General features: G+C 47.8%; 1 protein-coding gene and 1 non-coding gene across 2 annotated transcripts; one reads left to right on the top strand and one right to left on the bottom strand.

The window, feature by feature from the left end:
- Positions 1 to 26,060: 26,060 nt before the first annotated feature.
- On the top strand, positions 26,061 to 114,600 carry Kirrel1 (kirre like nephrin family adhesion molecule 1). The gene is made up of 16 exons (XM_032898141.1): positions 26,061 to 26,289; positions 59,861 to 60,006; positions 100,252 to 100,416; positions 102,139 to 102,288; positions 105,589 to 105,746; positions 107,367 to 107,517; positions 108,051 to 108,156; positions 108,330 to 108,478; positions 108,677 to 108,804; positions 109,413 to 109,539; positions 109,626 to 109,726; positions 111,259 to 111,457; positions 112,606 to 112,713; positions 112,850 to 112,989; positions 113,552 to 113,629; positions 113,855 to 114,600. The coding sequence occupies exons 2-16, from the start codon at positions 59,874 to 59,876 to the stop codon at positions 114,329 to 114,331; spliced, it is 2,370 nt and encodes a 789-aa protein (XP_032754032.1). The 5' UTR covers positions 26,061 to 26,289; positions 59,861 to 59,873; the 3' UTR covers positions 114,332 to 114,600.
- Positions 114,601 to 130,950: 16,350 nt separating this feature from the next.
- Positions 130,951 to 131,080, bottom strand: LOC116897579. The gene has a single exon (XR_004387587.1). It is a non-coding gene; the product is annotated as a small nucleolar RNA SNORA17 (small nucleolar RNA).
- Positions 131,081 to 143,128: the final 12,048 nt, after the last annotated feature.

The raw sequence follows: 143,128 nt of genomic DNA on the forward strand, positions 1-143,128 counted from the left end.
GAGTGCTGTTCAGGTACTGGTCCTGCGACAACAGTACCAAGAGCTACAATGGGATGAACAGTGGCTCTAGGATTAGAGCGATAAAAAGAAAAAGTGGGGAATGAAGAATTAAAAAAATTAATAATAAGCCGCCTAAGAAGAAGTGGGGTCTGTAAGAGCTTGAACTTTTCACCCTCCCCTGCTGTACAATGGTTCCCGGAACATTCTTGCATGAAAAGTTTTCTGGAACAGCCACAATGACCCATAGCCTCCGGCCACAATGCTCTAATGACCCTGTAGAATGTCACAAAGCCCTAGGTGTGTTGCCTGGTGTTAACTGTATGGGCTGTTTATGGTCTTGGAATTCCCCTCCTCCCTCCCTCTTGCTCCCCCTAAATTGTGGTTTTTTCCTTTATAAGCTCTGTGAAAATTCAGGTCGTGGTCGAACTCCTCTACTCCCTGTGTGGGGTATGAGTCTCGACCCCAGCATGCTGGCCTGAGCTCTCATATCATCTTGCTTACAATAAAACTTCCTCATGTGATTGCAGCAGGTCGGTCTCTGTGTCCTACTGGGTGCGCGTCTCTCCCGAGACTTGAGTGGGGGGCTCCCTTTGGGGTCCAACAGTATAAATGTATTCCCCAGGCAAGTTTGAGTAAGACAATTCTGAGGACTGCAATAGAGACTCAAAAAAGGAGAGAAAGGCCTGGCACGGCGGCAGGGCACAAGACCCAGTTATCAAAAAGCTAAAGTCAAGCCAAGCTAAACTCAGCCCAAACCTACGAACAAGCACAAAGGCTTGTTCTTCGGATTCTTTTCTGTGCAGAGAGGTAGAAATGATGCTCACACTTGTCCCAGCAGGAGGGAGAACTAGGAAGATGAAGCAGGGGCATTGCCTTGAGTTTGAAATCACACTGAGCCAGGTAGGACGTACTAGGTCAGCCAAGGCAACACAGGCAGACTTCGTCTCAAGAGGAAATTAAAAATATCTTAGTAATAATAATTTTACCTAGAACTGATGTGTTGACTTGAGCCTGTAATCCCAACACTCGGGAATCTCATCAGGACAGTGGCAAGTTCAAGGTTAGCCAGAGTAGACCCTGCCTCAAAATAGTAACTTTTCAATGCTGTCACTTCTCCTCACTGCCTCCTCTTCTGCCCTCCCCCCAGTTGTCCCACCGTGTGGCCTCTGGCTGGCCTAGAACTTGCTACGTAGAGCAAGTTAGTCTCGAGCTCTTAGAGCTCCACCTGCCTCTGCCTCTTAAGCGCTGGGATTAAAGGCATTTAATTAATCACTTTTCTTAATAAGTGCTCAGGCTGAACTGTAGAGACATTACTTTTCCAGTTCATTAGGACACACACCTTCACTTCAACCCAGCCGTCTGCTACCAGTCCTCACTTCCCAACTATAAAGTGGGAAAACCCAATGGAAGGCAGCCTGGCTAAACTCTACCCATATCCTGGACAAGTGACCTCTAGGGCACACTTTCCCTGAGGCGAGCATTCTGTGACCTGTAGGTGAGGGTGAGCATCTCCTTCTGCCTCTCTCTCCACCCAGAGCAGAGGTGGTAGGAAAAAGCAGGAAAGCTCTAGGGCAGAGGGCCAGAGAGCAAGGGGGCTAGTGCTGGCTGTGCTAGCAGGTGCTCCTCCCTACCTCAGTCAGGCTGGCAGGGGAAGGAAGGCTCAGGAGAGCAGTCTGGAGTTGCCCTTTCTCCTAGCAGTGACCTTCTGATCAGCTTCCTGTGCTTTGAGGACCGCACTGCTTGAGCTACCTGCTCATGTCACAGCCCGACACCTGTGAGGAGGCAGCCTCTGGTTAGCTGAGGAGAGAACAAAACGCCTAGGATGTTGGATAGAAACACAGCCCATGGAATCCAGGAGTAGAAGGGGAGTAGTAGTGCCAGCACCCACAGCTACTTGATGTGTCCCTTTGGGAAGCTTCGGTCTCGGTTCCCCCATACAAAAGTGGAGAGGTGTGATCCTTTGTCATTGTAATTATGGAGGCCTCAGTGTTGCCTAGCACAATACCAGACAGTTGTGGGGGCTCACTGGGAATGGAGCAAGACAGGAATAGACAGGTAGCGATATTTCATTGAAATAATTCCCTGAGATTCAAGTGCCAGACCCCAGGGGGTCCATTCAGATATATAAGGAAAATATAAGGGGGAAATGAAACACACACACATATAAGTTTATAGTTATAAAATTAAACATAGGTAGCTTGAGTAATGGAGGGCCAGAACAGTGGTTTGAATGCGATCGGTCCCTCATAGGGGAGTGGTACCATTTGAACGGGTAAGGAGGTGTGGCTTTGTTGGAGGAAGTGAATCAGTGGAGGTTTCAAAGCCCATGCCAAGCCCAGAGCATCTCCCTCTCTTCTCCCTCCCTCCCTCTCTCCCTCCCTCCCTCCCTCCCTCTGCTTCCCTCCCCTTCCCTCCCTCCCTCCTTCTCTGCCTGTGGGTCAGGATGTAGCTCATAGCTACTGCTCCAGCGCCTTCCTTGTTTGTGTCCTTCCGTCCTTCTGTGTTCCTCACCATGAAGATAATGGACTCACCTCTGGAACTGTAAACAAGCCTCCGAGTAAATGGTTTCCTTTGTAAGAGAGCCATGGTCATGATGTCTCCAGCAGCAACAGAATAGTGACTAAGACAGCCAGTGGCACTGGGAAGGATGCATTGTCCCCCCAGAACTCAGAACATTGCCTCTCAGCTGGGCCTTGTAGAAAGTAGGGGTATGGGTGGCTTTTGTTGTATTTCTGTTGAAACAAAATCCTGCCTTGTAGTTTAGGGTGGCTTTGAACTTGTGATCTTTCTGTGCCTGCCTCCCAAGTGTTATGGTTGAAGGTGTGTTCCACTTTACTGGCTGAAGGATAAATTTTGATTAAGGGTCATAGTGGGAAACGACACAAACAAACAAAACCCCACCCACATAGAAGGAAAAGAATGGACAAGGGTGCCAAAGGCAGAAGCCTGGGGCTGCCTAGACTAAAGCTAAGGGGCTGGAGAAGGGCGGCTCCTAGATATGTTAACAAAGCTGCCTTCGAAGCCAAAATGCTAGTGGAGGTGTTGATACTTTGTACCGCAGACCTGTGTTTATAATTCTCCAGGACAGGGAAAGGATACTCAATGGTAGGGTATCTCCTCTCCTCAGACCTTGTAAATAACTTAACCCCACCTGGCCCAGACATCCTGCATATCAAAAGAAAGGGAGGCTGCTTCTCCTTCCCAGGGCATTCCTTAGTGCGGAGGTTCTTTGTGTAGGGTTGAGGCCTGAGGGGTGGGGGTAGGGCTTCCTCCTACCCCACCCAATCTTCTTTAGCATGTCTATTGTTATCCAAATGATTAGACCTGAAAACACAGCAGGTAACATTGTGATAACATTGTGTGTGTGTGTGTGTGTGTGTGTGTGTGTGTGTGTGTGTGTGTGTGTTTGTGTGTGTACAACAACTAATGAAAAAAAGAGGCCGTGGATTTGAAAGAGAGCTGAGGGATGAGGCATGCCTGGGAGGGTTTGGAAGGAAGGGGGGAAGGACATAATTATCTTATAATCTCCAAAAATAAAAGAAAAAAATTTTAAGAGCAACAACTACGGTCCCCTCCGAGCAGGGGGCTGAGGCGGGGGTTTGTTAGTGGGCCGTGTAGAAATCCTCCTGAGTTACAGCATTGTAAATTCCCGCGGGGCCGAGTGACATGGCTGTAAATTGCTGCTCTGTGCTCAGGTATGTGATCCTGCACTCGGCTGTATTTATCACTTTGCTCACCGCTCTCCCTGGCTTCCTTTTTCTAGCACATTGTGGGTAATATGTGTCTCCCACACAGATTCCGAACAGCAGCAGATAAACTCATACGCCGTTTCTGCTCCTCTGTTCCAGCCCCCGGGAAGAGTAATCTCCTGATGTTCAGCAAATGTCTGCGGAATGGAGAAGTTCCCCTTCTAATCTAATTACTAGATCTCTGGCTTGGTACCCTGCACAATGGAGCCCAGCTCTGAAGACACGGCAGGAGATGACACTTTAAGCAACTTGGAAACATCTTTTCCTTCAAGATCTGGGTGCTGTGTTCTAGTGGCAACAGACTCCGCTTATATTCAGTGCTTACCAACCAGCAGAGAAAACAGACAGGGATCTAATTACAAGTGTGATTGATGATACTGGTAGGAATGGCGGGGAATGACAGCAATGGAGAGAGAGCCACTTGTCTGCAGGCATTAGCAAGGATTCTTAAGGTCTGAAGAATGAGAAAGACTGCTTAGAGTAGGGCTAGCGGAGAACATCACAGAGAAGAAAACACTCAGAATCACTCAGAGCACTCAGAAGAAACCTGGTGGACAAGAGGAGTGTGGGGATCCATGAGCCAGGGTCTGGAAGCTGATGGCTACTGTGCCTGACTGAAAGGGCAGTAGAGATCACTGGGGAGTTCTAAGCAGTGGAGGGATCTAGTTAAATCTAAGTTTAAGAAAGATCCCTGGAGTTAGAAAAGAGTCAACCAGAGGAGGTGAGTGAAGGGAGAGGCCCCATATCTATAAGTGGAAGCAGTTGACAGTGGTATCAGCTGAGGTGGCCAGAAGTAGGTGAGCAGAATTTGGAGGTCAGATGTGAAGGGATAGCAGAAGTCTGGTTTGGACAGTAAGATGCATGTATGTAGGTGCGTGCGTGAGTGGGTGCATGGGTGAGTGGGTGCCTGCCAGCATGCCTATGTGTGGCGGTAGGGGGTGCATTCTTGACCAAAAGCTCCTGATGATACTGTGTGACTTCCTAGAGAGGTATTAACAGAAGCCTCTTTAACCTGGACAACACATCCACTACAAACCAATGAAACAATTTAAGCCAAGTGTAGCTAAGTGAGCCAGAGAGTTATTGAAAAGATCCCGGGTGAGTGGTTACTTACAGGAGTCTGGGCCACTCAAATGCAGTGGGACCACTGAAAAGGCCTGCTCCTCCCCAGCTATGAGAGGTGATTCACCAAAGCCTTAAAACTCTCCACACAACTTGCAGGCAGCCTGGCTGTGGTGCGACTCCTCACCCCAGCCGCTCTTCTTGCTTGCTTTTATAACCTTTGGAAGAGGTCTTGTGAGTCTTGGTTTTCTAAACTACTTGAGTTTCACTAGCTTCCTGAACTGGGTTTAGCTTCCTGAATCTTTGGACTGACTGACTCTCTCTCTCTCTCTCTCTCTCTCTCTCTCTCTCTCTCTCTCTCTCTTTCTCTGACAAAACGCATCAGTTTGGAGGAAATGGCCATCAATGGGGTATGCCTAATGGAATATTCTGTTGTTCCTCTTGCTGGGTTTTAGTGGAAGGGCTACATCTTCCTCATAATTTACACTTTCTTGAATCTAGTCCTGAAGCCTAGACTAGGGCTCTGCTCTGGAAGGGCTGAGGGATAGGGCTAGAGGAAGATTGAAGCTAAAGTATTCCTGCCAGGAAGCAGGGGATGTGGTGCCAGAGCCTTGTTTCTTTGTCTTCGAAGCGGGAACAGAAGCGCTGGAGGGACATTACACCAACATCCTCCATCTATGTGTTTAGACAACGCCGTCCGAGCCAGCAGCCAGGCTCTGCCTGGCAGGAATTGCTTGGGTTGCTCACTGACATAGAAATGGGTCGTCAGCAAAAGACAGAACAGTTCTCCTAGCCAGTTTGGCTGTAAGGTAAGAAGCCCCATTGAGTCACAAACAGGAAACAGGAGTTAGGAAATGGAGTCTTAGCTGTAAAAATGGACTCTGGGAGTTTTAAGGAATGATTCTCAAAACCAGCACATTCATAGACTAACCCCAATGGCCTGATAGAACCCCACAACGGGCATATCCTGGGAATAGGCTTCACTTGGTATCACAGGGAAAGCAGCTTTGTACCATGAAGTACTGAGGTCCAGAGAGGAGAACTATCTCATGCCAGGCCATTCTTCACACGGGTCTAGAAAACCTTTCCTGATGCCTCCAGACTGAGCTCAATAATCCCTCTTCTAGACTTTTAAAATGTGGATATTTTTCTTTCTCTGCATTTCTCTCCAGTTTTGATGTGTTTCTTTGCCCATCTTTCTCCTGGACTGCGAGTTCCTAAAATTCAAGGAATTTTCTCTTTCTATCTCAAGCTTGGTATAAAGGAAGCCTTTAAAATACAGGGTCTGGAGATGAAAAAGTCAACAAACTGAATATTGAATTACCTGCTACCAAAATCATCAGCAAGCCTCTCTTGAGGGCCTGTAGTAATTGAGGTGTTTAGGGGGCTGTAAAAATTGAGGTGGCTTGCATAGGCTGGGCAGCACAGTAGAGCTAGCCCTGGTGGTATGAGTGCTGATGAGCTGCCCCAGGGTGTGAATGCAGGAGAGCTGGCCCTGCCCCTTACTGGCTGCTCAGTGCAGTAGGCACAGGGGAACTGTTCCATCCCCCTACACCCTTCCCCTCCTCCCCCAAAGTATAGGAGAGCTGACCCTTGTGGCATGGGCCAGATCCATGGTGTTGAGTTGGCCCACCCTAACTTTTACTCCATCTATGAACTGTAGGATCACATGAAGGGGTAGAACCAAAACTATCGGATCTCCATGACACAGGGCAACAACAAGATGTCTGAGAGGAGTCCCGGTGAGGATTCCAGTATTGATAGAGTAGCAGAAGCCAGAGGCCTCGAACCAGATCAATGTCTCATCCCACAGAGTATTTATAAGTAGAGCCGTGTGGCCAAAAGGGTGTGCTGTGTGACACACCAGGACACTCTGCAGCTTTCACAATGAGATTTTTTTTTTTTTTTGGTTCGTTTGTTTTGTTTTTGTTTTTAATTTTTGTTTTCTTTTGTGAGGGAGGTTGCAAGGTCAGATATGGATGGACTGGGAGATAAGTGGGATTGGGGTGTGTGACGAGAAATTCACAAAGAGTCAATAAAAAGAAAATTGAGATCGCATCATTAGGAGCTGTGGCTTGTCAATGGTAATTCTCATAAGTGTGGTTGAATAGCCCTAACATGTATACATAATGTGTATGCTGTGTTTTGTTTATCTTTTCAAATGTCTTTTTAAAGTTCTATACTTTTGTTTTCCCCACTTACCATTGTTTTTAAACTCTTTTGTAAACAATTTCTTTATACATGTATGTTCATGTATGTAAATGTTTGTACTTGAATGTATATGTATGTGCATATATGTACAAGTATTCACTGTATGCTAAACATACTCCTTCTTTGCCTGTTCCCCCTCTTCCTCCCTTCCTTTGTCTTATGGACAGTTTTACTTCCACTCCCATGTCATTTACATAGACAGAATTTTATGTAACTTTCTGGGAACCCCAGATTCCGAGGCAGTACATAAAATGTTTGTTTTTCTACTAAGCCTAACCCTTTTATTTCCATTTATACAATACAAACCTTATTCAATTTCATTGGTAAATCTACCATGGAATTCAGTGTGCTTTGTACTGTTTCAGGCAGCGGTGAGCCTAGCTACTTCCTCAATCTCAGCTCTACCTGAGATAAAAATGTAAACCACAGCAATGAAACTCAATCCAGATGCAAATGGATCTAATGGTGTGTGGGCTTAGGTCTTCAAAGAAAGCACTGAAGAAGGCTGAGAGCAGCAATCTATGATCTTGGGCAGGATTTAAAAAAACGAATACTGATTCACAGGAACTTTCCTGAAAACTGTTGCAGACCCTACTTTCTTCCTTCCTGTGGACACTTTCAGCCCTCCCTTCTAGCCCATACCCATTCCTTTGTTGTGCCAGTTGCCAATACCTGAAAAGACTTTCTACCCCCATCCCCAGTGACCACACAGGATCTAAATTCAGGTAGGTGACTTTCACTCTCCTTCCTGTTCTCCACTAAGATCTCTCCAGCCTCGTTCCCAGCTCTATAACGGCCTGCTTACAGGTGCTTCTCCTCCTCCCCTACCAACCTCCATTCCCTGGGGGTTTGGCCAAACCTTGTTGTGGACTCAGCTTTCCTCTTTCCTGTGGTCTCCCAAACCTCCCTTCTAGGCCATCCCTATTCCTTTGTGTCAACCCCCAATACCAACATGCAGAAGCACTCCATAATCAGGTAACCCATGACCACTACACTTTCCTAATATCCAGAGAGGGCAACTAAAAGTAAAGGAAGGAACACACATCCAACAAAGACAAGATAAGACATCAACACCCAGGATAACCTTAATCATCCTCACCCCAGATGCCTAGATACCACAGCAAAACCATAAACATCAACAGCCAAGACAATGTGCTTCCAACAGAACCTAGTAACTCTACCTCAGGAGGCCCTGAGGGATGTTAAAGCCAGAAAAGCCATTCCAGACAACTATACCCAGTAAAGCATGATCACAATAAACAAAGAAAAACATTCTATAGTAAAGTCAAATTTAAGCAGTATCTGGCTAGAATTCCAACTCTAGAAAAGGCACTAGAAGGAAAACCTCAACATGAAGAGGTTAAATATACCCCCAAAACACAAGGAATAAATAAGCTCAGAACAGTAGATCAAAGGAGAGGGAAAATTCCATACCACCACAAGATAATGGGATCTGATGCTCTTTCCTGCTGTGCCTGAAGACAGCTACAGTGTACTCATATAAATAAAATAAATCTTAAAACAACAACAATCCAAACTCATGGGACACAATGAAGGTGGTTCTAAGAAGTAAGTTCATAGAACCAAGTACATACATTAAAAAAAAAATTGGAGAGATCTCATATTAGCAATTTAGTAGCAAACCTGAAATCTCTGGAAGAGCTGTCCTCAACCTGTGGGTCACAATCCCCACAGAGGCTGCATAGCAGATAGTTACGTTACAATTCCTAACAGTATCAAACTTAAGTTATGAAGTAGCAGTGAAATAATTTTATGGCTGGAGGTCACTACAACATAAGGAATGATATTAAATGGTTGTAGCATTAAGAAGGTTGAGAACCACTGCCCTAGAATATTAAAAAAGAAATATCTCAAAGGAGTAGATAGCAAGAAATGATCAAACTCAGGCCTGAAATCAATAAACTAGAAACAAACAGAAACACTACAAAGAATCAAAGGAATGAGTTGATTCATTAAGGAAATCAACAAGATTGACAAGCTCTTGGCAAAATTAACTGAAAGATGAAAAGAGAAGATCCAAATTACCAAAATTAGAAATGAAAAGGGGACATCACAACAGACACCAAGGAAATCAGATAAGCATAAGGACACCTTTTAAAAATCTGTACTCCTCCAACTGGAAAACTTAAAAGACATGGGTAAATGTCTAATATATGATATAATATACATGATATCCCTAATTTAAAGATCAATCGATATCAAATAAGTGATTTAAATGGACTCACAAACCTAAAAAAAATAGAAATAGAATTAAAACTCTCCCAAACAAAACTAGCCAGAGCCAGATGGATTCAGCACAGAATTCTACCTGACCTTCACAGAGATTAATGCTTGACTCGTTAAATTATTCCACAAAAAAAGAAACAGAAGGAAGTTTGCCTAATTCATTTTATGAAGACACAATTACTCTGATACCTAAATCACACAGAGACCCAACAAAGAAAGAAAAGTACAGTCCAATTTTCTTTATGAACACAGATGCAAAATTTCTCAATAAAATACTTACAAACTAAATCCAAGAACACATCAAAAAGACAACCTACAATGATGGAGTCAGCTTTATCCCGGAGATGGAACATTGGTAAATCAATGATATAGTCGATCATATCAACAAACTGTAAGACACAAAACGATATGATCAGCTCATTAGATGCAGAAAAGGCCTCTGATATAATCCAACAGCCCTTCATGATAAAAGCCCTGGAGAGATTAGGGACACGAGAAACATACTTAGACACAATAAAGGCAATTTACAGCAAGCCCACAGACAACATCAACCTAAATAGAGAGAAACCAAGCAATTCTACTAAAAATAGGAATAAGACAAGGATGTCTACTCTTTTCAAGCCTATTCAATGTCATACTAGACATCTTAGCTAGAGCAATAAGACAACTGAAAGGGATCAAGGGTACAAATTAAAAAGGAAGAAGTCTAAATATGCAGATTATATGGTTGTATATCTAAATGACCCTAAAAACTTCACCAGGACACATATATATCTGATAATAGATTCAGCAAAATAGCATAATACAAAATTATCACTACTGCAAAGAAATCAGGGAAAGAATTCCTTTCTTAATAGCTTTGAATTTTTTCTTGGGTAATTTTAACCAAGAAAGTGAAAGATGTATAATAATAATAATAATAATAATAATAATAATAATAATAATAATACCTTTAAGACATTGAAGAAAGAAATTGGGAAAGATATCAGAAGAAGGAAAACTCTCTTGTGCTGTAGAATCAATAATATTAATGTAGTAAAATGGCCGTTCTATCAAAATCCATCTACACATCCAATTCCATCAAAATTCCAACACAATTCTTCATAGAAATTGATTAAAAACCAATTTTCAGCTTTATATAGAAACATAAAAAAGTTCAGTATAGCTAAAACAATTCTGAACAATAAAAGAACTGCAGGAGGTTTTCACCATTTCTGATTTCAAGTTGTACTACAGAGGTATGGTAATAAAAACAGCATGTTACTGTCATTAAAAAAACAGATACATTTATTAATACAATTGAATTGAAGACCTAGACATAAGTTCATACACCTGTAGGCTTTAATAAGTGTTCTTAAGGGGTTGGGGATTTAGCTCAGTGGTAGAGCGCTTGCCTAGCAAGCGCAAGGCCCTGGGTTCGGTCCCCAGCTCTGAAAAATAGAAAAGAAAAAAAAAAATAAGTGTTCTTAAATGCTCTAACCTTCCTTCTAGCCCACCAACCACCAGAGGTAGTGGAATGGAAAAGTTAATAGGACAAAGGTGGATGTGGACCTGTTTAGAAATGGTTCTTTGGGACAATTCCAATCTTCATTGTCAGGATATCAGCAGTTCAGTTCACACGAATCAGCAGAGGTAGCTCAATCCACTTGCAAACACCATTCACAAATTAGCAATGACTGTTCAATCCAGACGAAACAGCAAGGCTTTGCCAATTGACCAGAGTCCACGGAAGCAGCAAGAAGCTGCTGGAATATCACAAGTTCTTTGGTGCATTTCTATCTACAAAGTCATGACAATGATAACGAAGAAGGCAAGGCAAACCAATGCCCCTTTGTGGTCCACTTTCTGTTGTGTTATATTTATACACTTTCCAAATCTTAGGTGTTTTCTTAAGTATCTGTTCTAGCAAAACATCATATGCCCCTTTTTCAGGAAGATTCCAGAAAAAAACACCACCTGTCTGTCCTCAGCAAAATGTCTTCCCACATGTTTGCTTCAGCAAAAACATCCTCTTATAATACAGTTTCCAGAAAAACATCACATGACACAACTGAGTCTCCAAAGAAAGCAGAAATTTCTACCTCACATACCCATGGACACTTGGGTATGTCTTTTTGACAAAGACGCCAGAAATACATACTGGAAAAAGACAGCATCTTTAACGAATGCTGCTCTCGAACTGGATGACTGTGTATAGACGAATGCAAATAGATTCATATTTATCACCCTGCATAAAACCTAGTTCTAGATGAATCGATGGCCTCAACGTAAAACTATCTAACCTAATTTAATAGATAGAAAAGAAAAAGGAGAATAGTTTAGAACTCATTACCAGAAAACACTTTCTAAGCAGGACACCGATAGCACAGGTACAAAGATCAACAAATAATAAATGGGAACTTAGGAAACTGAAAAGCTCTATATAACAGAGGGCGCTCATTCCACCAAAGCATCAGGAAACAGAATGGGAAAAGTTCCTTATCAATTACACAGATAGCAGATTAACATCCGAAGTATATAAAGAACTCAAAAAAGTAGATACTAGAAAAACAACTCGATTTTAAAAAATGGGCACTGAACTAAACAGAGTTTTTTTTTTTTTTTTTTTTCCGGAGCTGGGGACTGAACCCAGGGCCTTGCGCTTCCTAGGCAAGCGCTCTACCACTGAGCTAAATCCCCAACCCCAACAGAGTATTTTTTTAAACAGAGTATTCTTAATAGATGAAATGCAGATGGCTGAGAAACACCAAAAAGAAAATTTCAGCCCCCTCAGCCCTCAGGTAAATGCAAATCCAAAGTACATTAAGATTTCATTTTATGTCAGTCAGAATGGCCAATATCAATAAAACAAATGTCAGCAAGCTCTGGCAAGGATCTAGGAAAAAGGGACCCCTTATCCATTGCTGGTGAGAGTGCAAACTTACACAGCCATTTTGGAAACCAGTGTGGTGTTTCCTCAGGAAGTTGTGGATAGGTAGATCTACCTCGAGATGCAGCTGTATTACTCTTGGGCCTATACCCAAAGACTCTACTGGCTGGTTTTGTGTGTCAACTTGACACAAGCTGGAATTATCATAAAAAGGAGCCTCAGTTGAGGAAATGCTTCCATGAAACCCAGCTGTAAGGCATTTTCTCAACTAGTGATCAAGGGAAGAGGACGTAGCCCGTTGTGGGTAGTGCCATCCCTGGGCTGGTAGTCTTGGGTCCATAAGAGAGCAAGCTGAGCAATCCAAGGGAAGCAAGCCAGTAAGTAACATCCCTCCATGGCCTCTGCATCCGTTCCTGTTTCCTGACCTGCTTGAGTTCCAGTCCTGATTTCCTTTCGTGATGAACAGCAATGTGGAGGTGTAAGCTGAATAAACCCTTTCCTCACCAACTTGCTTCTTGGTCATGATGTTTGTGCAGGAATAGAAACCCTGACTAAGACATCCTACTACAGAGACACTTGTTCATCCATGTTCATTGCTGGTCTGTTCATAATAGCCAGAAATTAGAAGCAGCCTAGATGCCTGTCTATAAATAAATGGATAGAGAAAATGTGATACATTTACACAGTGGAATAGTATTTCACTATTAAAAGAAAAACAAAATCATGAAATTTGCAGGTAAATGGATAGAGTTAGAAAAGCGTCATTCTGAGTAATCTAAGCTGGATTTAAAAAGACAAATATGGTATGTGTTCTCTTATATGTGAATAGTAGATCTTAAGTCTTTGATGGGCATGCTACAAGCCACGTAACCACAGAGGTTATGTATAGAGTAAGGCACTGAGGGACTGGGAGGACTGGGATCTCCCAACAGAAAGGGAAATAGAACATATAGTTATGGAGTGACCTGGGAGGTTTAAAGGGGGAGGGAGAGAAAAATAAAGGAGTAATACAGGAGTACAGGAGGGTCAACAAATCCTATGGGCCACTTGAGTATATGGAAACCTATTTCCGTAGGAACTTTGAAATATTTACATGTATGAAAGAAATCTAAATAAGTCATCAAATAATGAGGAGACCATGCCTCAACCAGACATGTTTTGTCACCCACTGAAACTTCCAGTGGCAGAAATAAATTACATGTAGTTGAGTTGTTGACCAAAAAGATGCCATAGCATCCCACAAACAACTCAAACCACAGTCAAGGCTCTGTGGTTGCTCTCCAAAAACTGATAGTGATGCCTTATTGCTGTGGAGAACACTTAGCACAGAGACGTGGAGCTGGTGCCCACCTGGAATCTTGACCCCCTATTGACTACGGTTCTTGGTCCTGGAAGGTTCTCTGAGTGCCATCAGAGGAGAAAGGTAACCATCACCCAGCTACAAAGCTACAGTGGTGACCTTCATGCGTGATAGACTGGTGCAATAGTGGCACAGACATTGTGGAAATCACCAATCACCCTCTGGATTTACTTACTTCATGAGATGGAACCTGAGACACTGCTCTGGTGGCCAAAACCCTGAGACTAGGTGGTACATGGGCCTAGGGGAAACCATGGCATTGTTCTGCTAAAGGAAGACAGTAACAAGAGTCCTAAACACATTCTTCTGCATCAGAGATCAGTGTCTGTCTTAGCCATCTTCAGAGACGTTTCCTCTTGCAGTAGATGGGAACCGATATAAAAATCCACAGCAATGTGAAGAGAATGGGAAACTTTGGGGCACCCAGTCCTTAATAGATGTCTTCATCAAATCCATTTCCTGAGTGTTCATGGATATGCAGAGGAGGAAGCCAAAAGATTGTAAGAACCAGAGGAGGGAGGACACAAGGAAGTGGTGTCATCCAGACACAAGACTGATGCACATTCGCACCCACAGAGATGGGCAGCTGCACACCGTCAAGCCAGACTGCACCCCAGCATCCAAAGGGGGTCCTTGCTCCCACCCATAACCAAAATATTAGTTGTAACTAGTACCCACTGGCAAAGAAAATAAAAAGTTTTTTCCTCCCCAGTGGAATCTCATTAGATATACAAACCACAATAAAGGGTAAGTCCCATGCCCAGTAGTAGGTGGCCAACATAAAAGAAACTCAACATTATTTCTGTAGGTTTTTTTTTTTAATCTTACTGTTTTGGGTTTGTTTTGTTTTGTTTTGTTTTTCGTTTTTTGTTTATTTTGCTTTTATGTTATAGTTTCTGACTTTGTGTTTTTATGATGTATGATGTATATGTGTATGTGTGTGTGTGTTTGTATGTGTGTTTTTTGGGACTGTTTGTTCTTGTTTTTAATTCTGCTTGGGTTCTTTGCCTATTTGTTTTCTAAAGAATGAGAGAAAAGTGTGGAGTTGGGTGGTGGGAAGGTGGAGAGATCTGGGAAGAGATAGGGAAGGGGAAACTATGATTAGAATATATTATGTGAACTCTTTTTTTTCTTTTCCACGTGAACGTTCAATAAAAGTAAATATATGAAAATAAAGATTATTTATTTATTTATTTATTTATTTATTTATTTATTCATTCATTCATTATGAGTACACAGTAGCTGTCTTCAGACACACCAGAAGAGGGCATCAGATTACATTACAGATGGTTGTGAGCCACCATGTGGTTGCTGGAAATTGAACTCAAGACCTCTGGAAGAACAGTTAGTGCTCTTAACTGCTGAGCCATCTCCTCAGCCCCCAATATATGAAAATAGAATAAATAAAATTAATGCATTTAAAGTGATTATAAGGAAAAATAATGAAAACTAAAGCCAAAAGAAGATAAGGGAAGCAGTGTCAGGCGGCTCTCTGAGTTCAAAGCCAGCCTGGTCTACAGAGATAGTTCCAGGACAGCCAGGGCTACACAGAGAAACCCTGCCTTGAAAAACAAAGAGGAAACAAGAGGGGGAAGGAGAGGGACAGAGAAAGGGGGAAGAAGAGGAGGAAGAAGAGGAGGAGGAGGAAGAGGAGGAGGAAGAGGAAGAGGGAGAGGAGGAAGAGGAGGAAGAGGAAGGAGGAAGAGGAAGAGAAGGAGAAAAGAGGAAGAGGAGAGAGGAGGAAGAGGGGGGGAGGAGGAGGAGGAGGAAGGGAAAAGGGGAGGAGGAGGAAGAGGGGGAGGAGGAGAGGAAGGAGGAGGAGGAGGAAGAGGGGGAGGAGGAGGAGGAAACCTCCTCCCCAATATTTCTACTTTCCCACTTGTTTGATTTCCCAATTTTCAGAGACCTGTCAGGGTAAAGGGCAGGGTAATATAGGAGACAAAGTTGTCTGCTGCAAGGACTATGTCTGCTGATAAAATATTCAGAGTAACACTTGGATAGAGAAGTGGGAAATGGAGAGTTAACAAGACCCACAGACAGATCTTGAGCTGAGAGGCCTGGGTTCTTGTGCCAGCCTCCCTTTGTGACTTTCAGCAGACCACCTCTCTATCTCAAAGGAGATGAACTTCAAGGTGTCTAAAGTCATCCTGTCCTGAGGCCTTGTGTTTGAGTCATTAACTCATCTTACTTTCTACATTTTTCCCAATATGTCTATTTTCCACTCCTCCCACAATTCTTCTCTCTGGGATTCCTGAACCCGATGTCTCTCTTAGCAAGTCTTCTCAATGGACCAATTACTGGAAGCAGAGCTTCTAATTCCTGTGAGCTTAGACAGTGAAATCATTATTACGCCTAATAAGAGTTAGCTGGTCCATTTCACACAAATTGTCTTCCTGTGTGGAACCGAAATGTAAAGCACTAAAAACGAGAGGGGTGGACTGGAGGACAGTGAGTTGTACACAGACACCACCAGTGCACAGGGGGAATGGGCCTTGGCCAGCATCTTCTTGTAAAAGCCAGAGTAGTTCCAGTCCATTCACACCATCTTTTCCTGAACATTTCAGTCTTTCACGGTCGGTGGTCCCTTGCAATGTTTTTGTTTTATTGTTACTGTGACCAAATACCTGATTTAAAAAAAAGACTTAAGAGGGGGAAGGATTGATTTTACTAGTGATTTCAAACGTTTTGATCAATGATGCTGGCTAAGGCAGATATTGCCTAAGAATCACAGTTCACATCATGGCAGACGGGAGTGTAGTCGATCGTTAAAGGGATGGGCCAGAGACTAATGCCCCAAGCACACACCTTGCAGTGACCTACTTTCTTGAACCAGGTTCTCCACTTTCCATAGTCCTATTCCCTGCCAAACCATTCATTACAATCCATGATCTAATTGTATCTGAAAAGGTCTACTTCACCGATCTCCTAGCCTTGAGTCTTCTCCAATGGCCATGCTGCTTCCTCACTTGGGCTCCGACACCCAACCTCTTTCCATGGTCTCTGACTTCTTCAGGAGGCTGAGTGAAGATGGCTGCATGTGAACTGAACTAGCAGGCCTCGCATCATCTGAACTTCCTCCTGACAGCTTTATGTCTTGATGAACCAGAAAGCTGGGCATTCAAAGAATGTCTTCCTTGCTCTGCACACAGATAGAGGGCAGACACCATTCTGACTGCCAGGCCCCTGGTCCTTGGTAAGATGTCAAGCACAGGTGGCAAATACAAGGTTGGGACACAGCGGTTTTTATGCCTAGAATTTCTATTTCCGCTCCTTTTGCAGGGCCAGGTCTGTCTGGACTTAGGGCTCCTTGGCCTCTAAGGAATGGTTCAGGATGCTTCGGTGGATGCTTGATCTTCCTCTGCTTGCCATGTGTCCGTCACAGTGGAGATTGGAGTGCCTTTGTACCATTAAGTCAATTCCTTGCTCCTGCACCATTGTTAGACACCAAAAGCTGGTGCCTTACGGAAAATGAGAAGGTGAGCAAATGGATTGTTACAGAACCAGAAAACCCAGGGCCTGGCATCTGGAAGGATATGTGCAGCTACCAGAGACACAAGACACAATGAGAGAGAGACAGCTGACACTGCCTGGAGGAGTTTGGAGAAAGGCTATGTCTCCCACACTGTGGGCTGCAATCTCTCCACACACAGCCCTGCAGCAGATGGTAGAGAGGAGAAAAGGCAAGGTGCACTCTGAGGCACCATCACCCTGAGGCACTCCAGCAGAGGGCCCTAGGGCTCTGTTAGAGCAGAGGGGGTGTCAAACAACCCTTTCATAGGGGTCACACATCAGATGTCCTGCATATCATATGTTTACATTATGATTTATAACAGCAGCAAAATTAGAGTTATGAAGTAGCAACAAAATAACATTACAGCTGGGGGTTGTCACCACAACACGAGGAACTGTATTAAATGGTCACAGCATTAGGGAGGTTGAGAACCACCGTGTTACGCATCATGATTTTTTTCCAGGCTGAAAAATAAAGATGTTAGCCTTTCTTTCTTCAGTCTGTGGAAAACATCAGGGAGAGAATCATCCTCTCTCTCTGGCTCAGCAGTCACATTTTCCACTTTCAACCATGCTGCTGCTACCTCAGTGATTAAGATGGATGGCCAGCTTCTTCTCTCTCAGAAGTTCTAGACTAAAGAGACATAGACAGTCCTTGCCTTCAAGGAACTCAAAGTATAACGAGGAGGCAGATGTCTCGCTAAGGAAACAGTATATGTAGTACGTTGGGACGCTAGGTTTCTCTTCATAGGCCCTCTTGATACTGGAAGACTAAGCCTCAAGATGCCTCTTTTGATGAAAGGTAGGTGGTGAAGAATTAAAAAATTAATAATAAGCCGCCTAACTACCCCAAAAGAAGAAGTGGGGTCTGTAAGAGCTTGAACTTTTCACCCTCCCCTGCTGTACAATGGTTCCCGGAACATTCTTGCATGAAAAGTTTTCTGGAACAGCCACAATGACCCATAGCCTCCGGCCACAATGCTCTAATGACCCTGTGAATGTCACAAAGCCCTGGTGTGTTGCCTGGTGTTGCACATGACTAGCATATGATCTAGCTGTGTGAGCTGTTTATGGTCTTGGAATTCCCTCCTCCCTCCCTCTTGCTCCCCCCTAAATTGTGGTTTTTTCCTTTATAAGCTCTGTGAAAATTCAGGTCGGTGGTCGAACTCCTCTACTCCCTGTGTGGTGTGAGTCTCGACCCCAGCATGCTGGCCTGAGCTCATATCATCTTGCTTACAATAAAACTTCCTCATGTGACGCAGCAGGTCGGTCTCTGTGTCCTACTGGGTTAAAAGGTCTCTCCCAGACTTGGAGTGGGGGCTCCATTTGGGTCCAACATTTTTTGGGGCTCGTCCGGGATCAAGCCTGACCACCCAGGGGTCCAAAGACCCCACTTGGAGGTAAGATTCTCTGTTTTGTCTCAAGCGCTGTGTCTGTGTTCTGTCTGGAAATCTGGTGCGATACTTGATTCGGTTTTATGGACGCTCAGGGAGACCGCACTCCTGGAAGGAGGGGGGTGGATAAGGATAGACGTGTCCAGGTGTCCACCCCGTCCGTTCGCCCTGGGAGACGTCCCCAGGAGGGAGACGGGGAGGACCAGGGACGCCTGGTGGACCTTCTGGTAGGTCCAGAGGAGACTTTACTCCTTGACGACCGATTTGTTAGGCAAGGTCTGGGACCTGCCGATCAGTTTCAGTGCCTCTGGTGGAAACCGGTCGAGGTCACGTCGGTTTTTGTTTTCTGTTGTCTTTTTGTTTGTGTTAATGTGTGGTGGTGTGTGTTGTCGAGGCTCGACATGGGACAGAAAATAACGCTCCTTTGACTTTGACTTTGGATCACTGGACTGAAGTAAGGACTAGAGCTCACAATTTTTCAGTAGATGTTAAAAAGGGACCCTGGCAGACTTTTTGTTCATCTGAATGGCCTTTTAAGGTAGGATGGCCACCAGAGGACCTTTAACCTGTCTCTCATTTTTCGCTGTCAAGCGCATTATCTTTCAGGAAGTAGGAGGACATCGACCAGATCCCCTATATCACCGTCTGGCAGGACTGGTCCAGAATCCCCCCACCTTGTTACGCCCTGGACCGTGGGGTCCGGAGGACAGTGGCAGCCCCAGCTAAACCTAGACCCAACCGTCCGGGGCCCTTCGCACCCCCTGAAGATCTACCCTGAGATCGAGGACCCTTCATGGACAGAGCCACAGCCTCCCCCTCCCTCTGCTGATCTGCACCCCCGGACCCGCACCTGCCGAGAGGGAAGGGTGGAGGGGCTCAAGGGGGGACGCCGGAGAGGCCGCAGCCCAGAGGGAGACTTCACGATTGCCTTGCCCCTCCGCTGCTTATGGCCCACCACCGGCCCCGATGAACTAGTCCCTTTGCAGTGGGCCTCTCTCCTCAGCTGACCTATATAATTGGAAAAATAATCACCCTTCTTTTCAGAAAAATCCTGCAGGCCTGACCAGGCTTGAATCCATTATGTTTTCTCACCATCCCATTTGAGATGCTTGTTAGTAGCTGTTACAGGTCTTCTTTACCACTGAGGAAAGACGGAATCCTACTAGAGGCCAGAAAAATGTTCCAGACACGGATAGAAGGCCCTCACTTCTGCCTGCTCTCTTCAGACGCCTGAAGGTGGGAGTGCTCCAGGTCTGCCGCCAGGCTCCAAGGGTGGGTCTCTGAGGGGCTGGAAAGTGCCCCACCAATCTGGCCAAGATAAGGAAAGGATACAGAAACTTGAAGGTTAAATTAAGTTGCTGAGAGTTAGTGTGAGTTACAGAGAAAGTAAGGTTAAAAGAGAAAGAAGGTAAAAAAAGCAGAAAGCTGGGGAAGAAAAGAGACAAAAAAAGAGGAAGTTAGAGAAGCTAAAGAGAGATAAAAAACGAGAAAGGAACATATACTGGCCACAGTAGTTGGGAACCTAGGAAGATAGTACCTGGCAACAGAAGAGAATTCCTGGCTAAAGATCAGTGCCTAATGCAAAGAAAAGGACACCGGTCAGTGACTGCCCAAGAAAGAACAAGAGGGGCCACTGGAGAGCTTCTTGGTCCTAGAGTGCTGGCTATGTACAGAGATAGAAGGAAAGTGTGGATACAGGGACCAATGCTCTGTGCTCCTATGTGGGGCCAATATCCAAAGACCTTGAGTACAAGGGCTACTGCACTTATGGACTGCCCAAGAACAGTGGACCTTGGCGTGGGCCGGGTAACCCACTAGTTCATAGTCATCCCTGACTGCCCCTATCCCTTGCTCATGAGAAAATTGCTCCCCAAAATGACTTGTGTGGGCTGAAATGGCTGGGTGAGGCCATGTATGCATATCTACAGACTGTATGTGGAGCTTAAGACTTGTCTCAGTGCACCAGTACCTGATGCTGGGAGATGAATGGCCTGCTTGGAACATATCACTCCTGCCAGCGGGCACTAACAATTATCACCCAATCTAGGACTTAAACTGTGATAGAGTGGCTGATGTTTGCTTTTGATAGAGTGTCCCAAAAGATGGGACCACTGGTCAGCTGCCATGGACTAGATTCTCCACCGGGTGGGGACAATCTGGTCACCTTGCTGCCCAGTCCGACCTGGAACCACCACAGCACGAGTGTCAAGCACTGGCAGAAGCCCATGGGTGGAGGAAAGACCTCTGCGACTGGCTGATTGACCGCTGCTGAAAGCCGGGGACCTTGTCCACAGATGCAGAACAGTTCTCTTCATGAATGAAGATCAGAGATAAGTGGGTGCTGCCATGGTGGACAAAACGATGTCATCTGGGATGGCTGAACTTCTCCCCCAGCACATCAGCACTGCAGATGCCTTTGCCATCTCTTGGATGCCCTAATTGAAGCCAACAACTGTGAGTACTATTCATTGCCCAGGAAAACAGGAGGGAAGAGATTCAGTGACATGGGGCAGTAACAAAGCAGATAAAGTGGCTCTGGAAATGGCTATGCAGGAGCCTATCCTGTTACAGGCCTGCAAGAGACAGCCACTGGGAACTGATTGGACAAGGGATGGCCTCACTTAGAATGTAAAACAGAAGAAAAGGCCCAAATTGCTTAAAAAAAAAAAAAAAAAAAAGACAATGACACACTTGAGGGGAAAGCTATACTCCCCAGAGAACAAAGAAAAGACTCACTTTGCCAAATACAGAAATGGATTCATTTAGGAGATAAAAAGTTTGTCCAAGTAGTTAAGTGTATGTAATAGACTTTAAGATTTTGGCCAGAGAGGCAGTAAAAAGTATAAGGTATGTCAATAAGTGAATGCTTAGCAAGCAAACAGGGCAAAGAGACCTAGAGAGTTTAGTGAAAAGTCGAAGTGAACTTCACTGAGATAAAACCAGAAAAATATGATCAAGTATTTCCTAGTGCTTGTAGATACCTTTCCAGGAACAGATAGAAGCTTTCCTCACCAAACGAGAGACGGCCTCTGCAATCATCAAGAAGATACTGGAAGAAATCTTTCCCCAATTTGGAATGCCTAAGGTAATCTGGTCAGACAACAGCCCTACTTTCGTTGCCAAGGTAAGCCAGGATGTGGCCAAGTATTTAGAGGTCGATTAGAAATTACATTGTATTTACAGACCTCAAAGTTCAGGACAGGTAAGTAAATAAATAGAACTCTAAAAGACCCTGACCAAATTGACCATGGGAGACTGGCACAGACTGGGTGACACTCCTTCCCCTCTTGCTCTCTTCAGAGCAAGAAATACCCCTTCAGATTCAGCCTTACCCTTTGAGATCTTAAATGGGGCCTCAGCCCCTGACTGTATGATATGATGTTACTGAACCAACATGTCATAGTGCCATAGTAATAATGATTTGTTGCCAGGCTAAAAGACCTATAGGTGATACAGAAAGAAAATCTGCTCACAGCTGACAGCAACCTATGCCCTGAGACCCCAGAGACATCCCATCAGTTCCAGGTCGAGATTGCAGCTACACCTGAGCCCAGACACTCGAGCCTCGCTGGAAAGGACTGGTGCTGCTGACCACCCTGACAGTTAAATTCTCAGCCCTCACCAGCCGTGTACTAGCTGTTAGGGCTGAGAGCACCAGGACCTAGAGGGAAATTCAGTCATGTTTGTCCTGGGTTCTATCAAGATAGGTGGGATAGGCTTGATTTCCATTACAAATGATGTAACGCTACATACGTTAGTACTCCTAACACTTCTTGGGACTGTGCCTCAGGGATCACAATCTATATAAGTTTAAAGTTCTGAAAGCTAGTCATGACCTTGGTGTGCAGGTTTAGATAGTGTCCAGATTGGAATCCTGATGCTAACGACTTAGTAAGACACAAAAAAAGGAGTTGAGAATTACTTAGGGCTAAGGCTATCTAGGTGCTGCAAGGGCAGCACAAAGACATCTGTATTACAATACAAGGCTTAAAACATAGAGAATTCAGAACTGCCATTCAGGGAGAATTAAAGACTCCATAAATAAACTTAGAAAAGGTTAGACAAAAGGCAGACAGAGAAGCGCATCAGGGATGGTTTAAAAGTTGGTTTAATAAGTCCCATGGTCAACCACTCTCCTCTCTACTTTAGTTGGGCCCATTATAATTCTCATGCTTCTACTTACTTTAAGCCATGTATACTCAATAGGCTGGTGGCTTTTATAAAAGAAAAGAGTGAGTGCTGTTCAGGTACTGGTCCCAAGCCAACAGTACCAAGAGCTACAATGGGATGAACAGTGGCTCTAAGATTAGAGCTGATAAAAAGAAAAAGTGGGGAATGAAGAATTAAAAAAATTAATAATAAGCACTAACTACCCCAAAAGAAGAAGTGGGGTCTCAAAGAGCTTGAACTTTTCACCCTCCCCTGCTGTACAATGGTTCCCGGAACATTCTTGCATGAAAAAGTTTTTTCTGAACAGCCAAATGACCATAGCCTCCGGCCACAATGCTCTAATGACCCTGTAGAATGTCACAAAGCCCTAGGTGTGTTGCCTGGTGTTGCACATGACTAGCATATGATCTAGCTGTGTGAGCTGTTTATGGTCTTGGAATTCCCTCCTCCTCCCTCTTGCTCCCCTAAATTGTGGTTTTTTCCTTTATAAGCTCTGTGAAAATTCAGGTCGTGGTCGAACTCTCTACTCCCTGTGTGGTGTATGAGTCTCGACCCCAGCATGCTGGCCTGAGCTCTCATATCATCTTGCTTACAATAAAACTTCCTCATGTGATTGCAGCAGGTCGGTCTCTGTGTCCTACTGGGTGCGCGTCTCTCCCGAGACTTGAGTGGGGGGCTCCATTTGGGGTCCAACAGTGGTAAGACTCCAGGAGGCTCAGTTAACCGGAGGAGCGTTGGTGTTAGAGAGAGGAAAAGGGTACGAAACAGATCTTACTCAGAGGCATGTTAGGAGACCAAAGAGTGCAGATGCATGCTGGGAGTAGAGCCTGGAAAAGAGAGAGTTTTCTCAGCCCTAGTTGCTCACTCACATGGGGTAGCATTTGAGATTCACCTCGGCAGGCATCTGAGGACAGAACATAGCAAACAGAAGGGCACAGATGCAGTTCCTCAGGTCAGAGAATTTGGGGAGTGAATTGAAACTAGTAATGCTAGTTGATGCTTTGAAACACCCCAGAACAATCCATCCTTTCAGGACTGGGTCTCAGAGCTGTTCTAGAAAAGTCTGTCAGGAGACCCTAACACTGCTAGTTTTGGGGACTGTTAGGCAAGGGGGCATAGGGCTTTAGGACCTGTGATCCTGAGTAGCTTGTAGGAGTCCGGAGAGGAAAGAAAGCCTTTCTTTTGGGATGAGCTGGTGAAGATTTATATTTAAAGGGAGAGGGCAAGGCCAGTAAAACTGCTGGGAGCGCTACTTCCTGGCATTTTCTTTATCTGTGTTTCAGGGTCTCCTCCTAGCATGCACTCATTCAGAGTAAGGGGGAAAGGCCGTTTCACTCCCAGAATTCCCTGACTTGGGAAACTTTGCGCATGTCTGTTTGCTATGTTCTGTCCTCAGATGCGGCAGAGGTGAATCTCAAATGTGACTATGGAGGGCAACTTTCCTTGAGCAGTTATGGGAGTGGCTGCCCCTTTCTTCCTTCTCTACTCCTTTATTGGGTTTTGTTACCCATAACACTTAACATAATCTAGCACGTCATACTTTTCATGGACCAACCCCTCCCGGCCAGTAAACTTTAAAGGAAAAGAACTTGTGTGTGACGTATGTGTCATTTTTACTGTGACGGGGTGTCATTATATAGGCTGAGTTCCTGGGTTCTCCCTGAACTTACAATTCTGTTTGTTTTTGTTGTTTGTTTTGTTCTTGCTGATGCTGTTTTAAGACAGGCTTCCATTGAAGGCTGTCCCGGGTCTTCCTAAGAAGACCGGATTGGTCTTCACTCAAAGAAATAAGTCTACTTCCTACTTCCCAAGTGCTGGGATTAAAGGTTCCCAGTCAATTCTCCACCTTTCTCTCCTAAGGTAGTCTTACAGACACGCACCACTATATTCAGATTTATTTATTTATTTATTTATTTATTTATTTATTTATTTATATTTAATTGTATTCTGACTGGTTTTGTGACTGGACCACATCAAGTACCAAAGAAATATCGGTTGAACGACCAGTTAATGAAAAAATAGACTAAAAAAAATCTAGTATATCTGAATGCATGTGTTTGTATGGTTGCTCCCCTCAGGGCAGGGTGGTACTCAATCTCCGGATTAGATATCCCCTTTTTAAAACTGTGGTTTTGCCTATGCTTGCAAGTATTTTTAACATAAAGAGAACTTCAAGTCCTTACATATTATGCTTTTGAGTATGAAATTTTGGGTTTTTGTTTGTTTGTTTGTTTGTTTGTTTAGTTGGCTGGTTTTGACTGTATTTCTGTGTCCTCTAGTTGTTTGAGATTGTGTCTGGACCACTCGATCTGTCAAGATTTTTGAAGGAACTGTGGCCATCTCATATCAGCAGAGGGCACTAGAGCTGTGTGCCTTAGTTCCAGCCCGAAGATCAAGCTAGCTTGGCCAGGAGCTTTTAAGGACTCAGGAGATCTAGAATCTGAGAAGGAAGCAGTGGAGACCTCTCCAGATGGGCATAATTGGAGAGTTGTGCAATTCTTGGGACTTCTCTATTATTTCTTCCACACTCACTCAGCAGCTCAGTGAGCAGAAGGATTTATTTAGGGATTGGGGGAGAAGATGGCTACTACACTGGGCTTTGGACAGGAGCACCCTCCGGAATGCACTTCTACTTCGATTCTCCACTTCTTAACCCCACTGCACCTCAAGTTCGCGAGTGCTTAGAGATCGTTCGGTGGCTGCCCTCTGTGGCAAGCCTTCGGGGGAGGCACAAGAGAAAGCCACAGAGTTCTTTGGCTTTCCCTCCGAATAGATAGATGTCTGGGATGAACAAAGGAAGAGTTAACTGCGCCTCTTCGTGGCTGCTACGGACTCCAGCGCTGAGGGGGGCCTCAATGTGGCTGGCTGAAGCCCTCAGAAGGGGCTCAAGATTTCTCTAATCTGAGATTTGTAGGCGAGAAGAGCTTCTTCCCCTCCAACACTCTCGAGTTAATTGAGAATTCTTAATTTAGGCATCTAGAGTTAGATTCTGGGGTTTGGGATTAAAACGAAAAAAAAAAAAAAAAAAAAAAGGAGGATCATAAAGCTTTTAAAACCTCCCCACCCCCCAAGACGCATAAGAAGCACACCCCTCCTAACACAGTCACCCAAATTGATGAAGGTTCGTCCTCAGTCCTGACTGCCACCCATGCCCGGCTCAGTTACACCACTGGGGGCAAAAGTAGGTCTCGCACCAAGCGCGGGTGGGCCAGGACCCAGCGGTCCTTGCTCCAGAGCCTGCAACGCCGCGTTCTCCCCACCCCTCCCCACCCCTTGCCTCTGCCCTCAATTCCTTTCTCTTTGCTCTCCTCCCATCTCGGCTCCAGCGAGCAGAGCGAGTGTGTGCGCGCGCGTTGGGGGACCAGGGGAGGGCAGTGGAGGGAGGCGCCGTCGGAGGGAGAGCAGACGTCAGGAAGAGAGGGAGGGAGCCGGAGAGGGAAGAGAGGGAGAGAGAGAGCGGCGCGGAGGTTGAGAGAGGCCCCGAGAGATAAAGCCGGAGGGCAGAAATTATTAGGGGGCGCGGGACGAGAGGAGGGGCCAGGGGAGCGAGCCCGCGGCTAGAGAGGCAAGCGAGTGTGCGCCTTGTGTGCAAGGGCGGGAGGGAGAAGAGAGAGCCAGCGGCGGCCCGGCTCGCGCCGACTCGGGCCCAGCGGCGGGCGGACAGCATGCTGAGCTTCCTCATCTGGATCCTCACTCTCTTCAACACTTTCTCACAAGGTAAGCTCCAGCCCCGGGCTGGGGAGTCCAGGGAAAGGGCGCGGAGTTACCCGGAGAACACCGAGGAGTTTTTGGTGAAGCGGCCCAACTTGCTTCCTCTGGCTGCGCGGGAGAACTGAGAACTTAGGTCGCAAAAGCCGAGCTCCGAGTAGAAAAGGGACCGGAGTGCCCAAAGTCTTTCCTCCAGTTCCTGGCAGTCTTCCTTCCATCCCTCCACCTCCTGGGCCCAGGGCCGGACTACTGGGTCCTGGCCAAGAGAAAGGCTAGGAGGAGATGGGATTTTAGATTTGGGGGGTGGAGTGCGTGGAAAGCACAAACGCAGGCTCCCTAAGATGAGGCTGAGGGATCCTGCTACCCCAATCCAGCTTAGAGTCACCTTCATCTGAAGTGCGGCTGCACACGGCTTGGGGCTGCCCCTCAAAGGAAGGCTGTATTAGGACCCCCGCCCTGGAGGCTGTGGGTGAGAGGTAGAAGTCCGGATACCGGGGTTGTTTGGGTTCATCGGGAGAAGGGGAGTTGACTGAGCCAGGCACTCACCTCAGGTCAGGAAAGTGCAGATTTCTGGAACTAGCTAGGCAGAGCTGCAAGTAAGAATGGGAGAGAGATGAGTGTGTTCGGGTACACTAAGCTGGATGTACATGAAGGAACCAAGGGAGAGAGATAGATGAGTGTATTCGGGGACACTCAGCTGGATGTACATGAAGGAACCAAGGGTCCAAACCCCAGCCAGGCCTGGGGTCTGCAGGAAAAGGGTCTTGCCTCCTGAGACTGACTCCAAGGAATATTTAATAATGTTGAGCCCCTCCCCCAATTGGAACGCAGAAATTGACACACAGATAGCTTCCAACAGAGACATTGAGACAGACTACTCACCTACGGAGACGTCCCCCACAAACACCCTCCACACGCAGACAGACACATGCACAAAGACATTGATTGACACCTCTGAAGAAGGAAGATTCCTCTTCTAAGCTGACATACACTTGCCTAGTTACATACCCTGGCGTCAAACTTAAACTGTTACATACATGTTTGCTCCAGTCAAAGGGCAGAACATCCACTCACACAGAACTGCTTCCACATACCCCAGCCATGGAGCAAACAAAGAAACTTGGGCAGACATTCTTATAGGCAGGCGCCTACAGAGATGTACAGTCTTCAAAATGGAGGAGGTGGTCTCTCAGTGGGGTGGGTGAGTGATCTAGAAAGAGGGAAGCCGCAGACTGGAAAGAGCCTCAGGCATTGGCCAGCTCTCTTCCTCTCCTGAATGGTGTGTGTGTGTGTGTGTGTGTGTGTGTGTGTGTGTGTGTGTGTGTGTGTGTGTGGAGGGGGTGGGGTGTTTCACTGGACCCCTCCTCTCTTTGCTAGCTTTTCCTCAGCTCTGAAGGCAAAGCCTGGCTTAGTTTAGGGGTCTTCATTCCCTTTCCTTTACTGGAGCCCGAAGACTCTCTTAGAGCTCACATCTGCAGTATGAGAACGCGAGTGGAGTTAGGGGGAGGGAGGAAAGAAGGCCTGGTCTCAGGTTGGCCACTTGGCAGAAAGTTGGGAAGATAAGTTAAGTTCTGACTTTGTTCAAGCCAGGTTGCTAGAGAGGGGGAGGGGAAGAGCATGGTGAGTGAGGGGCAGCTGTGTCAGTTCTGATAGGTGTCAGAAGCAGGCATCTATCTGTCCCTCTCTTGCAGCCCTCATATTCCAATGAAATAGAATGAGCTTTAAGAAACAGAAGCTGCAGTTAGCAAACAGGAGAGACATGTAGCTTGAATCCCGAATTCCGGGGTCAGAAAAAAAAAATGCTTGCTGTGTACCTGTCCATCATTGTGGGTGGGTGTGGCTAGGGAAGGGAACTGAACCCCAGCCTACTCTACTCCATCAGAGGTGAAAGCAAGAGCCTTGAATGGGTACAGATGTATGTTTGGGGGGGTCGTTGGGGAGGAAAGCAAAGGGAAAAGGGAGTCAGGAGGGACACTCAGCAAAGGGTTGGGGTGGAGACCCTTAGGGGTGAAATGGGGACCTGGGGGCTCTGACACGCTAAGGCTGAGGCAGGGAGAGAGTACACAGTGTGGTTGGCTGTGAGCTGGAGGTGGGGACGGTAGTGGGAAGTGAGGAAGAGGAGAGGTAGTCAGAGGAGCAGCAGCACTGAGAACCGAGGAGAGCTAGGAAGAGGAAATTCAGCCTCACTGAGAAATAAAAACTGTATTCTAAAGACTTTCAATGGGCTTCATCTATCATCATTTTTTACTAAATAATTTTCTGTATCTTATCTAAATGAAAACCATTATCTCCCCCCTCCCCCGCTGCTGCGTCCATCACGCCCCAGCTCCCCAGACTGATTGCGCTGAAAATTGAAATATTTATTCATTTTCTAGGAGATTTTTCTCCCTCCCTAGTCTCAGGGAGGAGAAATTGAAAAGGAAGGATTGTAGTTAATCAGAGCAATGTGGGATGACAGGATGGCTCCTGTGGGAGCTGCCTCCAGAGGCTGGTGGCTCTGGCTATAGGAGGAAAACCTCCTCCTCTGGCACCCCCTCACCCCAAGCTCCTCCTGGCTGTTCTGCCTTTGCTCCAAGGAGACTAAGGGGTAAAACAAAGAGGCCCAGGGGCCTCCTATGTTTCCAGCATTTAGCTCCCTGTGCACAGTTTTATCCTGGCAGAGAACTGTGAACCTGGTTTCTACAGCTCTGTTCTGCACACAGACGCATGCCACACGCTCCGAATGCCCTACTTCTGGGTATTGAGCTGGGGTAGATGTAGGGTAAGGGGGCAGAATCCGAGCTATCAGGTCTCCTCTTGACTTGGTTTGAACTCCAACTTCAGCCTTCTACTCGAACTCAAAGGGAGACATGAAGCAAGTTCTGGGGGCCACAGGCATCTGCAACCCCAGGCAGGGCAGGAAGGAGGTGGCATTCAGGTCTTCCCACCTTGGCTCCCTATTACCACTGCGTGGCTGCTGGTCTCCACTCCCCCACCCTCCCACTTTGCCTTTCTAGTGGGGTCTGAGGATGACGCTGCTGGCTCACCCACTGCTTGCAGAGAGCTGCTGTGTGAGGAAGCCTCCTCCGAGATCCCCTGGGACTCAGTCTTCACTCTCTCTTATGCTCCAATACGGGCACAGTGCTGTGCACATAGCCTGGTGGATGAGTGATCTGCACTGCAGAAGGGAGGGCATATTAAATGGCGATGACATCACAGTCTCAGCCTGGAACGCTCGAAATCCTAGTATTCAAGAGGCTGAGGCTATGAGTTCAAGGCCACCTTGGATTACATATACCAAGTTTCAGGCTAGTCAAGGTGAATTCTGAGTCCTAAATAAATAAATAAATAAATAAATAGACAAAAGTCGGAGACTTGCATTCAGCTCCACCATGTCGGTATCCTGAAGAGGTTGTGGGCTCCGGTAGGGGCCTCAGTTTGCTTATATGCAAAGTGGGGGTGGTGATAGATATGTTACTCCATGGATTACTAACGTGTTAATCTGTGAAGAGTGCATGGGTGTTGCCTGGCACAGAAGTGTTCAGTGACTGTGTTAGGGGGGTGTGTCTGAGCATATGTGGGCAGACGCTGAGAGGGCTGCCCCCTCTTACTTCTCTACTTCTGGTTCTCTTTGCTTTCCAGTTCCATGTCTTCTGCTTCACTCAGCCAAGGCTTTGCCTCTCTCACAGGGAGAAGCCATGCGAGGGAGGCAGACCTACCTAAAAGACAGGTCAGCCTCTCTTCCTGGTTGGTGTCCTCAGAAAAGGTCTGCAGGAGAGACCAGGGGGAGGGCGGATGGGAAAAGTTTGAGCTTTTGTGTGAAGTGAGAGGGTGGGGTGTTTCAGTGTGAGAACCAACACAGATCATTTATGGAGCTCTCATGTTAATGACTTTAAATGCATAATAACTTAGGCTGTACAACCATCCCCCGAGATAGGCTGGGTAATTAATTCCTTTTGTCCTAGATGAGAAACTGAGGTTCGGATGTGTTAGGTAGGCAGTGACAGAAACCAGCTGATTCAAAACCTACACTATTCCCCCTTGCCAGAGACCTCTCAGCTAGCAGGGACTGACACAGGTCTGGGACAGGATCTCCTCCCTCCACCCCTACCTCTGGTCCATGGTAGAGTAAATGGGGAGAAAAAGATTGTCTCATTAAGGTAATAATAGCATTTAAACATTTAAAAACAGTCTTTTATTTTGAAATTCTGCCCTGTAGTTTTGGGTTACTCTTTCTTTATGATTCTGCTGGTTATTTCTTTAAAAGACTTTACTTACCAAACAGGATTTATACCCTTGTGTTTGTTTCTTAGATGAAACTTAGTCTTTCTAATCCATGGATTTACACATGGAAGCCTTCCCCTCTGTCCCCTCCAAACTGACACTGTAGTGTTAGAGGATCCTGCAAGGGCTGATGCTGTGAGTGGAGTCTGGGGAGAGCCTGTGCCTCTCACCGTTAGCCTTCAAACCAGCTGTAGAGGCTGAGAACTTAGGTGTCTTGTTCAGCTCACCTGGAGGGACTCAGCTTTGCTTTTCAGCCGATTCCCTAGGGATCTGCCTGGCCTCAGGTCCTGAAAGGGATCATGGGAGGTCAGCCACATACCAAGGTATCAGCATTACCTTTCTCTGAGTTCCTGCTGTGTGCCTTTCAAAATTGATGTTCCTGCCATTTCATAGATAAGAAAACCAAAATTGAGAGGTTAAACAACTCACTGAGGGCCATCTCCAGAGTGTTAACACCCTGTTCCAAGCCCTTTTATGTCTCCTCAAAGCTTATCTGTGCTGGCAACCTCTGTTAGATGGGAGGAGAATCTAGGCCTGCTGTCTTGTTCCATGCAACAGTCCTCGGAGATAGGCTGCATAATTATCTGTGGTTTTGCAGCTAGGAAATGCTCGGCCACCCCTAGTTACCTTGGGTTTGATATTATCATACAGAGGTGGGAGCAAAATATTAATACCCGTCAAAAAGAGGTTTATGCTGCCCCACTCTTTCCTCTGTTTTCAGGTGTGTTTTGGGGGTGGAGGTGGGGGATTGAGTGGGGGGGGGGACTCTGTAATGGAATCAAGCCCAGGGCTGGGCAAGTGCTTCATCACTGAGCTATAAGTCTGGCGCCCCCACCCCTTTCTTTCCTGTCTGTCTTCTCGCTTTGTAACTATGTAATGCTTTCAGATTTTAGTAGCTGTCACATGTGCCATAACATTTGATAGATTATCATGTGATATAGGCAGGATCATTGTTATTTTTCCATTTAGTAGAGGAGAAAATGGAGTTCCAGAGAAGTCAGAGGGCTCGTGAAAGGGCTGTGAGCTGAAATGGAGGAAGCGGCTGGGAGGCACGATTCCCAATCTCCCCAGCTCCTGGGCCATGTTCCCCACTGAAGGCAGGGAAGCTACTCAGTGAGCATCTGACGGAGCTGCACCCTCCTGCTTTCTGTTTGCTCTCCAGCTCTTCCCAGGGCTCCAGGCCAGTCAATCTGGCAGTCTCTCAGAGGAGGTTTTGACCTGGAAAAGGCTGGGGGTTTCAGTGGAGGAGGAGAAAGAGGTTGCTGTGTTCTTGATCTTGAAATGTGAGACCAGGGAGTAGAGAGTCCTAGGAGCCTAGGTGCAGAATGGCTCTCAGAGTGGAAAAGGAAGTCAGGCATGATTGGGGAAGGGCTACTTTGTGTTTTGCATGGAATAGTAAGATTAGGTGTTATTCCATTTTATAGATGGAAAAGCAGAGGCCTAAATAACAAAATAACAAATAAATAACAAATTGTCCAAGAGGACACAGCCTGTGGTAGACAGAATCAGGATGAGAAACAGGCAGTGACATGAGAATGGTCCCAGAAAGACACTGCTGAAGGCTGCAGGCATTGGCCTCTTTATTAGTATTGACACATGCAAGCCTGTAGGCGCGGTCCCATGTTACATGAGCATATACTGCTCTTCCCCAGGCACTTCTGGACAGAAACATCTGTGGCTGTCCTGGTCCGTCATCACAGCACGGATGGTGCGGAAACATTTCTGTTCCATCGTTTTTCTTTGTGGCTGTATCGGCCCTCCTGACTCTTGGAGGACACTATTCTCCACATGTGTGTTCTGCATCTCCTCTCATAGGTGTGCACGCTGCAGGGAGAGTTGGAGCCCTTGAGTTCCCCGCTCTCTGACTCTGGCCCCTCTGACTCTCCCATCCCCATCTCTTCAACTTCCCATTCTTGATTTTCAGACAGTGTGAGCTTGATTGAGTTCTTACAGCACACAGGATTGAAAGCTTCTGCAGCTCCTTGGTGCCTCTGAAGATCATTTTTCTTTCTATTCCACTCTCCCTCTGTCTATCAGCTTCTCCCATGTGGAAGGGGCTCCCAGTTTCTCGTTCCTACACATTTAATTTCTTCAGCAACTTTTATTAACCTCTCTCGTCTCTGGGGACTGCAGTGCTCATCCGTCTCTGCCCTTCTCAAACCCATTCGACAAAATTGGGATGGTATTGAAATAAATGGGCCTTGCAGCCAGCCACCCTCTTCAAGATGGAGGCTCTTAAATCTGGGCTAGAAATCTCTAGCAAATGCCATTAGTTTTCCAGGAGAGATAATACTTGCTGCTTCACTCTGGGTCTGAGCCCTGGGAAGGTGTTGTCAGAATCTCCCAGAATGCCATGGGAACTGCGTTTTGAGGCAGAGAAGGGATAGCAGAATTCTGAGTCTCCTGTAGCTCTCAAGGCCCAGCGGGGCTATTTCAGGAAGCTATTCTATGTGTGTTATCTTTTTCCCCAGCTCCCTAACTTGGCTTAAGAATAATAAATTCTTCTTTAGGACAGGATTGTTTGTTCTCTCTGACCTGCATTTCCTTCTGAGGCAATATGAGGAGTATATCCTAACTGGAGGCTGTGGAGAAAACGCAGAATTAGTTCTTTCCCTCACCAGAAGTGTTCAGTCATGCATGGCTTTAATGATCAGAACTGTACAGCCACGTATGGAATAATGGTGGCAAGGCCTTCAGAGAGATGTATCATTAGGTACTTTGCTCAGCTGGGTCAACGTCACAACATGGATTTGTGCATAGTACAGTCTATTGCTAGGTGGTGGGATCTTGTGCTTCCTTAGGTGTAGGTCTTTTCTCGCTGGCCCAGAACATCACTGTGGGACTGGTGTGAAGCCCAGTGGTTGAGCACATGCTGATGTGCAAGCCCCGCCTGAGGTCAGCCTTCGGCCCTACCCGTAGAACCATAGTGTGAGAGGGCACGCGGATAGGTTGTGTATACAAGGTGAGTAAGGTACTATCTCTACGCCTAAGGGTCTTTATCCTACATGTGAAATTATTCAACTCCATGCGTCTCTCGTTTCTTCTTCTCCAAAGTGGGGACAACTATTTTTTTTTTTAATCTTGTATAATTATTTGGAAAATGGGTACAAATTATGTGGGATAATTTTTAAAAATGACAATGTGTAGTTCCTTCTTTCCAAGAAACTAAAAAAACCCCAAACACACACTGATTCACACCCCCCCGTGTGTGTGTGTGTGTGTGTGTGTGTCTGTCTGTCTGTCTGTCTGTCTGTCTGTCAGGCAGGTGCAGTGAGACTTTGGAGTGGGGTGGGGATGGGCACTGAGGATATCCTCTGGGCAGATGTGTTGAGCTGAGCTCAAGCTGAGACTGCTGTCAAAGGTTGAAAGACAGTCCCCAGATCAGCTAATTCTGGGCTTTCTTCTTCTTTTTCCTCTCTCTGTTTCTTTCTTTCTTTCTTGTTGTTGTTGCTTTGCTGTTGTTATTGTTTGGTTGGTTGGTGGGTTGGTTGGTCGGTTGTTTTTTTCCAGACTGGGTTTCCCTGTATCCCTGACTGCCTGGAACTAGCTCTGTAGACTGGGCTGACCTCAAACTCATAGAGATCTGCCTGCCTCTGCCTCCTGAGTGCTGGGATTAAAGGCAGGCGCCACGCTGACTGCTTTGTTCTTTTGAACCGTGTAGCTTAGATAGGCTGCAGACTCTAGAAGCCTCTGCATCTTGCATCTTGGGTTTTCTGATTTTTAAACAAAGAGTGTGTTGATAACAAGTCATGGTCTTTATATCATTCTATCAGGTCTCCTCCTCCTCTAAACTCCTAACCTGGTTAGCGCTGCTGTGGAGATTTGTAGCCCCTATGGTAACATAAAAAGTAATAAAATAAAATGTGCAAATGAAATAAAGATTAATTTGGCTAGGTGAAAGTGAACAGAAACCATTATGAGAGTGTCATTGGAAGTCCCCAATCTGTGACCTGAGTTTGGAGACTGGGAAGTGGGGGTGCTCTCTGAGAGTCCTTTGTCATATGATATCACTGTCTGGAAGCACGGTTCAGCAGAGAGAAGGCAGAGGGCCTCCTTACCCGGATACCTGGAGTTGAGTGAGTCAGAGCCATTTGTCCTTGTCCACTCTGAGCCTGGGCATAGTCTATACAATCCAGGGTTGAGAGAAACACCGGGTTTAGACTTTCACAGTCAGCCTCAGACTGTGTCTGCAGCCCTAGCGCTCCTTATTGAGGGATAGAGCTTCTTAGGATCTCTTAGGGCCTCAGCAAGGAGGGGAGCTGCAGGATTTCAGCGGAAGCCTCCTCCAAGGGGCCCTGGCAAGGAGACAAGCACTAGCTGGTGTGTGTGTGTGTGTGTGTGTGTGTGTGTGTGCGCGCGCGCGCGCGCGCGTGCGTGTCTGTCCACGTGCGCGCGCGTAAGGGGGTGATCCTAGGCCCGGGGATTAAAAGGTGAGATTTAGTTCTCGTCCTTGAGGCACTCCCAGCCTGCCGTGGGAGGTGCATCTATAAACACACAGACAGTCCTGTAAAGCAGAGGTTGCGAGAGAAGTATGTGGAAAATGTTGGGAGTCTGACTTTCCTGGTGGGGGCTTGAAGCTGGGAGTACATGGGAGGGAATGGCTCGCCCGCTTGCTAGCTATGCCCGCAGCTGCGCTGGTTCTGGGGTGCCGGGCCGCAAGATGTCCTGGCTCCAGATAGCCCTTGTGCCCCTGCTCCAGATGGAAGGCGCCAAGGACTCCCCAGGACTGTCTTCCTTCTGCCTGAGGATTTGGATTTGTAAGAACAAAGGCAATTACGGGAAAATACCCTTTCCTCAAGTCTCCCAACCTCATGTGTCCACTTTTCTCTCCCCAGCCCCCACTCCTGCCCAGTAGAGCTGATTTCTAAATTAACTTTCTCCTCCTAATCAGCTCAGCTGAGGTTTTATTATTATCCCCCCTCCCTGAATTCTTCATGCACAGCCCGGGGCCCTGTGTGCTCCATTACCAACACTGCCCCACCATGAGGCCCTTTTAACTGTTTCTTCCCATTCTGTTCATTTAACCGGGAGCTTATTATAGGGAAGGAAGAGATGGGCCAGAGGGACTGAAAACAGAGTGGAACAGGAGAAGGCATTTTCTAAGCATCGAAAACCCAGGGCTGGGCATGCTGACTGCTCTTAGAAAAATGGAAGTTTTCTTCATTTTCATTTTTAAGCCACTGAGGACTTCCTGCCTAGACCGTGAGATCTTTTGCTATGATCTCCAGCCCCAGGATCTTAGCCCACTGCACTGTGGCTCTGTCTCATCTCTTCTCTAAGCTCCTTCAGGAAATCTGCCAGCTGGACTGCATTGTGGGATAGGGGTCCCCAGAGTCCCCACAAAGGCCTTTCCCTTCCACACTCGCTGTGGCTATGCTGACAGAAGTGAGCAACATTCAGTGTCAGCACCGGCTACTTTATGGGTGATGCTGGACTGATGCACTTCTCTCCTAGCCCACACCTGGGGATATCTCCCATCCCTGGTCTGTTCATAGAGTGAGAGAGCAATCTCATTTTAATGCTAGTATGAACCAGAGATTAACCAGAAAGGAATATCCACCTTTGCAAAATGACTGTTATGATGCAGGCCAAGGTTGAGTGGAAATGACTTTTGGACTATCCGCACTTCTCTTGTGTTTCACTTACACAGGACATGGAGAAGTTGGTAATATTTGCATCTGAGGGTTTTGCACACACTTGCAGTTTCACTCCTGGACCATGATGTAACACAGCTTACTCTGTAAAAACAGGTAACCACCAGTATCCTAGGACCCCCACCTCCACCCCTATTCCCCCACCCCCGCCAACCAGGGGACTATGGGAGTATTAGCCTTTTTGCCAGAGTTGCCACTGTGCCCCTTAGAGCCTTGGCTCCCTCTGCTATGAAGGGCAGATGGTTGTTCCTGCCTCGAAGGGTGACTGTGGCAATTGAATGAGATGATGTCTGAAGCAGAAGGGTCTGGTGCTTACTAACCCTTTTTTAGCAATGCACAGTACTTGATTTTCCAGGGTTCACAGTGCAAGACAAACGTGAGGAGGGTAATGGAGAGAGGAGCCATAATGAGCCAAATGCATTAGTGGTGTCGAGCGGGCGAGCAAGGGAGGCAACCAATGATGTGACTCCTGTACTTTGTACTCTGAGATTTCAGCCCCTGGGGTGGGGCTGGGAGTGGCACCCTGCTTTAGAATTCAGTTTGTGTTCTATGTCTGGAAACTGAGTGGCCTTTTACCCTTTGCAAGCCACAGTTTCCTCACATTTAAGATGGGGGAATCCTTAACCACATACTTCTAGGTGATCTGCATCCCCTTAGTGTCATTGAAGGACAGTAAGCTTGAGTATTAACTTCAAAAGCCATCTCTGCAGAAGCATCAGCTCTTTGTGTTAGGACAAAAAGTCTCAAGCTTTTAAGAACCCCCAGGAAAACAGATTCTGTATTGGCAAGAGATTCCCTGGTGATGTTTGGGACTGCCAGGCCTGTTGAGGTGTGAGAGGGCGTTTTTGTTTGTCTTCTAACTGGAATCAAGAGAGAACAGAATTCCTGAGCAGGGCTTATTCAGATGGGCTGCTGATTTAAAGGCATTGATATGCTAGTTTTAGGAAAGTGGAAGTGGAAGTTTCTTTATCCTGGAGGCTGAGACCTCGGGCTCTCCCTGCCACCTGCCCAACTCCAGCCCCATCTCCTTGCCAGATCTTCCCATACTTCCTGCTTCAGAGTTGAAAGCCCCGACTGGGACTGTGTTGCTGGAAACTCTCCCACGCCTGAGCCATCATTTCCACTCTTTTTTTTTTTTTTAAAGTTTTCATGATTCATCATGGGAGGTTTGAGAGAAACATTTTGACAGAGCTTCTAGCTATAACCTTGACCCTTATTGGCTTTGGCTTGAAAATTGGATCGTGAACAAGATGTGTGACTGAGAAGAGAGAGAGGCTATGGCTTACCTGGGCATGGCTGGAGGGGAGCAATGGGTACCATCTCTCAATGGGCCAGTTTCTCAGTCCTGCCTAAGAGATGCTCAACCTACAGACCCCACTCAATTGTCTCCTGGCTTCTTTTTTGTTGCTTTGTTTCTAGACAGGGTTTCTCTGTGTAGTCCTAGTTGTCCTGGAACTCACCCTGTAGAGCAGGCTGGCCTTGATCTCAAAGAGATCTGCCTGACTCTGCTCCTTGAGCACGGGGATTAAAGACCACCACCGCCACTGCTGGGCCTCCCACTGTCTCTGTGTAAGAGTCCCGTCTACAAGCAGTCTGGCACCCCACTGGCTCTCTTGCTTCCTCCTCTACCCCAGAAAACAAGTTCATGCAGTTCAGTGCCAGGGTAACTAGCAGAATCAGCCTAGGGAGCTTGCAAGATACAAGGAGAGGTGAGAGCAATCATGTTTGGCTTCCTGGGACAGAAAGAATTTGAGGTCAAAAATGCAAAACAGTGGTGATCCTCTAAGAACATTGTCTTCAGATTCCCAGGATGCCTCTCTTAAGGCTGGACTGATTGAATGAATTTGGAAAGCAGTGCTTGGCCCTCTTTGAAGAGAAAGGAATTTTATTAGCATTGTCCACTCTTCCCGTCTCAGACCTGACAATAGCAAATAGGAAGTTCTTTGTGTCCAGCCTGAATCTTTCCTGCTCCTACACGGGAACTATAATTCGAGGTTGAGACCCAATGCATCTACATCACTCTATATCTGGATAAATAATTTCCCCTAACAGTTCATTTCTTCAGATTTCATGGCATGCTCCCTTTATTCAGAAGCAAGGCCCAAGAGCTCAGAGGTAAGACTCCCCCAGGCTCCACCAAGAAGTTCTCCCTAAGGGTCTATCTGAGGCTGTCACCCTATGGGGTCTTTGGCCAGGGCTGGAAGCTTGAGGCTCGTAGCACTAGCACCTTCCCACCAATCGTAGTAGAGCTTGAGGGCCTCTTCATCCTCTGAGTGGACAGCCTGAGAAAGGAGCTGTGTGTACTACTGAACCCGGCCAAAAGGTTCAGAACGGAAAGAAAAAGAACCTGGAAAGGGGGGGGGGGCAGGGTGGCCCATTCCCAGTCAGGCCTCCTGAAATCAGGAGTGTCCTCGGCCCAACTTTGCCTGTGTGGATCTCCCGTGTTACTGATGTGGGCAGGGTAAGTCTATTGAGCATGGATAGGGAAGAAGACGGAAAGAGATGATGGAGCTGCGCCATGGCTGGTGGGAGGCCTGGAGGGGAAACACAACAGAGAACAGAGGAGCCAGCTGGGACAGGAGATAGAGAGCAGGATTTGAGAGAGAGAGAGAGGTAGGAGAGTCTAGTGAGAGAAGCCGAGGCCCAGGGAGGTCTGCCTGATTAGGGGTCTGTAGTTAGAACCTCTGAGACCTGTCCACTGTGGTCATGTCAGCTGTGTCCCCTGCAAGCATCTATTACCTGCAGCCAGTGTGAGGTACTTGCCCCTACACTGTGGTAAGCAACCCCTGCTCCTTTAAGAATGTAGTTGGACGTCTGTCCTTCCAGGGGAAGGGCTGGGCTTTTGGGAAGAGGAGTACAGTGAGCTCCAGGGCAGCCTGGCATTCCCCTTTTCAAGGATAGGAAGGCCGGACAGCCAGGGCCTAAAGTCCCAAAAACATTACTCGTGGCCTGGCTTGGGACAGTAAGCACAGCCTGCTCTGTGGCTGTCTTCCAGCAACCCAGCTAGCCCCAGTCTCTAGCTCTCTCTGTCCCTGGATGGGTGTTCTCAGCTCTCTTAATCCTGCTGTCCTCTGTCTGTCACTAGGCAAGAATGCATGGCTCTCCTGAAGCATTTGGTGCTTAATAATTTGTGGATTACAGCTAACTCTCGATAAAGATTCCCCTAATTGCTTGGCTCACCTCAGGTTCTATCATCAAAGCGAAGTGGCGAGGCCCCCCTCTCACCCTCCTTTTCTTTTTATTATCTCTTAATTAATCACTCTGGCTTTCACACTTAGCAGATAATTACAGTCTCCTGGGCACGAAGCTCATTTTCATAACCTCCTGCTCCAAGCCTGCAGCAGCATCGTGGAGGGGGGTGGGAAGGAAGAGGGAGAGAGGGGAGAGCAGATAGACACATGCTGGAGGAATGTGGGGGAGGTGGCAGCCAGTGAGACCAGTGAAGAAAGGGACAGGGAAGGGGTTTGTGGATTGGTGAAGGGAACACAGGACCAGGGCCTTGCCAGTGTGCCTGGGAAGGCATCCTCTTGTGATAGACTTTCTTCAAGGAGTCATACATCGGTTGCTCGGGGGTCACAACGGAAGAAGAGATGTGCATTGCCACAAAGCTTAGTGGTGGCACCGCAGAGAAGTCTGAGTGAAGGGTGCACACCCTGAAAAGCGGGCACAGTTGAGATGGCAGCAGCATGGCTGTGACTGGGGACCCAGAGGTGAGAAGCAGGACATGCCCTAGGGTTTGAAGCTCAGGGAAAGGCCAGGCGTTCTCCCGTTGCCTTCGCTTGGGGGCGGGGCCATGTGGGTCACAATATGTTTACTACCCCATTTTAGAGATGAGAAGAATCTTGGCTGAGATCTGCCGAGTTCGGGAAGAGTGAGTAACTGGCCACATTACACAACATCCAGTTAAATCCGGTGTGGCCAGCAGGGTTAGAGCATAGGCAAGAAGAGGAGGCTGTGTGCCTCTTGCAGCCTCTAGAGCTAAGGCTACTACTTGACCATCAGACTTTCCTTGCATGCCTAACTCCAAGATGTATAAAGGATGCACAGTCCGATGGCGGTGGCGGGTCTGAGAGGCACACGGGAGAAAGGTTTACCCAGTGAATCCAACATGGCAGTGGGCTGGCACACAAACCTCTGTCATGTGTTCCCTGTCTGGCCCTCATTTTGCTCCTTAACAGGTCTCATGCTTACTGCTGCTTAATTCTCTACAGCAGAGAATTCCAGCCAACCTAGTTGCCCCTAAACAGATGAACAAACAATGAGAAATTGTTATCTAAAACAATGAAATACCACTTAGCCTCAAAGAAAAATGAAGTTCAAAAACTTTGCATAGTGGAGGACTTTGGATGTATAATCTCTCAGTAAGATCGCATTCTTGCATACACATACATACGTCTATACATGGATGTAAACAAACACTCCTGCAGACACATAGTACAACTGAAGGGAACAAGAAGGGCGAAGTGTAAGAGGTTGAAAAAGGCACTAACGCAGGTGATGAGCACGGATTAGGAAAGAGAATATAAAGTTAATGCTCTTCTTGCTCTGATTCTAGTGTGCACGTTTTTGGTTTTGGTTTTGGTGGTGGCCAAGTCCCTATTAGGTCCTGAGAGCGTAAGGTTTAATGAGAGGCTTTACAGCTTCGGCTTCAAATCCCAATCCAAATGTACACGTTCATCAAGCAGGTAGACCTCGGGTCTGGTTAATTTTGGTGTGTGACGTTTTTATTTATTTGCAAGTTTTTTTAATATATATAATGAAGTTTATTTAAAACAAATGGGGAAAAAAAAGTAGGACGAAAGGAACCATGAGGAACGAGTTTCTGTGGCTTGGGCTTCAGCGGATCTGGAAGGCCTGCCGCCCTTGGTCTGTCAGGTGAAACGCAGGGGTTTCTACTTCATTGCTATTAGCCAGCATTAAGACCCCTCCAAGTCTCAGTTTCCTTTTTGGTAAAGGAGAATCTTGAAAGTTTTGAGACCGCTTTGCTTAACATCTAAAGTAGAGTCTGTGGCACGGCAAGGCACTGTTAGCAAGAGGTAGCTGCTGTTTGTCCTGTTGTCACCACTGATGGATACAGCAAGCCTGTGCCCGGCAAACGGCAGTGAGGCCTATTCCATTTCTTATAAAGCTGGTAAGAGAGGGCCTTCTCCATGTTTTTGGCTGGAGGGTGGGGTCAAACGTCTCCCTCTGCACCACTTCTGGGTGTGCCAATATGCAGAGCCCTGGCAGCTAGGCCACTCTGTCTCCATGTGGGTTTTCCATTTCTCTCCACAAATCAGGCTGTTTGGCAGGGTTTGCCTCCCACTCAGAGTATAAGGGCATCAGCTTCAAGCACTAGGGCCTGTACAGCAAAAGGCTTATCTTCTCCAGTTGAAGAAGGCTTGCAATTTCTAGTTTCCTGGGCACTATAATAAGAAAAGCCACATTTGGAGGCACTGTGGAAATAGCTAGTGTTGAACTGCGAATACACATGGGGATTTTAGCCCCACTGTGCTCCTAATCGAATGACCTTAGTGACTTGGATTTTCCAAGCATAAAACAAGATCACTCATTCTCTAAGACACTTTATGGATGCAGTTTTCCAGCGGCCATCCAGTGAGAGTTCCTCAAACACTGGCCCTGGATCTTCCGTTTTCTCTTGTGAGCCACTGTCAGAACTGCCCGTGTCAGAGAGAGCCAGCTAGGGATCCAGGGGAAGCAGCTTTTGCTCAGGACCTAGAGGGGCAGTGATATGTTAGTACTTGGCTTGGAGTAAGATGTGCAGGGACTTCCCCAACGTGCATGCATGTGCACTCCCCATATGCACAGGTAAGCATACACAGACATCCATGCAATGTGTTCATCCCTATACACACATACACATCCCACACATATAATCCCACACTCCCCCATGCACACTCCAGACACACTCATACATATACCTATACTCAAAGATCCCCCACTACAAATACAGATGTGTATAAATACCTATTACACGCGCTCTCTCTCGAGCGCACACACACACACACACACACATACACACACACACACACACACTGCCCCGGGGGCAGATGCCCTGGCCTGTGTGGGATGTGGGGACCCCAGGAAGGGTGTGGGTACTTATGTATTCATGTTGATAAAATTTTCCTCCCTGAAGAAGCCTGCTCTGGCTTTTCTCTGAACTTTAGCTTTGGTCTATGAAAAGGTTTTGCGGTCTTGTGGGAATATAAACATTTGGCAGATTTCTTTCTCTGAAAGCTGTTTCGGCTCTTTTCTTTTGCTGGGAATTTTAACCAGCAAGATCAAGGTCCCTCCACCCATCCTTCCTCTCTCCCCTTTGCCTGAGACCACCAACCCCCCTGTCCCTTCACCTCCCCAACCCCCTAAATAAAAACAAAGTTAATTGGTGTATACTGGGAGTCATCCCCGAGCCAGAAGGAAGGAGTGAAGCAAACAGCTCTCCCAAGAGGAAAAACTGCAGGAGAGAAAAGGAAGCGAATGGCATCGTGGTGAAAAGTGAACTCCAGACACTGAAATTCTTTTGGTTTTAATCATCTCAGAGGGCAACCAGAGCTGAGCTGTGGGGGAGGGGAAGAAATGAAAACCAGGGCCCTCCACTTCCAGCTTGCAGGACTCTGTAAAGACTAAAACTTTCTCGATGGAGGGAGGCTTCTTGTCCTCCTCTGCCTTGACCCTCAGCACCTGGCATCTGTCCCCCACATGGAGTTTGCCTTCTCAAGAGAGCCCTTCCTCACTAACCCTCCCATGTATCTATTTACAGGCTAAGGATTCTCAATTTTAAAGTACTGACCTTTTCAGTTTTCCAGCCAAATTGCAAGTTCCCCAAGGCCCCAGGATTATGTGTTGTTCAAAACAAAACAAACAGCAAAGTCCAGGCTCTTTCACGAGCCATAGTTTTTCTTCATTTCCATGGATGGAAAAGTGGAGCAGGTAAAGCGTTGAAGGGACTGAGTGGGACCTGCTATGGCAGAAAGGGAAGGTTCAAGGGACCCTACCTGTCCCTCAAGGACAGCCTATGGGAAAGGTACAGGTCAGTAGAGGCCTCTGGAGTGTAGGGCGTGTGTGTGTGTGTGTGTGTGTGTGTGTGTGTGTGTGTGTGTGTGTGTGTGTGTGTGTGTGTGTGTAGGGTCTTTTTACATTTCCTCAGGCTCAGTGAAATGACAACAAGGAAGCTCGAGAGTTACATTGGTGGTTGGGGAAAGAATGGGGGAGGAGGGAGAAGGGATGGGGAAGGATGAGGCGATGGAGTGAGTCAGGAAATTTTGTGACTGGGCCCATAGTGATGCCTATTCGAGGTCACCAGTCAGGCAGCGGCCATCTCTCTTTAGTCCCCTTTCCTGTGTTCAGCATCTTCTTTCCTTTCCTCTCTGCCTCCTCCCCTCATCAGGTTCTCTCTTTTCATCTGAAGACAGCTCCCCATATGCTCATGGACACCAGCTAGCTGTTTCCCCTTTTCTAACATTCTTTCTCCCACTTTCCTAAAACTTTGACTCTTGAGTCTTTAGTCCTGTCTCCTCCTCCTTGTCCTCCTCGTCCTCCTCCTCCCCCTCTTCCTCCTCCTCCTCTTCTTCCTCTTCCTTCTCTTCCTCCTCCACCTCCTCCATTTTCTTCCCCCCCCCTCTCTCCATCTCTCCCAGTTGCCCAGAATGAAGCGAATTGCTTAGGTTGGCTTAGAATGAGGAATGACATAGGCGCCTGGACTTTGACCTTCTCATTGACTCTTCTACCTAGACATGGCTCCTTACTCTTTGGGGGCTTCAGGTTGACCAGTGACAAAGGAGAAACTTGCCAGGAATTGTGTATGATTCAGAAGGAATATGTCCTTCCTCTGTTTCCAGAAAAGGGAGGATGGAATTTGGACTGCTGGAGTGAAATCCAGACACTCCTTTCAGTGTGACTGTGCAGGTCACATCACCTCTACATAGAAGCATTATGCTGTCAACACAGGGTGACATGCTGATAAGCTCAGTGCCGTCTCTGGGATGATTTTGCCATCCATGGGTGGTCTATTCCAGACTTACTGATTTATCCGACCTTAATATTCAATGGTGCAGAGTGCCCAGGTTCTGACTGTGTCCTTACACGAGTCCCTTTCCCAGCTAGAACATGAATTTCCTGTCCCTACCCCATCCCCACCCCAAAAGTAGAGAGAATACAGGTGACAGGGTCCCTCTTTTGTCTTGGTCTTGTATCTATCTACTTCTCAGGGTCTGACATCAGCACTCAATAATGGGGGTTAGTATAAAATGTGAGCTTAGAGGTAAAGAGATTTGGGCTCAGAATGCCACAATGACTTTCTTAAGTGGGTATATATAGCTGATCGTTGATGGGGACCCCTTCCCTGTACTGAAAGCCACTGGAACCTCCTCTCTAGGTGTGACAAAAAAATGACCCTTCAGACATTTCCAGAAGTGTCTTGTGAAGCAAAGTTGCCCCTACCTGAGGACCACTGAGCTTGCATGAGGAGGGGCCAGGAGAAAGGCCTAACTTCCCAGTCATGTGGGGTTTCCAAAATTGACATGTCTCTCCCTCCCTTTACACATATATCCTAGATCAATATTTCATAAAATTGAGAGGTCTTAAGTTAATGATAATGAGGAAATGTTTTATCCCCTCATCCATTTTAGAAATGGTAAGCTTCCTGTTTAAGCCGTGATGTATTCTCCAAGGTTTGGGTTAGGAAGGTGGAGAGCACAGGTCCTGGGACATCTCGTGGATGAGACTCTGATCCCCTGAAGGGCTATTGGAAGATCTACCACACCTCTCCTTTAAACCGGCAAAGCCTGACTCCTGGGGACGGCAGATAACTGTCTCAGATGCTCCCCTTCATCTCGCCTTCTTACCAGGCACCCTACCATCCCTGAAATGTCTGTTGAGCCATCTCCCAGGCCTCAGGCACCTTAAGAGTAAAGTTTGAAAGCCAAGATTTCATCCATCCCTGAATGGTACAAATAAAAACATGGAGAACAAGGAGGCCCCAGAGCGGGGACCAGAGCTGCAGGCTCCACCATAGCTCTGCCTCCTGGCCCTGCTTACCCTTCTCAGTAGCCACCACCACATGCTCAAAAGCTCCCGCCCCCCAGTTCTCCACAGACTGCCTTGCTTTACCTTCCCTGTGCGGATCTGAAAGGCCTCTCTGGGGGCCAGGGGGGTTGGCAAGATAAGGAGCCGGCTACCCATATCCACTGGAGGATGAGAGGTCCAGAGAGGAAGGTTGTGAACCCCAGGGACCAGAGGCTGACCCTTCCCCAGGTCCTGGACTGTCAGCAGGTCCCCTCTTTCCCCCAGATATGCATGCTTTGCCCCCATGCCTCTTCAGGGGCCCAACTCTTGCTGTCATGGCTACCAGGACATGGTTTGGAAGTCCAAAGATAGAGAAGAAGGCTTAGACAGGAGGCTGATGCAAAGAGAAAGTGACGGAGCTTGATAAAGAAAACAGCGGTGTGAAAATGGAAGGCAGCCAGGAAGGTGAAAGGAAGAGGAAACGAGCGAGACAAGCTTCATCCCCAGAAAGATGAAAAAGGAGGGAAAAGAGGGGGAAGGGAAAGAGAGAAGTCTCAACTTTTATTTAAAATCCGAAAGCAGTTATATGCCTGGAGCTGTTGCCATAGCAACAGCAAAGAAAAGGAGATAGCTTGTAGAGGGGGGAGGTAGAAGGAGGAAGATTATTCAATAGAGGTAAATGTTTAAAGACAGGAACAAAAACCATTTACAGATAATTAAGTAACACACTGCGGGCTCTTTGGTCCTGCAAGTGTCAGGGACTGGCCCAAGATCTGGCCTACTTCTGCCTGGCGCCTTCTGTCCATTCCCCATCCCTTGCTTACCAAGAAAACTTCAAAGAGGCAGCCAGGGATGCCAGCCACAGCCATGCCCGTCTAGTCCTCTGCCCTCCTGTAGTCTAGCTCCTCAGAACAAGGTAGAAAATAAAGGAAGTAAGATCTTCCTGGAGGGTAAGCTTGCCCTAGCCTTTGGGTGGCAGGGCTCATCCTTCCAGAGGTCCACAGCAACAGCAGCATTCTGCCTGGAGGCATTGTTGGGGCTATGTTTAACGCCACATTGAATCTCTCTTCGAATGCTCACTTCTAGTCCATTCCTAGAAATACTGTCAGTTTTATCCTTAGAGAGTCAGGCACCAGGGAAGTAAAGCTGTGAACCAAGACCAAATAGTCTTTGCTCCTTCAAGATCTGCCCTGACTAGACTGAGCATTTGTCATGATGCCTGTAGTAGGCACTGAAGAAATGTTGCCCGGGATAGGGCTCTACATGAGAACATATTTTCATGAGGATCCATTGGTAAAATGTCTAGAGTAGTATTTCTGGTTAGTTCTTATGTATCGTACACACACACATACACACACCCATACACACACACACACACACACACACCCTCACCCTCAAGTGCCTACACTGAGCTGGAGAGATGGCTCATGAATTCTGATCTGGTGACTTCTGACCCCTGAGGGCACTGTGTATTCACATAGTTTACAGACATATAGGCAAGCAAAACATACATACACATGAAATATTTTTAAGTGTGTTAACTATTATGGTCAGGAATTTTGAATTTTCATTTTTTTGTATGGGCTGCTTAAAATCTAGAGCTGACCCTCACAGTTCATCTCTGATGATGTTTTCAATATCTCATCCCTGTCTCTCATTCTCTCTCTCTCTCTCTCTCTCTCTCTCTCTCTCTCTCTCTCTCTCTCTCTCTCACACACACACACACACACACACCCACACACTCGCACTTAGCTTTACTGCAACCTAAGTAGTTTTTCCCCCTCCTAATCCTCGCCATTCCCACTCATTGTTGTTCTCTTAGTTTATTTTTTATATTACTGACCAGATGTGTCTATTTATGTTGCTTCAAATCTTTTATGGAGCAAATAAACTAATTAAATGAGTTAAGCTGTATTAACACAGTGTAGCGCTTGGCCAGTAGTAAGAAAGCAGACAAAATGCCAACTACTGTTTCATGGAAACAAACAACACGACTCATCTCTAGCTTTTATTCGGGGCTCTGTAAAGAGGGACTGGAGACCTCAGAGGGCTAGGCATGTTAAAGGTTACCTGCAGTTAACACGTTGTTGACTGTACCGGACAGCGCCTCAGCATGTTAACACCCACTAACCTGGTTTCTTTAATCTTTTCCACACACACTCCGGAATGCTTCGTGTCGGTATGAGGATATTAACCAGGCTTGTTTGCTTTTTTGAATTGACTTGGATGCTATTAAAGCAAGCTTCTAATTCCTGCTCATACTCAAACATTCTGGGTGCAAAAGTCTGCCTGGGATTAAGATTTTTCCACGGATAATCTTCAGGGTGAGAAACTTGTGTGTCACTGAGAGCTGGCAGCATTCCATTGATCCGTTTTGCTCCGCTAGACAGGGAGAGAATGGCGTCTCAGGAAGACAGAGTAGGTGGATAAGAGCTGCCGCAGAGAGGCCTGTTTCTTACCTGCCTTAATTCAAGGGGGAGGCTCTATCTAGTTCAGTTTCTTTTTTGTGTGTTGGTTTGCCACCAATCCTTGGTTGAGTCCCATAATCAGTCATGACAACTGTGTGTGTGATCCATTGGGTGTGCTGAATGCACCACGTCTCGCCAGCTTTTCTGGGTGGGAATCCAGCTCTCTTTTTCTCCTCTGAGCTGGAAAGGATGCTCAGTAGATACATGCCATGAAAGGCATCTTGTCTCTCTTCTTTGCTCAAGGAGTCTGCAGGGCTCCCTTGTTTTCTGTTCCTCCTTTTGCCTCTCCTCTCCTTCTGGGGTCCTCTTTTTTGTTTCACATTTTCAAGGCCCCCCTCTTGTTTTTATTTCCATTGATTTTTAAGAAAGAAAAGACTTTTAGAATTGGGCCCCCATCCCACCCCACACCCCATACTTGCTTATTTATTTTTAAAGGAAGGATTTTGTATAGTCCAGGCTGGCCTTGAATTTTCCAGGCCTGTACCCACCTCCTCTAATGCCCCCTCCCTGAATTCTTTCCTGGTTGGTTTTGAGAGGGAGAGGGAGAGGGGAAGGGAGAGGGAGAGGGAGAGGGAGAGGGAGAGGGAGGGAGAGGGAGAGAGAGAGAGAGAGAGAGAGAGAGAGAGAGAGAGAGAGAGAGAGAGAGAGAGAGATTCAGTTTGAGCTATTTGACTCAGAAGACAAAAGATCCTTCAGAATTAAGAGAGGAAGGAGGAAAGGAAACACACACACACAAAAATCAGTTAAGAATCTTCATCAGGGTCAAAACCTGACAGGAAAGCTTTGTTTGAAGGGAATGTGAGGGCAGGGTAGGGGTGGAGGAACTGGCAATTGGCCCTCAAGAGGCAAATATCTTGAGTTGGAGGAAATGTGTGGATCAGCGGATATTCCCATTGAAGTAGTGGAGGGTTCTGAGTCTTGTTCCTGTGTGGCTGGCAGAGTATGTTGAGAGCAAAGACTCTCAACAAGAGACGGGAAGGGAAGCAGGAAGCGGCCATTTTAGTTCTATACTGTATCAGAATTGTCAAGAGTCTACAGAGACTCCAGGGGCGGGGGTGGGGGTAGAGGTCTTGAGTGCTGGCTGTCATCCCAGCCTTCTGTGTGGAGAGGGAAAGAGAAGCCAGTGAGCAGAGCTGAGGTCTGGGAAGGTTTAGGATTAACAACATTCTTGGTCAGCAGGGAGATCACTGCCCCACTGCTGCCGTGAACTAAGATGGGTGAGGGCAATGGTGCTGTGGGCAGAGAGGGAAGGCATTGAGTCATTCCAACCATTAGGACTTTGGGCAGACAGAACTCAGAGATGTCCTCTGAGTGGATAGAGACAGTAGAGGATTGTATGGAGGATTGTTGAAGGCCAACAAGAATGAGACAATTAGGGGGTGGAGAGATGGCCCAGTGGTTGAGAGGACTGGTTGCTCTTCCAGAGAACCCAGGTTCGATTCCCAGCACCTACATGATAGTACACAGCTGTCTGCAACTCCAGTTCCAGGGAATCTGACACCCACACACAGACACATGCAGGCAAAACACCAATGCACATAAAATAAAAATAGTCATCTAGGCCTGGTTCTCACCCAGCACTTGAGAGGCTGAGGCAGGAGGACCAGGGGTTTCAGCCTTTGCTGTCAAGTGGGCTCCATGTAGGCTGGGGATACATATCCACCCAGTGTTATGAGGCAGCCAGAATGAGGAAGTGCCCCCAGCAGGACCCTGGAAGGCAGGAATCTCTAGAGTCCAGAGGGGGAAAGGGGTGGAGGACAGGACTCTGGCAGCAGGAGGCCACACAGATGTGCCTAGCAGGCCCTGACAAAGGCTTGGCTTGGCCAGTTTAGGAACTATTTGTGGCAAGTTTTGAAGTCCCAGGCTGCTTTTGCCCTAGAACCTGGAATTCAGCCACGAATTGATATGTCGCGAGAGCATATGAGCTGCTTTTAATGTTAGCGGGAACAAAACACAGTTAGAAGAGAGATTTGCTTCTGCTACACAGCTGCTGCAGCACCCACGTAACCTGCATGTGGTTCCTTCAGACAACCTGGGAACGCCTTTCTTCTTCCTGCCTCTCTGTCTCTGACTTGAACCAAAATATAGAGGTCCATAGCCTCTACCCTGTCTCTTAGAAATCCCTTAGACAGACATACTGCCTGGGGCAGTCCTGTGCCACAGTCCCTGGAACAGACACGTGACGAGCATGTGGGCTTAGGGCAAATGACAATAGTCTGGAGAGGATGGGGTAAGCAGCCCTGGAGTGCTTAACTCCTGTGGTGATGTGGGGGAGAGAAGCACTTGAGTTACAACTGCAGAAAAACAAGATGGCTTACAACTCTTTATGTCCCTTGCTGTTACCACTCTCTCAGGCAGACAAAGGAAAAGGTGTGATTGATTGGTGAGAAAGGAAGGAGAGAGTAACCTTGGGCACAACTGTCTCAGCTGCAGAGCCCTACACACGCAGTCCTGTCTGGCCCCTCCACCAGCTTTTCGCTCAGTACACTGACTGACTGTGGTGGAGGAAGGCAGGAATGGAAACTGGAGGCCTAATTGCTAGGTCTCTCTCAGCTCTTCCAGGGAGCACAGGGCAGGAAATTCCTCAGATTCCAGGCTTGTAGGATCATTGCTGAGTGTTAACCGCAGAGCTGGGGTAAGAGGCTGGAGGCAACGAAAACGGCCTCCTCTCCTGATTCCTTTCCCTTTGTTTCAAAACAGGCTCAATTAAAAGGGTTTAGAGGGGCTGCTGGCTAGAACAAAAGCCCCAACTGTAACAATCCTCCCGGAGAAAAAGTCCCCAGATGTGGGAATCCCAGAAAAAATTAGTGCTGAATTGAGTAATTCTGAAGTTGAAAATAAACTGTTGTGGACTTGCACAGGAATTTGTTCCCAGGGTGAATTTTTTCCCCCCCAGCTCTCAGGGAGAGGAAAGGAACTGGCTTGAGAAGAAGCTCACTAGGAGGAGACAAGGATGGCTGTGTGGAGTGGGCAGGAGGGGTGCTGTATCCCCAAGGCTTTGCCTCTCTTGGGATGAGATTTCTCCTACCCAGGTTATAGGGGTCTGTTTGCATTTCACCCACCTCTCAGTGTCCTGGGCAGGGCAGTCCAGACCGCCTCTGCCTGGTCTGCCATCCAGATGCATTTTGCAAACCCTCCAGGGAGCCGGCTCAGTTTCCCAAAGAATAACTGCTCCATCCCCTTGGGCTTCCAGAGCAACTGCTGGTACCTCGGTAGATGCTGTCCCTGCTGAACTAAGTGAGCTGTTTACTGCCCCAGTGCTCTGCGTTCTTTAGGAGACAGAATGTGACTTGGTTATGTTATTAACCTTGTAGTGGAGTGACAGAGCAGCTGCTTCGCAGTAAGTACATACACACGCACAAAAAAAATTTTTTTTGGAAAGAATAGCAACCTTGTTGAGTGAATGTCCCTGTCCTGGGGGGTTAGATTATCCGTTTGTCAGGCCTCTGTAATGGATGTGCAGTGCACGGTCTGGTTTCTCCTCCAGTTCTGTTCTCCACACTGTCATGTAACATGTTCTCTGAGAAGATGAAAACGCGGTGTGTGTGTGTGTGTGTGTGTGTGTGTGTGTGTGTGTGTGTGTGTGTGTGTGTGAGAGAGAGAGAGAGAGAGAGAGAGAGAGAGAGAGATCTTTCCTTGAGCATAATAGTTGCTACTAAAAATTCACCACCATGAGTTCCGGTGCCAATCAGAACTGACCTCGGTGCCACCCACGCCCCTGCTGGTATGGCGCGATAGACCGTAGATGACCGAGATCGGCGTTTCATTACAGCTGATGATAGGGCTGCCTGGAGATCAGAGGGATTGTGGGTCTGAGGAGGAAGAAGCCGCGGCCCATAGCCACTGTGATTCTTGCTGTTGCTACACATTCTGGGACTCGGGCAGGGCCTATAGTGTTGTGCACCCAGCCTCAGCAGCCTAAAAATGGCCGGCGTGGGCTGGCATTTCAACCAAAGCCTCAATCATTGCGTCAAAAATGCTGTGTCCCAGAGCTGTCCATTTTGGGAATGAGAATATGAGATATTTTCATTCTTCAAACTGCCATGTCCCTATTCTCAGGGTGACCACGACCCAGGGTTCACCGAGAGAAGAAGCCACCCGGCTGACTCCCTGTTGTTAACTTTCTGCTTGGCTGCCTCGCAGCTCTGGTTTGAATATTCAGAGTGTGGATAAGGTATCCTGCATCTTCGATTTCTTTCTGAGTCTGCTATTAACTTTGTAAAAACTATCCAACCTCCTTGGGCTTCTAGAACTCCTAACTCGACAAAGTTGGGCTTGGCAAAGGCTTTTTTTTTCTTTTGAGACAAGGTCTCACTATGTGGCCTTGACTAGCCTGGACCTCCATATGTTGACCAGGCTGCCCTTCAAACTCACACAGACCTGACCACCTCTGCTTCCCCAGTGCTGGAATTACAGGTGTGTGCTGCTGTGGTGATGGTTAGCAGCTGAAGCTCTTTTTACCTGTTAACTTTTTTGTACAAGTCTGTGAGTGGAAAGAAACATTCATACACATGATTTTCGACTGAGTACCATTTCCTTCTGTAATAAGTTACGTTTGCATGATTTTACCTTTCTCTAGCCTCACCTTCTGGAGAAAACCACAGGCCCTTAGGAATTCTATAGCATGACAGTAGCGGAAGGAATGTGTAGGGCTCTCCTTAGTTCCCCTGTTAACCTGCAGCTTTCAGAAGAACGTCTATTGTTACATATATAGATAGATACAGATATAAATATGCATACATATATGTATAGACATGTATGATGTATTCATAACTCAAACCATACTTTATATGCAGCATATATAAATATTCTGCAGATACATATAAGGTGATTCAAGGTGTTAAACCCCAGAAAGACAGGGGAATGGGATCGGCTGTGACGTGGATTGTGCTGCTTTGGCTAGGTTTTCTGGACAAGGTTAAATTCACAGCAAGGGTCAGAGGAGCCAAGAGTTTTGGGTTGCAGGAGAGGAAAGAAATCCACTCCAGGTGTGTGAGCGACGGTGGCCGAGGGGTGGGGCTTGGTAAAGCACCTGGATTCTTAGCGGGCAGCTTCTGTAGGTTCTTGAACAGTAGGTCAGCTAAGGAGGCTACATTCCGACTGCTAAACACCTGGGTGGGGGAAGGTAAGAATCAAAGACGATTAGAGAGGCCGTTTTCCCACTGAAGGAAGCTGGAGGGTGAGGGGATGGGGAGATGGTTATAGACATCCAGAAGAAGGGGATCTTGCTGTAGAGATTACTGGGCTGAATACCTACCCTGTTGCAGGGTGTCAGTTCTGGAAGAGACCTTAGAGATGATCTCGTTCCTGGGTTAGAAAACTGAAGACCAGAAAAGGAATGTGACCGGTTCAAAGCAAACAGCTTAGCCAGGCTGGAAGACCTGACTACTGACTTCCATTCTAGCAAAGGTTCTTCCTGGGTTGTGTGTGTGTGTGTGTGTGTGTGTGTGTGTGTGTGTGTGTGTGTGTGTGTGTGTGTGTGTGTCCCTAGTCTCTTACGTCGCCTTGGCCTTAAACTCACTATGTAGTCAAGAATAGCCTGAATTTCTGTCCTTTGTCTGCCTCTTGAGAGCTGGCATTAAAGCCTCCACCACTGCACCCAGTCTACGTGGTACTGGAGACGGAACCCAGAGCTTCTTACACACGAGACAAGCACTCTGCCCACTGAGCTAGGTTCCTAGCCCCACCCACTGTCTTTGGTGCCCAGAGCTGCACTGGCTAGAGTGACCTTAACACACCCTGCATCTCTGTGGCAGATGTGCCGCCACTAAAAGGCAGGACTTGTTCTGACTTTTTCCTTACCACTGAAATGGAAGGCCCTGGGAAAGAGTAACCTCCCCATACAATCTCAGACATTGTGGTAACCTGAAAGGGGGAGGCCGAGGGCCACCTGTTCAGGCAGGTTCTGCTGGGCCTGGCTCCATGCACCCATCCACCACATTCATCACTCTCTGTCTTGTATGAAGGTGCCTACAGGGCTTCCGCTGAAGTGATGTGGGCCTAGCTGGCTTCCAGCCTGCTCCTCCCCAGGATTCCTGATCTGTATATGGTCAGTGTGGGTCAAAAGAGGCTTGAACCTGGGATGGGAAGGGCGGAGGAGAGCCAGTGGAGCCCACTCAATGATAGGGTTCCAGGGTTCCAAGTGTCTTCTAAAGCTCTCTTGGGTTTGGCCTGCAGCCATGAAAAGTTCCGCCTAGATGCAAAGTCCCTGGCTTGGATGATCATGCCATGGAAAAGGTGTACACAGCCATACCTTCTATAACCCAACTGTTTGAGATGCAGGGGAGTGAGTATGGGTGAACACTGACTCTGCATGGATTGTGCCAGACTGCCACGTCGTTTCCAGGGAGAGCCCCCTTTACCCTCCTGTCATGCAAAGCTGTTGTTTTGCATACCAACAATGCGTTTCCATTTTATTGACACTTTGGCAGGCCTTTGCCAGGTGCCAGGTACAGTTAGGTGCCGAGGAAATAGGTGAAGACAATGTGCTTACTATCTTCCTAGAACTCACAGTTAAATATGTTTAACACCAACAACATCCAATCAAATATAGCAAAGAGATTGAATACGTAGAACAGCACTTTAGGGCAGAGGAGGGAGGCCTAATAGGGAGAATCTCTTACTCTTACCCACCAGACAGAGCCATCAATTGTCCCCTCTTTGAGTAGCAGAGAGAGAGAGAGAGAGAGAGAGAGAGAGAGAGAGAGAGAGAGAGATCAAGCAGAAGAATCAGGAGACTTGGATGACTTATCTCATTGGCAATAGATACTCTCTGTGGACTGTATTAGTTACTTCTATATTGCTGTGACAAAATATATGACCAAGGCTGCTTGTAAAAAAAGGAGTTTTAATTGGGCTTCCAGAGACTTAGAGTCTGTGATGGTGGAATGAAAGCAGAGAGGCAGGCAGCTGGAGCAGCTCATGTCTTGATCTACACATAGGAGGCACAGAAAGAACACTGGGAATGGCATGAGTTGTTTGAAACCTCAAAGCCTACCTCCAGTGACACGCCTCCATCAACAAGGCCACACCTCCTAATCCTTCCCAAACAGGTCCACCAAATTGGGAACCAATTATTCAGACATACAAGCCTATGGGGCCGTCATCTTTAAACCAGCACATAGACTGAGCGACATGTATCACTGCACTGGCACTCAGGGTCTTATGTACAAATAAAGATGGAGTCAAATAGTTCCTCAGATCTCTTCCAGATTTGTGGTCAGGACAATTGAAAGGTTTCTTGGAAGGAGTACAATTTTAGAAAATGGAAAGAGAATGCTCAAGTTATACTGTTCAAAAAGCTACACCTGCCTTTAGGACTATCTTAGAAAAATGGAGCTTGGAGGTAAAGAGGGAGGAGAGTAAAGACAAGGACCTGGAACTTATGTCATGAGTAAGTAATATGGGAGCCCCTGAGGGAGACTGTGGTACGGTCTTCAGTGCCAGCCACAATAAACCGTACAGGAGAGTGGAAGTTTCCAGAGGACAACTGAAAAAAGGAGGCAGGCCGGGAGAAAGAGGTCAGGTGCTCTCCCTATGTCTCCCTCTCTTCACCTCCACTCAGCTCAAGATTGAAGCCAGAGGCAGTGTAGCCAAATGAAGCTAATCAGAGGTTGGAACTTCTTGTCCTAAAATGAAAAAGCCATCCCAATTGGGTTCTTCCTTTAGGCTTCCTTAACAGCAGATGTGGCAGCCTAAGTGTGGCTGGCAGACACCTGCCAGCAAGCTGACCTGTGGCGCTTCTCCACAAAGTCTAGGGTGCTGCCTCTGGGTGGAGACAGCATCCTCAGCCCTGAATCCGCAAACTTTAAATTGTCCCTGGACTTCCTGTTCGTTGCTTGCAAATGGTCAGGGCAGAACTGTGCAAAAATACCTCTTCAGCGAGAGGAAGGAAGGATGAGAGGCAGGAGGGTGGGTGAGAGCAGAAAGGGAGGAAAATCGTGAGAAGGGCAGTGTGGAAAAGAGGACACCACCAGTGGAAGGAGGACTGGGCGGGGCCGAGAAAGGGGTGGGACAAGACTGCGGAAGCCAGGAAGTGAAGCTGGCAACGGAGGGGGCTTAGGTTGCCTCGGGAGAAAGGGCAGCCTGGGCCCCGAGAAGAGAAACAAAGGGAGATGGAGATGGAGGGTGGGGCTCTGAGAAGGAAGCTGTAGAGAAAAGAAGTGGAGGTCCTCAGAGAAAGCTGGGGACAGGTTGAATAGAGTGAGCAAGATGGGCAGAGGAGCCGTGAACCTGAGAGCCTGGAGGGAGGGAAAAGAAGGGGCCAGGAAGGTACGGGGTGGGAGAGGTGGAGAGCGAGGGAAACGGAAGGCAAGAGAAACGCGCCTGTTGTACTCTCTAGTATGTCTGCACCCTCTGGAGTAGGAGGAGCTCTTGAGGTCCAAGAAATGCTGGACCAGTTAGGTGTGCAGCAGTAAGTGGCTCGGCGGTAGGATGGGCAGGGCAGGGCAGGGTCTGTTGTTAACTGTGGTGGCAGGGTGGAGAAGGGTCCCCACCAGGGCTCCCAGAACTCTCTGGAAGCACACTGGCATTTCTGCTGCACGGCTTGGCTGCTATGACAGAATGCTGCACTAATCTGCTTGGAGTTTGGGGCCCTGGATAGTCATAAGGAGTCCATAAGCCACATGAGAAGCAAGAGAGGAAGTGGCTGCAGTCATGGCTTTCCTTTCCAGTACCTCTGTCTGTACTGACGCTTCTCACACGGCCATTAGAGGGGGGAGATGCTGACCCCCTGGAACTGAGGTATTCATTCTTTCTCCCTGGTTTGGGTCTCTGGCTGATGCCCTTTAGGTCTTGTGGAGTACAGGAAGGCGGTTTGGAGATCCTGTTACACGAGGGGTTCGTAACCGGATGCGAGTTTGCGAGAGACGGAAGGCAGCCTGCTTTGAGAAATGTGAAGCGATGACATCAATTTTGGGCCAAACATGGACTTTCAAGTCAGATAGACCTGGTTATAATCATCTGTGAGGTCTTGAGTAGATTTCTGCGTGTTGTTTTCCTCATGCGCTAACCTTGCCTTGGCACCTTCCGAAGTGATAGCAAGTCCTCTTAGGAGATTGTTCAGTTCGCCCATTATTTTCCACAAGGGGTGTCGAACACACAGAGACGTGAAGCCACTATCCAAAGTCACAGGCAGGATGTGACAAGTGGTTTTAAAGTCAGATAGGCTGCCCTAGAACCTACGCTGGTGGTTTGTTTGTTTATTTGTTTGTTTTCAAAAAGTAGAGAGCTGTGAGGGAGTGGGACAGGCTGGAAATTTAGTGTATAGTAGGTCTCCTCAGAGCAATGCTGGAGATGTAGAATTGCCCTGTGAGTAGCAGGACTTGAAGACTATGAGTGACAGAAATCAGGTCGCATGAGAAAATCTGGAGGAGGTCTTACCTTCGGGGTAACTTAATAAATCGAATTTCATTCTTTGGGACAGGGCTGGGGAAGCCCCAGGAGGTAACCTAGCAACCTCAGGAAAGACCAATACCCCCATCTGCACAGCACACTCTCTGGTCCTCAAGGTGGGGCCTGCTTGCTTCTGCCACCAGGCCCTGTGGCATAGCAGATAACTGTTCTGTCTGCTCCAACCTTCTCCACTACCGACCCTGACCTTTGCCTTTTGTAAGACACAGCCTTGTTACCCTAGCCAAGCTGTGACTTGGTTGGCCTGGTCTGCTTTGCTCAAGGTCTCATGGTCACCTGGGTGCTCAGAGTGAACTGCACGATAATTTGCTCTAACTGGTCTGTTACTTAAGTCTCCCTAACGCTGGGGTGGGATGGTGACATGGGCCTGTGTGAAGTGTCCCTTCCAGAATGGCTAGAGATGAGTTGATGCAGATTTGATGGGATTCAGGGGAAGCTTGAGCTATTTCTTTCCTTTTTAATTGCTCCCAAGCCGGGTCCAGCAAGCTTCAGGACTCTCTCTAGGGAATGTCTCTCGTGCTGATGTGCCAAGCTTTATGTGAGGCCCAGGGACCAGGGTGAAAAAGCACTTTCTGATGCTGGGGCGCAGCGCCCGGGAGTCATTTCCTGCTGGAGTTTTGGGACTGCAGCATCGTAGGGGTTTGCTTGCTTACCTAGTTTTAAAATGTATTTTTCTCCTTACTTTTGTCTGGATATCAAACCAAGGGCTTGTCCAAGCTAGTCAAGTACTATAACTGTTACGTGCATCCTCAGTACCTATCCCCCTTTTTATCGATAGATAACGGTCTTCCGTTTACTAAGGAATTCAGTTTCTATGTGTAGTTTTGGCTACAATTCCATGAGTAGATAGTATCTCCATCTTCCAGTCGGTAAACTCATGACAGAGGCCAGGCTGCAGAGCCTGACCTTCTCCAAGAGCTCGTGACTGGTTTACCACATGACACTGAATGCTGAATTGAAGCTTTAGGCCTTGCTTCCCTTTACGTTAAAATAAATGATCTTTGTTTTTGTGGTTATGCGCACAAGCCTCTCTATTAGGCACATAACTGTGTCTGGTTCAGTGTGGACTGTGTCTGGTTCAGTGTGGACATGTGAAGAGATACGCGTGGCCCACCCTTGCCTGCCTTGGACTGTGGTCCAAGCCAGACAGGGCAGTAGAATTAAAGGAAGAATCTACACTATTTTCAAGACTCTGTGAGCCTAGTTGCCCGGGTGGATCTCCGTGCTGCCAGGGCACAGGACGACATGTTCAATAGCCATTCTAATTCTCCCTTCCTCTTTCCATTAAAAAAGCTGCCTCCATCTGCCCCATGTGTGTACGAACAACAATGCATATTTAAGAGTCTAGATATATTATTTTTAAAACAGTCTTCTCGGGCTGGAGAGATGGCTCAAAGGTTAGGAGCACCGACTGCTCTTCCAGAGGTCCTGAGTCCAATTCCCAGCAACCACATGGTGGCTCACAACCATCGGTAATGGGATCTGATGCCCTCTTCTGGAGTGTCTGAAGATAGCCACAGTGTACTTATGTATAATAAATAAATATTTAACTCTTTTTTTTTTTCTTTTTTTTTTTTGAGCTTGGGACCGAACCCAGGGCCTTTTTTTTTCTATGCAAGCGCTCTACCACTTATCTAAATCCCCAACCCCATAAATAAATATTTAAAAAAAAAAAACCAGTCTTCTCCATGCAGCCAGTGGGCAGTTGAATGGGTTGTAAGGCAAATAGTTATGGGGTCCTATGTTTAGATAGTGATGGGGCAACCTCAACCCCCTCCAGCCGTCCGTAGCAATATAGTGAAATTTATTCCCCAATATATAGCAATTTCATTTCTGAGCTTTTAATACAGAATAAGCATATATAATTAATGTAGGGAAGAGAGAGGAAGTATGAGGTTGCAGCTCTGAAATCAGGAAGATAAGAGTTTTAATCCTAGACCACCAAGTAGTCAGTCACATATGTGAGGCCAGCTGACTTATCCGAGTTTGCTGAGTCTCCGCTGATTCATATGCACTCGAGAAAATTATCTCTGCCGCACAGGACTGCCCAGAGAATTCGGTGAGATTATACGTGTAAAAATGTATAACCTGGGGGCTTAAAGTCGCCTTGTGAAATTTTAATTTGTATTTTTAGGAGCTAATGCACGTGGCGCAAACATTTTAAAAGTGTAGGATGATGAACTGTGGAAATCGCTTCTCCGCATTGTGCCCCTTCGGCTGCTCTCTCCTCTCTATGCATATTGGACCTCGACAAATCCTCTGTATTGAGCAAGGCATGGTCTGTGATTCTTCTTCTTCAGGCACAAAAATAGAAGTCTGGGCAGGGTACATAGGTCCCCTAAGGTCACTCAGATGAACACTGAGATTATGGAAGTCAAGGACTCCTTTGACAATCCTGCCATCCCCACCCTCACTTCAAACTCTTACTATGGTCTTATAATCAGTGGAATTTATAATTATAATTTTAAGACACATTTTAAAAAGGTGTGTGTGTGTGTGTGTGTGTGTGTGTGTGTGTGTGTGTGTGTGTGTGTGTAGGAATGCGGGTGCCTGCAGAGGCCCAAAGAAGGCATCAGATTCCCTGCAGCTGGAGCCATGGGCCGTTGTGAGCTGCCTGGCACGGGTTCTGGGATGTACTCCTGCTGGGATGGCCCATGGCATGGACTCTTAACCGCTGGGCCATCTCTCCAGCCCTAGACTCTTGCATATAATATTAGATGACTTCTCTATCGCCGGAAGCTGAACCTCCCACCTTAATGTCTTTTTTGCACTCGTCCCCAGCAGGGCTTTAGGAATGACTCTGGAGAGCCGTAGCACATGTCTAATGACCTGCCAATCAAGCCTGCTCCCCGAGAAGCCCAGGTTTCTGAGTCAGAAGATGTGGGCTCCACACTTAGTCGTTGCTTATCTTATCTTTGTGACTTTGGGTGAGTTCCTCCATTTCTCTGGGAGTCTTTGCCTGTTAAACAGTGTTGGTTGTTCCTTGTTTCCAGAAACTTGTAAGCTGACATTTATAAAGCCACATGCTACAAATTGTGAAGTCATAAGCAAACCTGGGATATTATTTCTCTGCAAAGTCTTGGGAGGCTGAGGAATCCAGAAAGAAGTGGATTTGTGCTTGGAAGTGTCGTCAGGGGCTCCGAGAGAGCCTTGCTAGTCATGTATCCCTTCCCTAGATGAGGCTTCCAGAATCACGGTCCCCAGCCGTGGGTTGAGTGCTGCTGACTCATGCACTATTGACTGTCCGTTCCCTAGCTGATCTCAGCCCCATTTGCTTCTTCTAGTCCAAAGGGAGCAGTAATCCCATTATGAAGACATGTCTCATTAAGACATCTCTAAGATAGAGCCAGCTCTGTAGACTCTGGGTTGCTGCCTGCGAAGGCCTCTCCCTTCCCCCATTCATTAATGAATATGGGAGGTTTTATTCCCCCCAACAAAAGTGTTAATTAGACATTGCTCTGAACAGGGATATTACACAAATGAATTAAACTTAAATCAATCAGCAAGCCGGCTCTGTGCTTCAGGTCCCCTGAATGAGGAGGGAATTGAAGGCTGTGAGGGAACAGGTGGCGGGATGTCTTCCCTAGTGGAGAATGAGAAGGATGCAGCTTCCCTCGGTTTTAGGCAGATACCTCGGTTCTTACACTTCCTCTGCCTCCCCCTCCCCCTTTTATTATTTCCCCCTTCCCACCATATCCATACATGCACACAAATGTCCTTGAGGTTTTGAGAGTCACGATTCAGTCAGTTTATGTAACTGAAGTTGGTCTGGATTTACCTGTGGTACTTCCTGGGTACCCTGTAGAGCCCAGGGCCGATACGTCAGTGAGGAGTCACCAAATCCAATCACACCATCACCTTTCCCTGTGCCGTTGGGTCTTCTGGGGCCACTAGTTTTCTTGTCAGAAAATGGTGCCTGTCTTGCAGGTGTGTAGCGGGGAGAGCTACCTGCATAGTGAGTCTGCATGGTGGGTGATTTCTGAACTCTGTGAACTTGTAATACTGGTTGTCCCTTGTTCATTGACTGCAAAAACATAGAGGGAAAGACTGTGACCTTGTCCTTTGAGGATACCCAGTGAATTATGAAGGAGATGGGCTGGAGGGATGGCTCAGCAGGCAAAAGCACTTAATACTGTCTGTTAACCTGACTTTCCTCCCTAGAACTCACCTACGTGGTAGGAGAGAGGCAACTCTTGAATAAGCTGTCTCCTGCCTACATGTGTTCTGTGGCAGGTGTCTGCATGTGTTCATGAGTTCAAGGCTAGCCTGGGCCTTATGTATAAGCAAGTATCTTCCCCCAACCCCCAGCACATGCATTATGTACACCTCAAACACACCACACATCATATATACACCACATACTTATCACACACAAACTTCACAAATACCACACACAATACTGTATACCTGCATACGCACAACACATTATTAGGTATTTGGTATGTGTTGAGAAGTTGGAACAAGGATTCTTGTTGCTCTGATAAGGGGGCCAATTAGGAGCAAGAGACGTAGAGGAACAGCCATGAGTTGGGCCACCAGGGTTGTGCCAGGCAGAGGATATATGTGCCTCCATCTGGCAGAGTAAAGTTTGAACAAATTCATAAAGCAGCTTCTCTCTCTCTCTCTCTCTCTCTCTCTCTCTCTCTCTCTATCTATCTATCTATCTCTGGTAAAGATTGATTTTCTTTCTATTTATGTGTGTGTGTCCATGCGTGTGCATGTGTGCATATATCACCACACTTGTGCAAGATGCCAGAGGAGAGCCTGAGATCCCACGGAGCTGAAGTCACCTCTCTGACATGGGCACTAGGAACTGACCTGCAGTCCTCTGCGAGAGGAGCAAGTCCTCCTAAGCACTGATCCATCTTTCTATCCCCTGCCTCCTTCGTTTTGAGGGGAGGGCTTGCAGTTCTGGACGAGGAGAGCTCTGTGGTCTTGTTCTCTGCAGTGCCTGCTCTTCCTTTCCTTGATGCTCACTCATGGCCTTTCCTTACCACCAGCCCACAAGGCAGTTGTTCAGTCATTCTCTGGAGCCCATCAGCTCCTGTCAGCCCTCAGTACACACTGGTGAGTTCTTGCTCAGACAGATGAAAATGTTCTTCAGTCTATGGCTGTTTGTTATTTTGGTCTTTAGAATCAGGGATTGAAGCTAGGACTTCGTGCATACTCGCCATGTGCTAGACACACCACTGAGCTGAACTCTCAGCTAGCCATTCTTTTTCTGTTTTAGCTGCCTCGGATTCCTACAGATGCACCTTTCACAATTTCCGTTTTGCTTTTACGTCCATCCAAGCACTTGGCATTCTTCATATTCCAGAAATCTATAACTGGAGCTAAGCGGTGTTTCAAATTGAAAAGTTGTTCTCCAGTATCTTACCCATTTCTCAACTTTTTTAAACTTTCCAGTGTGATCTGACAGGAAAAAAATGTCTCAGTCATGTGAAGTTTTCATTGTTATAACAAAATGGCCATGATTATAAAATAAATAGGAAGTTTGGAGGTTTCAGTCTATGGTGGTTGGCTATGCTTTCGAGCTTTTGGTGAGGCAGTCTGCCATAGCAGGAGCACACAGCATAGGAAGGCACTCATGTTATGGGAGAGAGGAAGCGAGTAAGGTAGAAGAGGGGCGCATGGCATACCATCGTCCGTCCCTGTCCCTGCTCAGTAGCCCAGCTGTCTTCCAGTAGGTCCCATCTCCTAAAGGTGACACCACCTTTAATAGTCTTACGAACTAGGGAACACCCTCTCCACACGTGGGCTACTGGAGACATTGCAGATCCAAACTGTGGAGAGAAGTCAGATGTGGGATCTGGTCTATAGACTCTGACCAGGAGTGAGGACTCAGTTGAGATTCAGCTTCCTAGGGCTGAGATTTTATGGGTCAAAAATGAAAATGGATGAGAAAGTGATCTGTGAGTGCTTCGCTGCCCATCAATGCGAGCAATTATTTCTTGCTATTTCTGTGCACTCGGTGCTGAAGAACAGGGGCTCTTCATGGGCGACCTATACCGTAGGCTGGTAAAGCGAGCTTGCTCATGGGTTTGGGCCTATCTGGATATGCTAGAAAACCGTATGTTTGTTTTCCATCCCACCACATAGAAAGGAATTCTTTTTCTCTCATTAAAAAAAAAAATCAAAGCAGGCTGGAGAAATGGCTAATGGTTAAGAGAACTGGCTACTCTTCTGCAGGACCCAGGTTCAAATTCCCAATACATACCTGGGGGTTCATAGCTACTGTAACTTCAGTTCCAGAGAATCCCGCACCCTCTGGCTTTCATAGGCATCAGGCATATAAATGCAGGCAAAATATTCACACAACCTTTATACAAGAGAGGGAGGTCAAGACATACTAGAGAAAGAAAACCAACATTTAAATTATGTGAATATTCTAGTTAATAAACATGGATTTTATGTGTGGATGTGTGGGGGGTATATGTGTATGAGGGTGTGTGTGTGTGAGTATGTGTGTGTTTGGTGTGTGTGTAGTGTGTGTAATGTGTATTTGGTGTGTGTGTGTTTGTGTGTATTTATGTATCTTTAGTGTGAGTGTGTTGATGTGTGTGTGTGTGTGTTTGTGGTGTATGTGTTTGATGGTGTGTGTATGTGTATGTGTGTGTTTGGTTTGTGTGTGTGTTTGGTGTGTGTGTATGTATGGTATTTGTGTATGAGTGTGTGTGTGTGTGTGTGTTGTGTTGTGTGTGTGTATGTGTGGTGTGTGTGTGTATGTGTGTTTGGCATGTGTGTGTGTGTGTGTGTGTGTGTGTTTGGTGTATGTGTATTTGGTGTGTGTGTATGTTTGGGGTGTGTGTGTGTATGTGTGTTTGGTGTGTATGTATTTGGTGTGTTTGTGTGTTTGTGTGTGTGTGTTTGTGTGTGTAGTGTGTGTGTGTGTGTGTGTGGTGTTTTATGTGTGTACTTTTCTTTATTTCTGCTTTTCATTTTTTAAATTGTTTTTGCTTTGACCTTTCTTTCTTTTGCTTTCTTGGGCTTTTGTCTGGTTTGAGACCTGTAGAACAGAAGCGGCAACTTTTAGCAGCTGCCTGCCATTGCCTCCTGTCTAGGCAGCTCTTAAGCATCTTCCTAATGGGTCGATTACTTATCATTTGGCAGTTTCTGTTTTCTTTTAGAGAAACCTGTTGAGAACAGCCCCCTCGGGACTAAGCCTGAGGCAATGCGCTTCGGAAGGAGAAATGGAAAGAGTTTGCGTGCTCTGTGGTCACACCTGTACACACAGCTTCACAGCAGTTTCAGACAGTCCTGCCATTGGCTGACATTTTTCCTCCACCAATGGAGGGAAGGGATCAGGACTAAGGAAAGAATCTGCCCTCCAGTGGAAACCAGAGGTGGGGGAGGGGAGCGTGGATCCATAGGGAGCAAGGAGAGAATTCCAGCAGGAGAGAATGGAGTTAGGAGTTTCTTTTGTCTGCACCGGGCCCTGTAGACTCACTCTATCCACTGTTGACTGTCTGCACCGGGCCCTGTAGACTCACTCTATCCACTGTTGACTGGTTTACTTTAATTCACACAGAGGTCTGTTAAATAGGAATTAATGACCCCATTTTCTATTTTCTGTATAAGCAATAAGATCTAGAGAAATGAGGGAATATCTGAGATCCGAACTCATTTCTCCAGAGTTCTGGCTCCTTTTACCACGATCTCTTGGCCTTCCATGTCATCTTCACAATGAAGCAGCTAGACCGTGTTACGGCTAGATGGAAACCACATGGCTAATTCCATGGCTGGATGTGTAGATGGCATGTTTTATTCGTTTATTTTATTTTTGGGACAGGATTTTACCCTTGTAGCTCATTCTATCCTAGAACTCACTGAGACTCCCAGGCTAGCCTTGAACTTGAGGTTCTCCTCCTGCCTCAGCCTCTAAAATGCTGGGATCACAGGTGAGTGCTACCATGCACATCTTGTTTGTATCTCGGTAATTTGGAGCTACATAATCTTACCCCTTACAGAGACATTTAGAAAGCTAAAGCACACTACAGGACTACACCAAGCCAAGGGGTAGATTTATGCCCTGGATAAATTTCCAGTTAGTCCTCAAATCCTCACGATACAGACAGCCAAGACTGTAAGAGCTACAGCTAAAGCAGCAGCCAGGCTACGAGATCTGAGGGATAATCCAAAATCCTAATAGCTTGTTTGTTTTTTCAATGGAGAAGAAACCTTGAGTCTTGATTTTACAAATCAAAGAACAAGAATTCACATACTACAATGCAAAAGGAACTCCTTGGAGCATAGAAGCAGAGCGAGGAATTTCAAACTGTTCATTCATTCATTCATTCATTCATTCATTCATTCATTGTTCTAGACATATTTTCTAGTGGAACTTCTTTAGATGGATACTACAGATCAGAGAGAGTAGACAGGGGAGTAGGTTTGCAGAGCTACTCTGGGATGAATAATACAAAGCTCGTTGGCCGACTGGCACCAGAGGCGTGCTGCCCTGTATTTATGGATGGCAGACAGGGTGGGTTCCTGAAACCCTCCAGATAGACAGGGTCTACAGGGAGGAAAAAAATAACAGGCTCTGTGGAAAGAAATCCACGAGTTCATGGGTAGTGTGAGTTGTCTAGGGTAAGGCCTTAGGAAGAGGGCCTTGATGGATAGAGTCCTACTTACTAGAGAGACTGACATAACCCTGATCAATCTACAGAGGGCAGAAGTCTTCTGCTTAAAAGCAAGAGGGTGGGCTGGCAGATGAATAAGATAATCCCAATAGCTGAGAGCTTTCCTACTCTCTGGCTTTAAAGGGGAAAGAGAAGACAATTTAGGGTGGAGAGCAAGCTGACTAAAGAAGAAAGACTCTGTAGGAGAGACCAAAAGGGCATCGAATGGGAGTGAGGGTATCCAGCTCGAGGACTTCGTGGCTTTTATCTGTGCTAAGGTTTATTTTAGCTATTCCCTTGGGGACCCCATGCATCTCTTGGCCATAGGGCCTGATTATCCCTTGCAATGGTATTCAGATAGCAGCTACTAGTATTGGGCCTTGACCAAGTTGCTACATCCCTCTGATATTTCTCCCTGGTGTGTGTGTGTGTGTGTGTGTGTGTGTGTGTGTGTGTGTGTGTGTGTGTGTGTGTATGGGATTGCAGGGATGATCCACCAGGCCTCAGTATGTGAAAGACATTAACCACCTTTGCCTTCTCCAGGCATTGTAAACATGATATGGATTTTGTGTTTATGAAGTAGTCAGCAGGATGCCTGGAATATGCATTTATATAACAAGTGACCATGGTTTCCATTGTTGTTGGCCATCATGCCTCAGCTGTCCTTCTAAACTCTGGATGTAGCCCTCTTCCAGGGAAGAGTACCCTCTGGTGGACCACACAGGGCTCCAACCACATAGCTTCCCTTTGGGGTTCTCAGGTAGTTGCTAGCTCATCTTGTGTGCTCTAGGTATCTGGTCTCTTTCCCCAGGGCCAAGTAGAGCTCGGGTGCCCCACAGTAGACCCCTGCCGCGTCCTCCCCACCAGGAATCAGTCTACGGTGTCAGCTGGATCAGAGCAGTGCTGCCATGGTAGCTGCTGCTGCTTCCAGCTGTGTCAGGGTCTGCCTCTGCCTACCAACCTTCTCAGGAGGTTCTTCTTAGACTCACCCCCGTTTATCTGCCTAACTGCTGAAGGAGGAAACTAGCCCTTTCTTCCTGACAGAGGACGGTCTCTGTAGAGAATTTGTTCTCTGGTTTGCGATCTGCATCCCACATGTCCATCGATCTGCTTGGCCCTCAATTCCACATGCGTTTATGTAGCATCCTCCACTCTGTGCCTCATACTGCTGTTGGCCTGGCGTTTGGCTGAATGGAGGCAGAAGGGTCTGGTCCTCCAGTAGCTGGAGGTGTCCCACAGTGGCAGTGGGAGTGGACAGAGGACAATAAGGAAACACAAACCTGGAACTAGGGATACATGTTGGGATGTGCAGACAAAATGTTAACACGGAGGACTGGCATCTCCAGATTTCTTTATACTTTGTCTTCATCTTTTAGGGATGCTTCTTGGTATGCCATAAGAAAATAAATCGATCTGGTTCCTCAGATCTCTCACACACTGAAGATAGCATAAACAGTATTCCAGTTGGCCTGGGCAGGAAAAAAATCCTAGGTGTGTGGAAGGAACATTAAGTAGGCAGACCCTTAGCCAAGACTACCAGGGAGGGACTTTCTTTTGTTCACCAATTCAGGATCTAGAACCAGGACACCTAAGTTGAATGGAGAGGCAGCATCCCATTGACCATAAAGAAGTGTTAGTGTTGCTTCGTGAGTGAGTAAGTCCTGCTCTAACCAAGCTCAGGAAAAGAAGACGCATGCTGGACATGCTGGGTGGGGGATCCTGATTACGGAGGGAGAGTAGACAAGGCAAATGCCACCATCCCTTCTTCTAATGCTGAGGGCTTCATCTCCCCTCCCAAGCTCAGCCTGCCTGGTCTTGCATCATAAGTGCTTGGGCTCTGCTGTCAATGCCTGGATCTAGATTGCCTTGGAGCTGTCTATGAGAGAATAAAATGGAAACGTTTAGACATCCTTTTACCTTTACGACCCTACAGAGTTCTCAGTTAGTTTTCTGTAACCAATTGCCAGTAGTAAAAGTGCTGGATGCACAGCATGTGGATTCTTTCTATTTTATTTTTTTTGCTCTCTTTACTGCCCCCAGTTCCTATCAGGTGGAGGAAACAGTACACTGACTTGTGACTGGGGTCAGAAGTAGGAGAGTGGCAAGCGACACTGGATGACGATGGCATGTCAGAACCCAGCAAACCGAGGCAGGGGTATAGGGACCCAGGACAAGTGAGCCTCTGTGTTCCATTGTGCTCACATTTCTACTCTGCCCCTATGTCCGGTCTTCAAACTAGGCTGTCCCCTTGGATTTCCCATGATCCCCAAGGCCACCATCTGGAGGGGACCCTATGGCTTAGCATTGTTTCCTTCCTCCACATTCCATGTGTAAATATGCCTATGATATAAAAATTGTCTGGCCCTGTGAGATATGAATTGCCTCTTTCAGGGCATTCTCTCCAGATGTCCTAGAGGTTGCTACATGTGTTCGTGCACTGAGCTCTGAGGGAGGTCCCAGAGGTAGGGATTGAGTCTGTCTCGCTCTTGAGAGAGAACAGTATTTGTCGCTTGTGGGTAGTGTTGTTATGGTTTTTTCTGTTGGTTTGTTTTGATGTGTTTGGTTTCTGTTTTTTGGCAACCATGCCATCTCCTCACGGCTGTTGATGTGCTTAAAAGCGGAGTTCCAAAAAAGGTGACAGTTGATGCACAGGAGGCTCCCCTGCTGGGACTGTGGGACTGGGTCTCTCTGCTGTGTTTTCCCTCTGGGCAGCTCCTCTGCTCTCGCCCAGGTCTGGGGGAGTGATGTCATGCTCAAGTCCCTTCATTCAGTCACTGACTTGTTTGCTCCCTCAACCAAATTTACTGAGGGTTTTCCGTAAGCCAGTTTCCAGGTTCAGCCTTCAGGGATAGAAAGAGTAGGAGCCGGGCTCCCACTCTGTGTCTGTACTCATTTGAAGACATGCATGAGCCAAGGTCTACTGGAATGGCAGTGTCCCCACACTGGCAGCAGAGAAAGCAGAGAGGGCAGTCTAGACCGCCAGGAGCTCCTGACAGTGACTTGTGACTTCCCATGGGGAAAATGACTCAGATAGGAGAAGCCACCGAACAAAGTTGCCAGTGATAAGGAGGTCCAGCCTGGAAGTTCAAAGCATGGGGTGAGGTTGACCTTTGTACCCCTCTCTTGCCTCCTGTTTCCTTGGGAGACGGCTAGGACATTCCTCAGAATCTTTCACAGACATTTCCATCACTCCACTCCATTGCTCATGGCTTCAGCTTCCCCATGTGAAGTAGGAGAGGTAGGAACCAGGTGAGATTATGGGATTGGAATATCTTGATGCTACTGTACTGTTCGCCCAGTCCCTGCTGAGGGCTGGGCTGTCTGTGTACTGCATCCACTAAAGCCTTTCCCACTGGGAGTTGGTACAGTGTCCCTGCTCTGTAAGGAAGGAGGTGAATAGCAGCCAGGTGGCACATGCAGGCAGCCTGTTTGGCCTTTGCCCCTCTTTGTTATTCTTTGTCTTCTGCCTGTGAAGCGCGGTGGTGTCTCATATTAGGGGCATAACCAACACAGCACCTACTCTGAGGGAGTGGGAAGGAGAGGAAGAATGAGGAGCTGGATACATAACTGCGCTGTGAGAACCACATTGCAATAACGGGGAAAGAGACTACATGAAAAGTTTCTTGAAAATGTGAATTGTGACAGTGAGAGTTCTCTTATACCCCCTCTCATGGCCGGGGTCGGGTGACTAAGAACACTGATGCCGGCCCCTCCTCTTCTCCTCCTCTGGTTCACCCCCAGCCCCTTTCTTGGCCCCTTCTGCAAGCTTCCCTACCCCAGCCTGTGGTCTTCAGCCTGTTGGAATCAGATATGGTCTTTGTCTTTCTGCCTGGCTGCTCCCTTTCAGGGAGCAAGGGCTCTGTGTCTGGGAATGCTGTAGCTCAGGGAAGCCTGGGGCAGCCTGGAGACCTTTCCTCTGTATCACCTTCCCTGAGACTGGCGAGCTCCGTGGAGGTGGAGAAGGCCTCCGCTTTCCCGGGTCACTGCTCAGAGGAGAAGGGGAAGCAGAGCAGAAAATATGGCCCGTGGAGAGGCCCAGGGAGCATGCTGGGCTGGGTATGAACAGGGAACTGAGGGCTAGCAGCGTGGGTTGAGCCTCCTGCTCCCTATCTGCTCCCACTCGGATCAGCCATGGGTGTCTGAGAAGACCCATGACAGGTTGGGTGGTGGCTGCTCCTGTGGGTTCACCGTACGCTCGATGCTTCCCACCAGGGGAAGGCATACCGCTTGCTACCTTCATGCGATCTGAGAAGCATGGTGCTGATGATAAAGGGGCTAGTGAAATCTCGTGTCATCTTATAATCATGATTATTACTAATAGCTTCATTTACATAGCATGTACATGGCTAAGTGCTTCATACACTGTGGTTCATACACTCTTTGCAGCCATATTTTATAGATTAAAAAGAAAAGAAACCCCCAACGCTTAGGGGAGTTAACTTCATTTGTACATAGTGATAGTGGGGAAGCTTTGAGGCAGTCCATCAGCGCGCTCGTGTTCTCTGTGGCCGATCCTGTAGTTAATCCTGGCTTTCCATCCCAATAGCTTTGTGAAGCGTAATTGTTTAATTTCCCATCACCTCTGCATTCCCATCAGTACACTGGCATTAATGATGCGTATTTTCATGGTGCGTATTAGGATTCGCTGAGACAACTGCATAAAACATTCACTCGGAAGGGGTGAGCTGGAGAGCAGAGGTTATGCTGTACTTAGATGTAAGACAGTGGGCAGTGTGGGCGTGGTCTTCCCTGTGTGCAGACAAGCCATGTCTGCAATACTTAAGTTCCATGTATTGGAGGCACCGTGTGAACAAGGCTACTCAGGAGTGACAGAGTAGAAGGTAAGATCACTGCTGCCCGCCTCCAGACCAAGGCTGGACCCCTTGTGAAGCCCTCCCTGGGGAGGGGATAGTCCTGTGCATTGTGCTAGGAGTTCACACCTAGAGAGAGCATCCACTCTTTCTGGACACACACATTAATGAGAAGTAGATGGGTACAGGAGGACTGGAGGGATGGCTCAGCGGTTAAGAGCACTGGCTGCTCTTCCAAAGGTCCTGAGTTCAATTCCCAGCAACCACATGGGGGCTCACAACCATCTGAAATGGGATCTGATGCCCTCTTCTGGCATGCAGGGGTACATGCAGATAGAGCACTCATAATATTAAATTAAACAAACAAACAAACCTTAAAAAAAAAAAACTTAGAAGGACAGACATCAAGCTGCACAGTCTACTCTATCCACTTATCCACTTAATGCTTTAAAGTTTCCAGGTTTGTTTTCTAAGTGCTGGGTTGACAGTAATAACTAAACTGGGAAAAGAAAGATCCCGTAGGTACATTAATAACGTGAGTACGTGGGCTAATGGTAAGGGTTATGGAGAACAACAGAGCAGTAGAAGGGGCACCTAGGATGTGGCAAGGTTGGTTTAGAGTTTAAGTTAGTCAAATTTCTGTTGCTGGGACAATGCTTAAGCAAACTAAAAGGAGGAGAGGTTTACTTTGGCTCATGACTCTAGCAAATCACAGTTGCTTGATTCCGTTGTCTTGGTGGTGAAGCAGAGCATCGAGGTAGATGAGTGTGTGTGGCAGAAGCTTGCCTCATAGCAGCCAGGAAGCTGGGAGAGGAAAGAGTGGAATCCCAAGACCGCCTTACCAGCAGGAATCTTACTTTCTGCCATTAAGCCCTTCCTCCTAAAGATCTCATAGTCTCTCAATAGCAGGCTAGGGACCAAGACTTTAGCATGCAGGTTTTGGGGAAGACATATAAGATCCAAACCATAACAGGCTGGAGAACTTACTTAAGATGATAACTTAGGAAAGAGAGAAAGGTTCCCTGAGAACAGCAGGTCCCGAATGTGCCCACAGTTGTCGAGGTAACACTAATTGGATGTAGTAAACTGAGGAAGAGCTAGGAGTTGATGTAATGGGTGGATGTGTGTGTACATAAATGCACTGCGCAGATCATGAAGTCTTCAGTACCACGGTTCGCTTCTGACACTCACCACCCTGAGCTGGCAGAGTTCACAGTGTGGAGTGCACATCCCAACAAAACCCCCTGCACTTCATTTGGTAGTCTCAGCGCTAGCTCAGGAGTTCCCTGTGACACTTTTGGATTTGATAAACTCCTAAATAACTCACAGAGTTCAGAGAAGTACTATACTTACAGTTTCCGAAGGAACCTGCGGGTTGAGATTTGAGAGGGGTCTAGTTGGAACTCTGTGTCCTCTGCTTGAGCAATCAAGACTGTCAGCCTTCCTAAGTCATGTTATGCTCACTACACTGGAAGCAGCCAGGACCCTGTCTGTGTGTCTGGAGTGTTTACTCGAGTTTCACATCTGAGTTTGCAGCCGATAGCCTTCCTCTCTCCCTGGTCAGGTGCACATCTGTCCAGCTTAGTCACCTAGTTACTGCCTATCATAAACCCAGGTGTGGAGTTGGGCACAATGACACACTCTTAATCTCAACACTGAAGGAGTAGAAAGAGGATCAGGAGTTCAAGGCTGTTCTTAGCCATATAGCCAGTTCAGACCATTTTAGACTACATGAGAACCTGTCTCAAAAGCAAAAAACAAATCAAAACAAAACAAAAACCAGCTATCAGTCTAGCATGAGTAACAAAACTATTCCTGTCAGCTAAGTCCCGAGAGCTTAGAAGTTCTGTCCCAGGAACTAGGATAAAAACCAGCAAGCTTTTTAGTGTAAGACTAGGTTTTGAAGGAATCCTCTGGGCCTGGACTTTCTTCTGAATGATTTCAGAAGCCGTTTGTGGGTCAGAGGAGAGAGGAGGTGGGCAGAGGAATGAGGTGATAGAATTTCTGTTTGAATGACCCTACTCCGTCTGCTCTGTTAAGAGTAGACCTCAGAAGGAAGGGGCCAGGACTCGTAAGTGGCCACTCTAGCTGTCCAGGCAGACAATTTGGTGGGTAGCACAAGAGACACGCAACACCAGGGGCACCCATTTTTAGAGCTACTTTGAACACAGAACTAGCAATATTGACTGGTAGTTTGGATTCAAGGTAAGAAAAAGAAGTCAGGGGCTGGAGAGATGGCTCAGTGGTTAAGAGCACCGACTGCTCTTCCAGAGGTCCTGAGTTCAAATCCCAGCAACCACTTGGTGGCTCACAACTATCTGTAATGAGATCTGACGCCCTCTTCTGGTGTCTGAAGACAGAGACAGTGTACTACTCACATATAATAAATAAATAAATCTTTAAAAAATAAAATAAAATAAAAAATAAAAATAAGTAAACCTTTTTTTAAAAAAAAAAAGAAAGAAAAAGAAGTCAGGTGCTAAGTTTTGCCTTAAGTCCTGGCGGAGTAAAATTGCTGTGTCCTGACAGTACAGGCTGAAGAGCAGGGGCTCACTTTTGCGTTGGGGACTGGTGCTAGAAATGAGATCCAGGGCTCCTCCCATGCTGAACACATACCCCACTACTGAGCTAAATCTCCAGCCCAGGAGTTTGTTTTGGACAAAAGTGTGAGGTGCCAATTAAATACCCAATTGGAGATTTTAAGTAGGCGCTTTGATAGATGCATCTGGGACTTGAGGGGGAGTTCCGAGCCAAGATAGCACATCAGAAGAAATGGTGTCTAAAACCCCGTCTACAGGCTGGAGAGATGGCTCAGTCTAAAGGCTCAGTCAATAAAATGCTTGTCACACAAATATGGTGGCGGAGTTCAGATCCTTAGTACCCATGAAAAGGCAGGTGTGGTGGTGCATACCTGTATTCTCCGCACCAGGGAAGGAAAGATAGCAGGGCCCTTGGATTTTGCTGGCCAGCGAGTCTTGTGAATATGTAGATTTCAGGTTCAGGGAGAGACCCTGTTTCAAAAAATAAGGTGGAGAACAGTAGAGATACTCAATGCTGACCTCTGCCCTCCACTTGCAACTGCACACTTATGTACACAACTGTGTGCAAAGGTGCATAGACCAAATGATCAGATAAGCAGCTAAGGAAGAGGGCAGGCCCAAGGCAAAACCCTGGAAACACACACAGAGAAGCTTAGTCCTCGCCCCTTATCAAGGAAGCTCTTAGTAACAGGCATAGACGGTCACAGATAATCACAACTAATCAAACCAAAAAATAGTGGGGCCCGGTCCCAATGGATTCGTCTACAACACAACTCCAGAACCAAAGACTGGGGACAGTTATGGAAGAGAGGGTGGGAAGACGGTAGGAGCCAGAGGAACAGGGCGTTCCGATGTGAGATTGTGTCTCCTAGGAGTGTCAGAAGCCATACCCACTAAGTGTCACATGACTCCTAAACTTGAGCTGCACAAGAACAGCAGCAAGGCGTGCTAATGTGAACAGAGGCGAGGCCAGGAGGCTTCAGCTAAGGATCCTGAGGTGGGGAGAAACAGCCTTTACCTGGGAGAACACCAACTGTTTACCTGATACCAAATGGTCAGCCCTAGAAAATAAGTAACGTTATACAGACTGAGCAGGTTGTAAATATATATATATATATATATATATATATATATATATATATATATATATATATATATATATATATACACACATACACACACACACACACACACACACACACACACACACACACACACACCAGCAATCAGTAATCAGTAGACGGGGATGGGGTGGAGGGGAGGCTGTGTATTTGAAGGAGAGCCATAAGGAGTCTATGAGAGGTATGAAGGGAGGGAAGGGAAGGGAGAGTGATCTCATTATGTTATAATTTTTTTAAAAAAATGAAGTGGGCAGGGAGTCAGAGAAAAACATGTGTGGGAGTCCTGCAGGCCCAGTGAGGAAGGCTCCGGCTAAGTCGGTGTTCAACTAGAGTTCTGCTGTGGTCCATGAGGCAAGATGGCTAAGGACTAGCAGTAGGTAGGCCCAACAGTAGAATACACACATGGCTGGCCCGTGCAAATCCCTAAGTCCGCTTCCAAGCATGGAGAAATTGTAAAGAAACACCTGACACCCCTGCCCCTCTTTTAGGACTACGCTGAGGCTGACGTGGCACTCAGGAAGCTACCCTAATGATCTTAGTGAGAGACGTTCGGGATGATTCCGAGAGGAATGGCCGGATCATGTGCCCGGTTCTGCCAGAGTGAGTTGCTAGGAGGAGAACAGAGATCAGGGATTTCCCAGGGGCTGTCTGGGGTCAAGAGAGGAGAAGATGCAGTGTATTTACAGGAAGATGGCTGGGGGAGCAGCATCACTGTTGGAAGTGAAGGATATTTGGTCAGAAGTAAAGGGGACTCTGGGGGAATGTCATAACTTTCCTCACATGCTTAAAGGACTATCGTGTGGAAGAGAATTAGATTCATTTTATGTGACCCCAGAGGAAAACCTAGGATTGATGTTTAGAAGCTGCGAGAAGAAGAATTACAGTACACGCTGGATTGGAATTCCGTGCGTGTATTATTTTCTCATTTGGTTAATCCCCACTCGATGCCCACTGTGGAACCAGCACTGGCCAAGGCACCAAAACAAACTTCTGCTAAAAGCACACACAGCTCCTTTCAGATAGCGGAGGGAAACTCAGACAAGTGATGCAGTGTGGGGTGCAAATGTCGACCTGGCGGGGTAGGGAGTGAGGATGTGGGGGTTCTGTGGCTCATATGAGCGTTGGCACACTTCCTGGCTAAGGATATTCCGCTGTCTGATAGTGGAGGCTTACTCAGTCAAGAGCAGTGAGTTTTCTAGATGATGAGGCTGTGTAGGTACAGCCATCATAAAGACAATGTCTGTTAGGCACCGGTGATGGTATAGTATCACTTGCAGAGCACTCTGGATTCTCACTCCGGCCCTGGCACAGCCATTGTCTTCTGCCTGGTAGCTGGCTCCAGGGCTTGGGGTTTGGGTATCAGGTGAAACATCTCCTGCCTCCACCTCTGTCTTCCAGCTTTGCTCCCCTCAACCTGCTCTGACCAGGCCATTTCTGTCCTCTGCCTGACACCTTCTTTTATGCTGCTCCTCCCCCTGAACCCTTTCCTACTTCCTCAGTATATTTCATTTTTTGTATTTCAAGAAGTTCTCTGGAACTCGAGGTCTTGAACCTGTGACCTTCTCCACAGTTCTCGGTCCTTGGATTTGTCAGGTGTGTTGTGAGACATGAAGGGCTGGTCCTTAGAACGCTGTAACTAAGGAGGGTGGGTAAAGAAGAAGGAGGTAGAAAGAATGGTTCTAGTTGCATCTTACTTGAAATTGGTATTATCTTCATTCTACAAAACGTGCACATTGCCCCAGCTTGGCTGGCCCGGTAGGCTGCTACATGGATACCCTTGAGCGCCTCACGCTGCTGCCTCTCCCAGGATGGAAAAGGAGAGAGTTAAGACAGGTCAGCCTTTGTTCAGCCTGACTGCTCTGAGCTTCAACTGCTGGACCTATGAGGGAAGAAATAGGCCTATGCCCTACTCTCCATGAATCCACAGCTCCAGAATCACTGGACATCAAAGGTGGGACATGGGGAAATGAAATGGAATGATCACAAAGGAAAAGAAAGCATGTACCTTTGTGTGCATACAACAGTAACAGAATCTTCACTTCGGCCACTCAAGGAAGGTCCCTGAACAACCACAGGTAAATCCTGTGGCAGCGAATCTCCGCTCTGGGTGCTGCTGTAAGAGTGGAGCAACATAGCAGAGCAGCGTACTTGCTCTCCCAGTGGAAGGGTGATTATGAGGATAGGAAGGGATATGCTATTAGGCAAGCATAAGAAGTATTTCAGTATGTTGGGGTGATCATAGGCAACACAGTCTTATGGGCTCAGTCTCAGAATACAGAGAGACAAGGTGTATGCGTTAAGGGGACATAACACAGTTGAGCTCAGAGATTCCAAGAGGAGCAGTCTGGTGGGGCTTGTCAGGGAACGTTTCCTGGGGAGAAGGCATTTGGGTTGTATTTAGGAAGAAAAAAACTTGGACTAGCAATCGAGAAGCCATAGTGAATAAGACATTTGTAAGATGCTGGAAATGGGGGAGGGAACTAACTTTGAGGTTCAGCTCAGTTCATCAGATGTTGCTTGAGAGGCTACCAAGACCAAGGTATCCTGGCTGTGTGCAGAGGTGAGTCGAGACGCCTGTCCTCTAACAGCATACCAAGGTTTTGCAGAGTAATGAGATACGCATACTCCCTGGGAACTCTGTGGTGGCCTCGGCCCAGGCAGAGTGTTAGAAAGGCTCCCAGGCACCAAGCCGGAACTGCATCTTGAAAGATAAATAGAAATGAGCAAAGGGTAGGGCAGGGAGCTTCCCAGGCTCGGGTAGATGCTACAAGTTGAGATTCCTCAAAGGTGAAGAAGTGCATGCTGGGAAGCATGGAAGAGGATGCTGAGGAGGTAAATAATAGCAATAGCTTTGGGTAAGACCTAACCTAATCTGTCCCTCATCTGAGGTCAGTGGAGGACCACTGAGGGGTGGGCAGTGATGTCACCAGGCTGGAGCTTTAGGAAGCTCGATCTGGAAGCTGTGTGGAGAATGGATTTAAGAGGAGCGGGCTGGAGGTGGGGAACCACTAGGAATGCATTGCGGCAGTCCTAGGAAGCAATGGAAAAGATCTTAACCACTGCAGTGAGGGAGGAGATGAAGGTTTAAAATTGGAACATTTAGAAAGGGTCCCAGTGATACCTGTCATGAGGTAGTCTCGGATGAGCCTCGGGCCTAAATGAGGGTGAGGCAGTCTTAGAGTCTTTGCACAGAAAGATTAGAAAAAGGAGGCTGAGACTCATCCCACATCCCTGAAGTCATGGCCCTTGGTAAATGAGGGAGGGTCTTTAAAGACAGGGCCCACAACCTCCATCAACTGAGGCTACGTGATGGTGAGCAGTTCTGAGAATCGGGCTGAGCATCAAGGGCTTGGCAGGTCTTCGGGTTTAAAGCCAAAATCAGCCTCGGGAGAGGGGAGTGGAAGCTGAGGGGCCTGTGTTGGAGGGCGTCTGCATCATGTGTTCCATGCAGGTCTTTTACAGGGACAGAACTGCAGGGTGTGGTTGGCATGGAGATGACACTTGAGCAGGAGTCTAGTACTTACGCTACATGATCCCTAGGATCACTGTGGTGGCCTTGGCCCGGGCCGTGTGTTAGAAAGACTACATTTCTGATTTTGTGGTTAACTGGTTCTGTGATTTGAGACTTCAGGAGATTCGTGTCTCCTCTTTTGACCCCTGATTTCTTCTTTGTATGCTAAAAGGGTCAGATTAGATTAGCAGGTTTTATCTAACGTGAAGTTTCACATTTCTGGAGAATACGGTCAGATATTAAATCTCACGCAGCTGAGCTGACCTTCCACACTTGTTGGGAAGTGACTTTGAGTTCACGATCCTCTTGCTTCCACTCTTCCAGACACTCTTGCACAGGAAGGTAGCGCCATAGGTGGCTTTAGCACAGATCTTACTGGGGAGAAGGAACGTCTGTTGTTCCCCGTAACTCCATGCTCCCACTTGCAGCCTTTACCATCTATAAAAATAGACATTAAGCTATTGGTTTTTTTTTTGTTGTTGTTGTTTTTCTTCTTTTTCTTCTTCTTCTTTTTCCTTTTTCTTTTTTTCGGAGCTGGGGACCAAACCCAGGGCCTTGCGCTCGCTAGGCAAGGGCTCTACCACTGAGCTGAATCCCCAACCCCTAAGCTATTGTTTTTAATGGCTCCGGGTCACATAGCAAATATCTTAGATGACAAGGTGGCCATTAATGAAGTAGGAACAGTGGCTATTTTATTACTTTGCATAAAACCCTTTAAACGCAGTGAAAAGGTGTGTGTGTCCCTTTCTTCCTCCATTCTCTGGCTTTTCCTAACCCATCCTCTCTTCTTGTTTACTCTTTTCCTCGGAAAGAACTCTTTTCCTTGGAAAGATAGAAGAAGTTAATAAACCCTCTTCCTTCCCTGCATCAGCTACAGAGTGAAGTTCTTAGGTGGCCACCAGGCTGCCCACACATGGTTGACCTCTGCCTGCTCTCCTCCACACCAGGATTCTTGTATGTGTCTTCATCTGCTGTGTGGTCCCGCAGCCTGGAAAGGGCTCACCCTTTCCTCTCAGAGCTCACATTCCTCCAACCATGAACCGGGATGCCTGGTATGTTCTGTATCCTTCCGCTTCTTTGTAAACCGTCTTAGTGTTAACTCCTATGGATCCCCCAGATGCAGGGTGGCTGTGGAAGCAAGGGGAAGCGGTGGCTACTTCTTTTCCCTACTTACACCGGGGTGATCTCTATTAGCCCCCCGTGATAAAAGTCCAAACTCAGGGCTCAGCATGTGCGAGTCCGGGGTGTGATCTGATCAGCGCCATCTCCTCCGCCCCATTCCTGGCCCCATCTCTTTAAGTTCATCAGAACCGTTTGCAGGAGCCGCAGTCCGCCATTGTTGCAGTGTGCCATTGCTGCAGTCCACCATGCGTCCCTTCCATTGCTTGCATGGAGCTTTTGCTTGGGGGACATTTTTCCTCCCAATCGTTTGTGCACCTTGTGAGCACCTCCCGCATTTTACATCTTTGGCTTGTTCCTCTCTGCCAGCCTTTCACACTCTGTCCTTTCACCTAGAACCCTATGCTGTATTTATATTCAAAAATCTGTATTTACCTGTAAATCCCTGAGGGGGGAAGATGTGGCACTCTACCTCTTATCTCCATCCCATAATACACACTTCAAACTCTTTTATTTTAAAACCTTTTATTTTTGTTTGTATGTAGGAGTGTGCTGTATGTGTGCTTGAGCCATAGGCGTCAAAGAAGGGCATTGGCTCCTCTGAGGCTGGCATTACAGACAGTTGGGAGCCACCATGTGGGTGCTGGGAACCAGGATCTTTTTCAAAGAGCAGTAAGTGCTCTTAACCACTGAGCTGTCTGTCTAGCCCTAGCGTCCGGCTCTGTGTAGCTGAGGCTGGCCTTAACCTCCTGCCTCTACTTTCTGAGTGTTGGTATTACGCATGCGTGCCATTGTGCCCAACTATTTTTTTTTTTTTTTACCCCTCTTTTATCGTCATGGAAATGGATTCCTTTGAAGGTGTCGTGTGGTCCATGTCCATCATCCCAGCTGTCAGAAGGCTGAGGCAGACAGGAGGATCGCTGGATGTTCAAGGCCAGTCCAGGCCTCACAGTGAAACTCAGTCTCAGAAAGACCACAACCGAGCCAAAGGAATCTCTCTCCTACACACCCGGGCGGATGCTTTTCTAGAGCTTCATGGTACTGATGCCTGGAGGCTGTGCCTTACTCACCCCCTTATCTCCACGGCACTGGCCATAAAGTCTGCATGAAGTGGCCCTTAGTGGAGGAGCAGAGTGGGTTAGATCCACCTGATTAGGTTTCAGGGTTTCTTTTCTTTTTCCTTTTACTGGATCCTGGGCAGAAGGGATGGGAAGAGTAGTCAGCTGGCTTGAAATGAAGGTTAAGACAGGGCCAAACAGAAGACGGACTCAGTGTGATGCTCACGGAATTTACAAATAGGAGTTCTCACTACTGAGTCCTGTGGCACTTATTTCAGCATCGACATCATTCTTGCACTGTTACTCAAGCTTCAACGATCTTAAATACATCCCAGGCTGTGGGGAAACATGCTAAAACTGAATAGTTACAGTCGCTCTCCACAGAGGTTAGGGTATATCCCTTCCCCTCCCCTCCAGGCCACTAATATGCCCGCCCGAGGGCTGGTCGTAATACTCATGGTGATTTTCAGTGCGTCTCTCCGACTTCAAAAATACTCCGGCACCTGGGAGTTTGAGGTCATTTTCAAGGTCTGTCCAGCCCATGTACTTAACAGACGGGGAGATGAGAGCTGGGGAGTGTTGCTGGCCCTCGTGCCTACTTCCTGGCAGAGTGGGTTGTCCAATCCAGGTCTTGTGATTCCAATGAAATTGTTGTTGATGATGATGTTGATGTTGTTGGTGTTGTTGTTGAGGTGTGTATAGGGATGGACTCCAGGCTTTTGTGCATGTTAGAGAAGCACTCCACCACTGGGACATTCCCTTATTCCCCAGCAGACAACTCCCCCTCCCCCCCAAACTCTTTACTAAAATCTGCCCCACTGATTTGTCCTTAGATTTCCTCTTGTCTTCATCAATTCTGTTTATTCAGCAAATGGTTATTCTATCAGATATCCACTCCTGCAGAGACACTGTGCTGGGGACATTAAACTAGAGCAGTGAGGTCAGACCTAGATATTCTGACTCGTCTTAGCAAGGTCATCCCCATCTGGATGTGGGGGCTTGCGTACAGGAAACCTTCTTTTCATGAACCACTTCACTGGCTTCTTCAGGGGCATCGGTGGCTTTTCTGCCACCAATTTCTGGGATTGCTTGTCATCCCTGTTACATCAGGAATGAAACTGAAACTCAAGAGTCTGAGCCTTCGCTTGGCTGAATCTGGATCCAAGCACTCGCAACTGTGCCACCCTCAAAAAGCAGGGAAGTCAAAACAGCCTTCTGTTGCCTAACCTGAGAGGGCTGACTGGGGAAGACAGAAGCATGGTAGAGCAACAAGCCAGTGAGGGGGAGGGGCCTCTCCTCAGTGCCCAGAATCAGACATTTGCTGTCGTTACCCACAGCTGTTTGAAGCTCTTGGTCCCCTGAGGTTCCTTCTACTTCGTTATAGAAGAAACATATCTTAAATTGCTTTTGCAGCTCTGTCAGAGATGTGAGGTTGTCTAACCGAGATGCCAGTGGAAAGCAAGAGAGAGCTCTGCCTTTGTTACAGCTGTTCCTCACCTCAGAGGTTTGGGCAGCATACCCTCTCTAGACCACCGTCTAGGCACCATCTGGGGAAGGCCAGCATGCCAGTAATTTGTGTGCCTCAAAACCACTTTATTGGCCTCTTGTGGCATTGAAAGTCATGTAATTATGAGCAGAATTTATATGTTTCCAGGGCTGCCTAGGCACCCTCCCTGCGTCTCCTTCCAGGCATTGCAAATATTGAAGGTTGGCTAAGAAAAGAATCAAACATGCCCACCTTTATTATCTGTGCACCCTGTAGATAAGGTTTTAATTGAAAATTGGTTCATCTGTTCCCTATGCCTAATTACAAGCTGCCTGCAAGGCCTGTGGAGCTCAGGAATAGGAGCTCAGCACTCGCAGAGAAGACCTGAGCTTGGGGTCTTAAATGCACTGTATCTACTACTGAATTCCGTATCCAGTACTGAAGCCTTCTGGTTGCCTATGCATAAGCAAGCATTGGGTTTTCCTCGCCACCTTATCCCAGTGTCCATGCCTGTAGCTTCTTCCGTGAGGACAGGATGTAGCTAGCTCATGCCGGCTTCCTCTCAACTCAACAGGGATACACTCCTCCCACCCCATCCTTTGCACTTCTTTCCTTCCAGGCAGATGAGCCCAGCCACTCTATCTATTATCACCTTCCCCGCTGCATTTCTGGGCTTGTCTAACAGCCACCCATTCTCTTCCAGGGAACTCCTTCCCTCTGGCTCAACCCTTCTATACATCTTTCTCTAACAAGCCATCGCAGTAGTAATGGCAGATCTTGGGCCCTGTGTCTCCAAGTACTTGTTTCTTTCCCCAGGCTGTACAGTCCTGTACCTTCTCTAATTCTTCCTTCCAGGGCACAGGTTCTGCATCCAGGGAGGTGTTCAGTCGAGTAGGGGAGTCTGGGTTTCAGGCCCTCTCTGCATTCTGAGAGTTGATCAGCAGATGGCAAAGCAAGATACATCAAACTGGCTGTCTTGCTCAGGCACCCAGGACCTATCTTTGTCGATGCTTCCCCATCCCGGCCTGCTCTGTCTTGGCCCTACTCACATATCATTGCTGCCATGTTTGACTCCAAGGATAATTCTCCTGCCAGAGAGCAGGAGGAAGAATTCATCTTCTAGCTGCAGGCGGGCAGCTGTGAAATACGATTTCTAAAGTGTTTATAATGCACCGTGTTTAGATAGCACTTTCCATCTTCCAGAGCAGCTGGCTGAGCAGTGGGCTGCCCAGCTGGGCCAGGGACTGGGGGACTAACTCTTCATCTCAAACAGAGGCCTAGCTCTGGTGCCTCAGTGTCTCCTTTCGAAACATTGAGGAAATCATTACGTCTTGGCCTTCCGCTAGAATATGAAATATGGTCTCTCTTCCCTGATCCCATCCTCTTCGATCAAACCTGTATTCTCCTTAACTTATGCTTTAGAAAGTGACAAGCATCCCTCACTTACCCACTGAACTCATGGTAAGTGCCTATAGGTAGTCAGAGTCTAGATACAGAAAGCCTTGTGATGCGTGAGACTCTTGCCTCTGGCACTGTGGCCTAAGAGAAGGCAGCTGATGATGGGCTCAGTGACACTCCCTGTTGTTTGGGGTCAGTAGAGCTCAAACCCCTGTGGGTTGTGGATTCCCAGTGAACCCAGCTAGTATCTATGGACACAGAAAAGATACTTACCTTGTGCATGGTGTTCTGCTCACAGCCCCTAAGCCTTTGACCTGAACTTTTCTCAGCTACCACACTTCCTGAGCCTTCCACATATGTGTGAAACAAATACACTTCTCTCTCTCTTACCTCTTTTGAAATTTTCTCATTAATTCTTTGTGAATTTCCCATCATGCACCCAATCCCACTCATTCCCAGTCCCTCCATATCTGCCCTCTACCCTTGCACCCTTTTAAAGGGAGCCCTTAAAAGAAAAAAAAAATTTTTAAAAATGTAACCATGGAAGCTGAAGCGTGTCACACAGTACACCCTTTTGCCCAAATATTTACTTGTAAATGTTCGTTGCAGTGAGTCACTGGTCTGGTTGGAGGCCTTTGGCTTGTTACCCCATCAATACTGGATCGTCACAGGGCCTCCTCTCAGATATGCTGTTGTTACCCTGTGTCATAGAGATCCTGGAGCTTTGGTCCTGCAGGACTGGCCCCTTTGTGTGCTCTAGCAGTCCATAGGATAGATGTTGGGATGGACCAACTCAAGGCCCTGGGTTGTAGCTGAGTTGGTCAGCCTGCCAACTCTCCCACACCCCAGCCACCAGGGTGAGCTCTCCTGCCTTGCTGAGGGTCAGGGTATCTCTCCAACAAGGCCAGCTTCTGCACTTTGCCACCAGGCTCAACTCTTCCACACTGCCCAGGCAAGAGGCGGGGCCAGCTCTCCAGAGTGCCCAGGGCCACAGCCCATAAGGGCGGAGGAAGTACCCTTATCTCTTAAACTCCTCTCTAGGGCTTTTGTCAGATACAGAATTCTTTCTTATATATAGACGACTGAGTTCTTTCCCACCATGTATCCAAAGACCAGTGAAATCCCAGGGTGAGCTGAGGAATAAAGAAGGAACCGAGAAGTTTCCATAGCTTGTTTCCCTCTTGTTCCTTCCCGAAAGATAGCTGCTCCAACTGTGACATCGTCAGCCTCCCATACTATCCTCTTTGGAACAGCCCCCTTCCCCCCAGGCCACTGCAAGGCTCATGGTTAGTCTGTGTCTGTAAGGACAGTTGTATTAATCTGTAGGCAGTCTGGGGTTCTAGGAGTCCTGCCTTGGGCAATAACAGTTCAGAGACTCAGAACCGCAACGCACGTGATGCTGCTGGTCACCGGGGTGCCCTCTCGCCTTTAGCGATTGGTGACTGTGCTACTTCAGACAATTCGTCAGTGAGTTATCCGTGAGAGAGAAGTCTGGTTCACAGGGCAGGTTGGGAGGTGTTTTCCAGGAGGGATAGATATCTCAGCCGTCTCCCAACAACATTCTTCACGGAGCGTTGTGTGTCTTTACCCACGTCTGTGGACCTGTGTCTGGACACAGTGGAGGTTTGTAGAGAGTCAGACCTAAGGCTCCGGGCTGGTTTGCACTTTGTGTTGCTTGCGGCTTTCGGGTTTTGTAGTGCCTGAAGTATGGATACGTCTTCCTTGCCCTCAACCCCAGTGACTCCTTTCACTTCCCACGAGGACCGTTTCTTACCAAGCTTTCCCAGTGGGTTGCTATTGTTCCAGTCCTTTTGCAGATGACACCATAGCTGAAGAATTATCGACTGTTTCATTATTATTATGAACTTTCTCTCTTCCCTCTCCTCCCTTTCTGTCCTGCCCTGGGCTTGCGAGGCCCACTTCTGTCACTGAGGAATGCGTGGAGGCCGGTAGCCAAGAGCAGACGCACATGCTCTGCTCCTCTCCTCCCAAGTGCTCCTCATTCCACTGATAGCTGGCCAGAGACTACAGGTCCCACCCAGGGGCTGGAGAGTTCCACTTGGCTTTTGATCCTCAGAACTGAGTGCAGATGTTCTGAGCTCAAAATGGCTTAGGTCAGTGAACAGTTGGGAGCTAGAGAGATGGCTCAGTGTTTTAGATTACTGGTTGGTCTTCTGAAGAACCAGGGTCCTATTCCCAGCACCCATATGTTGCATAGCAACTACCCTTAACTTACTCTCAGGGAATCTATATATATATTTCACACACACACACACACACACAGACACACACACACACACACACAGACACACACGTATGTATATGTATATATATATATACATATGTGTGTGTGTGTGTGTGTGAATGAAACAAACCGTTGAAGGCCGGAAGTGATTTTTTTCAGTCTCCCTGAGATCCTGGTTAGGGGGACATCTCTCCTGAATGTATGTTCCAGTGGACATCAGGATGTCTCTTCCCCTAAAGAGAAAACCACGGCTAACTCCATCATCCCATTCCATGAGCTAAGGATCCAACCTAGCACATCTATCACATGTCCCAGTTATCAGATCTGGCTGTGACAAGAGCAGGACATAATACTTCCGTCCTTTCTCAGGCGCCACAGTGACAGTTCCAGAAAGATGTGGAAAGGTCTGCGGGAGATGTCAGAGGGAAGAACAGGGCTCAGCATCAGGCAGGATGCAGTGGGAAGGCTTCAGAGCAGTTCAGCACCCTGAATGGCTCCCTCTCCACCACAGCCTTCCCCCTGGCACCCTGTACATCACAGGACTGGAAAGCAGTTAGAGGCAGATGTCAGGTTCTGCCAAGTCAACTGGAACTGACAGATTTCTGTCTGTTCGGACTTGCCTGTTTGCCTACCTCACTCCCACTGCTCTCTGTCAACATCAGATTCCTTTGTCCTGAGCCTCACATCCTGGTAACAGATCCCCAGACCTCTCTCTACTCCCAGTTTTTAGGACCAAGGCACTGGAACAGTGAATTCACACCAGCCCGAGAGTTAAGTTGACACCTTCTGTTTGTCTCTGCGGTTAATAATCTCTGTGAATTTAGAGTGTCCATCCAGGTATGTGGGGGCAGAAAAGAAATATGGGGTGGACTTTGTTGAAGTCAGATTAAAAGGAACAATAAGAGGTGGACTCTGGGATTGGCTGGTGCTTGGTGTCACACTCCACATTGGGGTAGCTTGTAAGAGTGAAGGTATGGCTTAGGATTTTACTGACTCAATATATAGATAGCATTTGATAACTCAAGCTTATCTTGGCACTAAGGTGACTAAGATTTGGTGTTAAGATGATTGCTACGATTGGCTTAAGATGAATTGGTGCTGGGTCGAGGTTGGGTTACGGGTAAAGACTCAAGCAGGAATATGCAGCCATAGTGGTGGTATTGGTGTGGTATTCTGTGTAAGTTCCTTCTTCCAAAGCTTTGCTTAATTCTTTCCCCCCAGTGCTTACTCAAGCTTGTCTGTGCTGCCTAAGGCTTGCCGGACTTACTGAAATCCTTTTAATGACAGTGACCATCTGTTATCCCTCCTAGCTATCAGCCCTTTCCCCTTCTCCTCTCCTCCTCTGCTTCCCCCAGCAGGGTGTCTGCATTCCTGGGGTTGTGGCTGAGTCTCTCTGACCCTTACTTCTTCTCTTTAATCTGCTTTAGACTCTAGGATGACCCATCTGCCCTGGACTCCCCTCCCCCTTCCTCCCCTCCTCCTTCCTCCCCTCTTCACTGTCCCTTTAGCTTCAGACTCTTACAACTGTACTTCTTTACACACTCGGGGTCCTTTTGTCTTTATTTAGTTTGGGTTTTCACCATACTCAGGGGAACTGGTCTCTCCTGATTTCTCCGCATGACTTTCCCCTTTCTTCCATTTCTGAAATCCTAGACGTTCCCTATCCCTGGGCTTCACTCTGCCTCTGCTCTTCTGTCTGTTCCTTCAGCGCATGCTCCCATCCTCACTGAATCTGGGGAAATTTCCTACCATCTCCTTCATCAGCCCTTGAAGGCAGACCCCCCCTGGAGGAAGCATGGGCATCCAACCAGGAGCAGGTAGCTCTGCGTGGAACCAACGCTTCTCAGGGACGCAGGTGAGGAGGAATGCTAGGATTGAGGCTCAAAGGAGAGAAATCTCTCTTCTTTCATTTCCAGGGACGTAGCAGGACTGCATTAACTCCTCCTATGTTCAGCATGGGAAATGTCCATATTTCAGGAGAAAGTAACTTTGTTCCAGAACTCTTCGAGCAAAGACCAAACTGCTTCTGCCTTCCATTTCAAAAAACTCTGCAATCCACCCACTGAGAGCCTGGGTTAGAGGCGTCTCTCTAACCAGCACCCTCCTTAGCCCTTCCATTGTTCTCAGAACCATCCTGTGATCCTGTGAGAACGTCACCTCCCTTGTATTAATTAATCCATCTACCCATCCATGGAAGGCTGTGAGCTCAATTGACTCTGATGTCAAGACAACCATAGGCTATTTATTGGAATGCACGACCCCACGCGCGCCCCTCCCCCCATCAAGAGATAATTTGAAGGGAATGTTTGCTTATCCAGGGAACACAGTGCTAAGTATGTTGTGAGATGCCTGTCACAAGCAGTCAGAGGCCTCTCAACATGGAGGATGGGGTAGCTAAATCCAAGACCACTGGGTTATTGCAGGGACCACGAACTGTGAGGGTAGAGGAAGAAGAGACCTCCCTTTCCTGGGACAACAGAAGGTTATCAAAAAAATTAGAAAAGAAGCAGCAGTGTCACTGCTGAGCAGATGAGAGGGAAGAAGTAGGCTGCTTCCTGGAGGCCACTCGATGCCCGTGTCTACGTCTTCTCCACCAGTAGCCCCATCGAGCTCATATCTGAAACCATCCATGAAGTAGAAGCTCATGGGAACTCCAGGTTTAGAACCCATGCAGTCTCAGATCGATGACTCTTGCCACATACCTACCCATGATATGTTTTCACCATGGCCACGCCATGTGGTAAGATCAATTATTTTAGCCTTAATTCACCTTTGCCCTTGGGACAGGTGTGTCCTATTTAACAAGCAAGCTGAAGCAAGCAGAGTAAGAAAGATCAGGAACAAATACAAAAAGTTCGCCATGTGGCTCCCTGCTTAGAGTCATCAGCCGATCTCTGAGCCTTCTCTCCTCTGTGCAGGCTGCTGCCTCTTGAGTGCTGCCATACTGGGGCCCTGGTCTACAGTGGTTGCCTTTAGAGCCTCCACTCCAGGTTCCCTCAGCTCCCTGCAGCAAATTAACATTCCATGCCTCTTCTATGTGCAGAATGAATAGTTAGATGGGTCAATTCCACAGCCGGTTGGCACTGCCTTCACTTTATACAAGATTGATCCAGATAACCTCAGCTTGGGGCTTCTGGAAGTGCCTTTGTGGGAAATCTTTTTAATGGAGATTAATTGGAAAAGCTTACTGTGCCTCGGTTTTATTTAGGAAGAAGGTTCTGTATTTTTCCTTTTGGTGAAGACATACCAGTGTGTAGTGTGTGTGAGTATGTGTGTGGGGGTGTGGTGTGGTGTACATGTGTGTATACACAATAATATGTGTTTATCTAAATTGGTAAATGCAGACCAGTGTACACACACACACACACACACACACACACACACACACACACACACACAGTCTCTTCTGAGTCTTCTCAAGCCTGGTCCAAACCTTACTATGTTGGCACATAGCTCTGAATCTGGACCCCCTCCTTCTTGCCTTCCTACCTTCTTCCCTCCCTCCTTTCTTTCCTTCCTTTCTTCCTTCCACCATTTTTCTTCAACAGCACGAAAGTGTTCAGAGAGTAGATACTGAGAAAGAAAGAGTGTTAACTGTCTAAAGATGCCTGATCTTGATTTCAGTTATTTTACATGCCCAAATCCAGGGCACTCGCAACTGCTCACTGGACTCACACCTCCATATCTTGGCCTGTGCTGTCCCTTGTCTGAAATGCCCATGCCGTCCCCAGTTCTCTGGCTGCTGAAGTCCTCTTTTTCAAAGTATAATGCCATTCTTATCAGTATATGTGTATTCATTGAATATCTACTGTGTGCTGTGCAGGGCCGCCTCTGCCTAAACTGCGTGTGCACAGAAAAGGTCTACAGTTATAGTAGGCCTAACAAGTGTGAGCCTTGCCCCCAAAGGAGGAGCGGGTCATACATGTAACAAAATTAGGTTTATTTATCCATTCAGTACGTATGGGATGGGCGTGCTAGAGAAATGGGAGGCTGCCCTTGCTATCACATTCTACCAGGGGAGCTAGAGGAGGTGATAACCACACACCTTAATGGATACTTCCATTAAGATACTCATGCAGAAGGTACCCACTAAAGTTCTAAGATCTACACACCATGCTTACAGGCTTGTAGAAGAAACCAGACTACTGTTCTTCTAAACCCACCCATGCTTTTGTCTCTTCTCCATTGGTTAGGTACTACAGTTTTGGCACTGCTAGAACTGTTGAGCCCTTTTCTGGTTATCACCTCCTCTCCCTGGTAGAATGTGATAGCAAGGAAAACTTCCCATTTCTCTACCATGCCCATCCCAAGGCTTCCAGGACACGGTGGCCAGACTAAACTATTTCTAGGCTCCCGAATGGATGTGCGTTCCACACGACTCACTGCTGCCCGTGCCTACTGTCTTCAGAGAACGCTTTGTTCTCCCTTCTCCTATTGCCATTCAATATAACCGCTGCACCTCCCTCAGAGTCCGGCATCATTATCCAACAGCTCTCCTGGATTCTCTCTCTAAACCCAGGCTTTTCTCCATTCTGCCCCTTCACACTATAGTGTCTGGATACTCAGGAATAGCTAGTGTGCGAGGACAGATCTACCAAGTCTGTCTTTGCATCCAGAATCCAGGACAGTGCCTGGTAGGCCCTCAATAAATACTTGTTACCTGAATAAATGTCCATTTAATTGAGATAGTCATTAATGAGGATAACTGAGTAAGCATTTACTGAGAACCCATGGTATGAATGGCTAGTCATTTCAGAAGATGAGTAAGATCATATCTGTTACTCTGAGCAATTTTCTATCTTGTACTCTGAACACCAACCCAGAATAAAATACAGAAGGGGCATAGGTGTAAGTCAAGATGAGACTGGATGATGTTCAAATCCCAACACTACTTCTTATGTTGAGATCTTCTAGTTAGATTAATTACCGTGGGCTGGAGGGCTGACCTACACTCTATCTTGACCTCTCTCTTAGATCATTTTTGGCCTATTCTTTTCCCTTTAGATGCTTCTAGAATTAGGATTCCTTCCCTTTAAATTTCAAATCTGCCTTGATTGAACTATCACAGTTGATCATTTGCTGGGTATGTATCTAAAGAAAAAAGAAAACAGAGGTCATAAATATACCCAGAGTTCTCTGGAACACTAATGAGAGATGGACATCCTGCTTTGTCATGGACACCTCTAGTTACGGCAGGATACTACTTTTAGAAAGCTTGCTGTGGTAGCGGGGGTGGCACAGGTCTGCAAGCCCAGATGCTTGGATATTGAGGCTGGAAGACTGAAAGTTCCAGTCTTTCCTGGGAAGTTGAGTGAGATCTTGTCTCCAAGAAAGAGAAGAGAATTCATGATCTAGAATGCTCCTTCCCCAGGCCCTACCGTTATTATGTGTTTCTGTATCCGTGAAGTGCAGTCGTAGAGTCTCGGGTCACACCCAGGTTGTAAGAAGCACGCACAGTATATTTGGAGCCAGGAGTTCATGTAATTAAGACCCACGCCCTCCTCTATTGATTAAGCATAGACTCAGACGATCCCTCTAGAACAGCAGTTCTCAACCTGTGAGTCACGGCCATTGGGAAACACATATTTCCAATGGTCTTAGTTAGAGACTGAGACATTGTTGAGGAGCAAAATTACAGTTATGGAGTAGTGACAGAAATCAATTTATGGTTGGGTTCCCAAGACCATCTGAAATATGTGTTTTCCAATAGTTGTGACCAACAGGTTGAGAATCGCTGCTCCAAGAGGTCTAGAGACACCTGCAAAGGGCATCAGTCATGATGGATTGCAGAATCTAGGAGACTAGATCTGCTGGGAGGTGGTGGTCGGGGCATGGGAATCTAATAAACTCTCATTAAACTCAGAAACAGAGACGCATCCTCAGGAATGTTAGCACGGCATGGTGTCCCGAAACCCAAACTTTCTTCTGGCTTTTTCAGTGCCTAAGAAAAGGAAAACTTCTTACTGATGTCTAGACCTTTCCAGGTCAATTTTTTTTCTGGAGAATGTTACTAAAAGCTCCAGAGAACCTTCGTGGAGGGACCTAGCCCACATTTCTTCCTAGACCTCAAGGCTGTGGGGGGGACCGGGGTGCCACTCTGACTCTGCTTAGGCTAAAAGTTCAGAGCAGCAGTAACTAAGAGTGTTCAAACAGGTAGAAGACGGCTTTCGGGGCAGCACTTGGCGGGCCCGTGTGCAGGAGGAAACGGCTTCCACGGAGAGAGGCCATGGGGTTAGACCAGGAAAGTATGTATGTACGGAGACTGGGGCAAGAAATGAGGTAGAAATGACCAGAGCGCCACGCTTAGAGCCTCCTGCCTACCTTTGTAGGGGGTGCCAGGTATGAGCCTTGCTGACCGGGGGCTTCCTGAACTGCTGCAGATAATGGCCCACCTCTCCCGCTCCTCTCCTTGTACAATCCTCTCAAAAGTCGTTCCAAGTCTCAAAAAACTTCACCCCTTTTCTTTGTCCTAAAATATCAAAACCTTCGGCTGAGGACGAGGGGTGGTGAGCCTACAGCCGTGAGATCTGTTTTCATGCCTTTGGCGTTGGCTTCCGTCTCCGGCAGTCTCCAGCTTCCACTTTCCGGCTTCTCTGCCGCCATCTTCGTTCTCCTTTCTTCTTCCCTGTACTGATGGTAGTCTTCGGTACTTGGTTCTTGAGAGTCGCTTCGCATTGTTCAACCTGACAGCTGTCCTTATTTTAGTACCTCAGTGCCTCCAACCAGATTCTCCACCCCCATCTTGCATTAGCACGGGGACAAGCACACCCTGTTGTATACCCAGCTCTAGAAAGGGGGCTCTGTAATTGGGAGGCTAGCTCAAGCCACAGGAGATTTGGAGATTTTTTCCCCATGCCCCACGATCCCCACACCCCTCTGTTTATTTCTTCAAAATAAAGGGGTTTGGGTTGGATTTTACCAGTGCCCTTTCCATTCCTAACCTTCAGGCCATGGCTCTTTTTTCCCCCCCTTTCTTTCTTTTTCTAGCAAATGGCCTCAGGGACCTGGGCTTTTTATTTTTGGATCCATCCCAGGGGCTATGTATGTTCAGGGTTCTATTTCTGACTTATTTTTCTCTCTTGCCCTTTTCTGTCCTTATGTTCTTTTTTTTCTCTTTTGTAACATAGTGTCGCTTCAGCTGCATTCTTCCTTACCTGATGTTAATTGTCTTTCTAAAATATTTTCATGTAGCCCAGGCTAGCCTCAAACTTGTTATGTAGCCGATGCTGGCCTTGAGATGCTGGTTGCCCTTCTTCTGTATCCTGAATTCTAGGAGTATGAACATATACCACCATGCCAGATTTGATGTGGGGATGGAGCCCCGCCCTTTCATGTATCCATGCACAAGTGCTCTGCAGACTTACTAATCTGTTGCCTGAGTTTTAATAATCTTTTCTAGTCCATTCCAGCTCCTCCTGCGTTCATGGCCCGGATGGAGTGGGGAGCAGAGGTCTCCTTCCTCCCCTGCCTACTTTCCCCTCTCTCTCGTTTTGTTCCAGTCCTCCCTCTTCTCTCTCCCATTTTCTTCTTTGCCTGTCTCCTGGTTGAGCTGGGACATTGCTTGCCACCAGCCTCTTCTCCCTCCCCCCCTCCCTTCCCTTGCCCACTGCAGCCAAATGGAAATTCAGGTTTTTTGTTTTTGTTTTTGTTAACAGAACCAGACACGGAGCCCTGCCGGCCCCTTTCTGCTTCTGCCTGTTGTACTTGCTGCAGCCAACCCCACTTGGCTCTCCAACCCTTGTACTTTCTATAAAACATCCACGTGGCCTCCTGCCAGGCCATATTTGCATAGAGCTGTCAGATCAGGTCTGGCCCAGGTACCTAGGGGCTGGAGGCCAAAATGGGACAGGTGGGACTGTTCTAGCCACACCTGCCAGCCTTCTTCATTTGAAGGGCAGTGTCCCTGTGTGTTGGCTCAAACTAGCCAATGGCCTCAAAGCCCCATGCATGCCTTTTCCCTCCCCTTTATTGATTCACCGTTGGAGGGGATGTAAGAACTCTAAGGGGACTTCCTTACAGTGGAAAACAAGGAATGCCTCTGCCTCCTAGGTGGGGTACCCCATGTGGGTCTTCTCTGCCACTGACCTGTTGTCACAAATCCACAGCTGTCCCCTACATTCTGCTGTGCAGGAAACACTAGGATAGGCCCAGGTATCCAGGCTCCCTGTGGTCTAAAGGCGACTGGGCATATCCTTAAGGCTTGGCTAAACCAGAGGCAGGGATAGTGGGCTCTTAGAACCTCAGAGTCAGGAGACTCCTATGGCCAAATTATTCAGCCCCTTCCTGCTACACCTAAAGAAACTATTGCCCAAAGGAGTGGGGTGTCTTTCCCACAGTTACACCAGATTGGTGACAAAGCCAAGACCAGATCCACTCATACCTCTTCAACACGGTCCATGGGTTTTCTGCCTCTCTCTGTCAGAAGTGTGTGGAGCCTGTCCCTCATCCCTGACCTGCTTCTTGTATTTCAGGGCTCTCTTCCTGTCTCTTTGGGAGACTGATCTTCTGGTGCAGACCCATAAACCTCCTTTCCCATCACAGCAAATACCAGCCGGCCTCTGTAGCCGGCTCCAATGCATGGAAACAGGCCAGGCTGTGGCCATTTGCAAAATCCCATCTGGTGCCTGGAAAAAGCTCCCCTTGGCTGTTCTCTCTACCCCCAGCTTTGGAGATAGACATTGAGGTTCTGTGGCCACATGGGTTTCAGTGGTGAATGGCCTTGGAGGAGGAAGGTGGTGAAGAGGGCACTCAGGGTCCCTATGGCCCCCGTTTTTGTACTTGGAGGGGAAGGTGATGCTGGGGGACCCTGATGGCAGAACGGTAGAAGTTGCAATAGTCCGGAGTATTTGGACATGGATCTGGGGGTGCGGACTGTTGTTTGTGCACGTCACTTCCAGTCTGAGGGTCTGCCTCAGGGTGTCCGCCCAGGCTCTCTGCTCTTTCCTGTTATCTGCCCTCACTCTGACCTGCCTCAGCTTTGTCCACGACCTTCTCCTCCAGCACAAGTACAAATCTTTCTTTCTTTTCTGCCTTCCTTCTTTGCTGGCCCATCCCAGAGACTTGAAATCCTCTTTTCTCAGAGAATCCACTGTGAAAGGCTCTGTGGTGGTTGCATTGAGTGAATGGCTGGGGTGGGGAAGGAAGTCCAGTCAGGACGAGGAGAGGGAAGGCAGGAGAGGGAGGGATAGTAGAGTGGAGAGATTTAGTTCCATCTGAGAGCTGTCAGTGTGAATCAAAGGCTTCCCCTTGAACAGCAGCGTGGTCTGGAGTGATGAGCTCAGGAACTGCTTCGGCCCAGGGGCTTCATTATTGCTCTCTGATAAATCCAGGGAGACAGGGCTCAGCCTCCGCCATCCCTCTCTTCTACTGCTTAGCTCTCTGGCTTCCGTGTGCTTGGCTCCACTCTCTCTGGTTCTGGTGCTGTCGAGCTAGGCTTTGGGAACATGACCACTGGGGCATGTGGTCCAGAACACGGAGCAGACTGATGCCCATGGGCACAGACAGATGTGTCCTCACATGCAGGGATGCAGACGGGGTGTTCACGTGGGCAGGGAAGCGAACCCATGTGCTCTTGTTTCTGTCCATGTGTGATGGTAAGCTGTTTATCACTGGGAGGTTATAAACACGTCCACCGTATCAAAGGTTTAGGGGCCAGTTCCTAGTTCTTCATCAAAAAAAGGGTTTGAGAGCTAGAAATGTAGTTCAGTGGTAGAGCTTTGCCTAGCATGCACCAGTACTTGGGTTCAATGCCCAGTGCCAGGGGGGAAGAAAGCAACAACAAAAAGAGATTTGACCCCTTTGTCCTTGCTAGGCTTGGCAGAAAAGGAGATTGGAAATTTGTTCATGAACAAAGACTGGCCTGGCTCTGGCCCCCAGTGCTCTAATGGGTGAAAGGACAGACCTGGGTCATGATGACGGGAGGAGAATATACTAGATGAGGGGAGGACATCCAAACAGGTTGTAGAAGCCTGAGGATCCGTGTCTGGCCTAGGAGGGCCGTAGGAGAGGACAGCAGCCAGGCTACAGAGATGGCACTCGGGAGAGCTTGGTTTCTTGGGGGGGGAAATCTGTGTCCCAGCCTTAACATCTGTGTGGCGAAGGGAAGCTTCTTGGCATCTCTGAGCTGTGGTTTCGTACTACAAGCAGTGACTCTTCCTGTGTCCTTGGGTTTTGGTGTCCCAAGGGTTAACCAGTAGGTCTTAGTTCAGCAATGGTCCCTCACCAGTGCCCCTTGTACCCCTGCTGGCGGCCATTGGTGGTATTTTGTTTGTCACTGAAACTCCTGGCCTTGGGAAAAAATGTTCTGGCCTTGGGTACCACTCACTTCCCTTCACACCAGGCTTCTCCTGGGTTGATCGTAACGTGCAAGGCTAGGAAGTACTGGGGACCATGGGGCCAAACCCCAGACCTGAGTCTCATTGTCCGTGCAAGAGGTAAGCAGGGAAGTCTAAGCTGTAAAGTAGAGGTCAGAGATGGCAGATGGGGAGGACCTAAGGCTGCCAGTAGCCTAAATCCAATTCATTTACAAGAGTGGCTATTGCTGGAGTAGGACAGTACCAAGAGAGGAGACTGTGGAGCTGGGAAGCCTGTGTGTCCCTCGTTTCTGCCAGACTATGATTCCCCTTTCTTTAAAATGCAGGTAATAACTACCACTGTGTAGCAGGTTATGACGCTAGGAACAACGTCTGTAAGGCATCAGTGTGGCACGCAATCAGCACTTTATAATTGGAGGTATTTATTATCGTGGAGCATTGCTGGAACTGAATGAACAGAAATGGTAAATCAAAGCCTCCGTTCTCAGAGGCTCCCAGGAGAGTGGGGAGACAAAACACACATGAGTAATTTTTAATCTGTGGCAGGTTGTGGTATGTGCTCTACCCAGACGCCGAGACATCGCTGTGAGAGAATTAGGGGAGGAGCAATCGTGAGTCTGAGGCTAGAAGAGCTTTGTGTCTCGATGGTGGTGGTGGGGGAGCAGGGCTCTCTAGCTCCCACCCTCTTTTTAGGTTAGCGGGGAGCACAGAGCTCTGCAGGGTTCTGCTGCACTCCCAAGTTCTACTAGGGCCCCTCTGATTCCCTTACCTCTCCAGCATGAGTCTTTCCTCATTAGCCCTGTTCACTGTTGCCCTGAGGGAGAGCCCAAGCTGAGTCTTCAGAAATCCTCGTGGAGGTGGGAGAGAAAAGGTTGCTCAGACAGTGGGTCCTTTCTAGGTAGCTTATTCTGAGGAAAAGGATAAGCCGACCTTACCTCTGTAGACCTGAGCCTCTCTGCTCTTGGTCTTTCTTGGTCTGCAGCTCTCCTCTGCTTTCCTTTCCACCTTGGCCCCTTTGTGACTACAGATGTCTTTGTCTTAAGGGTCTTTCCTTGTTTCTTGGCTCCTCTGCCCTTGTGTGGACATCCATTTTGGCTCTGCTTCCCAGTGCTTGTCTCAGTACCTCTGTTAACGTCCCAGCATGTGTGTGTGTGTGTGTGTGTGTGTGTGTGTGTGTGTGTGTGTGTGTGTGTGTGTGTGTACGCACACGTGTGCATGTGTGACCTGTCTTTGTAGCTGCTTTACCTCATCAGTGCTGGAGTCTGAAGTCTGGGAGGGAGCAGGATCAAAGTGGGAATGACTTTAAAACACCATTGGAAGCACGAGGCTGTTGTTTTGACGCTAGCAAGAGGCTAATCTGTGCATCTGCCCGTGGCCAGACCCTTTCTGGTTCTTTCTCTGCATTGCTGTACTATACTGGTTTTGTTCTTGGCATGAATGAAGATGTGCATGGGCCCGGACATATGGATGGGACTGTGATTTCCCTCTCAGTTCTGAGCAGGCTCCGCTAGACTTAGCTGGTAGCTCAGATACTCAGGACCTCGGAAGTGGGCCTAAATTGTGATGTGCCACTTGCTAGGCCACATGTTCTAGGTTTTTGGTACCTTCCTGACACCAACACCAACACCTTTAGAATACTTCTAACCCTTCCTGCTCACAAGATTCCTGGGCTTTCTCTTCCGTGGTCACACTTCCTTCACCATCTGCATCGGAACCTTCTAGACTATCTCCTTATCCTTCCCAGTTCTGCTCTATATACCATTTTTCAGAGTTCCTCCTCCCCCAGGAGAGAGCACTGTTCCTTCACATCCTGCCTGTTTCAGTCTCATTTGGATGGTGCGTGGTGAGGGGAAGATAGTGCCCTGCCTCTCCCTGAAAAGTTCCACAAGGTTGGACTTGGATATTGCCCACACTTACTTAGTGCACCCTTGTGTGCCAGGCAGTCAGGTCCTGTGACAAGTGATGTGGCTTGGGGTTGTGAGTGACACAGTCCAGACTCAAAAATGGGCCCCTAGGCTGTGCTCCTAGGTGACCTGGGCAGTGCGGTCCTACTATAGCAGAAAAGAGAAGTCAATGGAGGGGATTGGGGATTTAACTCAGTGGTAGAGTGCTTGCCTAGCAAACGCAAGGCCCCGGGTTCGGTCCCCAGCTCCGGAAAAAAAAAAAAAAAGAGAAGTCAATAGATAGGTTCCTAGGTATTGTAAGTAAGTCACGGGAGGCATCCCAGAAGAGGTGACTCTTTGAATCCCAAAGGAGAGAGTGGTGTTTTCCAGGGACCTGTAGGAGGACGTGAAGGGTGACCTAAACCCAGTTTTTCTCGAGTTTAGAAAGTAGAATTAAGTTAGATCAGACTTACAGTTTTCTCTAATTATAAGTTGATTTAAGTACCACCCATGACATCTGGTCTCTCTCATGCGCTGTCTTGGCTTCAGGGTTGCTTGGGGACACCAAATACTGCTTGTGAGCTTGGTACAGAAAGTGGTCTCCTGTGGATTCAAACTCCGAGACACAGCCCGCCCATTTCCTTCATCTTTGGACTTTGCTTCCATCCTGGTTTTAGACTAAATTGCTTCCACTAGGGCTTTAAAAAAAAAACAAAACAAGATTTTACATCAGACTTCACAGAAAAGCAGACACCACCATTCTGTCACTCCTTCTCGGGCTCTCCAATGGGTACCTCCAGTTGTCCAGCTGCTTAGGGGTCAATAGTGGTCGCAGCTATTTAGTAGATACATGCAAAAGACTTTGATAGGCCTGGCATCCCCCACACCACATTTGACTCCACAGACACTCAGAGAGTAGACGCATCATTCTCATGCAGGGAAGTGAGGTTCAGAGGGTAACTTGGCTAGGCCCACTCAGGGAGAGTTAAGAGAGTCTTCTCCTAAGCCGAGTCCTTAGGAGAGTCTTCTCCTAAACCAGGTCAGAGTTGCCTGTTTCTCACTCCATGGAGATCTATGTTTCCTGACTCCAGGTGGATCCCACTACCACCCCACTGCAGGCCCATTGACCTCCTCATTGCAAGTAAATGTGCAGCCAGCTTCCCACTGCCCTCTGGAGATGTCAGTAAGAGACCATCCCCCAGGCTTCATGTAGAAAAGCTATGACTATCAATCCAGACTCTGATCCAAGTTCACACACAGGGCCATGCCTCTCAGAAGCCCTTGACTTAGGCTCTAGGGTCCATGAGGAAGAGAGACAGGAGTGCAGAGTTTGAAGCATATGGCTACACTTGAGAACGTGCAAGGATATGGATAAATTTGAATACTCACGTGTGCAAATGCTTGAATCGATAACACAGGCTGTTCACTTGACCAAGCCTTCCACCAGGATCTCAACGCCTGCCGCCCTTGTTTCTGGAGATGTAGAGGAGCCTCACCTTTTTCTTCTTTAAGAGACAGGATGGGGAATCGGGTCTGCAGAATTGGGGAGCTATTTAAACACACAGGAAGGAACCCTGTTTCTAACATCCCCACCTTCTCAGATCCAAAGAGATGCACTGTCACACTTACCCAAGGGCAAAGCCTGCTTCCCGCATCCTGTTCTGACCACCGGATCCCAGGAGACACAGAACGACGAGAGAGGTTCTATTCTAGCGAAACAGATAGGGCAAACACTTCCACCAGCAAGCTGCCTCCCACCTCCCTCGGAGAAAAACACGGACATGATCCCTGACAGCTTCGGACAGGAAATCCTGTCGTTCAAGCTGCCACAACCAGCCTCGGTGGTGGGACACGCTGTGCCTGCACAGGGCCCAGGAGCATTTTCCAGAAAGGCAAATATAGGACATTTGGAAAGAAGGAGAGAAAATAAAGGAGTGGTTGACCAGGATCTCGGGGCTGGGGTGTTGCTCAGTGGTGGAGTACCCTGGGTTTGATCCCGGAGTAAGAACTGTGTTTCCACAGCCTCTATACTGGGGGAGAGGGAGGTCTTGAAATAGGGGGCGGGGGTGAGTAGGAAAGCTGAGTTGAGAGGAGTTGGATTAGATGGTTGTGGCCTCTATAGACTCAGGGAGCTGGAGGAAGAGGTGAACCAGAAGTCTAAAGCTTTGAAGAGAGCTTATTTTGACTGCCCAGCCTGACCCATTGGAGATGAGACAAGGAAGCCTCTGACCTAACCCCCTTGTCAGCCCCTCGTCAGTCCCTCTGCTTCTGAAGAGCCCAGCATAGGATGCTGATGCCCACACCGTGCTGTGTGCAGTGTGCGGGCCTGACGCACCACTGGGGCCAGCCAGTGATGAAGCAAGCCTGTTGGTGGGAGCAAGAGAGAAGAAATCCGCAATCCAATTCCCTACTCCATTTAGTCTCCACAATTAAAGGCAATTACTCTGCAGTTCTCTAATCAAATGCTCCCAGCCAAGCTGCCAGCCAGGCAGCCATGTGTGGCTCCTGGAGCCAGAGGGAGAACAGAACAAAGTCCCACACTGTCTTAGCTCCCATGATGCGGGAGGCTGTGTGCATGCAAGATGTATCAGTGTGTACGTCCCTGGGCCCCAGCCCCTGGCTCGAGGGTAAACACATGGAACAGGGCCACTGTTCCATGAGTTGTATTCAGGGCTATTTGGCTTTGAATATACTATCGCCTAGGAGTTGTCAATGCACACAAGTAGGCTTGCTATACCTGGAGAAGTTGGCCTGCACGAAACGGGGAGAAAGGGATTATGGCCTAATAGTCTCCTTTCTTGTGAATGTGTCATCCATGAACCTGAGTGCCTAAGAGGAGGCAGCAGATGCAGGAGCTGTAGAGAACAGCCTAGAACCTGGACAGCAAGGGCTTGATCTCTAACCCCAGCTCTGCCGTTAGTGCAGTGGGTGGTCATTAGGTCAGTGCCGCTCCCTGGATGTCAATGATTAAAGGGATTGCATGGCACTGGCTGCGGGAGAAGAGTGGGGTGCTGTGAGGAACCCCTGGGCACAGCCCTTCTCACGCATCTTCTTACCCACTGCTAGCTTTGGCGTTGCCTGGGACCCAGACTCGCTTCAGCCAGGAGCCAGCTGATCAGACCGTGGTAGCCGGACACCGGGCAGTGCTCCCGTGCGTGCTCCTCAACTACTCTGGGATCGTACAATGGACCAAGGACGGGCTGGCTCTGGGTATGGGCCAGGGCCTCAAAGGTGAGTAATGGGCTGGGACGGTACCTTCATTAGAGCGCATGCTAGCATGTGCAAGGCCTTGAGCTCGATCCCCAGGACAGTAGATAGAAAGGTGTCTGTGTAGCCGCTCAACCCCCAGCGTCCAGAAATCTACTCTCAGCCTAGATTCCTGGATTCGCTCCCCCTCCTTCCCTGTGTCCTGTTGTGTCACTTTTACCTGCCAACTCTCCCTTTCCTCGGACTGAGGACTGGCTCAGGAAAGGCAGTGTGCAGCCTGGGAGATCAAGGGAAACAGTGAGAGCTTCAGACAGAGTCAGGGACCCACCGTGGGGTGCTGCAGACAGGTCACGTAAGAGGCACTGAGCTAGCAAAACATGCCCAGCCCCATGCAGGACACAATGCTCGGGCACCGTCTGCCCTCCCTGGTTTGTTTTTGTTTTTAATTATAATATAGTTACAGCATTTTACCCTTCCCCGGCTGCCTTTTGAGCGCTTCATGCTTTTCTTTGCCCCCTACATGGTCCATGTCGGCTTAGGGACCATCAGCCTAAGTGCTTTCTTGTTTAATAATTCCATAAGCATTTGTTAAGCACGAGCTATAGAGCCAGTGATGAGGAAAGCATAAAGATTCGGTTGGAGACAAAAAGCACTAACCCTCTAGATCCCAAAGACAGCACAGAGACCTCAGAAACACTTCTTGGTAAAGAGTTATACCTGACGCTCATTACAGCTCGGCCACTTGCCCACTGAGTGAGTTGAGGAAAAGACACTTGGCTTTGCTCTCTTTGCCTTGGTGAGCTGATTGGTGAAGCACGTTTAACAGTCACAGCCTGCCTGCCTTCCAAGTGCACCCTTGGCTTTTGTACCGAGCGGCAGAATGTGCTTTATGAGGATAATATTGTTAGCTATGAAGCACTATAGCGATGTGAGTGGGTTGGGGGGGACTATATATTTCTGGTCTTATTATTTTTGAAGGCGGTGAGATTATTTGCTGTGTGTCTAGGTTGAGGAAATCTGCATGGCGCAATCTATAAAGAAAAGAGATGGATTTGACGGATCTATTGTTGATGAGGGAGAAAATGAGAGAGACTCAGGTCGATAGATATGCAGTCAGGAATCCTTAGCCTCTGAAGAGGGAGACAGCGGGAGGGAGGTGGTAGGTGTTTGGGTGGGAGTTAGCAGGAGCCTGTAAGCAGGGCAGCCTGGGTACAGAGACCCACCCTATCTAGCCTTAGAGAGGAGTAGAAATCTCGTTTGGATTGTCCTTTGAGAAGCCAGTAAGCCTTGCTTATTCCCCTTCTGTGGTGAATGAGGGCGGGGCCTCGTGAGCCGCACAGAGCACCCCGTAAGGACTGAGATGGCCCCCGTTTACCAGCGCCCTCTCTCTCCTCTCCATGCTGGCTACCTTTTCTTTTTCTCCTCTTCCTTTGCTGCCATTCCAAGAGACATTTGCCCCCAGCAGCTGTGCAGATTTCATCTGCTCATCTCTCGCTCTCAGTTCCTCGCTCTCAGTTCCTCGCCATCCCTCCTGCTTTACGGTCCCACTGCTATGGAGTCTGTGTCTGCTGCTTCACAGTCTCACCTGCCAGTGGTACGCAGGAAAGAGAAAAGGAGGGCGAGCTCCCCTGGAGTGGATGTGGGTTCTGCTTTGGGGAGGATCTGAGGAGTCCTTGGTGGAGAGTGGGGTGGTCTAGGCCTCAAGACTTGGCCTTACTCTAGCCTTCCCTTTTTCTGTCCCTGCAGCCTGGCCACGGTACCGCGTCGTGGGCTCTGCGGATGCTGGGCAATACAACTTGGAGATCACAGATGCCGAGCTGTCTGATGACGCTTCCTATGAGTGCCAGGCCACGGAGGCTGCCCTGCGCTCTCGGCGGGCCAAACTCACCGTGCTCAGTAATGACTCCCAAGCTCTTTCTCATTCTCCAGTTCCCTCTCCAGCATCCCACAACTTCCCCTAGCCTCCCCTTCCCCCTAATGTCTCTGTTCGCCCTGGCTTTCTCTCAACAACTCCTTACACGAACTTCTTCAACAACTAAGGCCATGAGACTAAAAAAGATGTCCAGGCAGTTAACAGCACTTACCATCTTTTGCAGAAGATCTGGGTTCAGTACTTGGTACCCCCATCCAATGGCTTACAACCACTGGTAACTCTATTTCCAGAGGATTCCAGTGCCTTCTTCTGGGACACACTAAATTGTACTTTTTAAATAACTAAAAGCAAGTTCCAGGACAGCCAGGGCCATACAGAGAAGCCATATCTCAAAAAAACAAAACAAAACACAAAACAAAAATATAAAAACAGACAAAAGCACGTAAATCATGGAGGAGGCTGCGCTGTGCCAGCCTTTACTGGGTATTGTAGTTTCTGTACGTTTGATATCCTGTGCCCAGATCACACTAAGGAGCCAGACCCTCCTGTGGAGACAGGGCTCTCTGCACTGAGAAGTATGGTGATGGAGACTTAGCCCATACTTTCCCTGGTTTCCGTTGCAGTCAGGCTCCTCTCCAGCTTTCTGCTCTCCCTGAACCCCAGACCTTTTCCCTTTCAGCCCAGCCTGCCTGGCTGTCCCTTCCCTCCTCATGTTCCTCTCTTGTTAAATGTTCCCTGGAACACAGGGAACAGGGGAACAGAGCCAGAAGAAACAAGCCTAAGGGGCTGGACCCAGGAGCAAGTCTGTTCGCAACTATAGTGGCTCTTCTCTTAGAAGTTGAGCTCCCAGCAGTAGCCAGGCGAGAGGACAGAGTCGATGCCACCAAGGCAAGCTTTGGGCCATCTGAATGATGAGAGGACTCGCCTCCACACAGAACCGAAGGGCAGGCAGCAAGGGCTCATCTTCAGGTCTTAGATCCCCGCAGCTCAGGGGTCTTGGTGCTTCTGTCTCTGCGGTGCTCTCTCTCTGGTTTGGACCGTTCTGTCTGAGAGCCTCTCTTCCCCTTGTAATCGACTCTCTGCCCCTTTCTCTTTCCTTTGCTCTTCACTTCTCATCCTTGCTCAACTCCCTCCAACACGAAGTCATTGCAATGGGGAGAAAGGAGAGAGGAGCTAAATGAGTGAGTTTGTATACCAAATCCCTTCCTATTTGGGGGTGCAGGGATGTCGGGTACTCCCAGCAACAAAGAGAGTTCTAGGCTGCTGGGAATCCCAAACCCTGGGTTCAGGTTATGCCTTGGCCATTTTTGTACTGTGACCCTGAAGAAGTCCCAACCACTGGGCAGGGGTCTCTCTCTGGCATGGTAATACAAGCCATAACGCTCTCAGACTGCCTTTCCTTCCTTCCTCCCTCCTTCCCTCCCTCCTTCCCTCCCTCCTTCCCTCCCTTCCTCCCTTCCTCCTCCCTCTCCCCCTTCCTGAGATTTAATATTTTATGCTAAGGGTTAAATGAAATCATATGCACAAGGTGCTTTAGCAAACAAGAGTTAAACTCCGGGTAAATGGTAGAAACTATTGTCAATTGGCTTCCAAGTTTACAACTGACGGTTGACTTCAAAGACCTTGGGAAATTCTAGAGAAATGTGGGTTGGTGATGGAGGTGACAGATGGTCTTTGCCTGAGTGGAGGGAAAAGAAACATGGCAAGGGCAGAAGGCCCAGTGGGAGGGAACGGTTTGTAGCAAGAACCCAACGTCTCTGCACAGATAGGAGCTCAGCTCCTGAGTATGGTAGGAAGGCGCCACTGTAGAGAGCCAGGCAGACCGGGAGAGCCTTCCCCATTGCTCTACTTCTCAAGTTTCTTCCTCTTGTGTCCACAATCCTGCCCCTGTCACTGGAGTCGCTTGTCACGGGAGCAGAGACAGGGGAAGAACCAGGACTGAGGGATAATTAGCTGACAGAAGCCTTAGAACCATTTCCTCATAATAAAAAAGTTCATTTGATACATCATAGTACCCTGCATGCTGTGCTCTGCAGTCTTCACTGACCTCACACTGGCTCGGTGAGGGGACTTCGTTAGGGCTCCAGAAACAGGCTCAGCGCCTTTAGCTCAACCAAGACCACGTGACAGGAAAGGGAGGTGCCAGGATCTGAAGGGCACTGATCTAAATTCCATCCCTTCTCCACTCTGCCACTCCACATGTACAAATTGAACAGAAAGCTGTGTCAGCAACTGTGCCTCCAGCACAGAGACCTTCATTTCACCCACGCCAGGACAGCCCTGTCTGCCTCCAGCTCTGTGGACCTCCCAAGGTCTCCCCCTCAAGCGTCTCCTCTAGAAGTCTCCTCTCAGTCTCCCTACTCTTATTATTCTCAGAAGAAGAAAAAAATGAATTCAGTGCAGGGCTAGACTACATAATGAGTCTCTGTCTCAAATTAATTAACTGAATGAATAAATAAGTATTTTATTTAAAAAAAGAAGAACCCTTGTCTTAAGGGAACTTTAGGACGCCTGGCCTTTGGAAACACAGGATTTGGCACACCTTAACGTTTAGAAGCCTGTGGCCACGGTATAAGAAAAGGCACGGTATTTCTTAAAACCAAACGGACAGCAGCTCAGTCCCTTAAGCGCACTGAGCTTTGGTTTTAGCCATGCCTTAGGCAGCGGAGAGCTTTCCCAAGGGGTTAAAGTAGGGGAGACAATCACCAGTAGTAACCACTGGGCAGCTAACTCTCGGTACTGCTGCACGTGGACACTTGGAGCCTTCTGCATCCCCTGGATAGGATTTGACCAACAGCAGCTCTGAGAGAGGGCATGCCTCATGCAGAAACAGCAGAAGCAAAGCGAGGAGGTAAAGGTCTGCAGGGTGTGGCTCAAGGACCCTAAAACAGGAGACTGGTGCCTGAGAACCCATGCCCCTCTGGAGGTGTTCGAGCAGAAGAAAAGCCTTAACCGCCAAAGGTGTAGTGGATAGAGTTGACCATCCGGCCGTTCCAGGCAGATGGACGGGGCTAGACGCAAGGACACCCTTCCTTCCCCAGGGTATGATCTGAATTCAAGGCCTTGAGATAGCCCTCTATGCTATCCTTGAGCAACAGTGGTGAGTACAGTAGCAGACAATAGGAGCCGCTGGGAGAGAGTAGCCCGCGAGCTGAGAAGGGATGTGGCCTTTGGGTGAAGTCCCGTGTGAGCGCTGTGTAGAGTGATTGGAAGTAGGGCTCGGGTGGCACTGCCCTGCTGAGGGGACACATGCGGAGGAAGGACACCTCGGTGGCAGGGGGCACAGGCATCCTGAGCTGATTTTGTTCTCCTCTTCCCTGCAGTTCCTCCAGAGGACACAAGGATTGATGGGGGCCCGGTGATTCTGCTGCAAGCAGGCACCCCCTACAACCTCACATGCCGAGCATTTAATGCCAAGCCTGCTGCCACCATCATCTGGTTCCGGGATGGGACACAGCAGGAGGGGGCTGTGACTAGCACGGTGAGAACCTGCCTTCTCCTCTGGCCCCTCTTAGACCAGCTCCATGTTCTCTCCCCTTTCCCAGAGGTCTGACCTCATACAGGGGCAGATGTGATAAAGCCCCTTAAGCCATCTGACCCAACTCTTATCATACAGTTGTGAAGACTGAGGCCCAGAGAAGATAAATGGACTTCCAGGTTCACTGTGCCATTCCATAAGTACCTCCTGTGCACTAGGGACTGTGCATGGCAAACACTTCATGGGCAATTTCTCTTAAACCTCAGAGCAGTCCCATAAAGCCGCTGTTACTTTTAACTTACAAAGGTGGAAATTAACGGTCAGAGAAGTCAGGGGCCTAGCCCGAAGTCACACAGAGAGCAAGCAGCGAAGTTGGCGTTCTGTCCCTGAGTCTGGCTGCACTGTTGACCCTTTACCCTCTTCCTTCTGCGTGGCGAAAAGGCTGCAGAAGCCAGGGTTGTGTTCCTTCTCGGGTGGGGAAGGTATGGCAGGTGAAGGACTAAGTCACTCACCCAGAATCAATCACACAGCAAACCTGATGGCAGTGGTCGGCGTGTTTGTGCACCTTGCCCTTGGCTGGGCACCATGAGCGGTGTCTCCCTGTGGGGAGAGAAACTGCCCAGCTGTGTTCCTAGAGTGGGAGGGTGGAGAGCTTGGATTCTGGCTTTGGCTCATTGTGACCTCCATTGTGAGCAAACATCTTCCTTCTCACCATTTCGTAAAAGTTAATTTGACCCCAGTGGGGCCCAGCTCTTTTTTTTAACCATCAAAAGCTGTTATTTTTCTCCTGGATGGGGGTGGGGTGGGGGTGGGGGCTACGTGTTTTAAAATACACTGGCAGCCAAACAAGTTGATTTGCTAATAGTGTTTGTTATCATTCCCGCCTTAACCTGGGATTCTCTTAAGTCTGGTGATTCCAAAGATCACTGTGTTTTGCATCAGTTGGGTGCTGCTGTGGTCCCCTAGAGAGGCTCCCATGGCTGTCTGAATGAGAGGCCTTTCTCTTGTTCACAGTGTGGTTTCCTTAGGTGGGTGACAATATAGAAAATGACTGCAGTGTCACTGAGCCCATAAGCTTCTGAACTGTTGAATCTGTCTCCTGTCTTGGTTCTCTAGGACCTTAGACCCACCACTGAAACACAGGACATGTAGGGTCGATGTAAGGCACCCTAACTGTAAGTGTTACCGGTTCAGGCAGGAGAGAGCCCAGGGGCCTGGACAGGCCTGAGAAGTCTTTCTAGAAAAGGAGGAGCTCACTGTGGGCCAAGTGAATTCCAGGAATAAGGCTCGGTTGCTCAGAGAAAACGATACTACAGACTGAATGCTCAGGGCACCGTTAGTGAGTTAGCATTAGGATACCAATACCAGAGTATCTGTTAAAATACGACTTGCACACTCGTAAGATGTGATAAAGCGGGGAGCTGTGGTAGAGAGGGAAACTACCTTTCTGCTCGATTGTTCTGTAAATTGCAGAAAGCCTTTTTTAAAATACCCAACTACTTAACAGTACAGTCCGTGAAGTTGGAGTAGGGAGGGGGCTGTGCTCTTTAAAGGTCCTCCCTTTGGTTTCTCTGAGAGCAGAGGAGGGACTTTTAGCCTTGGCTCCATCTCCCCCATCCCCAGGAGCTGCTGAAGGATGGGAAAAGGGAGACTACAATCAGCCAGCTGCTCATTCAGCCCACAGACCTAGACATCGGCCGCGTATTCACCTGTCGCAGCATGAATGAGGCCATCCCCAATGGCAAGGAGACGTCCATTGAGCTGGATGTACACCGTGAGTAGGGCATTGTGTAGGCTGCATGAAGTGGGGACATAGGCAGCTTTAGAATACAGAATAAGGATTCTAGGGGCCCAGGACCAATGCTCCCCAAGCTACAGACAATAGCTGTTGGTAGATGGAGCATTAAGTATAGCATTGTACCTGCTTACTGGAGTTGTGAGCAGAAAAGACGATATGGCCCAGGAGCATCTAGCATGGCTAGAGTATGCTTCCCTGGCAAACATCCATGCATTCCTCCCAGTTAGGGATGCTCTTACCCTAGCCCTTCACAGTAAGCTAAACTAACCCACACTGCCACCTAGTGGCCACCTCGGGTCATTACATCAGATAATGTGTTCCTTCACTATCATTCTTGGCCTGAGCCCCCAGGGAAAAGACTCTGTGTAGAAAGGGTGAGCGAGATAGCTGATATTTTGTAAACTTGAATTCTCACTTCATACAAAGTGGTATGAATATACACGTTACAGAGGGAAAGGGAGAAACTCGGGGACAGAAAGGACCCTGACCTCCTGTCCCGCACTTTGCAGACCCTCCTACAGTGACTCTGTCCATTGAGCCCCAGACAGTGCTGGAGGGCGAGCGAGTCATCTTTACCTGCCAGGCCACAGCCAACCCAGAGATCTTGGGCTACAGGTGAGAGGGTCGGGGTTCAGGAGTGCTTTGCACGTTGTAAGTGGAGAGGCTCTTGAGACTGGGGTGGTTGTGGTGGGGGCGTGGGGAGGGGCTATGGAGGAGGCTAGTGTCCCTGAATATAGCCGAGAGAGTCCCAGGTTCTGATCTCCCATCCATGCTGCCTCATCCTCTAGGTGGGCCAAAGGGGGGTTCCTGATTGAAGACGCCCATGAGAGTCGCTATGAGACAAATGTTGATTATTCCTTCTTCACGGAGCCCGTGTCTTGTGAGGTTTATAACAAAGTCGGGAGCACCAATGTCAGCACTTTAGTGAACGTTCACTGTGAGTAGCCTGGAGGGCAGCCGCAGGGGAGGGGCAGAGAGCAGGGGCCTTCAGAGGTCCTTGGATAGAGGGGAGGAAACCTCCACTAGCCCGGTAGACAGGGGTAAACATGGGAGATAAGGGGCAAGAAGACAGCCAATCAGAGTTGATGACTCTCAGGAACCTGGGACCCTGACCAGCCACTTCTCTCTCTGTCAGTTGCCCCCCGGATTGTAGTTTACCCAAAGCCCACAACCACAGACATTGGATCTGATGTGACCCTCACTTGTGTCTGGGTTGGGAATCCCCCCCTCACCCTCACCTGGACCAAGAAGGATTCAAACATGGTAAGTCTCTCTCTGCCTATTCTGAGTGCTGGGGTTGGGGCGGGGGGCAGACTTCGTGGAGCAGTGATGAGAACGGGAGGGATGGGGTTGATCTTTCACATCAAGACTGGGACATTTCTAGGTCTTGGGGTTTGGGAGAGGAGAGGATACTTGCAGTCAGCCATCTCTCGTCTCCTTGGACTTGGCATAGAACTCAGGGGGAAGTGAGCGAAGGGAGCAGGTGCTGTGGTGGTCAGATCTAGTGCAGTAATGATGGGAGGCGGGAGGGGAATCTGTCGACCAAAGCCGAGGTGCACGGTTCTAACGACTCATTAGACAGTTAGGGCCAGGATTGTAAAGAGAAGTTTCAGGATGAACTGGCTTACCTGGCTTAGCAGTAAGAGCGTGGGGGAGGAGTCATCAGAGAGGACCTGTATTCTTTCACAATGACCGTAGCCGTCACCTCTGCTTAGGGAAGACTTAGCCTGACTCAGGAACCCGTTTACCTTCTGGGAATTCACTTGTGGCCCTTCATGCTTTCTTTCCCATGCCTCCAATTCCGGGGGCCCTCACCGAACCAGGGGCCCAGGCTTCCTGGCTCCCCACCCGAGGCTAATCTCTCTGCCCAGGTCCTGAGTAACAGCAATCAACTGTTGCTGAAGTCAGTGACCCAGGCAGATGCTGGCACCTATACCTGCCGTGCCATAGTGCCTCGAATCGGAGTGGCTGAGCGAGAGGTACCCCTTTATGTGAATGGTGAGTGCCCTAAGAGGGTGGGACCTGTCCAGCGAGCACCGCTGGCTTGAGATCTGACTGGCCTGACTGGGTCTTCCTACCTGTAGGACCCCCTATCATCTCCAGCGAGGCGGTGCAGTTTGCTGTGAGAGGGGATGGCGGTAAGGTGGAGTGCTTCATCGGGAGTACCCCCCCTCCGGATCGAATTGTGAGTTCTGGGTTGGCTTTCACAGGCAGCCCTGATGTGCCCCACCTGCCCAGCTTCATTTCCCCACCCTTTGCTGCTCTCGTCATCCTCCGCCTTGTCATCTTCTGTATCATTTTACCTGTTCAGACTCGACCTCCTCCCGGACTCGTGTGATGCTGAACTCATTATTTGAACCGCAGTTCTCATCTGCAGGGGAGGCCGCATCCCTGTGTAAAAGTCATTACAGCCGAAGTTGTGAGGAACCTAGTAGAGGGCCAGGCAGTGGTGGTGAAGGCAGAGGCGGGTGGAGTTTGAGGACAGCCTGGTCTACAGAATGAGTTCCAGGACAGCCAGGGCTACATGGAGAAATTCTGTCTCAAAAAGAAAAAAGAAAAGAGGAGGGAGAGCGAGCCTAGTAGAGCTCCTTGGAGTCAGGTGATGTAGGCTCCCTCCTTGCAAAGGTCCTTCCTCTCTCCCTCCTCATCTTCCCACCTTGCGTTTTTTTCTTTGTACCCCCCTCTCCTTCCATCAGTCTGCCCTCCCTCCCTCCCCTCATTCTCTCCTCCCACCTGTCCCGCTCCTCTCCCGTTTCTCCTACCTTCCTCCCACAATCCCTGACCATCCCTCAATCCTCTCTCCTCTCTCCTATACCATAAACAATTGATTCCTCCTGTGGCCACTAACCATCAAAACCCTCATCACATTTAATGACCATTTGGCTAACTCCAGGGCTGCCCAGGGATACTTCATTACCACAGCTGCCTAGGCAGAAGACGGTGTGGTTCCCAGGAGCTTTGCCTCAGAGAGCTGGGAGAACTGATCCCTGGCAAGGAGCCAGCACTTAGCTGCTCCTCTTCCCGAGTCTCCCTTATGTCACGAGAATACACAGTTAGGACAGCCTCGGCTGGGAGGTCAGGGATGGAAGGCCTGGGGGCCACGCCTCCTGACTCCCCACTCATAATTAAGAGCAGGGAGATGCATCTCCAGAGAGCAGAGCAGGTTTCTGTGGGTTGATTAACGCCGGTAAGAGACTTGTGTGCAGTTAGACTCGTAAGGCTGGGCACTGCCCCACGGTGGCCAGCATCTGCCATTGCAGAGATGAAGGAACAGAGGCCCGGAGAGGGAAAGCACGCCTCCATGATGGCCCTGGGGTGGGAGGCTATGAAACAGAGCCCAGGGATCTCAAGTCCCTACCCCAGACTTCCCAGCTGAGCTGCCTCCACATCACAAAATGCCACCCAGTGTCACACTTAGAGCAGGGGACCACAGCAGAAGCCAATTCCTGGGCCTCTCCCCTAGCTTCATACTTGGTACATGAACTTCAAGGTTGCAGTCTTCAGGGTCTCTCTAGAGGAATCTGATGTCTACCGTGTGGACTGGAGGTTCAGTGTCAACAATTTGCGGTAGTTGGTGTGGCTAGGGTGAGGGTACCTAGGGCCTGAGGGCCACACGTGTGCGGGGTGAGGCTACCTTAGAGTGGATTGGGTATCTTTGGGGCATGTGCTTCCTCCACATGTCCTTTTCTTACACTCTTCTTGCCTTCCCCACCCCAGGCATGGGCTTGGAAGGAGAACTTCCTAGAGGTGGGGACACTGGAACGATACACTGTGGAGAGGACAAACTCAGGCAGCGGTGTGCTGTCCACTCTCACCATCAATAACGTCATGGAGGCCGACTTCCAGACCCACTACAACTGCACTGCCTGGAACAGCTTTGGACCAGGCACAGCCATCATCCAGCTGGAAGAGCGAGGTCAGCTGACTGCCCAGGATAGCCTGGAGTTCCATCTTCTCTTTCTGTAGCAAGCTTCAAAGCAAGAGAACGCTCTCTCGGGCCTCTCTGCCAGAAGCTGACTTTAGTGCTCTGCTAATTAATTTACTCTGTTCCTTGAACATCTTTATGTGTCGAACTTGAAGGAAAGGTTGCAGGCACGAACAGAACTTTATCCCTACCCACAAGAAACTTTCCTCTTAGTGAAGGAACTTACGTAGTAGAAACAAATGAATCCAGACTGAGAAATATTAAACGCAGCAGATCAACATGATGTCACTGAGTTATTGAGAAGATTGAACAGAGGATATTTGTAAAGACTTAGGTTTCCCTACCCCTTCAAGCATCCTTGGTTTTATAAAAGATATAGTCTCTCTGGGCACCTTTGACAAGATGAAGGAGGTCCCTAGGCTTTGACAGGTATGGCTGATGAAGGGAAACCAGCACTTGTGTGTTCCTGAGAACTAGCCATTGACAAGGGAGATGGGAAAACCTGAGGAACCCCTGGGGAATGTCTGTAGGGAAAGCTACCGGTTCAGGTTTAAAGGTGCAGAGTGGATGTAGGGAACAGAGAAGCGTAATGTGGGGGCCCAGCTAGGAAGGATCTCACAGGGGAAGATCTGTAACCAGAGTCTGGATCCAACTAGTAATTCCAGAAAGAGAAGGCCAAAGGGGGAGTTCTTGGGTGTCTTCTCAGCTAAGGGAAGTGAGGGGAGTGTTGGGCCACAGGGGGGCAGGTAGAGCAGACACAGCTTTGCAGGTAAGGAACTTGGGAGTGGAGGTTGGAGTTTGGAGACAGCCCTGCCCACAAGGGAAGGACCAAGCTCACAGGAAGGTATGCCAGGTAGAGGAAGAGAAAGCTCTGAGGCAAACTGAGGGCTGGGATGGAACACTGGCTTCCCTGATGTCAACTCTGGTTAAACTAAAGCACAGATTTCAAACCAAACTCAGCCCAGCTCTTCTCCAGTGTGACCTGGGACTTAGATATCAACACAGCCCAGCTCAGGCAAAACTTACCTTTGTACACAATGCAGAGTTGCCCTAGTATATTGTGGCCAAGTCTTCAGGTCCCTGTGTGGCTCCATCTTCATTCCTATTTCCCCCCCTTTCCCCCCCCACCCCGTCTATAGAGGTGTTACCTGTGGGCATCATCGCTGGGGCCACCATCGGTGCTGGCATCCTGCTCGTCTTCTCTTTTGCTGCCTTAGTGTTCTTTCTCTACCGACGTCGCAAAGGCAGTGAGTACAAACGCTGTACAGCCACAGCAAGCCCTTCATCCCCCAACCTTACCCCTCAAGGTCGTGTCAGGGGTGGGGGTTAGAAATCAACAGTGTAAACCGGTAGAAAGCCCCCAGCCACATCTCCCTGCCCTAGGTCGAAAGGATGTGACGTTGAGGAAGTTGGACATCAAGGTAGAGACAGTGAATCGGGAGCCACTTACAATGCACTCTGACCGGGAGGATGATACCACCAGCATTTCCACAGCAACTCGGGTCATGAAAGCCATCTACTCGGTGAGGATAGTGCTTCTTTCTTTCTCTGTGGCCTAGGCCCTTCATAGCCCTATGTCTGGCCCCACCAGTTTTTAATAACTTGTTACCTCTTCTTCCTCTGTGAGTTTAACCTGTTCCTGCTACCCCAATTCCTGTGTACCAACCCGCTCACAAACAGACACGCCCATGCTTGTATGCGCACTGGTACCCTCATGCACACTTACTCATACAGACCCTCACATACATATGCCTAGCTACCTCTCCTCCTCTCCCCTCCCCCTTCCGATTCCCTTTGCCTCATCCTTCCCTCACGTAGAAGACAACTGTAGATAGTTTTGGTTCAACCTCATTTCTGAGCTGAGACTACCCTTCCCAACAGTAGCAGTGTTATGCTCAAGATATCATATTACACACTAGCAACAAAATTAATGCTAGAAGCCCGGTCTCTGGTGTCCTACCTCAACCTATACGGTGGGAGACAAGCCTGCCCCAACCCTAGAGCCTCCTTTAGCCAGAGGCCTCCGAGCCTCGTAAAGTGGGTAGAAACTGTGTCTGTCTCTTGACACCCATACCTGTTCTTTAGTCTTTTAAGGATGATGTGGATCTGAAACAGGACCTGCACTGTGACACCATTGATACCCGGGAAGAGTATGAGATGAAGGTGAGGGAAAGGACTGGCTCGGAAATGGGATAGGAGGGTCTGCAGGGGGAGGTGAGGACAGCCAGGGAGGAGTGGTCAGGAGGTCTGCAGAAGGAACAGAAGAGAGAGAGGTACTGGTGAGAAGAGAAGGAGATGTGGGTAGGGTGGACATGGGCAGAAGTCCCATGAGAGCTTATTATCCTGGGAGAAGTTCCCACTCTTATGCTCTTCTCTTATTGCCCTCAGGATCCAACCAATGGTTATTACAACGTGCGTGCCCACGAAGATCGCCCATCTTCCAGGGCGGTGCTGTATGCTGACTACCGTGCCCCTGGCCCTACTCGTTTTGATGGGCGCCCATCATCCCGCCTCTCCCACTCCAGTGGTTATGCCCAGCTGAGTACGTACAGCCGAGCCCCTGCCTCTGACTACGGCACAGAGCCCACACCCCCTGGCCCTTCTGCTCCGGGTGGCACCGACACAACCAGCCAGCTGTCCTACGAGAACTATGAGAAGTTCAACTCCCACCCCTTTCCCGGGGCAGCTGGGTATCCTACCTACCGTCTCGGCTACCCCCAGGCCCCCCCCTCTGGCCTGGAGAGGACCCCCTATGAAGCCTATGACCCTATTGGCAAGTATGCCACCGCCACTCGGTTCTCCTACACCTCTCAACACTCAGACTACGGCCAGCGATTCCAGCAGCGCATGCAGACTCACGTGTAGAGGCTGGAGTCTGGCTGGGGTATCTCTGCGGGGCAGAGGAGATGGCTTCCCAGCATTCCCTGACATTCAGGGACATTGCTCGTTGCTCCTGTCGTGGACCCAGCCTTTCTCCTCCTGGCCATCACAAATGAGGAGCAGGTCTCCCAGTAACACCCCATCCCAAGGATGGTGCTTTCATGCCCCCAGTCTCCCGGCCCGCCTTTCCCTCTTCTTCAGGAGGATATCTCTTCTGACCTTTGTTCTGCCCGACCCAAGCATGGGGAAAGGAGAGGGGAGGTTGGGGGAGGGGAGAGGAGAGAGGAGAGGAGAGGAGCACAGTCTGTCATTTCCTTCTGTCCTGCTTCTCTGGGCTCCCGTAGGTGGTCATGGAGATATGCCGAGATGGGCAGGCCGCTGGAACGTAGGAGAGCGCACCAGTCCCGGTCTTGATTTCTTTATACCTTGTGTTCATCTTTCCCATCTCAGGGGATTACAGATGGAACAATGAGTTCAAATCCAGCCCTTGGTCAGCTGGGGTCAAAATACCAATCACTCTGGCTGCTACTGTGGCTCTCTGTCTGAGTGAAGAGGGCTTCAAAAAATCCCCAGGATCACTGATTCCTTTCTTCTCAGCTTTGTGCTGGACCAGCCAAGATGTGTCCTGGATGTGAGCAAGTCGCGGTCAGGACTGAGTCCTGGTTGACAGGCAAGGGGCCACTGTGTAGTGCATGGCAGTTTCCAGGTCCAGCACTAGTGGGGGCCACACAAGCTTCCTTCTTCTAAACGGTATTGGGCCCCACTTCTTGGTGTTGACTCTTGAGCCTTGGAGAGCTGAGTAGAGCAGAGGCTGCTTTTCATGGGGCTGTCTTTCAAAAGCAATAAAACCTCCTTTGGAAAGAAAAGTTGTAGGGTTTCCCCACTATACACAAGTCCCTATGGAAAGGAAAGGGGCGCCCGCCCTCCAGCAGGCTCCTGACACCTCGTATCGCTCTAGCTGAGTCTCTGAGCACTTTGATTCTAGTACATACGATCTGAATGGTGAGACCTGCCTACTGGTGGATTCTGTAGGGCGAAGCAGTGTCCCGAGCCTCAGGCTCTACCATCCTACTCGGTCTAACTACTCACCGTAGCTAGAAACTGCCTTGCAGATAGCGTGGTAGGGGCTTTATCCAGACAAATTTTGGTTTCGTCTCCTCCTCACCGGCCCCATCCCACCCAATCACATTCCTTCTTTCATTTTCAGTGCCTTGAGTGTCAGGTTTGTGAGGATGTCCCTGTGTGGGGAGCAGGGACCTTGTGAATTTCAGCTTGTCCCATGTTAGCATCCAGGGAGAGACAAATGAAGAGGATGGGAGGGGAAGGGGGCCGGGAAATGGCCGCCGGAAAATTCTTACCGGCCGAGATGGTGATCCTAGTGCAGAAGAACACACCAGGCACTGAATTCCATAGGCCATGTTGTCTTTCCCACACATTCTGCACACATGAGTGCCCACACATTCCATCCCACGTCTCATCTACCACCTTCTGACCAAAGAGAACCTGTAACTAGTGTTTCAGCCTCACCTTCCCAAGAAACCAACTGCCCAACAGGAGTCTTCCGTCCACAGCCCCGCTGAGGCCTGCCTGACAGGAGGAAGTATTCCCAGAATACTCCTGGCTTCTTCTCATTGGTCACCATTCGTTAGTCATGTTTACCTGTTCATTAGGCCCGTTCCATCACTAACCCTCTAGATGGGTCTGTAGGGTGACATTCCCTGCCATCTCCTTTCCGATAAGGACCAGGTAATGTCCAGGAATCAAGGAGAGCCGTTTCCAGCCTGGCTGGCAGGCAGGCAGCTGCTGCGTCCTCTTCTCCACACAGAGCGGCCCTTCCTGCAGCAGTGACAGACTCATAGCTGTATCCCGGTTCAGAAGACTCTCGCTTTCACGAGAGCTCAGGGAGGCAGTGTGTTTGCAGTGTAGGTTCTAGTGAATATGGATTTGTGCAGGTTTTCAGTTTCACTCACACCCGAAGCCGTGGGTGATCAAACATCCTGTATAGACTTTTGAAGTCTAAATAGAGTGGCATTTTAAACAGCAATACTCCCTAAAGTAATCATCTTGTTTGGGGTTTGGCTTGACTATCTTATTTCTCTCTGATTTAAGTAGTAGGTCCCTCCTATGGAAACCAGAGCATCACTAAGGAAAACTGTGGGAGTCAAGCATCATGCAAGGGACGGGAAGCAACAACAGACCCCTGCCCCTCACATTCCGCAATCAGAATCAGAGGTGGGCCCTGCTGAATGACCGGTGTTGCTTGTTGTGGGAATTGAAAGTCTCTTAATCACGGGGCCCTTCCGTCTGAAGCTGGAGTCTTCCAGCTTGTTGGTACTTTGAGTCTAAGCACCCTGAGTGTATCGCTCTAGTTGAAGAAATAATGATCCAAGAGTCAAGCGGTCCAGGATTCCATTCTGCAGCCGCCATTTGCTGAGTACCTGATGGTACCTCCTTTTCCTCGCTTCCATCTTCCGGTCTTTGCCTAGAGCTGCTTGTTCTCTCTTGGCTGTGCTCATCTGAGGAGGCAGATTGCCCATCCCTCAGGAACAGTAAGCAATCGAGGTGAAGGTTGGGGCAGGAGAGTCACTGCCTGCTAGAAGGAGCTTTAACCACCAACCTTTTGATCTTGTCTGTCACCCTAACCCTGAGTGAAATGAAGCTATTGTGTTGCTCTCCTGTTAGATTCAGTAGGCTGCTGTGATCATGGTAGGGCTCAGTTATGGATGCAGACTTGGGGAGACAGTCTTTCACTTCAGTCTTCAGGAACGGTCATCTTGGAGACCACTCTCCTTATTCACCAAGCAAGGTGAAGCCTACAGTCCTCGAAGTCTTGAACCAGAAGGCAGGAGTGAGCAGTTGACCCCTTCCTGTAGACTGAAAGGGATGGCGTTAGAGGGAAGAAGGGGGTTAGTGGTTCTGACATAAACTGCATATGCAATAACTTCTTGTGGCTATGGATAAACCTGGCCCTTTGTAGAGAGCCTGGCCTGCTTGCTGGATCCTGGTGCCCACCCTACCCCACCACTGCCAAAGTCTAACAGACTATGCATGGAGCGGGAAAGAGAGAGGAAAGCTGGTAGGAATGGGGCAATGCTCAGCTCTCACCAATGTCTGGGTCAAAATGAGAAAGATGAGCTCGACTAACAAGATTCTGGGTGATACAAGGCGTGTCAACCTGTGTCTTGCCCCCTTGTGCTCTGTCAGGAGCCACAGCTCCTGGGCTCCCTAAGGTGGAATTGGGTGACCGGTGAATACTTGGCCCCCTACATAGCAATGTTAGGCAATCGGGATTTATAGAAACTCATGTTAAAGCCAAAGACCGTGTTTGGACATGTAAAGTCTGCTGGCTTAGTCACTGCCTCATCCTGCTGTGTGAGCAGTTCTGTCCCTATGGGTGAATTACATGACATCCCAAGGCCACTGCAGGCTCAAGACACCTGATTTCTCTGCTATTCCATTTCTGTGGAATCTAAGCCCAAGCTCTATCTATACCCATCGAGCCTAGCACTGATGGTAGAACCCTGGGGACACAGACCTCAAGACTCCACTGGCAATGTATTGACTGTTATGAAAGGACTCTAAAGCTGTCACCTAAAACACAACATTCCCTTCTCCCTGTGATTTTTCCCCCTCCTCTCCTGAAGACAGTGCATTCTGACCAGTGCTGTCTAACCTCCCTCAGCTTGCTGCTGACACCACCCGTGTGGGGCAGTAGAGAGGGCTGAGGTCTGCGGCTTGTTATATGGATTTGAGAGGAGGGTGCAGCATTTAGTTTTCCTGCATCACTGTGAGGGAGCCGCAGGTTCCTTTCCCAGAGGAAAATAATCGTTGCCCAGAAGACAGAGGCCATACTAGGAAGTCCTGGTGCAAACCTGCTCTCAACGAAAGTAATAATTTTGTATGCACAGAACTCCCCTTACCAGTCCTAGAACCACATCTTAGGTTTTTAACGTCCACAACCACTGGCCTTTGTGAACCAGTAGCTGGGATCTTCCATTGGTTTCAGGAGCAGTCCATCATCCCTGGGAACACCAGGACTGGAGGGAGCAGGGGGCGGCAGGAAGAGGGGAGCATTCAGTTTGCTGATACCATCAAATACATAGGCTTCTTAGCAAAGATGATACACAAGGTTGTGCTGCCTCCACTTTTAACTGCCGACCCCAGTCTTTCCTGGGGTTCCTATCTCCATCCTGACGCCGGTTGAATCTTCTCTACCAAAATCCTCCTCGTAAACGGATCCATGATGACAACTAAGAGGAAAAGAAGTATTTTTGTTAGGATGAACCATCATAGATTTTTAGCGATGTGTATCTGTGTGTCCTTTACGCCTTTTCCTATTCTGACATTTTTTTCCCTTTTTTTTTTTTAAAAAAAATATTGTGTACTATATTTTTAGTCTCAAACACACACTATATATTATATATTTAATTTTATATATATAAATATAAATGTTTTAAAAAGTACCATGTTTTGTGGTTATTTTAATACATGGGCAATTAGTTACTTTAAACACCTGCTCAGTTTTGGGTACATGGTTCAGTTTTGGGGAGAGTGGGTGAAGATTGAGGTTGCAAAAGTTATAGATTTGCACTTCTTCCAGGCCATGCGATAAGCATTTTATTCACCGGTTTGCGAGCACTAGAGAAGTCTGAGGCCAGTTCTGGCAGCTCTAGGACAAGGCGGGGGCTCAATGCTCAACGCCATGTCTGGCTGTGAAGATGGAGAGACAGGAGCCTCTGCTTCCACAGTTCGAATCCCACAGAGACCGGGAGTCAGCGGGTATCTGGGCTGGCTTGTACGCTAAAATGCTGTGGCCCGGGTTAAAAGCAGTTTCGGGGTTGCTACCTTGTGAGCTTTTAGTGCAAGTGCAGGAGCTCATGGCACACCAGTGCACACTCATGGGCCGGGGTCGGACTTCACAGTAGTGTTTAAACACTGGCAGAGCGGCTTTCAGATAACGATTCCATAAGTCATGAGAGAAACTCAAGGCTTTGTTATCTCCATCGGGTTAATGGCCAAGAAGAGTCAAGACTGTCCCTGGCAGCCTTTTTATATACAGGCAACACTGAACACAGCTAGAAACAGTGTGAGAAAAGAAAGAGCAGCCGGGAATAGTGCTCTCTTGGTACAGTTCCTGTCCTGCATGCATCGGGTATGAGGCGCCAGGGTGAGGACGGGGAGCAGGCACAAGCTCTTTGCAAAGGTTATAGATTACATCACAGCAGATTTATCCCAGGAGAGAATGCAGCTGCCACAGGGGTTGGCATTCCACGGCATGTGGCCAAGAAGTGAGGCCCAATGCAAGGTGACTCTAGAGGCCAGTCAGGTAAGTTGAACTGATACAGACACTGTTTATTTTGGGGGGGGGGGGTGTTTATTTTGTTGTTGTTGATTCATTTATTCTGAAAGAAGCAGCAGCTTGGATCCAGAAGCAAAAAGAAGTGGGCAAAATGCAAAGCTAGGCCTACAGAGATGGAGGCCCAAGTGATCAGGTCACATGGTGTTGGGCAGGAAGCTTCCTGTGCTGCGTGTGCTCGAACTCTGCACAGGGCCATCATTACTGTGAAACAAGACTGTATAGCACCTCACCTAGAGTTCCAAAGACCTAAACCTACTGAACCCCAAGAAGGCTATGCAAGCCATACTTATTTCTATGTGTTATGTCCCATCCTGGTTCCAGCCCCTCGTAGATGCCCCTAAGGCTCAAGGACAAATAGTAAGGCATAGCCCTTACCATCAAGCCTTATGAGTCTTTAACAGCCACTCCTTCCTTTCGAGGTTTCCAGGCTCAGGACACAAGCTCTTGGTCTAGCTTTAGACAGTGTCTTTCTGCACTTTCCCATCAAAGCGTGAAGTTCTGAGTCCTCCAGGACACTACCTCAAATCATCCTCCCCAGGAATCAGACCGAGCACCTGTTTCCCTCACTCCACCTTTTGACCCAGTCAAATGGAAGTGAGTCCTTTGTCCTGTGACCTCTGCTTCGGCTATCGCCTAACAGAAGGGCCCCTGACCTTTCCTTTCCCAAAGTTTACACGTTTGGAGAGTCCACCTCAAAGCCCCCCGCCAAAAAGTACCTTGCTTAGCTCATTAATCACCCTTTTCCCCACCCTGGGAAGCCTCAGACTGAAACACACTGATTTATCATTTCTGCTTTGATCATAGGATTTGTGTCTGACACATAAACACTTTACTTTTTTGTTGTTTAGATGTTTTGTTGATGTGTTTGTCTCATTTGAGGACAGTCTCATTGGGTATGGTGGCCAACAGCTTTAATCCCAGTACTTGGGAACAGAGGCATGTGAATCTGTGAGTTCAAGACCAGCCTGGTCTACAAAGCTAGTTCTGGGACAGCCAGAGCTACACAGAGAAACCTTGTCTCAAAAATCAATCAAACAAAACTAAACAAAAACACAAACTAAACAAAACAAAAAGACAGGGTCCTATGGTTCAGCACACCGCTGGGGTGTAAGAACTCTGCTTGGGCAGGCTAAACAGGAGATGCTGCCTGTCAGGTGATGGGTTAGGAGGAAGGCTCATGGGGTAGGAGAATGCAGCCTAGACTAGGGCCTCAGCCTGAATGAGAAATGACACAGGCTGAGACCAAAGCTGGGGCTTCCAAGTTCCTGGTCATCCAGTCACTGCTGGAAACTGCATGGAATCAAGAATGAAGCCCCCACCCCACCTCCCAGGCCTAAGAGGGGCTGGTGTTGGGGGTTCTCAGACTCCTATACACCCAGATGCTGCTGGAAGTTATGGAGGAGTTAGGAACGGAGGAGGCCCACGGGCTAGAGGACAAATCAACAGTTATTTTCTGGGAGCAGGAAGAGGCCTTCTTCAGGAGACAGGCTATGAAGCTCTGTAGACAAGGGTTTCTCCATGCTCCCCACTGTGGTTCTTGATGAACGAGACAGTCCTTGGTTCTAGACTGTTTATTGATTGTTCATCATGGAAAATGGGTACATACCACCTCCTCAAGGTGGACCAGAGATTAAATATCTTTTTGCAGGAAGGAATGTCTGGGAAGGGAAGCTTATTGACTAAACCCTCAAGTCCCCTCTAGATACCTCATTAGCATAAAAACTCTGTTCTGGGCTTTGAGACCGTTGGTCACATCCTTATGTAGAGTGTGGTCATGTTCTGGGCCAAGAATCTGGTAGGGAGCAAGATGACACCTACCGTCCTAGAATGGGTTCCAGGGTCTCTGAACCCACTCGACCTTACCAAGTTTCCTGGCACAGTCCACTGCCCCACAGGGTCTCCCTATGCCTAGCTGGCCTCTTCCTCGAAAGTGCTGAGATTAAAGGCAATGTCACTGTGTCCCGTAAGCCTTAGCACTGAATAACTGGATAGTAGGTTTAGAGGCAGAGGCAATGCATTACTTTCCCATATGCCTATAAGTCTATTTATTTTTGACATGCTCTCACTCTACAGTACAAGATGCCCACTATGCAGAGTAGGATGTCCTGGAACTTGTGGCAGTCCTCCTGACTCTGCCTCCCGAGTGCTGGGATCAGAGGTAAGCGTCTTGTCTGCAATATTTAGCATCACCCAGAACAGTAGAGTTGACCCCTGTGTGCTGGAGGAATGCAGTGAGAGAGAAGTCATATCCATGACATACAGTGCCTAGGGGAATTTAACCAGTACTCAAGCTGGAGGAGGTACAGATTACCAAGAAGAGCTTTGGCTCTGCCAAGGCCAAGCCGAGAAGCCATGGCCAGTAGGTACTGGTGCCCAGTTCTCTTGCTGAGTCTCTGACGGTGCTGACTTGATTACCTTTTGTCAGTATGCTATAAACGGAAATGATACGTCAATTCCAGACCAAAACATTTCATTGTTTCAGTTTCTTCCTCCTGTCTTAGGGACAGAAGCTCATTAACTATGCTGTTCGAATTTCAAGGGTGAAAACCCGGGCCTCATAGGTCTGAACATGGTAGGTTCAGCCTCTCCTATATATACAACAAGAGATGGATAATGTTAAAGAGGAGATCTAATGGACATGGATCGATTACCCACAAATAAAGGGATCCAGGGACTCCCTCCCAGGTTTACAAAGTAGTAACATGAGGCTTAGGTTAAATAGAGGAAGAACCGGGGTGAACAGGCAAAGAAGTACGCTTGAGAAATGCCGATTAAAGTATGGTCTGGTTGATCATTTTCTCAGTTCTGGCTCTGTAAAGTGGTCCAAAGAAATCCTGATCATCGTCACTACTTGTCTTAATTAGGATTTCCATTGCTGGGAAGAGGCACCATGACCAAGGCAGCTCTTATAATGGAAAACATTGCACTGGGGCTCCCTTACAGTTTCAGAGGTCTAGTCCATTATCATCATAGCAGGAAGCATGGAAGCTCCCAAGTACAAGGAGCTGAGTTCTACATCTTGACCTGAAGGCAGCAAAAGGACACTGACTTCCACAGACACCAGGAGGAGACTGGATTCCACACTGTGTGGATCCAGAGCGTAGGAGACCCCAAAGCCTGCCCCCACAGTGACACACTTTCTCCAAGTAAGCCACACCTACTCCAGAACCACACCTCCTAGTAGTGCCACTCCTCATGGGCCAACCATTCAAACACATGAGTCTACGGGGGCCAAAACGATTCAGACCACCACAGCACTTGAAAGGATCAATCAGATTCCCAGGAGATGACCGCGTCCTAGTCATCCTCGTCTGATGGGGCTTGGGCGATCTCTGCTGTGCAAATGTCTGCTGTGAAGTCAGAGCAATTGGAACTTTAAGGTGATTTGTCTCTGGTCTTTGAAGGATAAGACAAACTTGATAGGCATTCTTTGAATGATTGGCACACATGTGCGTAGAGTTAAACAGGTGATCAAAAGTAAAGGGTGACAGCAGACACAACGAAGGCAGAAGTCCTGTGTCTAGTGATCTTGTGAGGCTAAATTAGGAGTCAGTGTTTCCTAAGGCAAAGAGCTTCTTAGTGTCCATTCACAGTTCCAGGTGCTGAGCGTTGCAGGGGTCTCTGCCTGGGCCCCTGAGGGATTGTGCAAAGCAGAGTCCCTTTGTCAATTCATGAAAAACATGGGTGTTGAGGGAGAAATTAATCTTCATTGTTTACTATGATATTGAATTGGGAGTTGTCTGGAAGTCGAATCAAGGGCCTTGTGTGTGCTGAACAGGGCTCTACCCCTGCATGCCCCCAGCTCCCAGGAGCCTGGTGCTTTGTGGTTACCCATTGCTGTAAGCCAGCGAATGCTATCTTCATTAACACAGTGTTAAAATCCTGCCTTTCACGGCTTGTTTTCTTCAGGAAAATTACACCTCCACATCTCTCTCTTCTCCTCTGTGAAATAGAAATAGATTGCTTATAGTCTCCATTTTACCGAACCTGCCTAGTTTTAGAATTTGAAACCTTAGTTCATGCTGTCTTTTCTGAGGAAAGAGAGGGGTAGTAGGCATCTCTGCCCATCTCTATCCTTTGTTCCTATCTTAGACATGGGGGGAGGGGATGTCAGCAATTGCCCTGGGGGGTCAGAAAGAAGTATCAACTCCAGAATGAGGTCTAGGTTAAAAGGCAAGCAGTGCTGGGTGTAACTGGGTGATACATGACAGGTGAGTCCCACGCTTTTCTGAGCTACCTTGCCTTTGTCCCTAAACTTCTTTGAGCCCTCCATGGGATGAGATATACAAAAGCCTTTTGTAAGTTTCGGGATGCAGTCCAAATGTGAGTTGTCTGGGACTGGTAACACTGTAGCATTCCACACCGGTAACATCATCCCATACCGCACGCCCCACAGCCTGGTGCAAATGCTCTTCTAGCCATGACCTGACAGTAGAAAGTGCTTGTTCAGCTGGGCTTAATAGGTCCTAGCTTGCCAGGCCCCAGGGTTCTAAATCCAAAGGATCAGTTCTTTGGAAAAAAGAAAAAAAAAGCACCTAGGGGAAGAGAAAGAAAAATCAGTTCATTAGCGCTCACTTTCCTGTTTCCTTTATGTGTTGTAATTATCCGCACAGAGGCAACCTCCTGGGGAGAACAGAACCTGCAGCAGCCGGAACTGGACTAGGAGCTTTGTCTTGTCTTCCTCTGCACAAATGCCTATTCTCCTGTGCTCTCCCTGCAGGCTCCTCCTGGGCACAATTCATATTTTGAGACCCAGATCAATATTCCCTTCTCCCAAAAGACACATTGGTTAAGGCACCTTTTTAAACAGTGTCCTGTCAACATTTCTAGCAGAGGCTGGCTCCTTGGAATTACACAAGACTGGGGCTGAGGGACACCCCAAACCCGGCTCTCCTCAGAATGGCTACAATTCATTCCCTCACCAAAATGAATACTTAACAACGTGACACAGAACCTCAACGTCTGTAGGCAGCTCTGGGCCGTCTGACCCAATTAGGCAAAAGCATTCGTTTCGGCTCAGAGAAGACACATGGGGCTCTGCATCAAGCCCATCAAGGGACACAGCGTGGCTTTGTATAGAGTATGGAATCTTTATACAAAGTCTCCCAGTCCCTGCACCTTTGGGGAAATCCTTTGGCCTTTCCTTCTCGGTCTTGGTTTCTTCATTGATAAAACTATTCTTCCATCCATGCTACAAATGCTGGTTGACCATTTGCCATGTACTTAGTCTCAATATCCATCCCTCAGGATGACACCAAGAACCAAATGCAGGCCCTCTCTCATAACCATAATTGGATTGGGGGAAGAGACAATAAATAGGTTGACCACCAGAGAAGGAAGTGCTAAGGACACAGAGATAAAAAGCTGTAAACACAGAGGGTAGACAGGAAAGTGGGCTGTTGATGCTGCTTGATCAGGAAGGGGCTGTAAGGTCGCTTACAAGTGAGGTAAGCCGGGCATTTATCTAGAGAAAAGACAATTCCAGACAAAGGCAGTGCAGCCGTGAAGAGCCTGAGGCAAGACTGGGTACCTAAGACCCAGTGAGGAGCCTCGAGGAAAAGTGGTGAGCTGTCCTGGTAGAACACGGAAGCAGAGGAGACAGTGTGGGTTTTGAAAACTGTTCTGAGGTAGAAAGATAGAATAAATTGTTATGGCGGTTGGAGTCCAGTTTGGACATTTCTGAACTCTCAATATCTTGTTGAAAGTAAAATAAAGCTAGATGAAGATCGCAAAATAATAGGGAAACTATCCAAAGCGAAGAAGTGATGAAAATCAGAAAAGAGGAAACTCAAAACTGGCAGTGAGACACGTGAGTGAAGGACCCTGACAACTGTTGGGGGTTTCCCCCTGAGGGGTTCAAAAGAAGGAGTTTGGTTGTTATGGGTGTGGTCTGGGTGGATCTCTAGTTTGACTTGGATTACATGAGCCTTTCCTTACTGTGCATGTCCCTTCCCATAATGCAGCAGATTTTAATCATTTGCATATCCAATTATTGCCTTATTGTGCACACACTCAAAGCAGGTTCATGCCAGATCAACTGCTCCAGTTTTTTACCCAGATATAACTATTCTATGACTGGATGGAATCTAAGTTTGAGGGTCATTAAGAGGAGGAGCCCCAGGTTCTAGGCTATTCCTTATGCTTACCTGACTCAAAATGACTGTTTTTATAGGTCGAAAGTGACTGTTCACTTTCATGATTTTATGTGATTTAACCCAATATGTACAGTCTGTTGGTGGTAGTGATTGTCTGTGATTACCTGGTTATTGCCACCGTAAAAAAGGGGGGGGGGAAGGGTGTCTTAGTCAGGGTTTCTATTCCTGCACACACATCAGGACCAAAAAGCAAGTTTGGGAGGAAAGGGTTTATTCAACTTACACTTCCACATTGCTGTTCATCGCCAAAAGAACCAAAAGAGGTCAGGACTGGAACTCAAGCAGGTCAGGAAGCAGGAGCTGATGCAGAGGCCCTGGAGGGATGTTACTTTCAGGCTTGCATCCCCTGGCTTGCTCAGCTTGCTCTCTTAAAGAACCCAAGACCACCAGCCCAGGGACAGCACCACCCACAATGGGCTGGGCCCTCCCACCTTGATCACTAATTGAGAAAATACCTTACAGCTGGGTCTCATGGAGGCATTTCCTCACAGGAGGCTCCTTTCTCTGTGATAACTCCAGCTTGTGTCAAGTTGACACACAAAACCAGCCAGTACAGAGGGTTTCCCATCATATTGGCAAGATTAATTGGAAGATATTTCCTCTTTCTACTGAGCTTGGATCTGCTTGCTTCCAGTTTTTACCCAGTGGCTGTAGTTTTGACTTCTAAGCCAGGTAGACTCTCCGCCTTTCTTCTCCATCGGATTCTCCATACCGTCTTCTGGCTCTTAGCAGAGACAGATGGTCTACTCGCCACAGTGATTCTGACTGCCATCTTTTCCACAGAACTAAGAGATGACCACAGATTCTCAGACAAAAGTCTTTAGAAGATGAGCATGAAGACATCCCACAGGTAGTGCTTGGCTACGGCCATGCCAGCCATTATGACCTGGGCTCTTTGCAGTGTGTCCAGATGCCACATTTATTACTGTGTGAGCCAATCTGGCATTTTAAAAAACTAGCCTCCAAGTATCACAATGCCCAGACCCTCTGCTATCAGAATACAGATCCATATGCGCTCTGGTTTGAGAAAACGGGCATGGGTCCTGGCATGTGACCTTGAACAAGCTACTGAAACTTTCTGAGTCTCAGGGGTTTCTTGCTTTCTGTGAAGTAGTTTTTAGTTTCCCTATAACTACTTGAGGGTTGATGATTAAGAAGGGACCTATGAAAAGGATAAATCTAGAATTCATTTAGTCAGCTGGTCAGTCCCTTTCATATATGCGATTAGATATATGCAAATTTCGAGCTTCGGAAGGCAGACCCTCAAGTAACTTCTCCTGTTCTCCATTCTTTATGCCCCATGGGACAGCTAGGATAACATTCAAGCACAGGGCCACTGGTTGACTATGTAGGTCTAGTGCTGGGATCCGGATAACATTCCTGCTGCTGCGTTCTTGGGCCAAGGAAACACCATTGTATCTGGAGTCTATGATCCAGGTGTCTTTTAGGGATGTCAGAATAGTGGCAATAAAAAGCATATATTCAGGAGTCTGCAAGTTGAAACTTAGAGCACATGACACTTGGGGCAATGGAGAGGCATGAGTGAACTCAGAGCCTCAGTATGCTAAGCACACGCTGTAGCTATACTCCAGCTGATGACATGAGTGGTGTCTCTGCAGTATTCGCTGCAGATCAGAGCTAGAACAAGCACGTAGATCCTTGACTGTGGGGCTTCTCTCCATGCTGTGCTCCTCTTGTGAGATGTGACACCCAGGAAGCACGGGCTCTCAGTCTTCAAGATCATTGTAGAAAAGGGAGACACATGAAAGTCATCCTTATTTAAAGACTAGCTCCAACACTTGGGAGGCAGGGGCAGGAACTGGAAAGGAAACTCTGTGAGTTCGAGACCAGCCTGGGCTATATAGCTATATAGTGAGATCCTGTCTCAAAAGAAGAAGAAGAAGAAGAAGAAGAAGAAGAAGAAGAAGAAGAAGAAGAAGAAGAAGGAGGAGGAAGGAGGAGGAGGAGGAAGGAGGAGGAGGAGGAGGAGGAGGAGGAGGAGGAAGAGGAAGGGGAAGAGGAAGAGGAGGAGAAGGAGAAGGAAGGGAAGGAGAAGGAGAAGGAAGGAGAAGGAGAAGGAGAAAAGGGAAGGAAGGGAAGGAAGAGGAAGAAGGGAAGAAGAAGAAGAAGAAGAAGAAGAAGAAGAAGAAGAAGAAGAAGAAGAAGAAGAAGAAGAAGAAGAAGAAGAAGAAGAAGAAGAAGAAGAAGAAAAGAAAAGACTCTTAGGACGTATTTGTTCACAGAGGCCTCATGCCACATTAAGTTCTCCTCTTCCACCACCTCAGTAACCACTCCCCTATCTCTACAATTACCACTATCATGCTCTCTGTGCAAAATTACATCTACCATCCTAAAGAGAGTAAAAAGTCATTAATTCTGGAGCCAAATTCAAGTGATCACATCCTGGGAAACACCAGGTTCTGTGTTGCCACGTGAGAGCAATTCATGGATTTGTATGAAGGGAACAAAGGAAACCACAGATCAAGGAAAGGATGCAGTTACCACAAGGGAAAATCTCTCCTATGGCTTCAGATGTCTAAGAAGCTTTGGGGTTGGTGGAAACCAATGGTCTGTTAAATCAATAGATCCCTAAAGAGATGTCAGATCCTACACAGAGGTGGGCGAGGGACTGATGCACAGAAGGCTGAAATGAGCCCAAGACAAGATAATTAGGCTTTGGACCTGCACCATCCCAACCTTTCCACATTGCTCAAGTTCTTTCAGCCAATCAGTCTGTCAAGACACAGAGCCCTTCTGGGAAGTCTTGTTCATAGTGATTATTACACCCTGTCTGTTGTATCAAAGGGCTGACAATTTGAAGCAGGAACTGTAACACGAAAAAATTTTTTAAAAAAGCCCTTAAAAGAAAACACAAAATTCTTCCTTCTTCCAAAAGTTGATGCCATCTAGAAAATACTTCCTCTCTACCCTTCGCAGCCAAGTTTCTTAGACGGCATTGTCTTTATTTCCCATTCACCCAACATTGTGCTCTGCCATCAGTTCCTGTGAGCCTACCGAACAGATTGTGTGGCAGTTATAAGACTTAATAGTGACTTTTCCATTAGCGTTTCTGTTGTATGATCTTTTTTTTTTTTTTAAAAAAAAAACTTAACAACTTTTATTTAAACATTAAAATGAATTCATGTCAAATTACATTTAATCACCAACAACTGAGGGCTATTTACAGTAAGATATCTCAACCGATTCAAAGGAAAATTCAAGCTTATCACATTTATATAGGAATTCCAAAGTGAATAAATTTACCAATAGAAAACCGAGTTTACCCACAAGAGACTTAACCCATTGCTTTCTGCTAGATGCGATTAATTCACATTTTGGTGAGAAAGAATCATCATATTTCAGGGTTTTTGTTTTGTTTTGGTCTGTTTTACAGAGCTCTATGTCAGCGTCAGACAATGCAGAAGGTAAGATCGGATGCTCAATGACTTCTTGTTGTTCTTTCAAATATCTTCTCTGACCATTTCCTTCGACTTGCCTGCAGCTTCCGGTACTTCAGGACATTCCTCTTTTGCTCCGTTGACCCCTCAGAGAGTCCCCCACCTCTGGCCAGTTCTTCTTTGAAAAGATTAAAAAAAAAACTTGTTTATTGGCTCACGGTGAATTTCAGTTGTGCACCGCAATCCCACTCATCTCTCTCTCCTGAGTGTTGCAGCCAATGAGGGGTGTGGCCAGTTCTCCCACTCTCATGGCCAGCTCCCCTGCTCAATGCTAGTTAGCAAGGGCAAAAGGGAGGTGAGGGATCACTCCCTCACCTACACCACCACACAGCAGACAAGAGGTAGGGCCAGCTCTCCCACACTCATGCACTCAGGATCAGCTCACTTGCAACTCCATATCCAGGGCCAGCTCTACTGTACTGCTCAGGTGAGGTGCTGGGCTTGCTCTCCCAGTTGCTGCAGCAGGTAAGGGGCAAGGGCCAGCTCTCCTGTCTGAGACCTCGGGACCAGCTCTCCTAGTGGTGAGGGTGGGGGGATCTCTCCATCGCCCATGACACCTCATGGCAGACAAGTGATAGAGTTAGTTCTCCCATGCTTGCACCCTCAGGGCAACAGCTCTACTGTGTTACCCTGGTGGGGTACAGGGCCCACTCTCCTGAATGCCACAGCTGGTGAGGGGCAGGGCCAGTTCTCCTGCTCTCATGACCCCAGGGTCAGGTCTTTCGTCTGTCACAGGTGGTGAGGGGTGAGCAGGGAGGAGGTTATCTCTCTCTCTTCCATGCCACCCAACAGGAGATAAGTAGTAAGGCCAGCTCTCCCACACGTGTACCCTCAAGCCAGCTTACCCGCAACTCCCACAATGTTCAGGCCCGCTCTCCCATGTACTGTAGCTGACTAGAGGTAGGGTCAGCTTCCTTGTTCTCATGCCCTCAGGGCCTGATCTCTCTGGATGCCCAAATGATGAGTGGGGCCATCGACATGTCCCTGAGCTGCAGTCCAAACCTGGGACATCTGTGTGGTCTTTGGGGGTAACGGACCACTGCTGCTGCAGGGTCACAGACCCAGACATGGCCCCAGTGGCAGCACAGATCAGGACCCCACTATGGTCCCAGGTGGCATCACTGGCTACCCACATTAGGCTGTTCCTCCCTACCTCCCAGTCTCCAGTTCTGCCTGTCTTCGTTGTGCCCACATCCTTCTGTTTCTCCTTCTCTTCCATTTTTTCACAACTTACTTGCTCTTCTTAGTGGCACCTAGAGTCCCTGAGTGTCTGGGGTTGTCTCAAGAGCGTCCTCAGGAGTGCTAAGGCTCACCCGTGTATTATGTTACCGGACAGGGTTCATTTCAGACAAGGTCTGCGTCCACAAGCCTGTAGAGTCCCAGACTGGTGGTCATCTTAGTCTAGCTCCCAGTCTGGGTCTCACGGCACCAGTTTGGTAGTTATCTCAGCCAGCCTGCCCTAGTGGTCCCTTGCAAGAGTCATCTGTCTCTGGCTTGCTCTTGCCTGGGGCCCCAGGGTCCCAGGTGGGATTCTTCTAGCCTCTGGCTTGCTCCTGTCCTCGGAGCCTGTCCAGTCCTGCTTGGGGCCAGACTGGTGGTCATCTTGGACTCGTTCCCCACCCCCCCCCAGGGAATGTTAGCTACCAATCACTCAGATGTTCATTGGTCAGAATATTAAGGGCACTCTTATTCTTTCTCCTCTCTGCCACCTACTGACACACATTAGCACGGCAGCCAAACCTGCCATTTCTCTAGGGGCAGGGACATCCAGGATGGACTCTTTTTGCCCTTCTCTCTCCTTCAGTGTAGACGTTCTGCAGGTTTGGTACTGGGCTCGCTCTCACTGTTCCCACTCATTTGAGGGCTGTCTCATCTTCTTTTATTGTCACACCACCGAGTCTGCAAGGGTGAGGCCAAAACCTCTACCTCTATTGTGGCTTCTTTACGGGCCACAATACTTCCTTCTGTACAAAACCTCAGAAATGATTGCCTATACCCCAAAACCTGTCTAACTCTGCTCTTTGATCCAAACTCTTGGAAGCCAGACCTCCCTGCCCCCACCCTTGTGTGTTCCACATGGCTCCTTGCACTTCTCTGAGCATCTTTCCCGCATTCAGCTTGACCCTATCCATTCCACCCCTGACAGTGCTCCTGGAAGAATCCTCCAAAATCAAGTCCCGTGTGACACTTATTCCTGAGCTTGCTGTGCTCCCCGTCTGGGTTGGGATAAAATTAAGCACAGTAGTTGGATGACTGAGTTCCTCCATGAACTGAATTCCTTTGCTGCAGACTCATCGTCATTGGTTGAACCTCTTCCTGAGTTTTAGAACAACATGGATCTTCCTGTTAAATCACGCATGCTAACCTCGACTTTTCTGAGCTATTTGGAAGAACGGATGTTGTCTCCTTGAAAGACATTTGTCCGTTCACCTCTGTCTTTCTCAGCTAACTCACAGACACTTAGGAATGCCTGAACTAGACTTTGCTTCACCTTTAACGGACCTGGCGGGAGTAAAGATAGTCTAAAAAGAGACTCACAGATCTCCATTCCACTATCAGACAAATAAAACAATGCACGGCAAGCAATTTCAAACTTCCATGAGAGTCTTAGGCTAGAAGACAGAACAGGCAACTTGTCTGTCAGAAAAGGATTTGACACAATCCTGACAACTCATGAGACCCGTTTGCAGGAGACACTGGAGCCAAGACGGTGACGGTGGTCAGATCTACACCTTACCAGGATGGCCCAGCCATGTGCTACTCTCGCTTTCTATTTAAACCCACTTGCCGTGTCAGTCACCTTGATGGACTTGAGGGGAACTGACCTAGATCCCATGTTCTTCTTCTTGTTATTGGACTTGGGGTTACGGGTCCAACCTGTGCGCAGTCAGCCATCTGTAATAAGCCAATGAAAAGGGCCCAGTTAGAGTTCCAGCAGAGGACATTCATATTCCGTGTGGCCCCACTGGGGGATGGAGGATGAAGAGATCCAGGGAAATCCATTTCCAGGGTCCTGACATGAGACTGAAGCTTAACTAGAAGGTCAAGAATATGTACATCTAAGAAATCCCACCTGCCCTTGACCCAATATTGTCTGGGCTCCTGTCTTATCCTCTGAGGAAGTCTGACCAGTTAGTTGTTAGAACTATGTGAAATCGCTACCAAGTTTTTCCTCTTCATGGTTCTTTTTTCCTTCTTCCATCATGAGTGAGATTCCTGGGAAAATTCCCGTTTCTTTGAAGTTCATTATTCCAACAGACTGATAGTAAGATCAAGAGACACTGTGTTTCTTTAAAATATCCTCATTTCTGACAGACCTTTTACATTTCCAGTGTGGTCTTATCACCCAAATGTTTCCCTGGACATGGTGCCATACTTTTGTAGAGAGAGAAACAGGAGGATCAAAGTTCAAGGCCGTCCTTGGCTACTCAGCAAATCTGAGGCCAGCCTGGGCTTCTTGAGGCCCTGGGTCAAAAAACAACCAACAAACCAACAGAAGGAAGCACCAGGTAGGCAAAGCGGTTACAGCGAAGTCGCAGCAAAGCAGAGATGTCTCTGCTGTAGACCTCAGTGCCTGGTGACATCTTCAGCCTTTGTATTGGTGAAAGCCAGTGGCCTGTGAAGTTCAGCAAGGGTTTACCTAACAGTCATCAGATAGGAACTATTAAGAGGGCTAAAATTAGCCCAAGATAATTTGGCTCTTGACCTATAACATCCCAGTTCTCCATAACCACAGCATCCTAATCAGTCAGTCATCCTTGGAGAGGCTTTTAAAAAGTTTTTTTTTTTTTATTAGATTTACTCATTTCATTTTATGTGTGAGTATTTTGTCTGCCCACGTGTCTGAGCACCACATGCATGTTTGGTGCCCAGGGAGGTTAGAAGAGAACATCAGATCCCCCCTGGAACTGGAGTTAGGAATGGTTATAGACCACTACGTAGGTGCTGGGAGTCAAACCCAGGGCCTCTTCCATAGCAACTAGTGTTCTTAACTGCTGAGCCATCTTCCTAGTCCTGGAGAATGTCATAGCATACTGGAGATCACAGCTTACTTGCGTGGGTTTCCCTTTCAGGCTGGGGGTTCATACAGGCAAGGCTGCAGCTCCACACATATCTCTGTTGGCCTCTTCTGTGTCCTCTTTTTGCACAGGATGCTTAATTTCTTTTTCTCAGCCCTATAAGACATCTTAGGAAAGAACAGTAATTACAAGGAGGGAATATTGTTAGACGCTGTGCTGGGTTTGGGAGATACAGATAGTAGAAAGTCATGGTTTCTCTCGTGTAGGAATGTGTGGCTCAAAAACTAGAGCAATATTCCTATATGCTATCACACAGAAGACATCAGCACTGAGCACCAGGCCTCAGAATGGGCCATTGGCTTAGCTGGAAGCAAGAGCCATTACTTCTAGTAAGATTTGGGGTAGGAGCAGCTGGGTATGGTCAGTCAGCTGGTGGTGCAGTCCTTTCATCCCAGCACTCAGGAAGCAGAGGCAGGCAGGTCTCTGACTTTAAGGCCAGCCTGGACAGCCAGGGCTACACAGAGAAACCCTGTCATAAAGAAAACAAAAGATTTAGAGGAAGAGATTCAAAGGAAGGAGGTTGCCTCCCTCTGGAAAGGGACCTGGAAAATGGAAGGAACAATAGCTTTTTGACACCAGAAAAACAAAAACCAAAACCAAACAAACAAACAACCCCAGGGGCTAAGAGACCATGTAGAGGCAGCCAAGAGAATTGTGTGGTTTCCATGGAAAAGAAACTAGCTCCCACATGCAGTGTAGACTGGATGAAGATGGGGATGTAGAGAGATAACAGAAATTAAATTTAACGTGCTACTCCAGTCCCCTGGCATATTGCAATGCTCTGCAAGGGTTGGGTAGAGGAGCACAGATATCCTTGCATGCCTGGTATACTATGCAAGAAGCAGGAAGATTTCCTTCTGCCTGGAGAATCCATCTTGGAGACAATCATTACCTCCTGTCATGGCTTCTACTGGAGTGCAGCATGGTGGGCTGGAGCTCAGCTGGTGTCAGGCCTCAACGAGTGCTGCTTGCTTCTTGTTTGGCCTCACTCCTGTGCTTGAAGTCTCTCATCCTCTGTGTCTTATTGCTTCTAGCCTTGCCCCCTTGCCTCTCTGCCATCTCTGTAGCTCTGTCCTGTAGTGTGCCAAATTGGATTTGGGCCTGGCCGCTTTGTAACTGCATGGCCACAGTTAAGAAGTCATGGGATTGTTGGACAGAGGCCTCTCCCATGTATTTACGGCACAGGAAGAAAAGACCAAGTAGTAAACACCGGTGTCTCCACTGCATGACCTCTGCTGAGCCCGGCTGATGCAGGTGGAACTGACACACCTGGACCACACCTGGGTGGTGGTCAATTTACTTCTGCCTTTTTGCTTCCTCAGCCTTTTATCCTTGAGATTTAGGCTGGTCTTCTGGGATTTCTCCCTAATTAATTCAGGGTCTCGAGTTGGTCTTTGTTACCAGCTTGTGAGCCAGTTTGGTCAAGTCAACAGCCAGGTAGTCATGAGCCAGGGTTTCCCACTGTGCTTCCCAGTTATTTTCTACCTGGAGACTTGGGTATATAAGTGGTGAATAAAGCTACAGGAGACTCTCACTCTTCCTTCCGCTCTTCCACTCTTCCTCTGTCTCTCTCTCTCTCTCTTCCTCTCTTCCTCTCCTGGCGCTGACACTGTCCCTTCCATAAGTTCTGATCCCCTCCCCCACCATGCTTTGCTTCTTAAGTGTTTTACTTTTCTCATTGCTCTCATCTTCCTGTTTTTGAGCTGTTGAAACTTTGTCTTTTCTTCTCACTTACCCAGACCCCTTTTCTTCCTATCACACTTCTTTATACTTAGCAGCTGGGGTTCAGGGAGGAGTCACACAAGGATGACTAAAAATGAAGCAGATTGAGGAATATCAAATGGCTGAGAAGCACCTAAAGAAATGTTCAACATCCTTAGTCATCAAGGAAATGCAAATCAAAACAACCCTGAGATTCCACCTCATACCAGTCAGAATGGCTAAGATCAAAAACAGATGCTGGCAAGGATGTGGAGAAAGAGGACCACTTCTCTATTGTTGGTGGGATTGCAAGCTGGTACAACCACTCTGGAAATCAGTCTGGAGGTTCCTCAGACTTATTGGACTTATTGGATAGAAAATTGGATATAGTACTACCTGAGGACCCAGCTATGCCACTCTTAGGCATATACCCAAAAGATGCTCCAACATACAACAAAGACACATGCTCCACTGTGTTCATAGCAGCCCTATTTATAATATCCAGAAGCTGTAAAGAACCTAGATGCCCTTCAACAGAGGAATGGATATAGAAAATGTGGTACATCTACACAATGGAGTACTACTCAGCTATCAAAAGCAGTGACTTCATGAAATTCATAGGCAAATAAAAGGAACTAGAAAATGTCATCCTGAGTGAGGTAACCCAGTCACAAAAAAATACTACACATGGTATGCACTCACTGATAAATGGATATTAGCCCCAAAGCTTGAATTACCCAAGATACAATCCACAGACCACATGAAGCTCAAGAAGGACAACCAAAGTGCAGATGCTTCACTTCTTCTTAAAAGGGGGAACAAAAATATTCATAGGAGGAGATATGGTGACAAAGTGTGGGACAGAGACTGAAGGAATTATATATATCCACCAACCTAGACAATATTGATGAAGCCAAGAAGTGCATGCTGACAGGAGCCTGATACAGCTGTCTCCTGAGAGGCTCTGCCAGAGCACGGCAGAGGCAAATGCTAGCAGTAAACCACTGAACTGAGAACAGAGTCCCCATTGGAGGAGTTAGAGAAAGGATTGAAGGAGTTGAAGGGGTTTGCAACCCCATAAGAACAACAATACCAACCAACCAGAACTCCCAGCCACCATCCAGAGTACACATGGACAGACCCATGGCTCCAGCTGCATATGTAGCAGAGGACGGCCTTGTTGGGCACCAATGGGATAAGAAGCCCTTGGCCCTGCCAAGGCTGGATTCCCCAGTGTAGGGGAATGCCAGGGCAGGAAGGGGGGTGGTTGGGGACAGGGAACACCCTCATAGAAGAAGGGGAGAGGGGATGGGGAATAGGATGCTTGTGGATGGGAAACTGGGAAAGGGAATAACATTTGAAATGTAAATAAAAAATATCCAATAAAAAAATGGAGCAGAATACCAGGAAAGTTGTCTGACTCCTACCCAGCATGGATCACCTCTGTCGTTTTCCCCTCTGTGTCCTCATTGTTTCCTAACTGAGCCTGACTGTTGTTCTCACGCACACTGGAGACACCCATTCCATAGTGTCTAGGCAATGAGACATTATCTTAGATCCCAAGCATAGGCAAGCTTCTCTAAGGGCCCTTAGGAGAAGGGAACCATACCAAGCTAGTATCACTTGTGGTGGTAGGGGATGGCAGAATTGCCCACTCCCACTATTGCAAAGAACCCAGTATAGCTCTGGAAGAAACTGTTGGAGGCCGAGGCCAGCATATCCATTAGCCTCAGGCAGAATCATTTCTAGCTCGAATCTTCCCCACCCCAACATCCTGTGACTAATAGATAAAATCCTTTGAAGTCTATTAACTTAGCAGACCACCGGCCTCCACCAATCCAAAGGCTGAGAACATCATCAGAGAACATCCGAGGAGTATCAGAAAGCACCCCCCATCTTGCTGTAACCCTCTTTCTGATCTATCCACCAATGAGTTTTAAACTTGCCTTTAGGACTTCCTTTGTTCTGCAAGCTATAAAACTTCACAAAACCACTTCCACGTTGGAACCTGAAATTGGGTTAACCCAAAGCTGTGTTCCCGGGCCATGGTTACTCAATGGCTCCAGAATAAACTACCTCTTACTCTGTTGACGAGGAGAGCTGTGGCTTTAGCATCAGCAGTACACAGATTTAGACTACCCAAAATTCCATGTTCCAACATGGCAACAGCTTAATATTTCTTTTTACAATAACAGAACAAAGAAAATTGTAACGCAAGACTCTTAAAACTATAATGATGGGAACATGAAGTGGGTGGGTTATAGCAAAATGGAGAAGCTTCAATTACAGATTTCAGATATCTGATGGTATTCCTGGCCTTTTGATTGTCCAAAAACTAGGATTTATTAAGTTAATACATCTCCCAAAAAAAGATTAAAAAAATTTGTTAGTCACTGGATGTTAGGTCCAGCATGGAGGTAGGCAAAAAACTGGCTATTTAGGGAGCTAAAGATAGCCAGAACTAAGTTGTAATTAGGCCCTGGACCTGTAACTTTTTAATGTCTCCACAGTAATTGAAGTTCTAACCGTTTAATTGCCTGGTGGAAGGTTCAGCTGAGGGTGCGAGTTTTTCCTGGAATGTTTGTTCCCTCTGTCAGTTCTCTTGTGAGTGAAGCAAGGAATTGGATGTGCTGTAAAACGTTAAGCTAAGAACGTAGAATGCTAATTTGCTGTCTTAGGAGAATTTCCCTGACAACTGAGATTATCTTGTGTGTTCAAGAATGTTCTCTGTGGTGGGTACTCCATGAATCATCTGAAGGGAGCCGCCTAGTAGTGGGGGCTGAGTGGACTAGGAGAAGGAAGAGAGCCAGGGTGCTCTCGGGCAGGGATATGTTTGAAAGACAAGAGTCTGGTGCAGTGGCCCACACCCCCTCTTCTTCGGTGTCCCTGAGCTGGAAGAGCTGCCTTGTAGATTTATCATTTGGGGCTGGGTACCCCTATTCGTTTAGTCTGCAGTTTTACCAGTTGGTCATCTCTGCTGTAAAAAATAGACTTGTTTGCTGAGAGGTGGGGGCTACACTTATTTGTGGGTATAAGGATAAAGTACTTGGGATACAGTTAGCAACTAATTGATTTAGGAAGATGGCAGTGGTACGTTTTCCATTGGGATCTATGACCTCTCCAGCTACAGGTTTGCAGCACCAGACTTGAATTCCCTCTTACTGAGCAGGCCTTCAGTCCAGAGATCTGTTAGTTACCCAAGCACCCATGGCATCACTGCAGATACCTTGCCAGGCTAGTCACTGTGTGGTCCATGGGTTTTACAGCTAGTTAGAACTGTTGCTTGCTCCAGCCGCTCACCCCCACCCCCACCCCCACCCCCAACCCCAGGCAGCTTGTGCACCTCCTCCAGTACTATAGAGCGATCCTTTGGGGAGAAGGCTTGCAGGTCAATTCCAACTTAATTCCTCCCATTCCTGTGTCTGAAATATGTGACATCTTCGGGAATAGGGGCTTACATTTAAGTTCCCTAAGGTCCAAGAGACTCCCAACATAATAAAGGTTAATAATAAAGGCTATTTCTATTGTCCTTGCCAGCTTCCTAAAACTTGATTTGCTTTTTTGCTTTTACAGAAGGTCACAGTTTAAGAGCAGGCTTTGAGTTTCAAAAGAAACTTTGAACTTAAAAACAGTGCTGAAACTTTGAAAGATTATGGTGACCAAATAGATTTTGAATTATGAGATGGTCACAAGTCTATGGGGACCAGGAAGTAGAATATGGCTTGTGTGAGTTCCCTAGAGACTCACATAGTTTAATCCATGGTCCACAGTTCTGTGCCCCTTTGGGGGAGGGTATGGAATCTTGAGGTATAGTCTTGTTGGAGAAAGTAGGTCACTAGTGGCAGACTTGAAGTGTTTGTTTTGTTTTAATGTTTTGCTTTTGGGGAGAGGGTGTTGATTGTTGTTTTGTTTTGCTCTTACTCTGTGTAACCTTGGCTGTCCTGGAACTCGCTCTGTAGACCAGGCTGGTCTCTCTCACTCATGGAAATCTGACTGCCTCCGCCTCCCTAGTGCTGGGGTTAAAGGTGTATGCCACCACCACCTGGCTAGCTTTGAGTGTTCTGAACCTCACCCCATGTCAAGTTCACAGTCCTGCTTCTTACCTGTGGCTGGAGTCTATCCTCCCAGTTCCCCTGCTCTGAATACCTGAGGCTGTGCTTTCCTGCTCTTACGGACTCTCTGAGCCTGAGGAACTAACCCTTCCTCCTGTGACTTACTTTTGTTTGTGGTGTTTCATTACAGCAACAGAAAGTAACTAACGCAGGGATCTTGTTTTATTCTTCTACGTGTGACTATTCAGTTTCCCCAGCATCCACTGTTGTTGACGCTGTTTTTCCAGTGTATATATTTGCTATATTTGTCAAAAAAAAAAATCCCTTTCTCTTCTATTCCATTGGTTTACATTCCTAATTCTTGTTACTGCTGAGGTGGCTGGGACCACACAGTTGGTCCCACCAATTAGAAATCAGCTTGATAGTAGTAATCAGAGCTTCCAAAGGTTTTTGTTAAATGTGGTTTGTTGCCCGGATGGAACAGTCCAATGATGTGCACTTTGGACAGTCCTTGTACATTAGTAGAGCAGCCAACATCCTCAAAGTTCTCAGAGGCATGTCCCCCAGCTCGCTCTCTTAGGACTTCTTCCTCACCAGGATGCTCTTCCAGAAACTTGGTCAGATCATACACCCTGTGGTGCAGCATCGCCCAGCTGTTCTTGAGGTCTTTGTGCTTCTGAATCTCTCCCAGGGTGTAGCACTTCACATCCTGTCTGCCTGTCCAGCCCTCTCAGAACAACCTCCCGAGCCTAGCAACACAGCCATTCAGGGTGGTACACTGTTTATCTAGGCTTGCTTTCTTCCTTCCTTCCTTCCTTCCTTCCTTCCTTCCTTTCTTTCTTTCTTTCTTTCTTTCTTTCTTTCTTTCTTTCTTTCTTTATTACATTTCAATTTTTTCCTTAAAAGGACTGAGTGGTGTACAGGGGGGTTAAATGTTTTATACACAAGAACAAAACTTCTCTAGAACCATTATCATCTAGATTCATTATCATCTTCATCTTCTTCCTCCTCTTCCTCATCCTCTTCATCCTGCTCGTCGTCTTCCTCTTCCTTCTTTTCCTTGCTCTTTTCAACCTTGACCACCCCCATTTTTCCTACATCAGGTTTTCCTTTAGCTCTGTAGGCAGCAATATCCTTCTCATACTTCTCCTTTAGCTTGGCGGCCTTCTTCCCATAGGGCTGCTTGTCATCATGGCGTTGTCTCTCCTAGTTTCTTTGCGACATCACCAATGGATAAGCCAGGATGCTCACCTTTGGTTTTGGGGTGGTACTCAGAACAGAACAAGAAGAGGCCGAAGGAAGGAGGCCTCTTGGGGACATTGGGGTCCTTGAACTTCTTTTTGGTCTCCCCTTTGGGGGGGATGTAGGTTTTCATTTCTCTTTCATAACGAGCTTTGTCAGCCTTTGCCATATCTTCAAATTTCCCCTTTTCTTTAGCAAACATGGTTTTCCACCTCTCTGAGCACTTCTCTGAGAAGTTGAAAAAACATCCGGGTGCTTCTTCTTGTGCTCTTCCTGGCAGGTTTGCACAAAGAATGCATTTGAGGACATTTTGCCTCTCGGCTTCTTAGGATCTCCTTTGCCCGTGTTTAGTTGATTTTCATCCCAAGTGTCTGTCTGGCTCTCGATTGTCCTGGCGCTGTCTCTATAGATCTCAATGTACTGCAATGGCTAGGGTTTCTTATGCCTGGAATCATCTCCTCTGTAAACAACGTTGACTTCTTTTCCTATTTGTACCCCTTTTATATTCTTATCTTGTTTTATTGCTTTAGCTAAACGTTCAAGCATAGCACTGAGTATATTGAAAAAGAGTACAGAAAGTGGACACTTCTGTCATTCATCTGTGGAAATGCTTTGAGGTTTTCTCTATTTAGCATAATACTGGTGATAACTTTGTCACAGTCTTTGTCGAGGTAAGTTCCTCCTATTCCAAATCTCTTTGGGTCTTTCATGATGAAGGGGTTTTGTCAAGAGTCTTCCTCAGTTATTGAAATGTTCATGTGGGTTTAATCTTGAGTCTATTTATGTGACATCACATACTGTAATAATAGATTACATTTGTTGATGTATGTCTTAGTTAGGGTTTCATTGCTGTGAACAGACACAGTGACCAAGGCACCTCTTATAAGGCCAACATTTAATTGGGGCTGGCTTACAGGTTCAAAGGTTCAGTCCATTATCATCAAGGTGGGAGCATGGCAGCATCCAGGCAGGCCTGGTGCAGGAGGAGCTGAAAGTTCTACATCTTCATCTGAAGGCTGCTAGAAGACTCGCTTCCAGGCAGCTAGATTGAGGGTCTTAAAGCCCACACCCACAGTGACACACATACTTCAATAAGGCCACACCTACTCCAACAAGGCCACACTTCCTAATAGTGTCACCCCCTGAACCACCTTGCATTGATTGGAATTAAGCCACCTTGAACAAGGTTATGATCTTTACATGTTTTCTTAAATCCAACTACAGGCATTCTATTGTGATGGTTTTGATCTGTGTGCATGCATGTTCTTAATCTGGTTTGGGTATCAGGATGATGCTGGCTTAGTAACAATGGCTTGGCAATACTCCCTTCTGTTCCAGTTAATTAATTAATTTGTTAATAGCTTGATCTCTGAGTTTCTGTATGGTCTGTAGTTTCTCTTGCTATTGAATTCTATTATTATACTATTGTATAGAATAGAATAATTTCAATTATTTATTTATTTTCTTCCTTTGTGTCCTATTATATAACCCATTTTAGAGAAATTCTATGAACTGCTGAGTAGACTGTCTATTCTACAGTGTTTAGATGGAATGCTCTGTAGGTGTCTATTAGATCCATTTGTTCTACGGTGTCATTTAAGTTTCTATTTTGTTAGGATGACATTTGCATTGGCTAAGTTTTGTCAACTTGATACAAATTTGAGTTGCATGGGAAGAAGGAACCTCAATTGAGGAATCGCCTCCATCAGATTGGACTGTTGGCATATTGCCTCCATCAGATTGGACTGTTGGCATATTGCCTCCATCAGATTGGACTGTTGGCGTGTCTGGGGCATTTTCTTGATTAATGATTGATGTGGGAGGGCCCAGCCCATTGAAGGTGGTTTTACCCTTGGGCAGGTGCACTGGGTTATATAAGAAAAGAGCTGATACCCCAGTCAGAATGGCCAGAAACTGGCATGGTGGGTGAGCAGATGTTGCCCTCTTTATGGAAATCAGTTTGAAAGTTCCTCAAAAAGTTGAAAATCAATCTAGGCATAGCCCCTAAGACTCCAGATCTTACTACAGAGATACTTGTTTATCTCTGTTCATTGTTGGCCTGTTCCCAGTCATCAGAGGATAGAAACAGCCTAGATTTCCATAAACTGATAAACAGATAATGAAAATGATGTATATTCACACAATGGAACATTCAGTGTTAAAAAAAAATCTGAAATTATGAAATTTGTAGATCACTTCCACCTACATCAGAGAATCTTTTTTCCAGAACATGACAATTAACGCAGTGGCCCACAGCTGGGCAACAACATATAAAGAAAAAGAAAATTCAGAATTCTCAGCCCTGAATGGAAGCCTGATCACACCTTTCTCCTCAAGATTCGAAGATATTTGCAGAAGACGGGTGGAAAAATCATATGAACCGGGGTGTAGATGACTTCAAGGGAACAGTTCCCCAGTCACAACAAGGCAGATGTTCATATGAACTCACGGAGAGTGTGGCATTATGCACAAGGCCTGACAGACAAGGGGCAGTAGGCATGAAGTCCCATTCCCTAGCTGAGGTACTATTGGCATTTGATGGCTGCTGGGAGAGGGAGAGCCAGTTTTCTTCAATGGTGTGACAACTGATATATTGATCACACTCCAGGGCAAGTCCTGTGCCCAGGAGTAGTTGACTAACACAGAGTGGATTCAAGTATTTTCAAAGAATGAGGGAGGGAGGGAGGGAGGGAGGAAGGGAGAGAGGGAGAGAGAGAGAGAGAGAGAGAGAGAGAG

Source organism: Rattus rattus, chromosome 3, assembly GCF_011064425.1.
Source record: "Rattus rattus isolate New Zealand chromosome 3, Rrattus_CSIRO_v1, whole genome shotgun sequence".
NCBI classification, from domain to species: domain Eukaryota; kingdom Metazoa; phylum Chordata; class Mammalia; order Rodentia; family Muridae; genus Rattus; species Rattus rattus.

Excerpts from the sequence above, each read along its gene's own strand:
- Kirrel1 (XM_032898141.1), top strand. The coding sequence starts at position 59,874 with ATGACTCTGGAGAGCCGTAGCACATGTCTAATGACCTGCCAATCAAGC. Across the intron at positions 108,157-108,329 it reads CCAGAGATCTTGGGCTACAG|GTGGGCCAAAGGGGGGTTCC; the intron begins GTGAGAGGGTCG and ends CTCATCCTCTAG. Across the intron at positions 109,727-111,258 it reads CCCCCCCTCCGGATCGAATT|GCATGGGCTTGGAAGGAGAA; the intron begins GTGAGTTCTGGG and ends TCCCCACCCCAG.